Consider the following 141,939-nt stretch of genomic DNA (forward strand, 5'->3'; position numbering starts at 1 on the left):
ATGTTCAATATAATGATAAACTGTGTTCATCAATCTGACTCCAATAATATGGGAATAAATGCAACAGGCTGTGTACGTCTCTGGAGGATCTAGTCAAGGTAGCGAGCCTTGCATCAACTCTCAGTATGACTATAATGGACACGTGTCTAACTTTCACCGTAGCAAATAGCTAATCCTAGCGACCAATATTCTAGCATTCATTTATTGAGGCAAGCAGATCACAGATGTCAAGGTGGTACTGTACAGTGCATTTGGAAAGTATTCAGACCCCTTGACTTTTTCCCATTTTGTTATGTAACAGCCTTATTCTAAAATTGATTAAATCATCCCCCCCCCCCCCCTCATCAATTTACAAACAAACCCCATAATGACAAAGTGAAAACAGGTTTATTTTTGCTAAAAAATATTATTTACATAAGTATTCAGACCATTTACTCAGTACTTTGTTGAAGCACCTTTGGCAGCGACTACAGCCTCAAGTATTTTTGGGTATGACGCTGCAAGCTTGGCAAACCTGTATTTGGGGAGTTTCTCTCATTCTCTGCAGATCCTCTCAAGCTCTGTCAGGTTGGATGGGGATTGTTGCTGCACAGCTATTTTCAGGTCTCTCCAGAGAAGTTTCATCGGTTTCAAGTCCCGGCTCTGGCTGGGACACTCAAGGACATTCCGAGACTTGTCCCAGAGCCACTCCTGCATTGTCTTGGCTGTGGGCATTGTCCTGTTGGAAGGTGAACCTTTGCCCCAGTCTGAGGTCCTGAGCGCTCTGGTGCAGGTTATCATCAATGATCTCTCTGTACTTTTCTCCATTCATCTTTCCCTCGATCCTGACTAGTCTCCCAGTCCCTGCTGCTGAAAAACATCCCTACAACATGATGCTGCCACCACCATGCTTCACCGTAGGGATGGTGCCAGGTTTCCTCCAGACGTGACGCTTGCCATTCAGGCTAAAACGTTCAATCTTAGTTTCTTCAGACCAGAGAATCTTGTTTCTCATGGTCTGAGAGTCCTTTAGATGCCTTTTGGCAAACTCCAAGCGAGCTGTCATGTGCCTTTTTACTGAGGAGTGGCTTCACTCTACCATAAAATGCTGCTTGGTGGAGTGCTGTAGAGATGGTTGTCCTTTTGGAAGGTTCTACCATCTCTCCAGAGGTACTCTGGAGCTCTGTCAGAGTGATCATAAGGTTCTTTGTCACCTCCCTGAATAAGGCCCTTCTCCACCTGATTGATCAGTTTGGCCAAGTGGCCAGCTCTAGGAAGAGTCTTTGTGGTTGCAAATGTATTCCATTTAAGAATGATGGAGGCCACTGTGTTCTTGGGCACCTTCAATGCTGTTGGGAGAGCATCAGTTATTGTTTATAGTTATTTCCGCAGAGCGTGGTTTGGAGCGCACGCTTCAAACCTATTGTGTTATGTAAATGGTAAATGATCACAGACCAACAGATCATCACAGGAGTATTACACCATTGATAAAATGGTTAAAATGTAACAAAATGACATGAACATAAGAAGACAAACCTGGAAGGATTAAATATGAAACATAATTATTACTTGCTAAATTGAAAAATCCTGATATCAAACTAATTGAGATTATAGATTGAGATCCTAAATGACTCAATCATGCTTCATATTGAATTCCTATTGAAATGAATTGTTGAATTACTTAATTATGTTAATGATGAGAATGATTGTTATGATTTGACTTTCTCATTTGATTGGATACATGTTATTCTGTTTTGTTTGTTATGCAGCACAGACAAACTACCCAGTAAATATACCACTTTGAGGCAGGAATTCCTTTAAACACAATCTCCTCCATTCCTGACCCCTTGACCACCTGTTCACCTTCACTAGTGTCAGTCATCCTACCTGTCCATCTACACACACAGATTCTAATAATCTTTCACCCTCTCTCTTCTTTATTTCTCTCATCTTTCTCTCTTATCGCTTTCTCTTATTTCTCGATCATCTCTCTCATCTCGCGCTGGCATTGCTCCCTCATCTTTTTCTATTATCTCTATCTATCGATCTAATCTATACCAGGATTCTCCCAGATTGGATAATATTGGGATTTGAAGAGCTAATAAACCAGGCAGCTACTGATGTCCAAGTTTCCAATGGAAAGTGAAAAGGGGCATACCTAGTCAGTTGTACAACTGAATGCATTCAACTGAAATGTGTCTTCTGCATTTCACTGGGTGTCAAGGCTTGTCTGGCAGGAAACCTAGAACATCAAGAACAAGAGCATAGCATCTACTAAGAACATAATGACTATCGAGATGCCAACCAGGAGTAAAACGTCTAGCAAGAGAATGATGCCAAGCAGAAAGCAAACACCTACCAAGAACACAACGGCTAGCATGAAAATAACCCCTGGCAGGAGCAGAACTCCAACCAAGAGCATACTGAAAACCCCTGCCAATAGAATAGTGAAAACCCCTACCAAGAGAATTTCATACTGAAAATGCCTAGGAAGAACCAAACGCCTCGCAAGAGCGTGCATTTCTCTAGGGCCTATCAAGAGCAAAAACGGCTACGGAAAGCGAAGACAAAACACCTACAGAGACTGTAAGATCTACAGAGATTCAAACATCTATCAAGTGTGAAGAGGAAATGCCTACAGACAGTGAAAGGCCTACAAAGATTGAAAAACTCACAGACGGCGAATGGCAGAGTTTATTTACAGAATTTAAAAGGCCTACCAGTGAAAGAGAAAAGCCTACCCAGAGAGAAAGGCCTACCGAAAGTGAAGGGACTAAAAAGACCAAAAGGCCAACTGAGAGGGCGAAGTCTACCGAGAGGGCGAAGTCTACCGAGAGGGCGAAGTCTACCGAGAGGGCGAAGCCTACCGAGAGGGCGAAGCCTACCGAGTGAGGCCAATCAAGTGGGAAACACCTATCAAAAAAAGTGATTTAATAAAATACTACACACTTTGCAGTGTAGCTTTGTTGTTAAATGTGATGGTTGGCCTAATATATTGTACAATGGTTCCACAGGAGGCTGGTGAGGGGAGGACAACTCATAATAATGACTGGAATAGAGTGAATGGATTGGTGTCAAACTATGTGTTTGATGTGCTTTATACGATTAAGTAGACTCCGTTCCAGCCATTACTATGAGCCCATTCTCCCCACCTGTGGGTGGTTGAGTCTCCTTTCCCCCCTCCTCATCCCCCTCTCTCCTGCCTTCTTTCTTAGGACTCTCCCAGAGTGGATGGATGCTTGTGGGTTTCTCCCTGAAGATACTGGTCACACTACACCTTCACAACAGTCAGCGTGCCTGGACCAAACACTAACCACCTCCTCTTTAACATGTGGTTTTATTTATCTTGCCTTTTTAATAAGCTGGCTCATTGAAATACACTGTAATGTACACTATTTGGTTACGTACTTTACATTGAAAATACTGAGTTACATTTAATCAGTTACATGCACAGTAACATCAGAACAGTGATTACTCACCACGAACTGGTAGAAGCTTTTTCCTTTAACGAGTCCAACGTGGAGGATATACTGCTTTCCCGGGAACAGGCCCAAATCCCTGTCATTTGCATGAAGAGAAGACAGAGAAAAGGGGGCGGAGGTCAGGCTGCCTTTATGAGAATTTGTTGGCGAACGAGTAAACCCCCACTGCCATCAGTTCTATTGGCAGACATGCAATCATTGGAAAATATAATCGATGGCCTGCGAGCAAGATTAAACTACCAACGGGACATTCAAAACTGTAATATCTTATGTTTCAATGAGTTGTAGCTGAACGATGACATGAACAACATACAGCTGGCATGTTTTACACTGTGTCGGCAGGATAGAACAGCAGCCTCTGGTAAGACCAGGGGTGGCGGTCTATATATATTTGTAAACAACAGCTGGTGCACGATATCTAAGGAAGTCTCAAAGTTTTGCTCGTCTGAGGTAGAGTATCTCATGATAAGCTGTAGACCACACTACCTACCTATAGTTTTCATCTGTATTTTTTTGTAGCTGTCTACATACCACCACAGACCGATGCTGGCACTAAGACCGCACTCAATGAGCTGTACTCCTCCATAAGCAAACAGGGAAACGCTCATCCAGAGGCGGTGCTCCTAGTGGCCGGGGACTTTAATGCATGGAAACTTAAATCCGTTTGACCAAATTTCCACTAGCATGTTAAATGTGCAACCTGAGGGGAAAAAAAACTCTAGACCACCTTTTCTCCACACACAGAGACGCAAACAAAGCTCTCTGTCACGCCCTGGTCGAAGTATATTATGTTTGTCTTCATTTATTTGGTCAGGCCAGGGTGTGACATGGGTTATTGGAATGGGAGGAGAGGCTTCCAGGCCCTCCTCAGAGAGGACCCAAAGGGACATGGTGGCTACCTCCATCCTCCTGCTATGTTCTCCCTAGGGGCTGACAGGGGGACGTTGTTTTATACACGTCAGCCCCCATTTTGCAGGCGCTGTATGGCCTACGGCCACATATTCGCCTCGTGCAGCACAAGAAAATGCAGATTTTGTGGATCTGAGGAACACGAGGCGAAGGATTGTGACAAGCCTAAGGCGTGCCACGGGTGTGGCTCGTCAGCACACCTGTGGCGGGGGTGCCCGGCTCGTCAGAGGTCATATGCGTCTGCGGCTGGGGGGGGAGCAGGAGCGGGGGATGGGGGAAGAAGAGGAGGGGAAGGAAGCAAGCCTCATGACCAGAGTACAGGTCCAGAGGGGAAGGCCGCAAGGAAGGAGGAGGAGCAAGAAGCGGCGGATGGAAGAGAGAAGGAAACGGAAGGCACGGGAGTAGGAGAACCAGGAAAAGCGGCGGAAGAAGGCAACCGAGTGGAGGAGCATGAGAGAGAAGAAAGCGAGGGAGGAGTGTTGGAGAAGGAGACGGTGGAAGAGCAAGTGGACTGGGGGGAAAGTGCCCTGGTGGAAGAGATGAGGGGTATGGTGGAGGAGCTGGTGGGGGGGGAGGGTGGTATCTCTCCACTACCGCCATCACCAAAGAAGAGAATGAAGAGGAGGGTGCGATTGGCCGACAGTGAGAGGGAGGGGATGGCCAAGAGAGTGATGGGGGTGGGAGAAACCTCTGGGTTGCTGCTGGTTTCCCCAGGCCCTCAACTTCTGTTGGGTGGGGACACACCTAACAAGACTCAGGACTGGGTACAGGAGGAGGTGGGGAGTTTTTTGTTTGGGGACTCAGCCTCCCCGATTTTTTTCCAATCCAGCTGCAGCACTGGGGAGGGGGAGGATTGTGGGGGTAGACCCAGGGTGCAGGGCACCCCGGAGCCAAACACTATTCCTGCATCCTGGGTTGGTGAGATGGAGGAAGAGGGGGGGATGTCGGGAGTACGGATGGTGTTTTCACCGGTAGATATGGAGCAGGGGAGCATCGGGTGAGTCTCCTGTTTTTGTTTTTTTCTGTCTGGGTTTAGAATTTGAGTGTATTACATGTTTTTATTTGATTCTTTCATGGGGTCTAATTTTACTTTTGTTACTTTAAATGTAAGGGGTTTAAGGGATTTTGTTAAGAGGAGGGCGGTTTTTAGTTATTTGGAGGGTGTGGGGTTTGATTTTTGTTTTTTACAGGAGGTTCACCTGAGGGATGGAGGGGATGTTAGTAGGTTTAAGAGGGAGTGGGACAAGGGGGAGTCGGTTTGGGGTATTGGGGGGGTGCACTCATCGGGGGTAGGGATTTTGTGTGGGCACAGGGAGGTAAAAGTGGAGGATTCTTTTGTGGTAATGCAGGGGAGGGTTATAGGGGTGGATGTCACGATAAGAGATTGTAAATTTAGATTAGTGGTGGTGTATGGGCCACAGGTGGTGGCAGACAGGAGGGAGATGGTGGACTGTCTGACGCCCCTGTGTGTCACAAATAGGAAATTAGTGATAGGGGGGGATTTTAATACAGATTTAGGAATAGGGGGGGATAGCAGTGCAGGCGCCATTACCAGGCTAATGGCTTGCCATGGTCTGGTTGATGGTGGTCTGCACACTACTCCGAAAATGGCCGGTCCTACATGGCGCAACTCCAGGGGGGTTGAGCGGAGGCTCGACTATATTTTTGTACCCAGGTCTTTGGGTAAGTTGTCTGGGCGGCTGTTGCCTGTTTTCTTTTCGGATCACGACGGGGTGCTCCTGCAGGTGGGGTCTCCAGTCTGCCTCTTTGGTAGGGGGTACTGGAAGTTAGATCGGGATGTGCTGGAGGAGCAGGCTTTTGTTGACAGGTTTTATGATTTCTTTTGGAGGCTTGAAGGCCTCCGGTCCATGTGCGAGGGGGTGTTAGAGTGGTGGGAATTAGTTAAGGTGAGGATTAGGGCTTTTATAATAGGGTATTGCAAGAGGAAAAAAAGGGAGGAGAGGAGGGAGGTGGATCGTATCCAAAGGTTAATTGAACTCGAGTATGAGGCAGGCAACCTCGGCGGGTCGTTTGACTGGGAGAGATCCGCTACCCTAAAGGCGCAGCTCAGGGAGTTGCAGGAGCGGAAGGCTCGAGCTTTCCTGGAGCGTGCGCATAGTGGCTTTCTAGAACACAATGAGACTTGTTCCGCTATGTTCTTTAAGTCGGTTAGGGCCAGACAGAGTAGGAAGGTAATGCATGGCATTAGGGAAGAAAATGGTAGTATAGTTAGAGAACCAGAGGATATGGTCAGGGTGACAACTGATCATTTCCAAGGTTTATTTAAGGAAAGGGAAATAGATGTAGAGCAGGGAAATGTGTTTTTAGAACACTTGTCCAGGCGGTTGCCGGAGGACATTAGAGAAGTGATGGAGGCCCAGATTTCACTAGAAGAGGTTGAGAGCGCTCTTAGGAGGATGGGAAAAGGGAAGGTGCCTGGGATGGATGGGCTGCCGGCTGAGTTTTATCTCAAGTTTTGGGGTATACTTGGACCAGTGGTCCTCGAAGTCTTGAAGGCCATCCTTGAGACGGGGGTCCCGGGGGGATCAATGGCTGTTGGTGTGCTGTCACTTTTATATAAGAAGGGGGAAGTAACAGACCTTGGCAACTGGCGGCCATTGACCATGCTGTGCGTAGATTACAAGCTACTTGCAAAGGTTTTAGCAGACCGGTTGCGCACAGCCCTTCCCTACGTCGTTCATGAGGATCAGACGTGCGGGGTAGAGGGCCGCTCTATTAGATGGAACCTACAGTTAATCAGGGACTCCATCGCTTGGGTTGAAGATAGAGGACTGCCTTTAATGGTAGCAGCGCTAGATCAGGCGAAAGCCTTTGATCGCGTGAATAGATCCTTTTTATTCAGAGTGTTAGGTCGATTAGGATTTGGGGAGAAGTTCATAGGATGGATTCGTACATTATATGTCGGAGCGGGGTGCCGAGTTAGTGTAAATAGTCACTTGGGTGACGTTTTTGACCTCTCGTCTGGGGTCAGGCAGGGGTGCCCACTCTCGGCTCTCCTCTTCGTTCTGTACATGGAGCCTCTGGGGGCTGCCATTAGGGCAGACACAGGGGTGGAAGGCTTGTTGATCCCTGGAAGTGGTGGGCTGCGTGTTAAGATGACGCAGTACGCCGACGACACTTCCTTGCTGCTGTGCAAGGACTCGTGCCTGACAAGGTCCCTTGCCATCTTTGGGGATTTCACCCGAGCGTCGGGAGCGGTTCTGAACCATGCAAAGTCTTCCGTCAAGTTTTTCGGTAGATGGCGCGGTAGAACGGATGTGCCCGGGGGGTTATCTCTCTGTGAGGGGGCCCTGAGGATTCTCGGGGTCCATTTTGAGACCTCCGGCTCAGCGACGCTGAACTGGAACATGCGTATCGCAGTGGTACAGAGGAAGCTAGCAATGTGGAAGGCTAGGTATTTGTCTTTTATGGGCAAAGTCCTGGTCCTAAAGGTGGATGTGTTGCCGTCTCTTTTGTATTTGGCGTACATCTACCCATTGCCGGCTTGTCTGAGGAGGCCTCTAGTGAGGCTTGTGTTTCAGTTCATGTGGAGTGGCAGGTGCGAGTGGGTCGCCAGGGCGCGCATGATCTGTCCCATCGGGGAGGGAGGTAGGGGGGTACCACATTTCCCCCTCAAGCTGGACACAATTTTTGTTTCTTTCTTGTTAACGGAGCTTGCTCATCCAGTGATACACCCATCCGGTTACCTCCTGCGGGTGTTCTTCTCATATCAGGCGAGAAGCATAATGGTGTGGTCTAACACGGGTCCTCGGGCAGAACAGCTGCCGTGGCACTTTGGTCATGCGGCCAAGTGGCTGCGTGCGCACCCTGAGGATGAAGTTGCCCGAGTAGGTTTAGATCACAGGCACCTGTACGAGGAGGCCAGAAAGGCAGGGAGTCCGGTGCCTGTAGTGGGCATCTCGGAAGTGGTCTGGGAGGGAGTGCAGACGCGGGGTCTGGACAACAGGCTCAAGGACCTGAATTGGTTGAGCCTCCATAGGTGCTTGCCGGTACGTTCCATCATGTACCGGTATAGTTTGGTGCAATCCCCCACCTGTCCAAGATCCTCTTGTGGCAGGGAGGAGACTGTGCGCCATGTCTTTTGGGACTGTGCCTTTGCCGGAGTAGTATGGTCTAGGGCACGGGTGTTGTTAGGTTTGGTAAGGGGGGATTTTGTATTGACGTGGGCCAGGTTAGAGAGAGGTGTAGGGAGAGCGAGAGGGACGGATAGGGACAGGTTTCTGCTCTGGCTTCTCATGAGTCTCTTTAAAAGGGGGCTGTGGGAAGCCAGGCAGAACATGGTGAAGACAGGGAGAGATTGGGGGGTGGAAGGGATAGTGAGGAGGGTGGAAGGAGATTTGAGGGGGAGGATGAAGAGGGAGGAGAGGAAGTGGGGGCAGCATGCTGCTCGGGAGAGGTGGAAGGGGGGTTTAGGGCTGGGTGTCATTTAGATTTGTAAGGGGATAGATTAGGGATGGGGAGATAGGGAAAGGTATTTTGTAGGGTGACGGGAGGGAAGATGCTCCCCTGAGGTTTTGTTTGGGGTTTATGTTTAGTTAAATTAGTTAAATTAAAATACCATTATTTGAGTATGTATGAAAATTATGAGTTGTAAAGAATGAATGGTATTGAAGATAATAAATTATTTTTTATAAAAAAAAAAAAATAGGCTGTATAGGTTTTCACGTTCCGTTTGTTGTTTTGTATATTTAAGGTATTTCATGTATAGTTCATTTTTTCATTAAAGAACATGAGTAACCACCACGCTGCATTTTGGTCCGCTTCTCCTTCTATTAGACGAACGTCGTTACACTCTCTCTCGCCCTCCATTTGGCAAAGCTAACCATAACTCTATCCTCCTGAGTACACCACATCAGTCACTGGCTTCATCAACAAGTGCATCGTTGACGTCGTCCCCACAGTGACTGTACGTACATACATACCCCAACCAGAAGCCATGGATTACAGGCAACATTCGCACTGACCTAAAGGGTACAGCTGCCGCTTTCAAGGAGCGGGACTCTAACCCGGAAGCTTATAAGAAATCCAGATATGCCCTCCGACGAACCATCAAACAGGCAAAGTGTCAATGCAGGACTACGATTGCATCGTACTACACCGGCTCCAGAGTGTGCAAAGTTGTCATCAAGGTGAAGGTTAGCTACTTTGAAGAATCTCCAAAATAAAATATATTTTTATTTGATTAACACATGATTCCATATGTGTTATTTCATAGTTTTTATTCTACAATGTAGAAAATAGTAAAAAAATAAAGAAAAACCCTTGAATGAGTAGGTGTGTCCAAACTTTTGACTGGTACTGTACATATTACCTCAATTACCTCGACTAACCTGTGCACCCGCACATTGACTCTATACCGGTACCCCCTGTATATAGCCTCACTACTGTTATTTTATTGTTGCTCTTTAATTATTTGTTATTTTTCTATTTTTTTTTACTTCTGTTTTATTTATTTTGTTTTTAAATACTTTATCACTTATTTTTCTTAAAACTGCTTGTTGGCTAAGGGCTTGTATAAGTAAACATTTCACTCTAAGGTCGACACCTGTTGTATTCGGCGCTTTTAACAAATGAAATTTGATTAGATTTGATTTAATACTAAATTACCTAGACGATTGGCTAACCTGTGCTCATTCACGAGAACAGGCAGAAGCCAACACGACATCTCTCCTGAAGCACATCTCAGAGCTAGGCCTCAGGTTGAACATGCAAAAAGCCACCTGGCCCGCATACAAACTGCAATATTCGTGGGCATGCGGATCGACTTGTCTCTAATGAGGGCCCACTTCGACGAAGAGAAAGTCCAGAAATTGTAGTTCACCTCCATGTTTTTGTCCAAAACCAGAAGGTAAATGTTTTTCAGTGTCAGAGACCGATGGGTCTCCTCTCCGCAGCCTCTTTTTTGACCCCATTGGGCCTTCTACACTTGCAGAGACCTATGCCGAGTTGGTTCAATGCTCAGGGTTTACATCCCAAGGAAGACAGGTATTGTCGTCTGACTGTATCTAAGGAATGTACCTGAGCAGTTGCAAGATAGCAATCATTGAAATTATTTTCTGTCAAGATACGCCTGGACAGAGTCCATCGGAGGGAACTGGTCCAAACAGACGTCTCCTTGACAGGCTAGTGAGCAGGTATTGAGGAGGAGGGAGATCAGTGGGACATGGAGCCCCAGCTGGTCCAAACTCCCCATCATCATGCTGGATCCAACTAGCTGGGCTCAATTCTTCTACTACAACTGCGAGACTAACCTGTGCTGGTACAGACAGACAGCACCACAGTGGTAGCTGTGGGGGGTCTGTGTTCCACCAAGGGGGTCTGGGTTCCATCCGCCTCCACCAGATGGCACTTACACTTCTGCCTTGGTCACAGAAGAATCTGGCTTCACTGCGAGCTGTACACCTCCCAGGGACTCTGCAGCGGACATGCTGTCCAGGGAAAGCCCTCAGAAAGGGGAGTGGCGACCGCATCCCCGAATAGTGAGGGGAAGCAGAGCTGGATCTGTTTGCCTCAGAGAGAAACACACAGTTCCCCCTCTGGTTCTTGATATCCCCCCCCCGGGTCACTTGGTCTAGATGCCCTGGTTATACACCTTTCCCCGCTCCCGCTGATTCCAGTGACTCTTGTCAGAATCAGGGAAGTGGGCCACCAGGTCCTTCTGATTTCCCTGAGATGGCGGAGACACCACTGGTTCAGCACAATACTGTCACTCCTAGCAGGGACAGCATGGGAACTACCTCGAAGGCCAGACCTATTGTCACAGGAGGGGGGCACATTGAGGCATCTGAATCCCTCCCGCCTGCAGCTGTGGGCCTGGCCGCTGAACAGCGAAAATGGTCTGGTTTAGATTTTGAGCCCTCTGTTGTTAACATCTTGCAGAGTGTCAGGGCCCCGTCCACCACATCAATCCATTACACAAGGTGACGCGAGTTCTGCCAGAGGTGTGGGGAGCAGGGGGTTGCTCCAGAATCTTGTAGAATAAATTGATGAATACATGAATGCTATCGAAATCATTTGGATGCATTCATGCATCTATCTATTTATACGTGCATGTATTTATTTATTAATGTATTTGTCTTTATTTGTGTGTACATTTTATTTATTCATTCATTTTTTTTCTAATTGTGGCAGATTAGGTCCTCCATACAATTTACCTACTTGTTGTTTGTTTCTATGTTCTATGGCCTATCTCATGTTGCTATGTAGGCCTAAATGTTGTTGACTGAGATTGGATGATGGAGCATGATGTTACACAGATTGCGACAGATGTCCATGGTCCATTCTATACCCGACGTTCTAATCGAACACATTTCTCCAGTATTAGGTTATGAGAATAGACAATACTAATTTAGCAATGCAGCCAAGGATGACTATTTTCTCAAAACATGTTTACTGGCAAGCTTATTAAATGGGCTAAATGTAAAACAAATGATCAATAGTTTTTTTGGCACGATAAATTAACTTTAACACCCTAATTAGATGACTGTCGTTCAACTGGGCGTGTAGGCCAATAGGCTAAACATGTTGTACCTGTGACCGACCTTTTAACCGGTTCGACTTGATGCCACAACCGTGGTTGCTTGGATGTCAGTGAGGGGATTCGATTAATCTGTCTCGGGAGCCTGGTGAGCCGTGTTTTGCACGGGTGAAATTTGATCGCATTCGTTTTGGAACCGAGCTGCCTCCTAAGCGTGAGCCAGGTGCCCGTTCAAAGCCCAAAGCGACGTCGGCTCAAAACAAAAGTGATGTAATTAAGCATGTGGGGTAATGAGTAGCATATGCTAAATTGATTGCCATTTAAATTTTATATCTGCCTTACCAATGAAACGTCGTTTGAAAATTCAAAAATATACTTTATGGAAATTATATGTACGTTTCTGGACGATGCACCATGCTGCCTTGTTAACAAAATGACCAAGCAGCACATATTATTGTTCTATTTGAAAGGGTACTCCTCCCTTACCGCTTTTCCCCGTTCACGTCACGGTCCATAGACCGGTGTCTTGCGGCTCAGCATAATCGAATCCTCCCATTGTCGGAGTCTTTCACTTGTCATGTCTTTCTGAAGGGCGTGACAGGTGTGGTATGTTAAAAGGATGGACTAACTACCCAGGTTGTTGTTATTCTTTTACTTTATGTGCAAGGACGCTAGCGCACCTTTCTTATAACGTTCATTGTGTTGTAGTACAATAAATCAACGTTTGGGATTTTTGGTTTGTTTTGTACGGGTTCACGTCTTCACTTGGCTAGTTTTCATTTCGGACTTGTCTTTATTTATTTTTTATCCAACCAGCTTTTTCGCACTCGGTCTCCTGTCCTCCGCTCTCTGCATCTAGACACATTTTGAGATATCAGGTTTTATGCAAAGCAAAACAGTTGCAGCGGAATTAACTTTCGACTCTATATTACCGTATTACCGTTCAGTGAATACCTCACACAACAAAGCTGAAAGGGTTAATTTGAAATCTGGTTTGATCTGTCAAGGCTTGCCTAGTCGCCATGGAGAGGCAGAACAGTCACCAAGCAACTTATTCTTCCCAACACCCATTTGTGCACACGTTGAAACTGACCAGGGCGCAGTTAATAAGGGTGAGTTGTCTTATTATGCTTGAGGAAATGTGGTAAGAGCTGCACAACGATCATACCTCCAAAACTTGCTAACCTCTCACCATTATGCCTAAACCTGGTCAGCCGCCAGTGGGCGTTATGGATCTCAACTATCCAAACATAGCGCCCACTAGCGGCTGCCCGGCAGGCTACATTATATTTATACCACTTTCACACTGATCATTATTCACGATTGATGAATGATTATCTGTAATCATGGTAGCGTCCACATTTGAATGTAGTTAATTAAATGAAGTGTTCAGAAATATATAATAATCTTATTTATAATAAAAGTGACACTACATTATTCACCATTCAGTTTCTATTGGGCACAACATGATCCGAAAACACAACCAAAACAAAATGCAAACAAGTTGGTAGTCAACAAGTTTGATGTAGTCATTGCGTGCTATGAATATGGGACCGAAAACTAAACTTTTAAACTTTAATACACTATAGGGGAATTTGTCCAAATACTTATGACACCTTTAAAAAAAACAGATATGTATGAAAATACCCACAAATAAAAGGTGACATTCTGTACTGTCAACTCATGAAATATTTGATCTCAAATTCAAAATGCTTGTGTATAGAGCCAAATTAAAAGTTTTAGCTTCACTGTCCAAATAAATATGAAAGGGTTGTATGTCTCTGTGTGCAATGCATGTATGATACAGTTGAAGTCAGAAGTTTACATACACTTAGGTTGGAGTCATTAAAACTCGTTTTTCAACCACTCCACAAATTTCTTGTTAACAAACTATAGTTTTGGCAAGTCGGTTAGGACATCTACTTTCTGCATAACACAAGTCATTTTTCCAACAATTGTTTACAGACAGGTTATTTAACTTATAATTCACTGTATCACAATACCAGTGGGTCAGAAGTTTACATACACTAAATGTATTGTGCCTTCAAAACAGCTTGAGAAATTACGGAAAATGGTGTCATGGCTTTAGAAGCTTCTGATAGGCTAATTGACATAATTTGAGTCAATTGGAGGTGTACCTGTGGATGTATTTCAAAACCTACCTTCTAACTCAGTGCCTCTTTGCTTGACATCATGGGAAAATCAAAAGAAATCAGCCAAGACTTCAGAAAAAAAATTGTTGACCTCCACAAGTCTGGTTCATACTTTGGAGCAATTTCCAAACGCCTGAAGGTATCACGTTCATCTTTACAAACAATAGTACGCACGTATAAACACCATGGGATCATGCAGCCGTAATACCGCTCAGGAAGGAGAAGTGTTTTGACTCCTAGAGATGAACGTACTTTGGTGCGAAAAGTGCAAATCAATCCCAGAACCTCAGCTAAAGACCTTGTGAAGATGCTGGAGGAAACAGGTACAAAAGTATATATATCCACAGTAAAACGAGTCCTATATCGACATAACCTGAAAGGCTGCACAGCAAGGAAGAAGCCACTGTTCCAAAAACAAAACCAGACTACGGTTTGCAACTGCACATGGAGACAAAGATCGTACTATTTGGAGAAATGTCCTCTGGTCTGATGAAACAAAAATAGAACTGTATGGCCATAATGCCCATCGTTATGTTTGGAGGAAAAAGGGGGAGGCTTGCAAGCCGAAGAACACCATCCCAACCGTGAAGCACGGGGGTGGCAGCATCATGTTGTGTGGGTGCTGCGGGAGGGACTGGTTCACTTCACAAAATAGATGGCATCATGAGAGGGAAAAATATGTGGATTTATTGAAGCAACATCTTGAGACATCAGTCAGGAAATTAAAGCTGGTCGCAAGTGGGTCTTCCAAATAGACAATGACCCCAAGCATACTTCCAAAGTTGTGGCAAAATGGCTTAAGGACAACAAATTCAAAGTATTGGAGTGGCCATCACAAAGCCCTGACCTCAATCCCATAGAAAATTTGTTGGCGGAACTGAAAAAGAAACAAAAGCAGAAATAAATTATTCTCTCTACTATTATTCAGACATTTCACATTCTTAAAATAAAGTGGTGATCCTAACTGACCTAAAACAAGGAATGTTTACTAGGATTAAATGTCAGGAATTGTGAAAAACTGAGTTTAAATGTATTTGGCTAAGGTGTATGTCATCTTCCGACTTCAACCTACCCAACATAATATCCTCCATATATGATCATATCCCTGTCCCTCCCATCCACAGGGCATGGTGTTGGGCTCCATCCTCGTCCCCATACGAGTTTTTCTGGCTGTCCTCTGCTTCCTGATCATGTGGCCTATTGCCCGGCTCCGATTGGCTGGCCTCTCAGAGGCGGAACGGTACCGGCCAGTAACGACTGGGTGGAGGAGATGGTTACTACACCCCATCATCTGGTTCCTTAGCCGGGCAGTGTTTTTCTTCCTGGGGTTCTTCTGGTTCCGGGTCAAAGGTTGTAGGGCGGGGCATAAGGAGGCTCCTGTGTTGGCAGTGGCACCTCACAGTAGCTTCCTGGATATGTTGGTGCTGACGGAAACCCAGCTGCCTACGGTGGTGTCTAGATCAGAGAACCAAAGCATTCCCGTTATAGGGGGTGAGTGTTTTGTGGGAGACTGGAAGAAGTTCTGGGTCAAAGTTGCCCTTTTAAAGAGACAGGATGGACATTTTTCTTTGGCATCACCTTCATTAAAATAATCACATACATTTTCACATCATACACATTTAAACCAGTCAGTCCATCATTAATACATTCACTCACAAACGACCACTGTCCCAACTGCACTAGATAAGTACATATACCGATACAGTCTGCTTTGCATTTAGTAGTCCAACAGCACAAGGAACTAATGGATATTTGAACACAACTCTCATGACTCTCTTCTGAATGGGTGCTAAAGTTGTATTTTCACTCATTTTCTTTCACACCTTCCCCCTCTTAGTCTCTTGTCTCTTTGTCCTGCACTCTCTTTCCCCACCTTCCATCTTTCTCTTTCACCTTTTCCATCCCCTCCTCTCCTCCCTCTTCCTCGCCACCTCTCACATGTCCCTGTCTGTTCTCTCTAGTCTCTCTCTCTCTCACATGTCCCTGTCTGTTCTCTCTAGTCTCTCTCTCTCTCTCTCACATGTCCCTGTCTGTTCTCTCTAGTCTCTCTCTCTCTCTCTCACATGTCCCTGTCTGTTCTCTCTAGTCTCTCTCTCTCTCTCTCACATGTCCCTGTCTGTTCTCTCTAGTCTCTCTCTCTCTCACATGTCCCTGTCTGTTCTCTCTAGTCTCTCTCTCTCTCACATGTCCCTGTCTGTTCTCTCTAGTCTCTCTCTCTCTCACATGTCCCTGTCTGTTCTCTCTAGTCTCTCTCTCTCTCACATGTCCCTGTCTGTTCTCTCTAGTCTCTCTCCCTCTCTCTCTCACATGTCCCTGTCTGTTCTCTCTAGTCTCTCTCCCTCTCTCTCACATTTCCCGGTCTGTTCTCTCTAGTCTCTCTCTCTCTCTCTCACCATTTCCCTCAGTTCTCTCTCCCTATAGAGTTTAAGTCTCTCCCTCTCCTCTCTTCAGTAGCACTTCAGTGGCGTTTGTGTCCTAATGAATATAATTATCATGTCAATTTGGCTATGTCACATTATAACAGTCGTGTGTATGGTTTGTCTTTTCTCTCTCTCAGCCCTCCTGGAGTTTAACCAGTCAGTGTTGGTAAACAGGAAGAATCCAGAATCCAGGAAACGGGCTGTCGTTCAGATCAAAGAGAGGCTCACCTCCAATGGCTACTGGCCACAGGTAAGCAGGGATCAGGGGGCAGGGGTCAAAGGTCAAATTATGCTCATGGGGGAACTGGTGTAACGTAGAAGCCCTGCCTGAGACATGCAAACCCAATTGTTGCTAGCAGACTACAAGGATTTCCTCTTGGTCTAATGGTTAAGACAGAAGACGCTGGTTCACATCCCACCAGTTACACATGAACCTCACTGCATCAGTCTTGCGTCATATAGCACTACAACTTTGTTGACTTGTAATACCGGTATGTCATGTTCGAATAATGTTACTGGCGGCCAACAATGAACTTTACTGATGAAGGGATGGCTTTCATAGAACTGGTTTAACACACTTCTATTCATCAGTCCCTCCTCCGAATGAACCTTCCTGATGGGAGAACATAGAACTGGTTCTACAAACTCCCTTGCTTTCTAAATTCCCATCGCTCATTGTCTCTATTCATCAAACAGTCTCCCTCTCTCTCATGGCCAGATGCTGATGTTCCCAGAAGGCACCACGACGAACGGCACCACTCTCATAAAGTTCAAACCTGGTGAGATTTAGACCTGGGTTCAGATAATATTTGAAATCTTTCAAATGCTTTTTGCCTTTGCTTTAGCCTGCTTAGGGTGCCAGATGGGCGGGGTTTGCACTTTTGTGACTATTCTACTGGTTCCATTGTGCCAGTCAAGCTCAATCAAGCCCAGATAAAGTAGTTGAGATAATTTGAAATAGTATTTGAACCCTGGGTTGGTGAGAACATCATAAAGAATGTCACTTCTTCTACACCTAAAGTAATGTATGGTATGTTGTGTTACATAGGGGGGTGAGCTGACTGGTTTGCTGTTTTGTCTCCCTCCTAGGTGCCTTCCTAGCTGGAGTCCCAGTCCAACCTGTCCTGCTGCACTACCCCAACAAACTGGTGAGTAGACTGGACTGCGTCCGTATTGGGATACAGCAGAGAAATTGAGTGTCAGAACAGAGGGATGGAAGCGCTGGCTCCAGGGGTGCATGTTGTCAGGAGGAAGCAGCACTGTCACTCGTAGTTTACATACCGACGCAGCGGAAGGTGTAGGGTGAAGTTGCACATACATTTGTACTGACTCTACACACATCCCCTCACATACAATCATCATGTGCGCTGCTGCTACTCTGTTTATCATATCCTGTAGCCTAGTTTCCCCTATACATATCTACCTCCATCTCTCCAGTATTCCTGCATATTGTAAATATGGTACTGGAACTGACCCTGTATATAGTACCTTTACCCCTATACTTATCTACCTCCATCACTCCAGTATTCCTGCACATTGTAAATATGGTATTGGAACTGACCCTGTATATAGTACCTTTACCCCTATACATATCTACCTCCATCACTCCAGTATTCCTGCACATTGTAAATATGGTATTGGAACTGACCCTGTATATAGTACCTTTACCCCTATACATATCTACCTCCATGACTCCAGTATTCCTGCACATTGTAAATATGGTACTGGAACTGACCCTGTATATAGTATGCTTACTTGCTACTTGTGTTTATATCTTGTGTTTTGTTCTACGTTGTTATTTCTAGTATTACATTGTTGGGGTTAGAGCTAGCAAGAAAGAAAGACTATGCACTGTACGTGTGCATGTGACATTGAAACTTGAAGTTGGCACTAGATGCTTATCTTGGGTCAGTTTTGCATTTCCCCCCACTAATGGCTAAGGTTGGGCTTGTGGGATTTTAACCCGGAGCGCATTGGAATTGTGACTGAGAGCACCCTACCTTGTCGTATAAATAAATAGCATGTGGTTTATAATCATAGTTAATGTTTGTGGATGTTGGAACTCTCATGGCCCCACAGCATGCCTGTACAGTCAGACGTAGGCCCATGATGTACTGTCTGCACATGGCAGTTCACCTTCTAGAGTTATTATTTCTATGCCTTTTTAAAAAAATGCTTACTTTCTAGGATACTGTGCGCTGGACCCACAGGGGAACTACCTGGTAAGACACCATCTATAAGAAATAAAAACGTCTAATAATCATTCAAATCAATCTTTATTTGTCCCATGCGCCGAATACAACAAGTGTTGACCTTACCGTAAAATGTTTACTGACAAGCCCTTAATAACCAACAGTGCCGTTCAAGAACTATAGTAAAACATAATAAAAAAGTAACACAATAAAATAACAATGAGGCCATATAGAGGAGGTACCGGTACCGAGGCAGTGTACAGGTTAGTTGAGGTAATCTGAAGTGACTATGCATAGATCATAAACAGCGAGTAGCAGCAGTGTACAAAACAAATGAGGGGAGGGGTGGTGTTAATTATTAATTGTTCAGCAGTCTTATGGCTTGGGGGTAGAAGCTTTTAAGGAGACTTTTGGACCTAGACTTGGCGCTCCGGTACCGCTTGCCGTGCGGTAGCAGAGAAAACAGTCTATGACTTGGGTGACTGGAGTCTCGGACAATTTTATGGGCTTTCCTCTGACACCGCCTATTATATAGGTCCTAGATGGCAGGGAGCTTGGCCCCAGTGATGTACTGTGCCGTACACACTACCCTCTGTAGCGCCTTACAGTCAGATGCCAAGCAGTTTCCGTACCAGGCGGTGATGCAACTGATCAGGATGCTCTCGATGGTGCAGCTGTATAACTTTTTGAGGATCTGGGGACCCATGCCAAATCTTTTCAGTCTCCTGAGGGGGAAAAGGTTTTGTCATGTTCTCTTAGTAACCGTCTTGGTGTGTTTGGACCATGATAGTTTGTTGGTGATGTGGACACCAAGGAACTTGAAACTCTCGACCCGCTCCACTACAGCCCCGTCTATGTTAATGGGGTCCTGTTCGGCCCATCTTTTCCTGTAGTCAACGATCAGCTTCTTTTTCTTGCTCACTTTGAGGAATACGTTTTTGTCCTGGCGCCATACTGCCAGTTCTGACCTCCCTATAGGCTGTATCATCGTTGTCGGTGATCAGCCCTACCACTGTTGTGTTGTCAGCAAACTTACTGATGGTGTTGGAGTCGTGTTTGGCCACCCAGTCATGGGTAAACATGGAGTACAGGAGGGGACTAAGTACGCACCCCTGAGGGGTCCCAGTGTTGAGGATCAGCGTGGCAGACGTGTTGTTGCCTACCCTTACCACCTGAGGGCGGCCCGTCAGAAAGTCCAGTGCAGAGGGGTGTGTTTAGTCCCAGGGTCATTAGCTTAGTGATGAGCTTCGTGGGCACTATGGTGTTGAACGCTGAGCTGTAGTCAATGAATAGCATTCTCACATAGGTGTTCCTTTTGTCCAGGTGGGAAAGGGCAGTGTGGAGTGCAATATAGATTGCATCATCTGTGGATCTGTTGGGGCTGTATGTGAATTGGAGTGGGTCTAGGGTTTCTTGAATAATGGTGTTGATGTGAGCCATGCCTTTCAAATCAATTCATGGCTACAGATGTGAGTGCTACGGGTCGGTAGTCATTTAGGCAGGTTACCTTCGCATTCTTGGGCACAGGGACTATGGTGGTCTGCTTGAAACATGTTGGTATTACAGACTCGGTCAGGGAGATGTTGAAAATGTCAATGAAGACACTTGTCAGTTGGTCCGCGCATGCTTTGAGTACACGTCCTGGTAATCCCTCTGGCCCAGCAGCTTTGTGAATGTTGACCTGTTTAAGGGTCTTGCTCATATCGGCTACCGAGAGTGTTATCACACAGTCATCCAGAACAGCTGGTGCTCTCGTGCATGCTTCAGTGTTGCTTGCCTCGAAGCGAGCATAAAAGGCATTTAGCTTGTCAAGTAGGCTCTCGTCACAGGGCAGCTCGCGTCCGGGTTTCCCTTTGTCGTCCGTAATAGTTTTCAAGCCCTGCCACATCCGATGAGCGCCAGAGCTCATTATCAACTTCATTATCAAATCTCAATTTAACAAAGATATTATTGGAAACAAGTTGTCAATATATGATATTTCACTGATTGGTGGGGGTGTTTTTCCCTCCAGGGTTGAGGCATTGTGGCACACCTGCTCTCAGCTCTACACTAACGTTACTGTTGAGGTAAGGCCATATTGTCCATAATCAAAATGACCACTCACCAAATAAGAATTTCCTGTTTTCTCATTGGCTGTAATACCTGTCAGTAAAAAATGTATGTTCTCTTATTGGCTACAGTACCTGCCAGTATACACCCCCTCCCAGGAGGAGAAGGATGACCCTAATCTGTATGCAGACAATGTCCAGAAACTCATGGCCAAGTGAGTCTACACAGCGTGTGTGTGTAGTTTGTGGACGTTTCCCACTGTTTGGCATGTTGTGGTCAATTTTGCCTCTGTATTTGCATAATGTATACTTGGCTATCTGTTTGCTTTGGATGCATGTATTTTCTGAATGTGTGTAGATGATTCTAACATCTGTAACCTCTTGTGTCTATCAGGACCCTGGGCATCCCGGCGACAGACCATGTGATGGAGGGGCGTGTTCCTACCAGAAAACTGGGAGGGCTCTCCCTCCCCCTAGAACCACCTGCCAGAGAAACTCTCTCTCTGCTGCATAAAGACGGGTAAGAGACGTATGTGGACACCTGCTCGTTAAACATCTCATCATTCCAATATCATGGGCATTAATATGGAGCTGGTCCCCCCCTTTGCTACTGGGCCCCTCTCATCTCTCTTTCTCGCCCCTCTCATCTCTCTCTCTCGCCCCTTTCATCTCTCTCTCATCTGTCTCTCTTGCCCCTCATCTCTCTCTCTCTTGCCCCTCATCTCTCTCTTTCTTGCCCCTCATCTCTCTCTCTTGCCCCTCATCTCTCTCTCTTGCCTCTCATCTCTCTCTCTCTTGCCTCTCATCTCTCTCTCTCGCCCCTCTCATCTCTCTCTCTCGCCCCTCTCCTCTCTCTCTCGCCCCTCTCATCTCTCTCTCCCGCCCCTCTCATCTCTCTCTCTCGCCCCTCTCATCTCTCTCTCTCTATTTCTCGCCCCTCTCATCTATCTCTCTCTCTCTCTCGCCCCTGTCATCTCAATCGCTTGTTCTCTCTCATTTCTCTCTCACTCGCTCTCTCTGCTCCTCTTATCTCTCTCTCCCCCCTCTCATCTTTCTCTCTCTCCATCCTCAGTCTCAGAGAGTTCGAGGTGGAGGCAGCACTGAGTAAGATAATTGACAGGTGTCAGTCAGAACAGGGTTGGAGGGCTGGTGTGGATGAGCTGGCACCACTCCTGGGACTGACAGACAGACAGACTGCTGCTAAGATCTGTGGACTCTACTCCAAGGTAAACTACTCCAAGGTTAAACTGGCCACCACCAACCGGCATCAAGTGTGGTGTGTGTGTGTGCTTCTGTGTCGAGTACTGAAGTAGTAGATTTCCATAAGTATTCCTTGGTGTTGTGTACTTTGCATACTCTGTGTATGTGTTAACAGTACGTGTGTGTGTTCCAGGATGACAAGGTGGACCTCAGACAGATCTATTTAAGTGTGACATCAGTCTCTGGGCTTCTGGGATTTAAGTCCCTCCTTCACACTGCATTCACTGTAAGTTCTGCTCCATGTGTGTGTAGAGTAGATGTAGAACCCCAGTGTTGTAGAGTACATTTAGAACCCCAGTGTTTGTGGAGAGTAGATTTAGAACCCCAGTGTTTGTGGAGAGTAGATTTAGAACCCCAGTGTTTGTGGAGAGTAGATTTAGAACCCCAGTGTTTGTGGAGAGTAGATTTAGAACCCCAGTGTTTGTGGAGAGTAGATTTAGAACCCCAGTGTTTGTGGAGAGTAGATTTAGAACCCCAGTGTTTGTGGAGAGTAGATTTAGAACCCCAGTGTTTGTGGAGAGTAGATTTAGAACCCCAGTGTTTGTGGAGAGTATACATGTTAAACTTGGTATGTACGATATGCAGTTATACGTTTGAACCTATAACTGTATGTACTATAGGTAGCCTGGATCCCAGATCGGTTAGTGCTCTTGTCAACTCCAACATGTTTGCAATGACAATTCAATAAGGAGTTGGCAAGGGAGGAGAAATAGACTGGCACCCAGGCGGTATATCCGGTTACTATGGTATAAAGAGGAAGCTTTAACCTATATACTAAATGAATATATTTTATATAAACTACATTAATATATTTTACATAGACAGTATATAAATGGTATATATTTACATAAATGTATATATTTGAACCCAGTGTAAACTGTCTGCAGCTGTATGACAGAGAGTGTAGTGGCAGTCTGACTGCAGTGGACGTGTCTGACCTGATGGGGGCGCTAGTGGGGAGTCCTCAGTACCACACAGAGGAACTGTACACTGAACTGTCCTTGAGAGGAGCGCCCACCGAACGTAAGCCCAGGCACCCATCCACTAACAATGTTGACATTCAAATACATGAATAACTTTAAACTTATCTTGATTATTAGTGGTGTATTAGAAACTTCTCCGCCTGTTTGTTGGGCACAAACCAAGTCTGTGATTTGACCCTAGTTATGGCTGTTTCTCAATTGTTTCTCAATTCGTCTTTCTGCGATCCCTCGCAACCCATCTCCTCGCCTCCTTCTCAACAGCATTCGAGAAGTTCCAAGGACCTTTTTCTCCAATGAGAAGGAGGCAAGGAGAGCAGATGCAAGGAATCGAGGAAAGATGAATTGTGAAAGCCATGTCCTGTTGTTCGTCCCACTGTCCCTTGGAACTGCAATGCTATGTGGTTGTATCTCTACAGAAGACCTGTTCAGTGTGCTGACCACCCACCCCACCTATCAGAAACTGATCAGCGAGTACTTCACACCTGAGGGTGTGGAGTCCTCACCACCATCCTCTCCTCTGACTAAAGAGAAGGCAGGGAACAACAATGCAGGATCGCCTAACGACAACAGATCGGCCTTGCCTTACAAAACGGCTGATAACGGCTCTCCTCTGCCCAGTAAGAAGAACGACTGAGTGAAGGAACTCTGAAGCATACTGATAGAATTCCTAGCACGGACTGGGCAGTTATTACAGATTAATCTATATGGGTGAGCTTACTTACAAAAATGGCTGCCGGTTATACATCGACTTGAATGGGGAACCCCTTCTAGGAATTCTATTTCTAATGGGGCTTACGCCATTTTGTGAAATTGAAGAAAAACCTAAGGCAGCTCAACGGTATCGACAGTAATGCCACTTATAACACGCTGTTCTCTAAGAAATCAAAGGGAACGACTCATAGTGAACTAGTGCGTATGTCTTTCAGATGGGTTATATGTGGTCTTTTAAGACTTGTTTACAATGTCATAGCTACATAGCTAGCTATGATTGTTACACAATTCTCTGGATCTGCCTGTCAAGATGCTGGGAAAATAGTATCACGGTAGTGTTTATTTATAAATGTGATACGATTTTAATACAATTAAGAGTGTCTGTCTTATTTTGTACGGCTTGAAATGGGATGTGGTATGTGAATTTGTATTGTTTTAATGAACAAAATATACAAACCAAATGATTATGAAAATTACTATTCTCAGGATTTTGTATTGTATTTTACATTTAATCTATTAAACTGAACATTAAACATTGGACTCCTTTTGTTTCATTGTAGCCTTATTTTAAAGAGGCCTTCTTCCTTTGAAGTTTGTTTCTCCCATCCTTCCGCCCTCTCTTGTCACTCAGTCTCTGTCTTTTACCCACTCTCTGGCTCCATCTCTCTCTTGTCACTCAGTCTCTGTCTTTTACCCACTCTCTGGCTCCATCTCTCTCTTGTCACTCAGTCTCTGTCTTTTACCCACTCTCTGGCTCCATCTCTCTCTTGTCACTCAGTCTCTGTCTTTTACCCACTCTCTGGCTCCATCTCTCTCTTGTCACTCAGTCTCTGTCTTTTACCCACTCTCTGGCTCCATCTCTCTCTTGTCACTCAGTCTCTGTCTTTTACCCACTCTCTGGCTCCATCTCTCTCTTGTCACTCAGTCTCTGTCTTTTACCCACTCTCTGGCTCCATCTCTCTCTCGCTCTGTCCATCTCTGGCTTTCTCTCGGGTTCCACTTTCTCTCTCTTCTCACTCAGTCTCTGTCTTTTACCCACTCTCTGACTCCATCTCTCTCTCGCTCTGTCCATCTCTGGCTTTCTCTCGGGTTCCACTTTCTCTATCTTCTCATTCAGTCTCTGTCTTTTACCCACTCTCTGGCTCCATCTCTCTCTCGCTCTGTCCATCTCTGGCTTTCTCTTGGGTTCCACTTTCTCTCTCTCCTCGTCAGATGTGTGACCCTCTGCCTGTGTTGGTTCATCCTCCTCCACTTTACTGAGCTTGTCTGGGATGGGAGGATGAATGGTCTCTCCATTTCTTTTTCCTCCCTCTGTTTTTCCTGTCCTCCGTTCAGTTACAGGGGACAGAACTGTTTCTATCTCCCTTTTCCCTTCACTGTGTTTGGTTCTGGATGCTGGAATGGTCTTTAGCTCTATTTTGTTTTCTGTTGTCCCTCTGTTTCCTGTTATCTTAGCATCGGTTTCTACCTTCTCTATCTTTCCTTTGGAGGAGGAGGTGGATTCCTCCGTTAGACCTAAATGGCTCCCTTCTTCAGATTGAACCACTACTTGTCTTTCCTTCTTCCCTCCCATATCCCCACTCTCTCCCGCCTTCCTTTTCATTCCTTTACGGTTTAGACCCCTGTTGGTTACGAATGCATCATTCTCGATAGTCCCTTCCCCCTCGATAGTTTTACTTTTCAGATTTTCTGTCACTTGCTCTTCCACCTTGTCCCCTTGTTTCCCCATCTCCTCCTCTGCAGTGTTTGCGAACTCTTCCTTCTGCTCCTTCCTGCCCATTACGGCTTTATCATGCCTCGTTCTTGCCATGGGACTTGGAATAGGAGAAGACTTTTCAGTCCTCTCCTCCTTTGTCTCGTTCCCTTGTTTTCCTGTCTCTTTCTCTGCTGGTTTTGGTTTATCCTCTTTCTTTCCCTCTACATCCTTCCTTCTTGCTCTAGTCACAGGACGTCTAAGACTAGGCTTCTCAATCGTCTCTCTCTCCTTTTCCCCCATCTCTCCATCTATCTCCATATTTGCTGTGCTCGGCTCCTTCTTGTCTTTCCTTTCCACGTCGTTCTTTCCCCATTTCCTTCTTGTCATAGGACTGAGCTCTCTCCACGTCACCTTCCCTGAGGTTGGTACGTCCTCCCTCTCTTCTCTCCCTCCCTCTTCCCTCTCTTTATCAGTGTAGATATTAGGGGTAGTAGCCAAGGCCTCTTTTTGAGCTGTGTGCGGATTCTGTTCTTTCTTACACTCTTCAGCTCTCCAGTTCCCTCTAGTTGTGATCATACGGCTTGTCGCAGTACTAGTCATGGGACAGGGGTATTCAGTCCTCTCCTCTACCTCATCCCTTTGTTTCTCTGTCTCGCCACCTGTCTCTTTCTTTGTGTTTGGCTTCCCTTCTTTTTTCCCTTCTGCATCTTTTCTTTGCTTTCTTGTCACAGGAGTTAGAGTTCTGGGCCTTTCAGATCTTTTCTCTTTTCCCTCGCCCTCTTCTTCATCCATCTCTACAGATGTCACTTTATTCATTGTGTTTCCTGGTTTGGGCTTCTCCTTCTCTGCTGCTCTGCTCTTCCTTCTTGTGGTTATCATAGGACTTGGGATAAAATGGGGCTTTTCTGTCCTTTTTGCCTCATCCTCTTTCTCTGTCTCTTTCTTCGCCCTTTTCGACGACTCCTCTTTCCCCTTCTCTGCAGCTTTGCTACTCCTCCTTGCTCTTATCATAGGTCCTGTCATGGTACTTGGCTTTTGTGTCTTATCCTTTGCCTCGTCCCGTTGTTTCAACGTCTCTCTGTCTGCCTCCGTTTTCTGGCCTTGACGCTGTTGAGGCTCTTTCAGTGTCACCTTCACTTTATCAGTGTTAATATTAGGAGCAGTAGCAGCCTTGAACTCCGTCTGCACCGCTCTGTCACTCCTCTGTTCTTTCTCTTCAGCCTGTTCTCTATTCACAGCTTGTCTCTCTCGTCCTTTCCTTGACGGTCTCTGTTTCTTTTTCTCTGTTTTCTCTTCCATCTTGTTTTCGGTTGTTATTACTTCCCCCTCTTCTTCTTCTCTAACTGCTACTTCCCTCATTTCTATTTTCTCAGTTTTCTTTACTACCTCCTTTTCATTTTCTATTTCTTTCTTCCCCTCTTCTGTTTTCATGGTGTCCTTCCTCCGTCTACTATCTCTCTGTTTCTGATGTCTAGTTGACCTCTTGCTGTTTCTGCTTGGATTCGCCTTTGACGGCTCTTCAAGTCTTCCAACGATCTCGTTCCTCTCCTTCATTCTCTCTTCATCTTCTTCTCTTTCTCTCCTCTCTGTATTCCCTCTATCTGCATCTGCCTGTTGACCGGTTTGGGTGGTCTCTACCTCCGACTCAGTGTCTCTCTTCTGCTGCTTCATCTCTTTTACCTCCATCTCTGCCTCCTCTCCTGTCTCCACCCCGTCTTCTCTTTCTCCATCACTCTCCATCTGTCCCTCTGTACTTCCACGAGACGCTGGGGTGAGGGAGTGGTCCACCTCAACCTGCCCCAGGGTGAGGAGGGTGTGTGCGGTAGAGATGTTGGCCATCTCCCTTGTGCTGTCCCTGGGCATGTATGACTGGAGCTGGTCGCTGTTGACCCCTGTAGCCTCCAGACACAGGGGGAGTGGAGTGGACTCATCCCAGGCAGAGTGAGGGTGGAGCAGCCCAGGTATGGAAGCCTGACTATCGGACATAGACTCATCCAAGTTCACCCCTTCTATAGGCTGGTTCCATGTTTCCTCCATTCTAGGATAGGCTTCTTCAACTGTCTCACTCATACAGTCTGACAGTAGGGTTGATCCAGGATCTCTGCTGCTTATGGATGGCGGTGAGCTCTCTATGTCTGAGTCCACCTGAGTGATAATAGGAACTGTACTGAGGTCAGCGAACTCTTTCACACAGTCAATAGCAGGAGAGTCTGGCGATGGTTTGTTGCCACCAGCTGAACTACATGACTCAGTGATACCAGAGGCTTCGGTGGCTGTGATCACGTCTGTAAGCTTTTCGTTGACAGTGGCTGAACTTCCAGAGTTAGTAACGCAAGGTTCTTCAGTGATGGTTGTGTCTGTTGCTTGAACAATTGCACTGTTAGTTGCCTGAGTGTTGACATTGTCTGGAGGATTTGTTTCAGACACATTTGTCACCTTAAGATCAATAATATTTAATGCTTTAACGTTGGCACGGTCCATTCCTGAAGCTTGAGAACTGACATGCATGTCTGAAGCTTGAGGACTTACATGCATGTCTGAAGCTTGAGGACTTACATGCATGTCTGAAGCTTGAGAACTGACATGCATGTCTGAAGCTTGAGGACTTACATGCATGTCTGAAGCTTGAGGACTGACATGCATGTCTGAAGCTTGAGGACTTACATGCATGTCTGAAGCTTGAGGACTGACATGCATGTCTGAAGCTTGAGGACTGACATGCATGTCTGAAGCTTGAGAACTGATACGCATGTCTGAAGCTTGAGGACTGACATGCATGTCTGAAGCTTGAGGACTTACATGCATGTCTGAAGCTTGAGGACTGACATGCATGTCTGAAGCTTGAGAACTGATACGCATGTCTGAAGCTTGAGGACTGATACGCATGTCTGAAGCTTGAGGACTGATACGCATGTCTGAAGCTTGAGAACTGACATGCATGTCTGAAGCTTGAGAACTGACATGCATGTCTGAAGCTTGAGAACTGATACGCATGTCTGAAGCTTGAGGACTGATACGCATGTCTGAAGCTTGAGAACTGATACGCATGTCTGAAGCTTGAGAACTGACATGTATGTCTGAAGCTTGAGGACTGACATGCATGTCTGAAGCTTGAGGACTGACATGCATGTCTGAAGCTTGAGAACTGATACGCATGTCTGAAGCTTGAGGACTGATACGCATGTCTGAAGCTTGAGAACTGATACGCATGTCTGAAGCTTGAGGACTGATACTCATGTCTGAAGCTTGAGAACCGATACGCATGTCTGAAGCTTGAGAACTGATACGCATGTCTGAAGCTTGAGAACTGACACGCATGTCTGAAGCTTGAGAACTGATACGCATGTCTGAAGCTTGAGAACTGATACGCATGTCTGAAGCTTGAGAACTGACACGCATGTCTGAAGCTTGAGAACTGATACGCATGTCTGAAGCTTGAGGACTGATACTCATTTCTGAAGCTTGAGAACTGATACGCATGTCTGAAGCTTGAGAACTGACACGCATGTCTGAAGCTTGAGAACTGATACGCATGTCTGAAGCTTCAGCTTTGTTGCCATCTGAAGCTGAACTATTCACACAGTCTAACATTTTAGCATTGAAACTATCAGATGTTACAGTGTTGGGCCCGTCGAATGACGAAGTGTCTATCACCCTCCATTCCTCCTCACCTCCATTGTCAGCTGCCTCCACCTCCATTCCTCTCCCAGTCACATCCAGTCTAGGACCTTCCTCCAGCTGAGGCCTGTGTTCCAGACTCCCTTCCCCAATTTGAGGCTCCTCTGTGGGGTCTGAGAGAGAGGCAGTAGCCCATAGAGGTAGAGGCTCTGGATCTCCCTCACCTGCCGGGTTCGGGGTGTCCCTAACCCAGCCTGTCAGGTGAGCATCCAGGAAGGGGTCGCCTCTGGGGGTGGAGCAGGAGACAGCCATGATGAAGGACTGGATGGGTACGGTGCAGGGGGTATCCCCATCCCCATGGCCTAAAGGGGGGGTGACCCTGTCCCTGTCCCGGGCAGGGTGAGACAGCTGAAAGGGGCGAGGATCCTGGGGCTTCCAGTTCAGTTGACCCTCGTCCTTGTTGTCGTCTCCTTGGCCCTCCGGGGGCGTTGAAGAGACAGAGTGGATGAGTGCAGCCATGGCTAGGAGTCTCAGGTTAGGGGGGTGGAATGGTGGGTTTTCCGTCAACATCCTCCTGCCCCCGTGATAAGCCGCCAGAGGGAAAGGGCCGGGGGATGCAATCGGAGTAGGCGGGCCTAGACTAGAGACAGGAGGAGGTGAGGGGAAAGGATATGTCTGGATGGGTGATAGTACTACTCCTTCTTCTCTCCCTCCCTCCTCTTCTTTCTTTTCTTCCAGATCCTCCTGTTTCGGCACATCTCCCACTTTCCCCGCGGTGGAGTCGCCCGAGTCCTCTTCTTCTTCACTCATTCCCTCCATCACTCCATCTTCCTCTCTTTCCTGCGGCAGGATCGTGAAGGTTGACCCATCTTTACTCGTATTTAAGGGGACAGACAAGTTTGCCTCGTTCCGGGGGTTGTAGTTTTGTTGACCTGACTGGTTGTAGTTCTGTTGATCGGACTTAATCCGGTGCAGGTTGTTGAGTACCCCAGACGTGGTTGAGGATGTGGTGGGCTCGGAGGCTAGAAGATCCCCTTGCAGAGGACCGCCCTGGAGGTCAAGGACTGAAGTGATTGAGAGTGGGTCTTTTGATTCCTGAACCACAAAGTTTGAGGCTGAATGTCCTGTTCTATATTGACCACTGCTGCCCACAACAGGCAAGATGGCGGCGGGTAGTTCTATTGACGAGCTATGACCATGTGACAATATAGCTTCATAGGCTGTATTAGGCCCAGTTGTTATATAAAGATTCTGATTGTTTTCATTTTCTACAGGCAAAGCTCCTGGGGGATAGTAGACATCAGTCACAGCAATAGTATTGTTTGGATAATGATACTGTGTCTGTTGGGAAGTCTGGTTACTAGGAGTATAACTCAGGATTTGATGTTCAGAGAAAGGAAATGGGGAGGGGAAGTTCATCATCATCGGAAGTGGTGCATTGTGGGGGACATAATCTCCCATAGGAATAAACATGAAGGGTCCACCCTCAGGGCTGTCCTCACTGAACACAAAGTGCCTGGAACGTTGTGGAGGACACATCTGAAATGCATCCTGGCCTGCCATAGGTGTAGGGAGTGTGGAATAGTTTTCCGGTAGGACGAAAAACCCTTGCGGTGGTGGTGCGTTGTGGTAGTTGTCATTTTTGTGACTAACAGGTAGAGGTGGCAGAGGGAAGGCTCGGAGGTGTGGTGTGGGCATTGGGAATGGTGCATTGTGGGAGTAGTTGTTCCCAGGTTGAGGAGGAGGGCAGGGACCTTGAAGCTGGAACATGCCGTCCTGTGAGGTTGCCAGTTGGAAAGTTCCAGACGGTGAAGGGGTAGGAGGGATGAGGTAACTAACAGTACAACCGTCCTGGGTCTGTATGAACAATGGAGGCCCGTGGTCAGGTGCATTGTGGTTATCGTAGTTTGAAGTTGAACGGCTCTTACGATGAATACTGGTGGACATAGACCTGCAGTGCCTCTCGAATTGTAATTCATATGATGTCATAGGTGGGCTCAGAGCTTCTCTGTGTTCTGTGAGTGACGGGGCCTGTTGTTGTGCAGTACAGACTTCAGATGCAGTGTGGGTAGCGTAGTCCTCTGGGTCACTGCAAGTAACACTGGCAGGTACATCTGGCATCTCCTGATCCACCTGTGAGGAGAGAGGGACAGGAGACACACCAATGAAATAGGCTACATCAAAGCATTTCTTTGTTTGACTTTTATTGAGAGATAGAGCACGTTGTAACACCTGTGCCTCCTCCTGTGCTCGGAGGTCGATGGTATTGGGGTCTGAGGTGAGGAGAGAAGACAGGTACTGCAAATCCAGCACTGCTCCGACCTGCGAGGGAAACACAGAGGGGAGGTGGCATCAAAACCCCACATATCAACCACTGCAACCTACAGGAAACACAGAGAGGTGGTATCAAAACCCCACATAATAACCACTGCAACCTACAGGAAACACAGAGGGGAGGTGGTATCAAAACCCCACATATCAACCACTGCAACCTACAGGAAACACAGAGAGGTGGTATCAAAACCCCACATATCAACCACTGCAACCTACAGGAAACACAGAGGGGAGGTGGCATCAAAACCCCACATATCAACCACTGCAACCTACAGGAAACACAGAGGGGAGGTGGTATCAAAACCCCACATATCAACCACTGCAACCTACAGGAAACACAGAGGGGAGGTGGTATCAAAACCCCACATATCAACCACTGCAACCTACAGGAAACACAGAGAGATGGTATCAAAACCCCACATATCAACCACTGCAACCTACAGGAAACACAGAGAGATGGTGGCATCAAAACCCCACATATCAACCACTGCAACCTACAGGAAACACAGAGAGATGGTGGCATCAAAACCCCACATATCAACCACTGCAACCTACAGGAAACACAGAGAGATGGTGGCATCAAAACCCCACATATCAACCACTGCAACCTACAGGAAACACAGAGAGATGGTAGCATCAAAACCCCACATATCAACCACTGCAACCTACAGGAAACACAGAGAGATGGTATCAAAACCCCACATATCAACCACTGCAACCTACAGGAAACACAGAATTCAACTGTTGTTTGAATAGTAGCTTATCATGTGTGAAAAAGAAACAATAACATCATCCACGATGGATGGAGGACCACACTGGAAAACAAGTCTATTGACTCTATTGTGTTTACACCAGAGGCTAGCGGGAGGAGCTATAGGATGTGGGTGGAGCAATGTCTACATAAGGTTGCAAATTACAAACACTAACAAAAGCTCAGACGAAGGCCTTGAGGCCGATATGTAAAAATAGCAGGGATACCAGCGAGAGCAGTGTGCAGGTTTCTTATTTTTTCTCAACTGTTGTTCGTTACCTTAAAACTCCATCATCAAACTATACGATGTATAAGACTGAAAAGACAGAATCCACCAGGAAATGCTTATGATTGTAAGAAAAATAGACATCACATCAATTCCTTTGTCTGTTCATTACCTTAGTGACAAACTCCTTCTGACTGCACAGCTCATTTAGGTACTCTGTGAACGAGCCTTCCCCATCTCCTCCTCCCTCCTCTTCCTCATCATTCTTCTTCTCATCCCCCTCTTCCTCTTGATTTCTGACCTCTAACCTCTCCCTGACCCCGGTGGGGTCAATAAGGAGGGCCTCCATGGCTGCCGTGTACTCCCCGAGGGCACGTTCCTCCAGGACCTTGAGGAAAGAAGACAAATTGTTTGCCTTTGTTTAACATTCTACACGGCCATGCCAAATGAATAAAGTTTAACTGCAACTAAAGCATCTGACAAGAGTGACTGGGTCCTTTTGGGACAGTCTCTATATCCTACAAGTGTAGCTTCCAGTAACTTTTGTCAATACCTTGATGTCCACTTTCCCTAGTCGGCGACCACGGGACACTCTAGGACCACTGCCACTCTTAGCGGCCCTCTGAGCTTTGTCTTTGGCTTGGTTAACTCTTGTGTTGCATTTGGTTTCTGTCCCTTTGGCTGACGTGGTGGCACTGCTCTTCCCCGTGTAACCTGCCGAGAGGGGAGAGAATTAGAGAGAGAGAGAAAGAGGGAGAGAAAGAGGGAGAGAATTAGAGAGAGAGAGAAAGAGGGAGAGAAAGAGGGAGAGAATTAGAGAGAGAGAGAAAGAGGGAGAGAAAGAGGGAGAGAATTAGAGAGAGAAAGAGGGAGAGAATTAGAGAGAGAGAGAAAGAGGGGAGAGAAAGAGGGAGAGAATTAGAGAGAGAGAGAAAGAGGGAGAGAAAGAGGGAGAGAATTAGAGAGAGAGAGAAAGAGGGAGAGAAAGAGGGAGAGAATTAGAGAGAGAGAGAAAGAGGGAGAGAAAGAGAGAGAGAGAAAGAGGGAGAGAAAGGGAGAGAATTAGAGAGAGAGAGAAAGAGGGAGAGAAAGAGGGAGAGAATTAGAGAGGGGAGAGAAAGAGGGAGAGAATTAGAGAGAGAGAGAAAGAGGGAGAGAATTAGAGAGGGGAGAGAAAGAGGGAGAGAATTAGAGAGAGAGAGAAAGAGGGAGAGAAAGAGGGAGAGAATTAGAGAGAGAGAGAAAGAGGGAGAGAAAGAGAGAGAGAAAGAGGGGAGAGAAAGAGGAAGAGAATTAGAGAGAGAGAGAAAGAGGGAGAGAAAGAGGGAGAGAATTAGAGAGAGAGAGAAAGAGGGAGAGAATTAGAGAGAGAGGGAGAGAATTAGAGAGAGAGAGAAAGAGGGAGAGAAAGAGGGAGAGAATTAGAGAGAGAGAGAAAGAGGGAGAGAAAGAGAGACCATCATAAAGTTGACACACCATGTGGCTTCATTCGTTGATACAAATGATTAATTCACTTTTTGGTTAATCACTTTAACTATATATATAATTAACTATACTACCGGTTAAATGTTTTAGAACACCTACTCATTCAAGGGTTTTTCTTCTTTTTTTTTAATGTTCTACATTGTAGAATAATAGTAAAGACATCAAAACTATGAAATAACACATATGCTAAACAAAAAAGGGTTAAACAAATCTAAATATATTTTATATTTGAGATTCTTCAAATAGCCACCCTTTGCCTTGATGACAGCTTTGAACACTCTTGGCATTCTCTCAACCAGCTTCATAAGGTAGTCACCTGGAATGCATTTCAATTAACATGTGTGCTTTCTTAAAAGTAAATTTGTGGAATTTCTTTCCTTCTTGATGCGTTTCAGCCCATCAGAAGATAGCCCTATTTGGTAAAAACCAGGTCCATATTATGGCAAGAACAGCTCAAATAAGCAAAGAGAAATGACAGTCCATCATTACTTTAAGACATGAAGGTTAGTCAATCCGGAAAATGTTGTGAAATTGCTGGTGACCTATTGTGACCTCTCAGTGGTAGTTAGCATGCAGGAATCCTGACCTTTCAACTCAGCCTGGGCTCCACTCTGACCTGACGGTGACCTTTGTATGACCTTTGACCTTTCCTTAGCTGTCACCTCCTCCACCTCAAGCTCCACGAATCTAGAGATGATCAAGCACACACACACACGCAAGCGCACACACACACACACAAGCACACACACAAGACACCTCAAATGACACCCTATTCCCCAACATACTTTAACGTGATCAAAATGTATGTGCACTACTATATTGGTAAAATATTATGAGAAACAACCAGAAACCGAGCATCAATTACCAGGTCGTCCAATTCTCTTGTTTCGCATGCATAATGCTCTAATTTTGACTGGGCCAATAGGGCTCTGGTCAAAAGAAGTGTATAGTACATACTACCACTTTATAGGATATAGGATGCCATTTAGGATGCACCCATGGCATTTAGGGCCACAAACAGCATGTTTTGACAAGCTATGTGACAAGTGTTTGTAATCTAATTACATTCAGAGATACTAGAGAAAGAGGAGCTGATCGAGGGAGGAGCTGATCGCAGACGACAGGAAACAGGGGGTGTAGAACACGCCCCCATCCACATTGGCTGGGCTGCAGTGGAGCGGGTCGAGAGCTTCAAGTTCCTCTGTGTCCAAATCACAAAGGACTTAAACTGTTCCACACGCGCACAGTCGTGAAGAAGGCGTGACAGCGCTTCTACCCCCTCAGGAGGTTGAAAAGGTTTAGCATGGGCCCTCAAATCCTTAAAGTTTTACAGCTGCACCACTGATAGTATCTTGACTGGCTGCATCACTGCTTGGTATGGCAACAGCACCGCCCTCTATTACATGGCGCTACAGAGGCTGGTGCGAACAGCCCAGTACATCACTGGGGCTGAGCTCCCTGCCATCCAAGACATCTATATCAGGCGGTGTGAAAGGGAGGCCAAGAAAGACTCCAGCCACTCAAGTCATAGACTTCTCTCTGCACAGCAAGCAGTACATCAAGTCTGGCACCAACAGGCTCTTGAACAGCTTCTATCCCCAAGCCATAAGACTGCTAAATATCTAACAAAATGACTACATGGACTATCTGAGTTGACCCTTGTATTTACATTTTTCATTGCACACTCACTGGACTCTATACACACACACACACACACACACACACACACACACACACACACACACACACACACACACACACACACACACAATTTGCTCACACACGCACACAATTTGCTCACACACACAACATTCACACACATTTATACTGGCTCTACACACACGGACTCACATACAATCATCATATACACTGCTGTTACTGTTTATCATTTATTCAGATGCCTAGTCACCTTACCCCTATACATATCTCCCTCTATCACTCCAGTATCCCTGCACATGGTAAATATGGTACTGGAACAGACCCTGTGTATATATATATATATATACTGAACAAAAACATAAATGCAGCATGTAGGCTGTATCACATCAGGCCGTGATTGGGAGTCCCATAGGGCAATTGGCCCAACGTCGTCTGGGTTTGGCTGGTGTAGGCCATCATTGTAACTAATAATTTGTTCTCAACTGACTTGCCTAGTTAGATCCCAGAAATGTTCTATACGCACAAAAAGCTTATTTCTATCAGATTCTGTGCACACAATTTTATGTCCCTGTTGGTGAGCATTTCTCCTTTCCCAAGATAATCCATCCACCTGACAGGTGTAGCATATCAAGAGGCTGATTAAACAGCATGATCATTACACGTCTGACACCAGCCACCCGGACAGCTGATGAAACCGAGGAGTATTTCTGTCTGTAATAAAGCCCTTTTGTGGAGAAAAACTCATTTTTATTGGCTAGGCCTGGCTCCTCAGGGGGTGGGCCTGATCCCTCCCAGGGTCCCCCATGGCAGAGCCCCTGTCCAGTCATGTGAAATCCATAGATTAGGGCCTGATGCATTTATTTAAATTAACTGATTTCCTCATATGAACTGTAACTCAGTAAAATCTTTGAAATTGTTGCATGTTGTGTTTAGATTTTTGTTCAGTATAGCTTAAATACTTCTCGTGTTCTTATTTTTTTTATTTCTTATGTGTTTTTGTTCTACCTTGTGTTATTTTCAGTACTACATTGATATTGATTACTGAATTGTTGGGTTTAGAACTCGCAAGAAAGGTATTTCACTGCACTTGTGCATGTGACATTAAGACTTGAAACTACTAATGTAAATTGAATCTAAATGGATAAATAAACTCTTTCCACATGATTCATATCTTTATATCTTCAGTAGGGTATCTTTGTTAGTAGCCTTCAATGTAATTCCACAATGATGCAGTTACCCACTTATTTGATAATCTAATCAAACATTCCATCTTTTATGAGAACATTCTGTTGACGTTAACACGAAAAGTACATTTAAAGGAGCAATCTGGGGGATGGAATCAATGGCAATATCAGTATAAAAATGGATGAACCAATCCCAGATTGCTCTTTAGGTGCAGGGCTATGGGAGTTACAAATCTGTACAAACTGTGAGGGTAATAATTGGATGGTATGTCAGTGTTAACACTTCTTTCAAAAGTTGTTTGTGTGTCTTAAAAACTGTGCCAAAGTTGAATGACATCTTGTGTTTTGTGAGGACACACACAGACACACTGACTGACTGACATGCACACACGCACCACACACACTGTGGACTCACTTCTGGGCCAAGTGATAGTACTCCATACGGTCGTAGTTAGAGAGCTTCCCCCATTCTCCCACCGCTATACTGATGCCCTGGGTGAAGAGGAGCGAGGGGTACTGGAGACAGAGGGAACGAATCACTGGACTGAAGAGAGACACACACACACACAGGGTTAGGGGTAGCACGGTCAATAACTATGTAGCCAAAACTGTAACAAAACCCTCTACAACTCTCACTCGCAGGTCCTCTACTCAGAGACTATTAGTTTTGAAGTTTTAATGTCACATGCACAAGTACAGTGAAATGTCTTTCCTGCTAACTCAAAACCCTACAATGCAGTAATCAATAACAGTGTAATACTATTAATAACAAGGTAGAACAAGAACACAAGATATAAACATATGAAGAACACAAGTAGCAAGTAAGCATACTATATACAGGGTCAGTTCCAGTACCATATTTACAATGTGCAGGAATACTGGAGAGATGGAGGTAGATATGTATAGGGGTAAGGGTACTATATACAGGGTCAGTTCCAGTACCATATTTACAATGTGCAGGAATACTGGAGTGATGGAGGTAGATATGTATAGGGGTAAGGGTACTATATACAGGGTCAGTTCCAGTACCATATTTACAATGTGCAGGAATACTGGAGAGATGGAGGTAGATATGTATAGGGGTAAGGGTACTATATACAGGGTCAGTTCCAATACCATATTTACAATGTGCAGGAATACTGGAGTGATGGAGGTAGATATGTATAGGGGTAAGGGTACTATATACAGGGTCAGTTCCAATACCATATTTACAATGTGCAGGAATACTGGAGTGATGGAGGTAGATATGTATAGGGGTAAGGGTACTATATACAGGGTCAGTTCCAATACCATATTTACAATGTGCAGGAATACTGGAGTGATGGAGGTAGATATGTATAGGGGTAAGGGTACTATATACAGGATCAGTTCCAATACCATATTTACAATGTGCAGGAATACTGGAGTGATGGAGGTAGATATGTATAGGGGTAAGGGTACTATATACAGGATCAGTTCCAATATCATATTTACAATGTGCAGGAAAACTGGAGAGATGGAGGTAGATATGTATAGGGGTAAGGGTACTATATACAGGATCAGTTCCAATATCATATTTACAATGTGCAGGAAAACTGGAGAGATGGAGGTAGATATGTATAGGGGTAAGGGTACTAGGCAACAGGATATAAGATTAACAGAGTAGCAGCAGTGTAGAGTGTGTGTAGAGTCGGTATAAATGCATATTATGTGTGAGTAAGCAGATGATGGTGTGAGTGTTTGTGTGTGTTGGAGTGACACTGTGTGTGTGAGTGAGTAGGGCCCTGTGAGTCTGCATAGTGACAGTGCAAAAATTTAAATAAAAGGTCAATAAGATACAAGGTTTCTATTTATATTCAGTTATTACGTGGTAATAAAGACTATATTACCAAAACAATACACAGCACCAAGTCACTGAGCAAGAGTCTACATTAAAACTAGCTAAAAAAAATAGTTAAGGGAAAGGGGGATGGAAAGTGCCCTATAGAGTGCACAAATTTTTGTCCAGGGCTCTATGAAAAATAGTGCACTACATAGGGAAAAGGGTGCCATTTCAGACGCAACCTCAAAACTCACATGAAGAAGCAGGCCAGGGCCTCTGCGTCAGGTCCACTGTCGGGGTAGATTTTGCTGGCTATGTCTCGGAGGTTCTGCCACCACCTGTAGTTCTCGAACATCCCCCGGGAGGAGGAGCCCTCGCTGCGACACCAGGCCTGGGGCTGGCTGGGGATAGAACCAGGGATGGAACCAGGGATGGAACCAGCGATGGAACCAGCCATCCCAGGGAGATGACCGGGTAGGCCTGGGCCGAGCTGGAAGTCCGGTGGTGGTTGGAGGTGGTTCGGGCGTAGATGGGGGGCCAGTGAGAGGAAATTAGTCCTCGGTTGAGGGGTCAGTGAGGGGTGATTAGGGCCTGGTTGAGGGCCGTTATGGTTCATCTGGGGGTGATATGAAGGAAAGTCTGATGGGAGATCCAGGGGAGGGCAGCTAGGGATAAGGATTGAGTGACAGATCATCGGACAAGGGCCATTCGATATGGATGGAGACTGCTGAGGCCGCATGGGTGAATATGTTGGTGATTGTATGGGTGGAAAGTATGGGAGAGACTGAGTCTGTGGTTGGAGACATCGCAGGTGGGAACTTTCAAGGATTCTGTCCCTCCCCTGTGAGTCAGACTGCAGAGTCTCTACACCTGGTTCTTGTCTGATGTATGCTGCTGGATACAATATAGCCAGAGAAGAGAGACCGGGCTCAGTCTTGACAGTCAGTGAGACTGGGGCTGGCTGTTCTGGCTGTAGGCCTGTCTGTGCTGGGTCGGATTGATGAGGTGGCACCGGCTCAAATTCCTGGGAGTCTAGGTGAGGTAGAGGATCATTAGCCTGTATCTGAACCAGATCAGGACATTTTTCTATCTCTATCTGAAGTGGCTCTGAGGCAGGCATGGGATTTTCAGATCGCATCCCATTGCACAAGTCTGGTTGTCCAACACATGACACTGAACATGATACAGCTGGAGAGGCCAGGTCAACCTCCGATTCAGACATAGAGGTCAATGCTGTGGCCGGCTGCTCTGAAGGTATCTCGGCTGGGTCGGGCTCCGCTTGGAGCTCAGGCGGTGTCTCTGTTGTAGATCTTGGGTTTTCTGAGTCTGTGTCAGGGCTTGGGTCTGGCCCCAGCTTCGGCGTAGCCTCTAGCTCTCTGGAATCTATGTGAAGATGAGGAGTAGGCCTGGGCATAGACGCCAACTCAGGGTCTGGTTCCACGTCTATCTGAAGTGGTTCTGAAGCAGATATGGGATCCTCAGAGCCCCTCATGTCATATGGGTCTAGTTCTGGTCCTAGACACAGTGCTGTCTCTGACACAGTTGGAAAGGAGAGATCGGTCAGCAGGATCAAACCTGGGACTGGATCTCGCTGCTCTGATGGTTTCTGTGCCGAGTCGAATTCCTCTTGTGTCTGACATGGAACTGAGTCAGAGTTTGTGTTTTCGGGGTCCACCTCGGGGCATGGGGCTGTCTCCAGCTTCAGAACTGACTCTGATTCCTCCGGGTCTATGTTAGGAAGTGGTGAAATAGACACCGTCTGTGCAGGGTGTGATTCCCATAGTATCTGAGGTGGTGGCTCTGACTCAGACATGGGCCTTTCCGAGTCCACCCCACAGTCTGGGTTTGCTACCTGTGCCGTTACAGACTTCGATTCATCCGGGTATGTATGAGGAAGAGGAGTTGGTATGGATGCTGTCTGTGTATAGCCAAGGTCCATGGGAGATGATGTTCCTTCTCCTTCCTCCTGGGGTAAAGAAGTGGGTTGTGGGGTTGTTTACAAAAGTGGATCGGTCAAGAATTTGAATTTTTGCACCTGCCAAAACACACAGTATTTGATATCATGCTAAACTTACTGTAACTTTGGGAGTTTCTGTTTAGTGAGTGTCAGTAAGCGTCTCAATCTCTCCCTGAAATAGGACTATTACAACTAGTGGGGCTGGGAGAAGTATTGCTATTTTATCAATTAAATTCCTGCAATTCTACACATTTTGCCATAGGGTGGAAGCAAATGATTGCAGTTTTTAATATGATAACTGATGAATGATCAATGGGCCCCACCCTGGTCGGTAATTCGACCATGCTTACTAGGTTACAAGTTTAGATTGCTGGCCGCTTGAATAATTGACCAATCTAAAAAATGCTGACATGGGCTAATTGAGTGACTGCTAATACGCACCCAAATTTCGAAATTACAATCTAATATTCTATTATTCTAACTAGCAACATTAAATTGAGACCCTGACTGACTCGTCCTCGTCCCAGTCCCCCCGGTTGGACGAGACCCTGACTGAGTCGTCGCCCTCCACCCCGGACATCACTGATCTAGCTGCATCGAAAACAACTATGTAAACTATGTAATAAAGCTAACTTTGTAAGTGTCATAAACTATCACAGACAGGCCGCCTCATGATAGAGACTGGCGAATCTGATGTATTTAAAGCCAGCATAATAGGGAAAATACATTGATATCCCACTGGGTAATTTGATTAATCATCAGAAAAACTTGAGAAGCTATATATATATATATATATATATATATATAAACTCACCTGTTATGGCATTTGTTTTGGACGATGTTTTGCAATCTGTGCCCACACGCAAATTATCATTTTGCATTTTTCGTTCATTTTGTTTCGAAAATAAACATTTCGAGTTCTGATTCTAACTCAGATAGTTACGATGATCAAACATTATGGGGACAAAAAAAAACTCTTTTATAAACAGAACATTATAATAATGTTGTACAGACTGTGTTTATAAACTATTATAATACGAAAACTCTTTCCAAGTATGAAAACTGTAAATAAAACTCATTTTCCCGATTTGCTTTGCGGAAGAGCTATCCTTTTGCTTACGGATATCCGCTTTTTAGTTTCTACCAAATGACAAAAAGTTGCACGTGGAGCGCAGGAACGTTACGGATACATTTTCTGTAAAATAAAAGTGAACAAGTCCACTTTGGTCGGTGCAGTAAATGTGTTTATAACTTAAAAAGCACAAGTTATTTACCACGATGTTCCTGCAATTCTATTTGAACGAGAATGGGGAGAGAGTTTACACATTGAAGGTATGTTTAGCAAGCTACTTTTTATTTAATTTAACTTAACTACTGTAACGTTTAGCAGTATTCAATGTGGAATAGAATCGTGTCTGCTCTATACACATTGGCTACATTTTCAGTATTTTAATGCATTTTTCACGGAATGTGTTATTACATTGTGTGTAGACCGTTATGGTGTTATTGTAACTAGGTCCTGATTTAAATAGCTAGTTAGCCCTACAACTTGTATGTAGAAAATGGGCCTGTCAAACACTAAAATCCTAGCTATGTGACAAGTTATACAAGGCTACTTGTTCATGCTATCTGTTATATTCTCACCCCTCTTTCCTCACGTTCTCCCATGGCGTGGCTCAACAGAAGGTGGATCTATTGGGCCAGCCCACCAGCTCTGCCCATCCTGCCCGCTTTTCGCCTGATGACAAGTTCTCCAGGCACCGGGTGACCCTGAAGAAACGCTTCGGCCTCCTCCTGACCCAGCAGCCTAGACCCATACTATGATTGAAGCATGGAACAACACTTTCCCAATAACTTATGGCTGATTAATGCAACATGGCTGACCCAAACTGTAGGCCCAATGCGTTGGCTTGGATATTTTTTTCTTCACATTGTCCTTTCCAGCATGCTGTGATATGTAACCAGTACAGCTCAGCTTTGTCATGTATGTGTGGATCAGGCTTTGATTCACACATTATCAATTGATTTGAGAGGCTCTCTCCTCCATTGTTTGACAGACATGGGCCAAAGGGGTGCAGATGGCTATTGTTTGTTGACATCTGTTTTGGATGTTTGCCTTGGGGCTAGCCTGAGATATCTGCATGTGAAAGTCTCAGGCTGGCACCTATATAGGTTGTTTGTTCTGCTAGAATGTATTTTAAAATTTAGTTTGTTTTATTTCTGTCTTGTTTACAGAACACTTATAGTTTTGGACATCAAATTCTGCATTGGGATTCTCTTGTAATGTGGTTTCAGAGCTGTCAAATTGAGGTGTACTATTGTCAATATGTTCTGAAGATGTCTTGGAGAATAAATGAAATGTGGAAAGTACATTGAGTTCTACTAGCTACTGTTTCACTTGCTTTCCCAACTCTTTTGGTTCATCTGGGACAAACCTTTTTGTCTAGGGATTTATTGTTCCACCCTACCCCGCATGCGTGAGTTCGAAATTACGGCAAGCGAAAGAGGTATTGAGAGGCGGGGGCTGGCACGCGTTTCTGACTGTTGGACAAAGTGCCGACAAAAGGATGAGGCGAGTACATGCATGGAGCTATTATGGTTTCATTTCATTTTGAGGACCACTAGCAAGCCAAGCAGCTGGATACAAGGGACACGAGAGTACTATATACGCGCTATGTATATTGTTTGAAATATTTCCTTGAAGTTGCCGCAGAATTCTGCCAATTTCTAGCTGTTGAGCAAGGTACGTGGAGTTCTGTCACACGTTAGCGGCGTGGCTAACAGCTAGCTACTGTACCACTGTAAATTCAACGGACGACAGTCGACTGATACCGACAAGTAGCTAATGTACTGAACGAGTTGAGGGGATCCTTTCATGATAAGCAAGACAAACGTAGTAGTGTGTTCGTCTAGTTTATTTCGATACCATGACTTGAAAGTTGACACAAATGACCGTACACATTATGTTGTGTAATTCCAGAAAGAAAATGTTGTTTACTACAACGGAACATCTGCTTGCATACATTGATTGACATGCTAATACATTGTTGACATGCCGCATCGTTTTGCCAACAAAAACGCTATAGCTAGCTACCCATGCTAGTTGTAGTTTAAAAACATACTATTTTTTTCTAAATATATTTCAACCCCGGGATTGGAATATATTGATATGACAATTTTCCCTGACTGGTTCAAACTAGCTAGAAATTATAATTGGCTTAACGGTTAAGGGTAGTTACTAGTTAGCCAGCCAGCTAATGTTAGCATAACCGATACTAGCTAGCTCGTCGTACGATATTTCAAGCAAGTGCACGTAGGTGTAACGTTATCAGTATGTTTCATCTGGACATTTGATGAGTCTTGCTCCGCGAACACAATCTTATTTCGCTTTACATGTATATGCTCCAACTAGTTGCTAAGCGTTCATTATAATTTAAACTGCTGCAGTTCAATTCAACAGTCGCATGCTGGCCAGTTTTACAGATGCTGGTCCTTGTCTCTACCATTTGTTTAGATTCATGGGATGGCAATCAAGGTTCAAACTAGCTATGAGACTAAAATAATTTAATGCACTGTTAACTAGCTTCAGTTCATGTGTACCCCGCGAACTGACATGATTGCCCAAACAATTTGCCACCCCCTCGTCTAGCTGAAAATGTCTAGTATAAGACGAGTAGTACAACTCGAAATGTTGCGAAACTGATAAGCTACCATCCCATCTTTACATACGGGTAGCAGTCTACAATACAGCCCCAGTACTGCACAAAGCCATGAGTGCCTCCGCATGTGGCTCGGCTCTAGCTGCCGCTGGCCCAACCGGTTGGAACTGCTCTTGTATAATAATTAAATTATAAACCGCACCAAAGCAACTACTCAACTGAACTACAAGTAACTGCCAGAATAAAGGAAACAATTTAGTTAAATGAGGGAAACAAAGCAGGTGCATCCACACAAGTGTGGTTCCTGAGTTAATTAAGGAATTAACGTCACATCATGCTTAGGGTCATGTGTATATCTATGAAGACACTTTATGTTGGTGTTTCCTTTATTTTGGCAGGTACTTGTACCTCACATAATTGAGTCAGAGCAAGGAGACTGTTTATCAGTCAGTGTTCTCACCTGGTTAACTATGCAGTTTGCTCCCCTGAGCGGTGTTTGTGAGCACATGATTCTGTTCTGCTCTTTGTCAGGTTAGGTTACTGAGTGACCTACATGTCATCACTCATTAATCAAAACAAATGCCTTTTGTATACTGTCACCTACCATACATAATTGAACTCTAATAGCAGCTATCCTCCTTTGCTCTTCTCCCTTTTTTCTCTCCTTTTGTCTTGGTTCTTACCTCTTCCCTGTTCCCCCCAATCAATCCATCATTAGTCACTCATTGTCATCCATAGAGGAAATCTAAGCTATCACTGAGGTGCATATAACCACAGAGAAAAAAACAAGCCCATGTTTACTTGGGAATACGAGAGGAGAGGCAGATTTGAGACTAGGCATACATATTGATAGCCAGTATTATTAAGTTCATTGTCAGGTCATTTGGGCATGTACGAACTAACCGTACTAATCCAGTTTCTGAACAAGCAATGAGATGCAATAATATTAATCAAACTGAAAAGGGAACGCTACTTTGCTTCCCTCTTTTAAAAAATATAACCTGACTTGAAAGCTGAAGGGGAAGTTTAAAAAAAATAATCTTAGAGACACCGTTTACTCCTCAACCTAATTCATTTGTTTACAATTTTAAAGTGTAGGCTCTATGTTAAACCATTACACATTCATCAAATGGAAAAAAAGGCACACACATCTCATGACATTCATCCCATATGTGCCATTAAAACCAGTCCAATTCAATGGGGAAGTGCAGATTCAAGTCTAGTAGGTGTCTCTGCACAGTCACTTGAACGTTAGCTTAGCATAGGCTAGCCTAGTATTGGTTAGCTGAGCTAGTGTAGTTGGTGACCCTTGACCTCTAACCCTTGACCCCCATTCCTCCAAGACCCAATAATGGCGTCGGTACGATTCACGGTGACGCCCACCAAGGCTGAGGACCTCCCGGGGCTGTCAGACACCTCGCCGGACATCAGTTCCCGGTCCAGCGGCCGCGGCCACGTACGTTTTGGCTCACGGGAGAGTGTGAACCGCAGTGAACCGCTAAGTGAGGGGTCGGGAGGGCTCACCACAACTGGTGAAAACGAGACGCCTGACAGGACCAACACAGATCAAGGTGACACATCACTTCATGTGTGTGTGTGTTTGTGCGCAACAAGTTGACAACTTTAGGTTATTAATGGGTTGTATTCATTAGGCACCAAACATAAAAAAAACAGACAAACAGCGATGGACTGTCTGGGCTTGTCTAATAAGCAGCCCTCATTTTTGTTTTCCATTGCAAAAAAGTGTCCCATTGCATGACCTAATGAACATTACCCTGTTTTGGACTGTTAGCCTATTTGCTCAACTGTTTGTGATGTCGCCCTCTAGTGGCAGGGTACTCTCAATCATTCTTCTGGACAGAATCAGCTTCTATGTTACAATAATAGTCTCAATGTTAATAAGCAATTACTGGCTCCAGAAATAGTCTCAGCTGGGTTATCTCATTGGTGATGCTTTGGTTATTTATATCAAGAAAGGAGAAAAGAAACACAACAAATCAAACAGGAAATTAACTGGCACAGACTGGCACTAAAGAAGCAGACATGTACGCACACATTTGAAATGCTGGTGGTGAGAACACCTTTCTCACCTAAGTAGGTACCAGCTCGACAAGGCGGTCATGTCTTGCAATGTACATGTCTTTGTATGAACGGCAACCATTAACAACATGTGAAACAGTCTCCATTACATTTAACTCTGGGTGTAAAACACAGAAGGGATCATGGTTTGCAGGGTACCAGAGTGTTAGGTTCTGTTTTGTGAGTAGAACTTACAGCCTCGCCTTAACAGTAAGTGTGAGAATGTCCTCGTCACTGGCAGTATTCTGGTACATGGAATGGAAGACAGAAACGTCATCACAGTCCAGAGCAGCAAGTTTCCCCAGCAGCCTCAGGCCAGTCCAGAGGTGCCGTTGCTGCATCTGTCTAAAACAGGAGTGTTGTCATGGGTGACAGAAGCCTCCACGACAACACAACTGCATCACAGGCAGTCACAGTCTCAGTCCGCGTCAGTGGAGGCTGCTGAGGGGAGGACGGCTCATAATAGTGGCTGGAACGGTGCAACTGGAATGGCATCAAACACGTTAATTGAGCCCGTCCTCCCCAATTAAGTTGCCACCAACCTCCTGTGGTCTGTGTGTCAGTTTTGTGTCCGGTTGTACAGCTCCTTGAGGTCTGACCAAACTCCAAAGCCTGCAGCACGAGTGTCCAGTTTTCCATTGGCCTTCCTAATGAAGCTCAGGAAGTTGTCCCTTAGTGTCATTGGCCAGTGGGACTCTGGCTAAATGTTGCGTTGACACTGTTGAGCATGTTCGACAGGTGAGTCAGTCTGGTAGCAGTGTAAATCCACTGGACATTTGGCACACCCAGACCGTTTAGCTCGGGAAGATAATGTTTTATTTTTTATTTTATCAACACTTGACAAGTTTTGTTATTAATTTCCCTTAGAATGTCCTGTGGGAGAGGTACAGTTGATGTCGAAAGTTTACGTACACTTAGGTTGGAGTCATTGAAACTTGTTTTTCAATCACTCCACAAATTTCTTGTTAACAAACTTTAGTTTTGGCAAGTAGGGTAGGACATCTACTTTGTGCATGACACAAGTCATTTTTCCAACAATTGTTTACAGACAGATTATTTCACTTATAATTCACTTTATCACAATTCCAGTGGGTCAGAAGTTTACATACACTAAGTTGATTGTGCCTTTAAACAGCTTGGAAAATTCCAGAAAATTATGTCAAGGCTTTAGAAGCTTCTGATAGGCTAATTGACATAATTTGAGTCAATTGGAGGTGTACCTGTGAATGTATTTCAAAACCTACCTTCTAACTCAGTGCCTCTTTGCTTGACATCATGGGAAAATCAAAAGACATCAGCCAAGACCTCAGAAAAAAAATTGTAGACCTCCACAAGTCTGGTTCATCCTTCGGAGCAATTTCCAAATGCCTGAAGGTACCACGTTTATCTGTACAAACAATAGTACGCAAGTATAAACACCATAGGACCACGCAGCCATCATACCGCTCAGGAAGGAGATGCGTTCTGTCTCCTAGAGATGAACGTACTTTGGTGCGAGAACAGAACAACCGCAAAGGACCATGTGAAGATGCTGGAGGAAACAGGTACAAAAGTATCTATATCCACAGTAAAACAAGTCCTATATCGACATAAACTGAAAGGCCACTAACCAAGGAAGAAGCCACTGCTCCAAAACCGCCATAAAAAAAGCCAGACTACGGTTTGCAACTGCACATGGAGACAAAGATCGTACTTTTTGGAGAAATGTCCTCTGGTCTGATAAAACAAAAATAGAACTGTTTGGCCATAATGACCATCGTATTGTTTGGAGGAAAAAGGGGGAGACTTGCAAGCCAAAGAACACCATCCCAACCGTGATGCACAGGGGTGGCAGCATCATGTTGTGGGGGTGCTTTGCTGCAGGATGGACTGGTTCACTTCACAAAATAGATGGCTTCATGAGGGAGGAAAATTATGTGGATATATTGAAGCAATATCTCGACATCAGCCAGGGAATTAAGTCGCAAGTGGGTCTTCCAAAAGGGCAATGACCCCAAGAATACTTCCAAAGTTGTGGCAAAATGGCTTAAGGACAACAAAGTCAAGGTATTGGAGTGGCCATCACAAAGCCCTGACCTCAATCCCATAGAAAATGTGTGGGCAGAACTGAAAAAGCATGTGCGAGCAAGGAGGCCTACAAACCTGACTCTGTTACACCAGCTCTGTCAGGAGGAATGGGCCAAAATTCACCCACATTATTGTGGGAAGCTTGTGGAAGGCTACCCGAAACGTTTCACCCAAGTTAAACAATTTAAAGGCAATGCTACCAAATACTAATTGAATGTATTTCGGACCCACTGAGAATGTGATGAAAGAAATAGAACCTGAAATAAATAATTCTCCCTACTATTATTCTGACATTTCACATTCTTAAAATAAGGTGGTGATCCTAACTGACCTATGACAGGGAGTTTGTACTAGGATTAAATGCCAGGAATTGTGAAACTGGGTTTCAATGTACTTGGCTAAGGTGTATGTAAACCTCTGACTTCAACTGTACATTGGCAAACCGATGTTGAATCTTTGCAAGGGCCACCTTTTTCACAGCCGCTAGCTTCATGACCACAGTCGGATGGGAAATGTCAATCATATCAAGCCTGCACATTTAGTGTCTTTCACTTCCAGCCCAGGTAATTCCTAAAAGTTGTCTGTGCGAGAGAGCATGTTTTTGATCTGAACATCATCAAGATTCCCCTGTACTGGGTTCAGTGACCACACATGGGCTGGGGTACACTGGCATAGCCATTTCAGCCACTGGTTGATGGCTAGGATGAAGTTGACGGCAGTCTGTTTCTATGCTAACCCTGAGTGGGATTGGTTTGTTTTAGCTGCTTCCCACAGGTAACTTGGAGAAAAGAGCCTTTGTACTTATCAGATCTAATGTCCACATACGCCAGTGGTATTTCCTCAATGCATCTCTAAAGTCCAGAAACACCGTGTAAAACCTTGTGGATTCATGCTTGAAGCCATCAATTCCAAATGCTTATTCATGCCCTGTCTGTCTATATACACAACATGACCAAAAGTATGTGGACACCCGCTCGTCAAATGTCTCATTTCCAAGGTCATGGACATTAACATGGAGTTGTGTGCTCGATTTTTTTTTTATTTTTTATACACCTGTCAGTAATGGGTGTGGCTAAAGTAGCCAAATCCACAAATTTGAAGGGGTGTCCACATACTTTTGTGTATATATGGTGTATATGCCTGTTGTTTGGGAGAGAGAATGCCTGTATCTATGAGCCATGGTAGTGTGCAGGCGAGAAAGCATTTCATGAACACTTTATAGACCAAGGGTGACGCTTTGGTTATTTATATCAAGAAAGGGGAAACGAAACGCAACAAATTGATTAGGAATTGACTTTCACAGGCTGATCTACCGAAGCAGACACACACTGCTGAGACGATGTAGTGTACTGGCTGAGCAGCCATAACAGACAAAAGCAGTGGAGAGAGTAAGGCAGCTGTGTTATTTCAAGGAAGGTCAAGCGCGAGATGGTTATTTTTAGTCGGTCTTGCCCACAAAGCAGTAATAGAATTTGACAGACTGGATCCATTCACATCACACATTAACTCCTGATATCACATTCTGCTCCATCAGACACATGCACATGCAGGGATATGCACGCGCAGATGCACGCACACACCTCAGGTGAGCACTATCTGGAGGGAGGGAGAGAGACCCCTACACCTCAGTTGAGCACTATCTCACCTGTCGTACACACATAAGGCTACCTTTGTGTATTGCTGGGGAGGATGTGCTTGCTGTGGCGGTTGTGTTTCCTGTGACGGTTGTGTTTGCCGCATAGGCTGTACAAAACATTAGGAGACCTGCTCTTTCCATGACAGACTGACCAGATGAATCCTGGTGAAAGCCATCATCCCTTATTGATGTCACTTGTTAAATCCACTTCATTCAGTGTAGATGAAGGGGAGGAGACAGATTAAAGAAGGATTTCTAATCCTTAAGACTTTTGACACATGGATTGTGTATGTGTGCCATTCAAGGTGAATGGGCAAGACAAGAGATTTAAGTGCCTTTGAACAGGGTATGGTAGTAGGTTCCAGGCGTACTGGTTTGTGTCAAGAACTGCAACGCTGCTGGGTTTTTCATGCTCAATAGTTTCCCGTGTTTATCAAGAATCGTCCACCACCCACAGGATATCCAGCCAACTTGGCACAACTGTGGGAAACATTGTAGTCAACATGGGCCAGCATTCCTTTGGAACGCTTTCGACACCTTGTAGAGCAACAACTCAATATTAGGAAAGTTTTCATAATGTCTTGTACACTCTGGATAAGAGCGTATGCTAACTGATTAAAATGTATTTGTTTACTCAGCAAAAAAAGAAACGTCAACTGCGTTTATTTTCAGCAAATTTACCGTGTAAATATTTGTGTGAACATAACAAGATTCAACAACTGAGACATAAACGGAACACGTTCCACAGACATGTGACTAACAGAAATTGAATAATTTGTCCCTGAACAAAGGGGGGGGGAGGTAAAAATCAAAAGTAACAGTCAGTGTCTGGTGTGGCCACCAGCTGCATTAAGTACTGTAGTGCATCTCCTCATGGACTGCACCAGATTTGCCAGTTCTTGCTGTGAGATGTTACCCCATTCTTCCACTAAGGCACCTGCATGTTTCCGGACATTTCTGGGGGGAATGGCCCTAGCCCACTCCCTCTGATCCAACAGGTCCCAGGCATGCTCAATGGGATTGAGATCCGGGCTCTTTGCTGGCCATGGCAGAACACTGACATTCCGGTCTTACAGGAAATCCCGCACAGAACGAGCAGTATGGCTGTTTGCACTGTCATGCTGGAGGGTCACGTCAGGATGCGCCTGCAGGAATGGTACCACATAAGGGAGGATGATGTCTTCCCTGTAACGCACAGCGTTGAGATTGCCTGCAATGACAACAAGCTCAGTCCGATGATGCTGTGACACACTGCCCCAGACTATGACGGACCCTCCACCTCCAAATTGATCCCGCTCCAGAGTACAGGCCTCGGTGTAACGCTCATTCCTTCGACGATAAACACGATTCCGACCATCACCCCTGGTGAGACAAAACCACGATTCGTCAGTGAAGACCATTTTTTTGCCAGTCCTGTCTGGTCCAGTGATGGTGGGTTTGTGCCCGCAGGCAACGATGTTGCCGTTGATGTCTGGTGAGGACCTGCCTTACAACAGGCCTACAAGCCCCCACTCCAGCCTCTTTCAGCAGCTGTCTGTCCTGTCTCCCTGTAGTGCTGTCTTAGGCATCTCACAGTACAGACATCTGCAGTCCTCATGCCTCCTTGCAGCATGCCTAAGGCACGTTCACGTAGATGAGCAGGGACCCTGGGCATCTTTCTTTTGGTGTTTTCCCAGAGTCGGTAGAAAAGCCTCTTTAGTGTCCTAAGTTTTCATAACTGTGACCTTAATTGACTACCGTCGGTAAACTGTTAGTGTCTTAACGACCGTTCCACAGGTGCATGTTCATTAATTGTTTATGGTTCAATGAACAAGCATGGGAAACAGTGTTTAAACCCTTTACCATGAAGTTTTGGGATTTTTACAAATTGTCTTTGAAAGACAGGTTCCTGAGAAAGGGATGCTTTTTATTTTTTGCTGAGTTGAGATGTTTGTGTGTATGTGTAGCAATGAATGAGACAAGGATGTCACAATGATCATCCCTGTGTGTGTGTTTTCAAGACTCAGTGTGTTTGTAGACATGTCTGTATTTAACTATGCATGTCTGAGACTGTCACGTGCGTGCGTGTGTGTTTTTTTGTGTCCTCCCTGGTGGTAGAGGAGAGGGAACTGAGAGTGCTGATTCAGGGCCCTGCTGACAGAGGTATAACTTCTCTCCTTCTTCCTCTCTCTCTCCCTTGTCTCCTTTCTGTCTCCCCTCTTTCTCTCTCTCTCTCTCCCTCTTCCTCTCTCTCTCACTCTCTCTTTTTCTGTCTCCTCTCTTCCTCTTTCTCACTCTCTCCTTTTCTGTCTCCTCTCTTCCTCCCTCTCTTTGTCTCTGTCTGTGTGTGTGTAGGAGATGGCAATGCCAAAATGTCCAATGTCTACATCAACAACAGTCATGGGGTGGACGATGATGACTTCTATGACCGAAACTTGGCTCTCTTTGAGGTTAGAGCATCAATCAATAAATAGTGTTTGATGCACTCTGTTTTATGAGTGTCATGTCTTCATCTCTTCCAATTTTCTCTCTCTGCCCCCCCCTCCTGCAGGAGGAGATGGACACTAGGCCGAAGGTATCTTCTCTCCTCAACCGTCTGGCCAACTACACCAACCTGACCCAGGGGGCCAGGGAGCACGAGGAGGCAGAGAGCATAGGAGAGAAGAGAAAGGCCCACAAGGTACACTCCACTCTGACCCCTTTGCTCCCGGCATGGCCTGGCATGGTACTTTGATCCCTGGCAGTAATATCTAAGCGCTGTGATTCCCATGATGCTTTTAGGTTGTACTTTTGACTCCCTTGTTACTGACGACTCCACCCTTACTGCACTGACTTACAGCACCGTACAGGTACTGTAGAAGAGAATAGACCCAGGGATGTAAGATGTCTGACCTAATATAATCGCACCTAGCACGTCATGGATATGATCAGGAGTTTTTATTTTTTGGAAATTGCTTTGCTACGGTGTTCACTAATGAACAGGACCCTCATATCTAATGCCATTTTTGTCTCCCAGTCTCCCCAAATGGGTACGTTCATGGGGGTGTACCTGCCCTGTCTGCAGAACATCTTCGGGGTGATCTTGTTCCTGCGTCTCACCTGGGTGGTAGGAACTGCCGGTGTGCTGCAAGCTCTCTGCATCGTCTTCATATGCTGCTGCTGCGTGAGGATAATACACACACACACACAGAGTTTTGAATCCACAAATCACATTACTGTCGAGAAGGATTCAAACATTTCCTAGGTCATGGATATATGGACACTTATGGATACAAGACGCACCTTCCTCTGACCTTTGCTGTATTAACAATGACCGTTACAACAGGTGGGCTTAAGTTATGTTAGTAGATTGCCATGTTTTGGTACAGAGCTGCAGCAAACGTCTACTCCTGGCAAACACACACACACACACACAGTAGAGGCAACACACATGGACAGATGCAGACACACAGACACACGTACACACATTTTTACATTTTGGTGATTTAGCAGACAATTATCCAGAAAGTGTTTAAGATAAAGAGAGATAGGAGATAATTGGAACAGGCCTGTTCAGAGCAGTGCCCTGTAGATCGTGATTAGTGAGTATCTTTATGTGTATCGATATATGCATGATACAGCTACTGCTCCTCTCTCATTCTGCAGACTTTACTGACTGCTATCTCAATGAGTGCCATCGCCACCAATGGAGTTGTACCAGGTATTCCCTCCATCCATCCATCCATCTCTCCCTACCTCCATCCCTCTCCATCTCCATCTCTTCATCCCTCCAGCCATCCATCTCTCCCTACCTCCATCCCTCTATCCATCCCTCTCCATCTCTTCATCCCTCTCCATACATCCATCTCTCCCTACCTCCATCCATCCATCTCTCCCTACCTTCATCCCTCTCTCCATCCATCCATCTCTCCCTACCTCATCCCTCTCCATCCCTCTCCATCTCTTCATCCCTCTCTCCATCCCTCTCATCCCTCTCCATCTCTTCATCCCTCTCTCCATCCATCTCTCCCTACCTCCATCCCTCTATCCATCCCTCTCCATCTCTTCATCCCTCTCTCCATCCATCCATCTCTCCCTACCTCCATCCATCCATCTCTCCCTACCTCCATCCCTCTCTCCATCCATCCATCTCTCCCTACCTCCATCCCTCTCCATCTCTTCATCCCTCTCTCCATCCATCCATCTCTTGCTCTCTTTCTCTCTGTCCCTATATCCATCTCTCCATCCATCCCTCTGTCTTGTTGTCATCCAAGTATATGTTTAATGTTTGTTATGGTTTAAAAATGCTGGTTACTTTCTCCAGAATTCCCAGGTTTTCAGGAATTTGGGAAAAGTGATCTGAATTTTGCAACTCTATCTCAGTGATGTCTGTATGTGTCAGACCTGGGTATTTAAAAATACTTGTAGCTTTTGGTTTAGTCTGCCTGAACTGCCGGGTGGGTGGAGTCTGGCAGTTTCCCAACTATTCTATCGCTTCCACTGCGCCAGGCAGGATAAAGATAAAATATTTCAAATTATTTCAAATGATATTTGAACCCGGGTCAGGTTTGTCTGTTCATTCTAACGTCTGATTTGCCTCTCCCCTCTCTGACTGTACACATTGAGACATAGTGTCCTCACCCAGAAATACCATTCACCACTAGTAAAACTATAGACATAGAATGAGTAATTATACACACATAATAAAATCATTCTAATTCTGAGTGAAACAACATTCACGCCGGAAATATCCCAAATGTCAAAGTTGTCGTTGAACAATTCTAACATTCTTGTGATATTTGAATATGAAGCTAATCAATTTCAGTTGATTTGAACTATTCCATCTGATAACATTGTAGTTAGAATCAGTAAGGGGCTCTATGTCAAGACAACACCCTTGCTTCTATCTGCAAAGTTACATTTCCTCCATTGATCTCCTCCCTCATCTATGGGCCTGGTCAAAAGTAGTGCACTGCATAGGGAATAGGGTGCCATTTGGGACCTATGCTTATTGGTACAATCTTAGTGTGTTGTCTCTCATTATCATAATACTGTACTATTCTACTTTCTTTCTTTCTCCTTCTCTGTTTTCCTCTTCCATAATGCCCATAATGATACTAACACCCATTCTTCTCTTTACTTCTCTCCCTCCCACCCCCTCCTTCCTCCCACCTCCTTCTCCCCCCCACCCCCTCCTTCTCCATCCCTCTCTATCTCTTCCCCCCACCCCTCCACTTCTCCTCCCCTACCCTCTCTCTCCCCCTCTTCTCTCCTCTCCAGCGGGTGGTTCCTACTTCATGATCAGTCGTTCTCTGGGGCCAGAGTTTGGGGGGGCGGTGGGGCTGTGCTTCTACCTGGGCACCACATTCGCTGGGGCCATGTACATCCTGGGAGCCATCGAGATCCTGCTGGTGGGTGGGAGAGCCTTCACTGCCCGCTCCTCTTCCTCACCGTCATCCTCATTATAACCATCATTTATAACCGCGATCAAATTACTCTGACGTTCATTATCATGGTTTTTGTCATGTTCATGTTGTCTGTATAAGTGTTCACATGACATGCACAGTTTTGTCAGCATGGACCTTTATATATTTATATATATATATATATACCATATGAAACTCCAGCATCAACTCACCCTCACCAACTCACCCTTACCAATCCAATATATCGTTTGATTTTGTGTGTCTGTTATCTTACCCTCTCTCGCTCTCCTCCTACCCCCAGATGTACATTGCCCCGTGGGCGGCCATCTTTGTCTCCGGCAGTCCGGACGGTGAGGGAGCAGCCATGTTGAACAACATGAGGGTCTACGGATCAATCTTCCTCCTCCTCATGGCATTACTGGTCTTTGTCGGCGTCAAATATGTCAACAAGCTGGCGTCCGTCTTCCTGGCCTGTGTCATCATCTCCATCCTGTCCATCTACACCGGAGCACTGGTCTCCGCCTTCAGCCCGCCCACTTTCCCGTGAGTTCCTCCATTGTGATCGTAGAGCGGTTTGATTGATAGATTCATGGTGTAATCGGAATTGATTATGGGTCGCATTTTAGTCGCAAAGAAACAAGAAACTAATCTGATTGGCATGCCTGATTTACACTTTCACCGCCGGTAACACCAGTGAGAAACCTGAGAATGTTGTAACCACTCTCATTGAGACATACACGTACCCGTATTGACCCATTCTCAAGACTTTCACACCACTCTTACTGCCAAACACTTACAAACTTGACTGATGCCCTAATTGACCATCCGTTCACTGTCATCTCTGTGATTGACTAATCCCGTGCTCTAATCTTCTCCTCCCTCCTCCTCAGGGTGTGTATGCTGGGTAACCGTACCCTGTCAGGACACATCCTCCATGATAGTCCCTGTGCCAAGACCACCCCGCCCAAAGAACCACCCAGACCTGTGGATACCAACCTCACACTCGCTGGTAAAACCGTCAATATTACCTTTCAATTTGGAAAAATGACATAAACAAAAAAAAATCTCTTTATAATTGACTATGTTAGCCCTCATGTTCTCTCTCGGTCCATTCTGTTTGACATCTCACTATGGGACATGCCCACTTGCGGCTCATTTGCTGAAGCCTTAATCAATCACGCCTAACAGGCCAATCAAGGCTTTGAAGGTGTTAGATCTGCCTGCCATTCGACCACTGTTAGAATTCCTCATTCTCCACCTCTTTGCTCGCTTGTTCATTATCGTCCCCAATATCAACTAATCAACCAATTCTTCTAGGTAATGGCACGGTGCCGTCAACCTTTGATCTCTCCCTGCCCTCCTCTGAGGCGACCACGACCCTGTGGCTGCAGTTCTGTGAAGGCCCAGACCTCAACGCTTCCTGTGACTACTACTTTAACCTCAGCAACATCTCTGAGATACCTGGCATACCAGGCCTGTCCAGTGGAGTTATCACAGGTACATTCTCTGTCTCTCACACTCTCTCTCTCTCGCCCTCTTTCTCTCTAATAATTAGTATTCTCTCCATAGAGAACATATGGAGTGTTTACCTCAGTAAAGGGGACGTCCTGGAGAAAGGGTCACTCCCCTCACCCAGACCCGTCCACCCACCCACCAATCGGCTGCCCTATGTCTTCGCTGACATCACCACCTCCTTCACGCTATTGGTGGGAATCTTCTTCCCCTCAGTCACAGGTATATTTCCTCCTCTTTTCGTCTCTCCTGATCCCAGTACCTCCCGATCCCCTTGGACCCCTTGATGTTGGTAGAAGCAGTGCAGTGGTGGAGCTCCCACCATGGTGCTTACAGCTCTGCGGAAACAGAGACGAGTTGTAGGGAGAGATTTGGGACAGGTTGATCCAGCTGTAAAATAATTTGTCATAGATTCATACACCAACTCTGTTGTCTCTCTCGCTCGCTCTTTCTTTCGCTCTCTCCCTCCTCAAAATTCCTCCCCCTTCTCCCCCTTCCAGGTATAATGGCTGGTTCTAACCGGTCTGGGGACCTGAAAGATGCTCAGCGTTCCATCCCCATAGGAACCATTATGGCCATCCTCACTACCTCCCTCGTCTGTATCCTTCACTGTGGACAATAAAGCTTTCGGATTTTTTATTGAGAATCTCTTCCATTTTAACTCTGTTTGCGTCCGAATTGACACCCTAATCCCTACATAGTGCACTACATTTGACTAGGGGTGGCAGGGTAGCCTAGTGGTTAGAGCGTTGGACTAGTAATCGAAAGGTTGCAAGTTCGAATCCCAGAGCTGACAAGGTACAAATCTGTCGTTCTGCCCCTGAACAGGCAGTTAACCCACTGTTCCTAGGCCGTCATTGAAAATAAGAATTTGTTCTTAACTGCCTAGTTAAATAAAGGTTAAATAAAATTAATAGGGCTCTTGTCAAAAGTAGTGCAGTGTTTAGGGGGGCAATTTCAGACACCCAAGGACAACAAAGCTGTTGTATTGAAAATGTCACATGTAAACTCTGTCCTAGAATTAGAATCATTCTAGTTACACACACCTGCATGGTGCTTAGTGTGTGGTAATGGGTTGATATTGGGACAGACTTGTGTTGTGGTTCAGGTGTGATGTGACTAGTGGGTTATTTACCTGAGTGGCCTGGCCAGACCTGAGCAGTGTGGTGCTGTTTGGAGCCTGCATCGAAGGAGTGGTGCTCAGAGACAAGTTAGTATATTGTTGTCTCTCTCTGTGTGTGTGTGTTTCAGGGTGGAGTTCATTTAAATTGAGTCAATTTAGGAAGTAAATTGAAATTGGTGTGTCTTGGCCTTCTTAGGACACATTCTGTGATCACACTAACTGACCTGTCTTTCTGTCTGAAGGTTTGGAGACTCCGTGAAGTCACACTAACTGACCTGTCTGTCTGTAGGTTTGGAGACTTAGACAGACAGATCAGTTAGTGTGACTTCACTAAGTCTCCAAACCTACAGACAGACAATTCAGTTAGTGTGACTTCAACGAGTCTCAAAACCTTCAGATAGACAGACAGATCAGTTAGTGTGACTTCAACGAGTCTCAAAACCTTCAGAAGTCACACTAACTGACCTGTCTGTTGTTCTGAAGGTTTGGAGACTCTGTAAAGGGAAACCTGGTAGTGGGCACCTTGTCTTGGCCCTCCCCCTGGGTCATTGTGATTGGCTCCTTCTTTTCGACGTGCGGCGCTGGCCTCCAGTCACTGACGGGCGCTCCCCGCCTCCTCCAGGCCATCGCCAAGGACAACATCATCCCCTTCCTCAGGGTGAGATAGAGAAACAAGTGTTGTAGTATATATAGCTCTTCTTTCTCTCTCATTCTCTCATTCCTCTCTCACTCCTCTCTCTCGCTCTAATGTTCTGTTCTCTCTGTCCAGGTGTTTGGTCATGGCAAGGCTAATGGAGAGCCTACCTGGGCTCTGCTCCTGACAGCTCTGATAGCTGAGCTGGGAATCCTCATTGCTTCTCTGGACCTGGTTGCACCCATCCTCTCCATGTGAGTGTGTGTTTCTTGGAGAGAGAAAGTGTGTGTGTGAGTGATTGTTTGTCGTCTGAGTGTATGGATGCTGATTCAGTGCAGCCTGAGTCCCACATCTCCCTCTCTCTGTAGGTTCTTCTTGATGTGCTATCTGTTTGTGAACCTGGCCTGTGCTCTGCAGACGCTGCTGAGAACTCCCAACTGGAGACCACGCTTCTCCTACTACCACTGGTACACACACACACACACACACACACACACAGTCTTGCACAGCTAACCTTGTGTGGACATACAATTCAGTCCCATTCAAAATCCTATTTTCCTTAACCTGTACCATAACCTTAACCTATCCCTAGCTCTTAAGCCAAACACTAATTCTAACCTTAACCCTAAACACCCTAGAAATAGCATTTGACCTCTTCAAATTTTTGTTTGTTTACTCTTCTTGTGGAGACTTCTGGTCCCAACAAGTATAGTTAAACATGTCCACACACACCGTATACTCTATTTACATATCAACGTTTTATAAATGGAGAACTTTTCAAGTGTGATTGATTATTTTCTATGTCTCTCAAGTCTGAACTTTTTTAGTCACAAATGATGTGGTCTGTAACAAGTGTTTTCACATCAATGTTTGATGCAAAATAAAATGGGTTACTTTTTGCCATGGATAATCGGATGTAAATGTAGGCTACACTCTGTCCATTGGCTTCTCTGCATATTCTAGCCTGTCTCAAAATCCAACCCTGGCCCTTTAAGACTCTCCTGCTGGATGGTTGACCACCCTTGGTAGCCTATAAAATATTACAATTGATCCCATTCTGATCAGAGTCATTTTTGATTTTGTGATTTATTGTACTATATTATAATTTTTTACTTGTCCATTCTTCTTGTCCGACAATAAAAACTAAAATAAAAACTTGTCATAATGTTATTTTTACTTGTCCCGGACAAGAGGGCAAGCATTAATGTTGAGCCCTGTGTGATGATGGATTATTTTATCTCTCTCTCTCTAGGACCTTGTCATTTCTGGGTATGATCATCTGCTTGGCGCTGATGTTCATATCGTCATGGTACTATGCTATTGTTGCTATAGTGATTGCTGGCATGATCTACAAATACATCGAGTACCACGGGTAGGTTTCCATGGGGACCTACTGGAACAAACCAGTTGTGTGTGTGTTTCAGATTTTGTGGTGTGTGTGTGTGGGCTTGTGTGAATGGAGGTCACAGAAATCCAATGATATATTTTGTGGAGGTGTTACATTCATAATTCAACAGGAAGATGAATATATTTATACAAAGTGTGTGTGTGTGTGTGTGAATCTCTGAGTTGTCTTCATGTGTGTGTTCCAGGGCAGAGAAGGAGTGGGGAGATGGTATTCGGGGTCTGTCCCTCAGCGCTGCTCGTTATGCCCTCTTGAGGTTGGAAGAGGGACCACCACACACCAAGAACTGGAGGTAAAGTATAGCAGTACACCGTTAACAGCGACTCATGCACAACCACCCATGTATATACACCCAATCTCACACCTTTACAATCACTCTCTCTCTCCTCCAGACCCCAGCTCTTAGTTCTATTGAAGTTAGATGAGGATGCCTATGTCAAGTCTCCCCGCCTGCTAACCTTTGCATCTCAGCTGAAGGCAGGTAAAGGTCTGACCATTGTAGGGACCGTCATCACTGGAAACTATCTCCACAGCTACGGAGAGGCACTGGCTGCAGAACAGGTTGGTCTCTCTTTTCTCTCTGTCTAGCACTCTTGGTGCGTTTCTCTAGAAATGTTTTTTTTTTAAATACCTCTTCTGATTTTCGCCCCTCTTCCTCTCCCTTCTTTCAGGCGTCTAATTTTGTCTTTCTCCTTCAGACTCTTATGATGGATCTGTAGGTGTATTGTGTTATAACATCTCTCTCTCCCTATTTCCCATCTCTCTCTCTCGCTCTTTATTCACCTCCCCCCCTCCTGTAGACTCTGAAGCACCAGATGGACAAGGAGAAGGTGAAAGGGTTCTGTCAGTGTATTGTGGCTAACAAGGCCAGGGAAGGCATCAGCCACATGATCCAGTCCAGTGGGTTAGGAGGGATGAGGCACAACACTGTGGTTATGGGCTGGCCCCTGGCCTGGAGGCAGAGTGAGGATCCACAGTCCTGGAAGACCTTTATCAGTGAGTACAGGAGAGGAGAGGTGTGCATGTGCGCTTTCTCATCAGGCTTCAAGGCAAAAGCCATGATGCGAAAGAGAGAGGGAGGGGGAAGCAAGAGGGAATCATTGAATGCTACCATTACTGCCATCTGTTTGTCAAACATTGCAACTGGCCCTTTTGAATTTGACTACCTGCCATCTAACTTTGAGACTTTGTGGTTTGAATAAACAGCACCCCCTCTCTCTGTGTGTTTCCTCCAGACACGGTGCGTGTGACGACAGCGGCCCACCTGGCCCTACTTGTGCCCAAGAACATCTCTCTGTTCCCCGGCAACAGTGAGCCGTGCGCGGAGGGATACATTGACGTGTGGTGGATCGTCCACGACGGGGGCATGCTCATGCTACTGCCCTTCCTGCTGAGGCAACACAAGGTCAGAGAAATATTTAGTCATATCATGTCATCTTCTCGTAGAGAGAAAGGTTGTGTACACATGTAACTGACAACGTTGTCGTGTTTCCGTCCCCAGGTGTGGCGTAAGTGTGCGATGCGTATCTTCACTGTGGCTCAGATGGAGGATAACTCCATTCAGATGAAGAAGGACCTGGCTACGTTCCTCTACCACCTCCGCATAGAGGCTGATGTTGAAGTGGTGGAGATGGTAGGTTTCTGCATAGACCCAATAATAACTTGAGGCCCACGCACTTTACTCAAACGTTCATGTAAAAATGCCGTAGTGTACTGATGATCAAGAAATATCTTTTTGATTTCAATATTGAGTGCTAGCTAATAGCTATGTGTTAGGCTTTGTTCATTTGACCCATGAGAAACTGTTGTTCTCTCCTCCCTTCTCCTTTCTCCCCCTGCTCTCTCCCCTCTCCTCTGTACCCCCCTATTCTCTCCCTCTGCTATCTCCATCTCCCCCTCTCCTATCTCCTCCCTCTTCTCTCTCCACCCCCCCCCCTCTCTCTCCACCTCACTCCCCCCTCCCTATCTCCTCTCCTAGCATAACAGTGACATCTCAGCCTACACCTATGAGAGGACTCTGATGATGGAGCAGAGGTCTCAGATGCTCAGACAGATGAGGCTTTCCAAGTCTGACCGGGAGAAAGAGGTGTGGAGGCCTCAACAAGTGTGTTTGTTTCATAGTTCTGTTTCCATATGTGTGTGCGAAAATGAGAGAGAGAAAAAGTGTGTGTGTGCTTTCATCTTCACCTCATCTGCCTATTGTTGTTTTCCTTAGCGAGTTCGCTGGAGTATAGATGAAGTAAGTTTGCTGTCTGCTCAGTTAGTAATTGACTCCGAACTGTCTCGTAGACTACGTAGTCAACTTCAGACGTAATGCCCTACTCTATCCTGCAGCCTACATATTGCTAATATCGCTAGATGTAAGCTGTCCTGTGTTGGAGAGTGTGTATCAGGGTCGTATTCATTAGGCACCGAACGGGAGAAAGCGGACTGAAACAGGGAGGGGATGACCTAAACTTGTCTTATAAGAAACATCCGTTTTTGTTTTCCGTTCCAAAATGTTTTGCTACGGTGTGCCCTAATGAATATGACTATATAATAAGGCTGGGCGATATGTCCAAAAATTATAGCTACAATTTGTTCAAACTTCTGGCTGATTCACAATATATACCTCAATATTGTTTTACAGTTTCACTAAATAGCCTTTGTTTCACCATTAAAGGTCAATACACATAATTTCAGACAGTCAGGAATAATCTTATGAATTTTGGGTTTGTAAAATTATACCTAGGCTAAATATAAGCCTTCCACAACCATAAGACCCATTCATAATTGAATTATTTTATCAAAATAGTTTAACCTGCTTTTTTACAATACTTACTGATCTGGCTTTTAAATCTGTATATGAAAATGCCAATTTTCTTACAAATGTAACCATGCACAATGCACATCCACTAATGGTATCAAGCATTCTAGAAAATGAACACCGGTCTCATCTCTCAAGCACAAAACCACGTGCTAGTGAGTAACCAGCTGATTTTAATATTTAAAGTCTCGTCAACTTGGATCTATTTGCTTGCTAACAAGGTAGAACAGTCTAACTGTTATGAATGCACCTTTCAGTCTGTGTCTAACTGTTATGAATGTACCTTTGTCTGTGTCTAACTGTTATGAATGCACCTTTCAGTCTGTGTCTAACTGTTATGAATGCACCTTTCAGTCTGTGTCTAACTGTTATGAATGTACCTTTCAGTCTGTGTCTAACTGTTATGAATGCACCTTTCAGTCTGTGTCTAACTGTTATGAATGTACCTTTTCAGTCTGTGTCTAACTGTTATGAATGCACCTTTCAGTCTGTGTCTAACTGTTATGAATGCACCTTTCAGTCTGTGTCTAACTGTTATGAATGCACCTTTCAGTCTGTGTCTAACTGTTATGAATGCACCTTTCAGTCTGTGTCTAACTGTTATGAATGCACCTTTCAGTCTGTGTCTAACTGTTATGAATGCACCTTTCAGTCTGTGTCTAACTGTTTGAACAACAGCCTGTTCACGTTGTTTAGATATTTCAGTCAAGTAGCCTACCTGGATAAGATGCTTCTTTTTCAGAATGAGGACAAGTTGCCAATTCCTTATATAAATGTGTTTTTTTTATGGTCATTGCACATTTCTAAAACCCAGACTAGACAGCTAGCACATAACAGTCTGTGGACATTTCTAAAACCCAGACTAGACAGCTAGCACATAACAGTCTGTGGACATTTCTAAAACCCAGACTAGACAGCTAGCACATAACAGTCTGTGGACATTTCTAAAACCCAGACTAGACAGCTAGCACATAACAGTCTGTGGACATTTCTAAAACCCAGACTAGACAGCGAGCACAGTTCAGTCTGTGGTTAAAATCCTGCTAGTGGTATGTGGTACTGCAATGCTGCACGCGACAACCTGACCATTCATTATCCACAATCATGTTCATTGATACTCTCGTCTTAGTAGGGTCTGCTCGGTTCTACATTTTGGGAGTTGAGACATAAAAAGGGTATCGTTGGAAATTTGAAGTCTATTACAGTAAATAATGTCTCTAAGTGTTTAGGTGTCCGTGTGACCGGTTCTGTTGGACCAAAAACCTCAAATGCAAATAGCGAGTTTAAACTGCTTGTTGTCAGAGAGGAAGAAGTGATCTTTAGGATTTTTTTGTTGTGAGAAGTATGCTAGTGGGAAGGTGCACAGAAGGAGGAGGGGCTTGGTGTCTGCAAGTGGGAAGATTCACAGAAGGAGGAGGGGCTTGGTGTCTGCAAGTGGGAAGAGTCACAGAAGGAGGAGGGGCTTGGTGTCTAAGTGGGAAGGCACACAGCACAGAAGGAGGGGGAGGAGGGGCTTGGTGTCTGTGCGAGTGGGAAGGCACACAGCACAGAAGGAGGGTGGGCTTGGTGTCTGTGCGAGTGGGAAGGCACACAGCACAGAAGGAGGAGGGGCTTGGTGTCTGTGCGAGTGGGAAGGCACACAGCACAGAAGGAGGAGGGGCTTGGTGTCTGTGCGAGTGGGAAGGCACACAGCACAGAAGGAGGAGGGGCTTGGTGTCTGTGCGAGTGGGAAGGCACACAGCACAGGAGGAGGGTGGGCTTGGTGTCTGTGCGAGTGGGAAGGCACACAGCACAGAAGGAGGAGGGGCTTGGTGTCTGTGCGAGTGGGAAGGCACACAGCACAGGAGGAGGAGCTTGGTGTCTGTGTGAGTGGGAAGGCACACAGCACAAAAGGAGCGAAGGAGACGAGACCAAAAAGACACAGAATGCTCAAACATTACAAAATAACCTTGATGAAGGCATTTGGAACATCACGTTAAAACAAAAATTCTAATCAATTGGATATATCGCCCAGCCCTACCCTGTACTCAGTGACTAAGTGTATTTTGTAGGTGTATCTCTCTGAGGGAGGGGGGGGGGGGAGAGAGGGAGGATTTCTAAACGTGTGTTACACATTCTCTCCCCCAGGCACAGTTGGTAAAGGATCGTAACTCCATGCTTCGGCTAACCAGCATTGGTTCTGACGATGATGAAGACACAGACGGGGGTGGAGGCCCCACAGGAAATGCCGAAAAGGGAGGAGGAGCAGCCGGAGGAAGGGAAAGGGATGGAGGGATGTCTGCCTCGGAGAACAGACGAGTCCACATGACCTGGACTAAGGAGAAAGCCCTGCAGTACAGAGCTACACACTCCGGCTGTAGTACGCCAGAGGGCTTCAGAGATATGCTCAGTATCAGGCCGTAAGTCACACACACACACATATGCATGGACACACAACACACATGCACGCATGGAGACACACGCACGCATGGACACACACATGCATGGACACACACACACACTTGAATGGAGACACATACAAACGGATGACTGTTGATGGTTGTTCTTATTAATGATGTCTCTCTCCCAGGGACCACTCCAACGTGCGGCGGATGCACACGGCCGTCAAGCTCAACGAGGTCATCGTCAACAAATCCCATGATGCTCGGCTGGTCCTGCTCAACATGCCGGGACCGCCACGTAACCCAGCCGGAGACGAAAACTGTATCCTTCACTTCCTACTTCCTGTTGACTGTGCTTCTCTTCCTGTGTACCAGGGTTGGACTCAATTCCACTTCAATCTATTTATTTTTCACCTCCTTAATTGAGTGAATTGAAAATGAACCAAGAGCTGTGTGTTCTGTCATAGCTATAGTAGACACAGTTGTAGTAGTTACAGTATTATGCTTTTTATTGTTATTGAGAAAACGTTTCCAGACCAGTCCTTAACCCGATGGTCAGATATGGAATTTCTGGAAGTTCTAACTGAGGGATTGGAACGCGTCCTATTGGTCAGGGGTGGAGGAAGTGAAGTCATCACAATCTACTCCTGATTTGCTCACACAAACCAGCTATGTCAGAGCAGCCAATCACGTGGAAGAGAATGCTAAAGGAGGGGGGGCTAAGGAGCCCCGGGGGTGTGGCCCCTCTGTCAGACAGCGCAAAGATGGACTGTCATTGGCTGCAGCTTGGATAAACCCCTTCCATCTCTCCGCTGTCAGTCATTATTCCTAGGCTTCCCCATTCCACTAAAGACAAGCTACAAAAAGCCAACACGATTCCTCAAGTGAACATTGAGCGAAGGTTCTCATAATGTGTGTCTGTGTGTGTCTAAGTGTATGAGAGATATTCATCTCAAAATATAATACAAAAAGGACCAGCCCACGTGACTAGACCAGGACAATTCCTGGTCCTGGTTATAGCTGATAACTAGGGCCCTGAGTATTCCCCCTGATCAGGTCACATGGTCAGGAAAAACTTCTGGCCTCCCACATAATGCACAATAATATACAGCAGTTGGATCAGGGACCAGTGTTTATGTCCCAAATGGCACCATGTTCCCCATAGTGCACTACTTTTGCACTAAATAGGGAATAGGGTACGATTTTGGACCTACAATGTGTAGTATGAGCGTGTATGGACCAATGGATGATAGTCATAATCTAGTAGACAGACAGACCATATAGAATCTAGAACATCCTAGAACATCGATATAAAATCGAGATCATTCTAGAACATCTATATAGAATCTAGAAAATCAATATAGAATCTCGAACATTATAGAACATCTAGATAGAATCTAGCACATCCTAGAATATCTACATAGAATCTAGAATATTGATATAGAATCTAGAAACAGTCTGAAACAGTGAGTGTTCCACTGAGTGACTCAGGGTTTAGTTATAGGAAACGACAACAGGCGCGCTCTTCCAAAATCTACATGTCTAGCATGCTGGAGTGAAGCCGTGCATTCTACGTTGTATGGATTATTGGAACGCAGACCTGATGAGTGGATTGTGTGGTACGAGTGTGAGAAAATGTGTATGTTATGTATGTACAGTATGTATGTACATTGTGTAGGCTAGAGCTAGACAGAGAATGGACTTAGGTTCATATACTATTTGAAATTATTTGAAATACTTGAGCTATGCTTGATGGAACCAAAAGAATAGTGCCAAAACATGCAAACTCTACGTTTGGTATTGGTGTCTCCAACCAGGCAAAGCAGACAGACGCTCAAGAAGAAACATTTGAAATAGTACCCAGGTTTGGTGATACGTTATAATAGCCTGCTGGTCTCTGATCTGTATTTGGGTCATTATCATTAAAACGGTATTAAAATGTCTGTACCAAATTGAGTTACAAAACCATGATACATCTTAAAAAATCAACTATCATTCTAAGGAATAAGATGTCTAGTTTTGGGGAAAGTGTCTTATTTTAAATAAATTTCACATTTTCATCCAAATTCTCATTACCAAAATGCGTCTGGATTAAATTCGCTGGTCTATTAAAAAATAATCTTTACAAAAATGTAACCTATTTGAATAAAACACCAAATATGTTGCTGTAGTTTGTCCATAAATCATACAAATGGTATTCTAGTTGGAGTTTACATTAAAGTATAATATTTATTAAGTACAAACAGTGTCTGTGGACGTCTCATTACTTATTCAAGTTCCTGTAAAACATTTTTAATAAAGTTTTATTCACCCATGATGCATCATCTAGAGGAGTAATCCTTATATGGGCACAAGTTGTTAATTTATTAGCTTGTATGCCTTCAGAATAAGGTTCTTATTCTCAAACACCCCCTTTACCCCACTTGGCCTTCTCATTACTGAAATGGCTAAAGAGCTCAAATAGGGGGGGAAACTAAGATTTTATAGTAATTGTATAATTTTATTTTCAGTGTTATGTTTACCTCGGGCGTTTTCATTAGGGAAGACATTTTTAAACAATATCTAAATATTGATTTGTTTATGACTTTTTTTTACTTTTAAAACTTATGGTAATGAGAATTTTGTGAAACTTGGTAAAATGCATAATATCTTATCAAAAAACATAATAATAATTATGAAATAGATAAGTACATATCCTAATCTCAGTGATTCAAGAGGATATTATGTGAAAAATTACACCATTTTTGGGGGGACAGTTTTGTGAGAATGACCCATTTGCTATACCCAACTCCTCTAACAATACAGCCATAGGAGTTGGTTAAAGCATAGACAGATCTGGGACCAGGCTGTCTTTGAATAGAGAGAGGTGTGAGTAAGACATGTAGTTCAGGACTAGGACTGCAAATCGGTACATGTGTTGACAGCAATGGCTCCTAGTTTAGGTGTAAACATCCCCTAGATGTGTTTTCTCAAGGCGGGGCGCCAAATCAAGGCCTACCAAGTCAATATCAAGGGGGTGGTTCACTTTAAACACAACAGTAGTCAATTGAAGCCAAATTATTTCAGGCCTGCCCAGCCTGGTAGGGGAAAACTTGAGTGAGAGAGATGTGGAAGGTTTTAAGGATGTAAGGAATGTGAAGTATTGTGAATGAGTAACAGTGTTGTAGGTAGCCATATTAGGTGGGGGGGGGGGGGGGTGGGTGTTATTGTTGCACACTGGACCACTTGTAAAGAGACCATTACCCTGCATGCTGTTGAACTTTTTTTTTTACGTTGCACTGTCAGTGAAAGGGAGGGATTGGAAATTTGCGTGCGCGCTTGTGTGTGTGAGAGAAGGAAAAAGGTGATTTAAAAAATAAAAATAAATCATCTTACGAGTTATCCTCACCCTCACTACCTACCTATTAGTACATGCCTGTGCTGTTCCGTCAGCTTCTGCTGTGCTAACTGCCCATTTATTTCCCAAATGGCACTCTGCTTCCTTTGTAGTGCACTATGTAGGGAATTAGGGTGCCATTTGGGGGACAAGCTGGCGGTATTTTATTCCACAATGCTTGTTTTCGATCTTCTCAATGTATTGACTTTATTGTACAGGGATGGATTATTTGTGTTCAATTGTTTTTCCTCCACCATTTGTTTTTGCTTGTACATAAAAACTAAGAGAAATCCCACGTTTTTTTTTTTATTACATGAATATAAAACAATTTTAAAAAATGTTGCTTGAGAAAATGTGAATAAAACCAATTTTGAAATAAAGATATCACCACTTGTCATGTTCTGTGTCTATTCTGACATGGATATAGTAGAACATGTTCAAATAACAAATATAATTCTCAATATCATAATTGATCAATTGTAGTAAAAAAAAAAAAATACACACTTAACTTGACTCATTTGCATATTTGAAATTTGAGCCCGCGCTACGTCAACGTGCTCACGTCGCTCCGTGGAAATGATGTCACTTCCTCATGTTATCCCGGAAGCCGGTGCCATGTTGTGATTTTTGACGAAAAACTAAAAAATCATCACGGGCGAAGTTCAGAAAAGTGGGACAGAGCACATTTCGGGGTGAGAATGGAGGTAAGAACGAGAGTAGAAAGTTTTCAGTGGGGAATCACTTGTGTGGTCGGCATATCCAACCCTGTACAGGTTGGATCGTACAAGTGTCAACAATATTTGGTTTTCAAACACACAATGAATACACGCTCAGAAAGCCTGACATCATTCAGACCTAGCAAGCTAACTAGCTATTAGCCAACTCTTTCCTAGTTTGTCAGCATTGAGTAGAGAGCTTTAACCTCTGTTTTCTAAAAGTCCCTGAAGATTGAGATTAACTAACTACTTTATATGATCTTTGTGAGAAAGCTTGCTATAGTAAACAGCAAGAAGGTGACAACAGGAAAATCATTTCCTCTGCCACTCTATTCGAGATGTCTCTCAAATTAACGCGTGGCAATTGCTGTTTTTCTATGTTATTCTTGACAGTAGGATTTTCCAAAGATGTGAACGACAGTTAGTAGTGGTTGTTGTAACATTTATTTTAGGTTTTGTCCAGAGAATAAACGGTTAAAGCCTTTAATTTGGCGTGGTCTTTACTAGGCCATTGGGATAAACCATTTGAGAAAAGTGGGAGGGAGTGAAAGTCCATGTTGGATATCAGATGTTTATTTAATTCAATAATATATTGGTTTGTTTGTCATAATTGAGCCATATGTGCATTTTTTAAAAGTACATCGATTGTTACATGATGACAAACCGCTTTGAAATAAACTGTTTGTAAGCAAAATTCCGATATCCCAGACACCCTCCATTCCCACACTGACACCCGCCCCCAAGATTATGGCGATTCAATTCCAAATCCACAATTCTGGTTCCATTGATCAGCCTTGCTCGAACGCAGAGCAGCGGTGAGAAAGAACCGGACGAGCTAAATTCTTAAATGCATCAAGACAAGTCAAACTACGGTCATTTGCGGGATTCCATATATCGTATAATATTAGCCTTATGCTAGCTTGTGAGGTTAAGATAGTTTGAGTTTGTTCTAGTGGAGTAATTTAGGTGTATAAATATCGCTAGCACAGGATTCGGTACCACCGCCTTGCGTCAGCATAGTAGGATAGCCACGCTAGCTAGTAACTAGACGGGTTATTTTTGGTATGAGTGACCCGAGCTCTGGCGTGCACTGAGAGAATTATTTCGCCATATGCATAGCAAACGTCCGCTTCGTTTTATACCTTGAAGTCGCTATGAATCCTACATATTTCATGACAGAAATCTGAAGTCTGGGCTGTAGCCATTTTTGATTTATTCTTCATTGTTTGTACATTTCGTGATACTAAAACAGTCAGTGAGTGGTACAGTAGTTTTCGTTTATAGATTTGTTCCGCACTTCATCCAATTGCATTGATTGAATGTCATTACGAAGCGCCCTTAGAAAATGGACCTGAATTTTTACTCTGATCTAATGGATGGGACTGGGCAACACGGAGATCCAGAATTCCTGGACCCGGGGTCTTTCAATGGATTTGACAATAAGGTGACCGACAACAAGAGCTGTGTGTGTGTGTGTGTGTCTGCGCGCGTGCGCGAGCTCTATGGCGACATCTATGACCCCCACAGACACTCAGAAGTCGTATAACTGCATATTAGGGCTTGGTTGAATATGTGGTAGCTACAACACACGTGTAATGTATTGGCTGATATGGCGAGGTGAGCTGTGGTCATTGGGATGTTTACTATGTGAAAAGTATGCCTAGCTGTGTGTGTGGTTGTTGTAAGGTTTGATGAGGTGTTGTTGATGCTATGCACTTTATAAACATGATGATGATGCTGCTCATTTTTATGTGGTGATGATGGTTTGACTCATGTGTGTGTGCTCTGTGTTTCAGTTCCCTGGAGGCAGTGACAACTTCCTGACCATCAGCGGGGCAAGCCATCCGTTCCTCTCCTCCTCTGAGGTAGCTACTCAAACCTTCCACTTCACTCTCTTTTCGAAACATGCTTTCCCTCTCTTTTTCCTCTCCCCTATCCTGTTTCTCTATCTACAAATCCTCAAACAATCTTCAGTTATTCACACACCACTAACATACAGTATAGCAGGTGAGGACGTCTCATACTTGACATCGTTTCATACTTACAATGATATACTTCTCCCCGCCCTCTTTCCTCTCTACTGTCTCCTCTCCACCCCTTTCTTCCTTACCATCTCCCCCCATCCCTTACCCTCTTCACCCCCTTCTCATTCCTCTCCATTCTATCCCTCCCCTCAACAGACATTCCACACCCCCAGCCTGGGCGATGAGGAGTTTGAGATCCCCCCCATCTCCCTGGATCCTGACCAGGCCCTCACTGTGTCTGATGTAGTGGCCCACTTCGGAGAGCTCTCGGACGGGGAGCGCGGTGGCCTGTCCACCCCCGGGAATGCGGTGGTGGGGGGAGACGACCCGTCCTTCGCCATGACCTTTGTCAACCCACATTCGGGGTCACAGGGGCTGGAACACCATCTTAGTCTGGGGGTCATCAGTCAACCTGGTGGAGGGGCCATGCTGGGGTCTGCTCTGGGGATGGTGAGAACCATAGAGATACATTTCAATGAATAAATATTATCTGACCAATATGGCCGTCCTGTAGTCTCGTTGCCCAGAATGCCAATCACCATTCTAGTGTTTTATTTAATTCTGTGAGGACTACAATATTTTATTTAGCTCGTAATACTCAGCCCTTGTCTGTCTATGAACCCCACCTCTTTTCCAGGATCTGGGACACCCCATTGGTTCCCAGTTCAGCAGCTCCTCCCCAATGACCATAGACGTCCCGCTGAATGACATGGGCCACGGCCTGTTGGGCCACAATCAGCTGACCACCATGGACCAATCAGAGTTCAGCGCACAGCTGGGGCTCAGCCTGGGGGGCGGGGCCATCCTGGCGTGCTCGCAGTCGCCTGACCAACCACTATCGGCCGCTGCTTCACCCGTTGGTTCACTACAGGATGATGACATGGACGACTTCAGACGGGTCAGTCCTATTGGTCAATCTTTCTGTCATGTCTGTCTATTAGTGGATTAGTCTCTGTCGGTCTTGTTTATTCGTCTTTCTGTTGTAATGCAATTCTCAATGTTGTGTTTACAGTGCATTTAGAAAGTATTCAGACCCCTTGACTTTTTCCACATTGTTACATTACAGCCTTATTCTAAAATGTATCAAATCATTTTTCCCCCTCAATCTGCACACACTATCCCATAATGACATTTCAGCAAAAGCAGGTTTTTAGAAATTTAGCAAAAGTATTCAAAATAAAAAAGATATTACGTTACCGTAAGTATTCAGACCCTTTACTCAGGACTTTGTTGAAGCACCTTTGGCAGCGACGACAGCCTCAAGTCTTCTTGGGTATGACTCTACAAGCTTGGCACACCTGTATTTGGGGAGTTTCTTCCATTATTCTCTGCAAGCTCTGTCAGGTTGGATTTGGATCGTCGCTGCACAGCTATTTTCAGGTCTCTCCAGAGATGTTTGATCGAGTTCATGTCCGGGCTCTGGCTGGGTCACTCGAGGACATTCAGAGACTTGTCCTGAAGCCACTCCTGCATTGTCTTGGCTGTGTGCTTAGGGTCATTGTGCTGTTGGAATGTGAACCTTTGCCCCAGTCTGAGGTCCTAAGCAGGTTTTCATCAAGGAACTTTCTGTACTTTTCTCCGTTCATCTTTCCCTTGATCCTGAATAGTCTCCCTGTCGCTGAAAAACATATTGACAGCATGATGCTGCCACCACCATGCTTCGCTGTAGGGATGGTGCTGGGTTTCCTCCAGACATGATGCTGCCACCACCATGCTTCGCTGTAGGGATGGTGCCGGGTTTCCTCCATACATGATGCTGCCACCACCATGCTTCGCTGTAGGGATGGTGCCGGGTTTCCTCCAGGCGTGATGCTTGGCATTCAGGCTAAAACGTTCAATCTTAGTTTCATCAGACCAGACAATCTTGTTTCTCATGGTCAGAGTCCTTCAAGTGCCTTTTGGCAAACTCGAAGCGGGCTGTCATGTGCCTTTGACTGAGGAGTGGTTTCTATCTGGCCACTCTACTGTAAAGGCCTGATTGGTGGAGTGCTGCAGAGATGGTTGTCCTTCTGGAAGGTTCTCCCATCTCCACAGAGGAGGTCTGGAGCTCTGTCAGAGTGACCATCAGGTTCTTGGTCACCTCCCTAACCAAGGCCCTTCTCCCTCGGTTGCTCAGTTTAGCCGGGCGGCCAGCTGTAATAAGTCTTGGTGGTTCCATACTTCTTCCATTTAAGAATGATGGAGGCCACTGTGTTCTTGGGGACCTTCAGTACTACAGAAATGTTGGTACCCTTGCCAAGTTCTGTGCCTCGTCACAATCCTGTCTTGGAGCTCTACAGACAATTCCTTCGACCTCATGGCTTGGTTTTGGCTCTGACATGCACTGTCAACTGTGGGACCTTTTTATATAGACAGGTGTGTGCCTTTTCTAAATCATGTCCAATCAATTGAATTTACGACAGGTGGACTCCAATCAAGTTGTAGAACCCTCTCAAGGATGATCAAGGGAAACAGGATGCACCTGAGCTCAATTCCAAGTCTCATAGAAAAAGGATCTGAATACTTATGTAAATAAGGTATTTCTGTTTTTTTATTTCTAATAAATTTGCAAACATTTCTAAAAACCTGTTTTCGCTTTGTCATTATGGGGTACTGTGTGTATATTGATGAGGACATTATTTATTGAATCCATTTTAGAACATGGCTGTAACGTAACAAAATGTGGAAAGTGGGAGGGTTCTGAATACTTTTCTGAATGTACTCTATATTCAAGTACTTTGATCAATGTATGGGAAACTGTTTTTGTGTTTTCTCTCTGTATTTCTCGTCTCTCTCCCCATCTCTCTCGCCTATTCTAATTCAGCAGAGTGTGTTGGTGGAGTCCCCTGTCTCTCTCGGTGTCATCTCCCTCGATCCCTCTCTCTCCGATTCCCCCATACCTTCCTCCGCTCCGTCCTTCAGCACCCCTCCTACCCTCGTCCGGAGAGGGGGAGCGGTCGGAGGAGGGAAGAAAGGGAAGAGGAGGAAAGACCCCAGCGAGCCCCAGAAGCCAGTGTCGGCCTACGCTCTGTTCTTCAGGGACACTCAGGCAGCCATTAAGGGACAGAACCCTAACGCCACCTTCGGAGAGGTGTCCAAGATAGTGGCCTCCATGTGGGAAAGTTTGGGGGAGGAGCAGAAACAGGTACACATTCACGTGCAAACGAACACCCGCATGCAGACAGTCAAACGCACATGTTCACATTCACTATACAAGAACATATGTAGATATGAATAATGTATACTGAACAAAAATATAAACGCATCATGTAAAGTGTCGGTTTCATGAGCTGAAATAAAAGATCCCAGAAGTGTTCCATATGGACAAAAAGCTTATTTCTCTAAAGTTTTGTGCACAAAGTTGTTTACGCCCGTTAGTGAGCATTTCTATGCTATAATCCATACACCTGACAGGTGTGGCATATCAAGAAGCTGATTAAACGGCATGATCATTACACAGGTGCACCTTGTGCTGTGGACAATAAAAGGCCAGTCTAACATGTGCAGTTTTGTCACACAACACAATGCCAATGATGTCTGAAGTTTTGAGGGAGTGTGCAATTGGCAAGCTGACTGCAGGAATGTCCACCATATCTGTTGCAAGAGAATGTAATGTTATTTTCTCTACTATGTGCCGACTCCAAAGTGATTTTAGAGAATTTGGCAGTACGTCCAACCGGCCTCACAACCGCACACAACTTGTAACCATGCCAGCCCAGGACCTCCACATCCAGCTTCTTCACCTGCACAAACTGTCAGACCCACTCAGGGAAGCTAATCTGCGTGCTTGTCGTCCTCACGACAAAGCCTATTCCCCCTCAGAAGACTGAAAAGATTTGGCATGGGTCCTCAGATCCTCAAAAGGTTCTACAGCTGCTCCACTGGTTGCATCACTGCCTGGTATGGCAACTGCTCGGCCTCTGACCGCAAGGCAGTACAGACGGTAGTGCGTACGGCCCAGTACATCGCTGGGGCCAAGCTTCCTGCCACCCAGGACCTCTATACCAGGCGGTGTCAGAGGAAGGCCTTAAAAATTGACTCCAGCCACCCTAGTTATAGACTGTTCTCTCTTCTACCGCACGGCAAGCGGTACCTGAGCGCCAAGTCTAGGTCCAAAAGGCTTAACAGCTTCTAACCCCAAGCCATAAGACTCCTTCCTGAACATCTAATCAAATGGCTACCCAGACTATTTGCATTGTCCCCCCATCCCCTTTTTTTCCTGTTGCTACTCTGTTTATTATCTATGCATAGTCACTTTAACTTTACCTACATGTACATATTACCTTGACTAACCTGTGCCCCCCGCACACTGTATATAGCCTCGGTATTGTTATTTTTAGTTTTATGATTATTTAAGAGAATTTAATCATCTATTTTTACTTAACTTATTTTTCTTAAACTGCATTGTTGTTAAGGGCTTGTAAGCATTTCACTGTAAGGTCTACACCTGTTGTATTCGGGGTATTAGTATTTATAGTTTTTCAATTGACTTTCTGAACAGTTAAAATCTTCAAAATTGTTGCATGTTGCGTTTTATTTTTGTTCAGTGTACTATCATCGGGTTCACACGTTCTCTCATGATATCCCTGTATGTATTCTTCTCAGGTGTACAAGAGGAAGACTGAGGCAGCTAAGACAGGGGATCTCAAGGCTCTGGCAGCCTACAGAGATAATCAACTTCCTGAGGTGAGACAAGACTAGTGTTCCTAGAGAATGATATTCAGTTGTACTGTGTGTGTGCTTAGATTTATTACGATGGCCAGTCTTTGTCAACGGGATGCAGGTAGCCTAGCGGTTTAGAGCATTGGGCCAGTAAACGTTGGATCAAATCCCGAGCCATCTAGGTGAAAAAACTGTTGATGTACCGTTGAGCAAGGCACTTAACCCTAATTGCTCCTTTAAGTCGCTCTGGATAAAAGCATCTGTTAAATGAATAAAGTGTCATGTGTAAACTAAATGTACCTCTACCCCTCTAACTTCAAACTCCTTTCTCCTCCTTTCTCCCAGCCAACTATAGAGCTTCTGGACACTGCTCTGTCACCTCCCTCTCCTCCTTCCCCCGCCCTTCTCCCCACCCCCGTCGCCCCCCATCCCCGCTCCACTCGTTCCTCCACCCCCCACCTGGCCCCCGAGGAGAACACCATTACCAACATCTGCACCTCCAACATCATCCTAACAGGTGGAGATCTCCCTCAAGTCACCACCCGTTCCCGTACAGGGGCGCACAAACCGCCCGGCCCGGCCCCCAGCCCCCCCACCGTCACCAAAATCATCATCAAGCAACAGAAGTCTCCCTCAGGGGTGACGGTGGTGTCCAGTAGTACGGTATTGTCGTCCCGTCAACCACCGCCACTCCAACAGATGCAGAACACCCCTCCTCCCCCCCGTCTCCAGCAGATGGTACATGCCCAGGCCCCCCCGCCTCTGCAGGCCAAACCAAGAGGCGGGGGTGCCGGTGGTGCCACAGCACCACCCCCCCTGCAGATCAAGATGGTCCATCCCTCAGATTTGGACTCTCCGATTATCGTGACTGCTGCAGGGGGGTTAGCTGCGTCGGGTGGGTTCAATCCGAACTCGGGGAAGGTGGTACAGTCCTCTGCCATAGTAATGGCCTGTTCAACGGAGGCTGAGGACGGGGCTGAAGGAGAGGAAGGGGTAAGATGCTTCCTAGATATGGTGATGTCATAATATATGCTTGGTAACATGCCTGTTAATTCTATAAATCTGATATTTGCCACTCAACCCCCCCTCCCCCATCTTAGATGCAGGTAGAGTTGAATGTGTCTTCAGGGCCAGTTGTGACCCAGGCCTCCAGCCCTAACCTGTGTGTCAGAGCCGGCTGCACCAACCCAGCTGTCGAGAACAAGGACTGGGACAGGGAGTACTGCAGCAACGAGTGTGTGGCCACACACTGCAGGTATGGACGGATGTATACGTACACACACACACACACACTGACATTACCACGTGAAACGCTTGGGAGTCAAGATCGATCATGTTCTTCCCAAAGAATGGAAAATGTCGATAAACAAATTTTCTGCTCCCAATTGTGATTTTAAAAATTGGTGTTGATCTATTGACGATCTCTATAGGGATGTCTTCATGGCCTGGTGTGCGATCCGAGGGCAGAAGTCCACCTCCGTCACGTAAGGAATGGACAGAAGAGAGGAGTGAGAGAAGATTATCATGATATAGACATGATAGAGGGAGGACTAGGAAGGAGAAGAGGAGTGTGGACTGAACAATGGACATGGTGGAGGAAGGAAAGAAAGGAGAATAGATTTGGCTTTTATTCACAGCAGACTTTGTCCTCTTAAGAAGAATCAAGTGGAAGACCAATACTCCTGTGATGTTAAATTATGAAGTTTAAATAATGAGAGTATTTTATATGAAATGTTTTTAATCATTTTAAGATGTTGGTGAAAAGTAATATAACGCTGCAGGGTACTATTGGGATGTCTTGCATTTCATAGCTTGGATGTTAGAGTTGGATAAAGGGTAAGATCAGGAGTTTCTTTTTCCTGATCACGTGACACAAGGAAAAACTTAGCCACGATGACCATATTCTTCTTGGCTAGGTCACGTGATCAGGAGAAACTCCTGTCCCTATCCATCAGCCAATGAGAAGGCATGTTTATTTCACGTGTGCGTCCTCTCGTCCGACTTCCGTTGAAACGGAGATCACGGTATCAATGTTGTCCATGTTATCAATGTTGCCTGCGACATAAAATCAGTCTCACCCTCAGCCCTAGTGGGAAATTCCCTTCAGTCTAATCGTTTAGACCGTCGGTTTCCCAAGCAGACCTGGTTTCAGATCCCACTGTGACATACAAACCTCTGGGCTGCGTTCAGGAGTGTGAAAAATTCTGAACGTTGCTGATAGACAGGCCATGTATAGAATTGACATGATTCCTTTCTCTAGAACATGACAGAGAAGCATGTCTGTTTACATGTTGTATTTCTATCAGAACGGTTGTTCCACACTGAACATGACTGCCATTGAATGGGAAGGTTTCATGTATGCATATTACGAACATTCAGGATTACAGTTTGTTTTTTAAAAACCATCATGTTGGTGAAATAAAACTGTAGGAAAAATATATTTGAAAGAAAATACATAGTCATTTAAGTAACGCACAAAACAACACTAAACCAGCTTTTATTTTGACACTACATGACCAAAAGCATGTGGACACCTGCTCGTCGAACATCTCATTCCAAAATCATGTGCATTAATATGGAGGTCGTCCTCCCCCCTTTGCTGCTAATGTGGGAACATGGCTGCGGGGACTTGCTTCTATTCAGCCACAAGCGCATTAATGAGGTCGAGCGCTGATGTTCGGCGTTTAGGCCTGGCTTGCAGTTGTCGTTCAAATTCATCCCAAATGTGTTTGTTGGGGTTGAGGTCAGGGCTCTGTGCAGGCCAGTCATGTTCTTACATACCAATCTCAACAAACCATTTCTGTATGGACCTCGCTTTGTGCACGGGGGTCTTGTCATTCTGAAACAGGAAAGGGCCTTCCCTAAACTGTTGCCACAAAGTTGGAAGCACAGAATCTTCTAGAACGTCACTGTATGCTGTAGTGTTAAGATTTTCCTTCACTGGAACTAAGGGGCCTAGCCCGAATCATGAAAAACAGCCCCAGACCATTATTCCTCCTCCACCAAACTTTACAGTTGGCACTGCATTCGGCCAGGTAGTGTTCTCCTGGCATCCGCCAAACCCAGATTCATCTGTCGGACTGCCAGGTGAAGCATGATTCATCATTCCAGAGAGTGTTTCCACTGCTCCAGAGTGCAATGGTGGCAAGATTTCCACCACTCCATTCAACGCTTGCCATTGCGCTTGGTAATCTTAGGGTTGTGTGCGGCTGCTTGGCCTTGGAAGCCCATTTCATGAAGCTCCCGACAAACAGTAATGTGCTGACGTTGCTTCCAGTGGCTGTTTGGGACTCGGTAGTGAGTGTTGCAAACGAGGACATATGATTTTTACACGTTACATGCTTCAGCACTCTGGGGTCCCGTTCTGTGAGCTTGTGTGGCCTACCACTTCGCGGCTGAGTCGTTGTTGCTCCTATACGTTTCCACTTCACGATAACAGCACTTACAGTTGACTGGGGCAGCTCTAGCAGGGCAGAAATTTGACTTACTGACTTGTTGGAAAGGTGGCATCCTATGACGGTGCCATGTTGAAAGTCACTGAGCTCTTCAGTAAGGCCATTCTACTGCCAATGTTTTTTGTTTGTTTTTTTAACCTTTATTTAACTAGGCAAGTCAGTTAAGAACAAATTCTTATTTTCAATGACGGCCTAGGAACAGTGGGTTAACTGCCAGTTCAGGGGCAGAACGACAGATTTGTACCTTGTCAGCTCGGGGATTTGAACTTGCAACCTTTCGGTTACTAGTCCAAACTCTAACCACAAGGCTACCCTGCCTAGAGATTGCATGGCTGTCAGCATTGGGTGTGGCTGAAATAGCCAAACCCAGTAATTGTAAAGTGGTGTCCACATACTTTTGTAGGTATATATGTTGTGTTTCTGGCGAGGAAAGGGAGAATATATATTTTTTAAATGTTTTAGTGTCTCGGAGTAGGAATGCTGATTTAGGATCAGGTCCCCCCCCATATGTGATCGTGTGAATTTGGATCTAAAAGGCTGAACTAATCCTAGATCAGCACTTTTACTCAGATGCTTTATGAAGACGGCAAATAAAGGAGTATTTTAACCATTGAAATGTAATTACGAGAAAGGACATCCCCATTCACTAGTGTAACAATAAAGGGATTTCTCATTTAATATCAATTCTATTCAATAGTAATTATATTGATATGGTTTTACCACGTGCATCCATAGATTTACTTGGCATTGCATTAGTAAAAAGGGAAATTAAGGGTTGTGAATTATCACTTACTAGTTGTCATCACTACATTATGCATGTGGAACAAAAATGACATTAACATGTATAAAAAAAGGAAATGAATGAAAAGTTTTTTTTTGTAGATAATTTTAACTAATGATCATAAATGTTTTATGGAAAAAATTATGCTTTATGTATCATTAGGTAAGATTTGTGTGTGCTTTGGTTTATATCCCTAAAAGGTAAATAAGGGGGGGAAATGGGGTAAAGTTGCAGAAAATTAAATGAACTAATCCAGTTAATGATTTTTTTTAAATCACTTTTTGCAAGAGCCATCCCTGCACATCCCATTTCAGCGGCAAGGAGAAGAGGTTTCTGCAGTGATGTCAAATACTTGTTTTAAATATACGTTTGTTTCCAGCGTGACGTGTCAGCAATTTCGAATTCTGGAGGTGGCGGGAAAATATGCAGTGGCGGGAAAAAAGCGCATGGTCACAGCCACGATCCGACGGAGGCGGGTTTTCAGATGTACCTTGGGAGGCGCTGTCGAGCGATGTAAAACAAATAAATGATACACTATGTGTAACAACACACGAGTACTGTCTTTGGTAACAATATGCATGACATTCCCCAAATAGAACCCGCCCCATCAAACGATTTTATGCACTGATATAAAAATAAACATATACGTTCAATAAAGATAGAAATCAAGGCATATGGGTCAAGAGAAAAACATAAGCAAACCACGTGTGGCATATAAATGAGTCCACCAGCATTTTATAAACACATGGCGCTATTTTATCAAAATAATGTGGTTGCCATTATAGGGGCGAGTGTGGTAATTGACCTATCAAACATCAACATGCCCGACAGACTAACAACCGGGAGGGAGGGGGAAAACTGAGAAGGGGGGAGGGTATTCATTATTTCGAGTCGTTTATGCTTGGCACCAGTGTGGGCAACAAAACAGCTAGATGTTACATAATTCTTAATCAGAAGAAAAATTATGCATTTTATATTTGTATCGATTTTTAACAAAACGGGTTTATTTTAATGTGTGTATATATATATATTTAAAAAAATATATACAAAAAAAAAAAGGTAATATATCAACCATAGAGGCACATCTTGAGGAGAACTGAACGTAACCACCGTGCATATATCGAGAAGGAAAGAAACATCTCTTTTGATATAGGTTTCAAGGCGTGGAAAGTGCGAGAAAACAGCAACCACACTCATTCGGCCTGTGCTGCTCTGAGAAGCCAGGAGCTGGAGTTTGAAGGTGTAAAATACTCGCTATGGCGGTAAACTTGGACAAGGAAGCGTACTACCGCCGAATCAAGCGATTATATGGCAATTGGAAGGTAATTAGCTCGATATAAATATTTGTATATCAAACTAGTAAAAGCTGGATGCTGGCACGGCGGGGAGCCACGTTTTTAAAGTGCGTTTTTTGACTTTGTTTTCAGCATGAGTGAGTGCCGTGGTTGGTTTTGTAGCTACAGAAGCGCAAACCGCAACGATCTATTTGATTATATAGACTTACATGTAGTTATGAAACACTTGTAGATTGAATACATTCAGGAGACATTACACATCCTAAAAATGATCGTTACAACATGGCCACTTATTATGCATTGTATATTATCCACCAAGTCAGGCTGTTAACGTTAGCTATGCTAATATATAGTTAACTAGCTAACCAGCCATATCTGGCACTTTGTGGAACAACCACTTTAGCACGTTGCCAGTCCAGCAAAATATTCATTCATTCTGAAGTTTCACCAAAATACGTTGTCAGAAAGTACCATGGAATGTTTTGACAGATTGCTAGCTAGTTGCCTCTTGTCCACATAACTAACATCAAAGTTTGACATTTTCAAGCTAGCATGCTACTGTAGCTAACTAGCTTTACATCGCGCCAAGCAGGCACTGATTTGTTGCATGCACTTTTTTATTTTGAGGGCACAACGATTGATCTCATCTGCATTTGAATGCCAACCAGTAGTTCACTAGCAACTTTCTCTCAATCTTCATTGAGATAAAGCAATAGATATAGTTATCAACTTTAGCTAACATGTTCTTAACTGGTTAGCTAACTTTCCATTTATTCATACTTATCACCTACACTCAAAAAGAACAAGCAACGTGTCGACCACGACTATGGCTAACTGTACCTTTTTGCTCACTGGTTGACTTGGCTTGAAGAATGTGAAACATTTCTATGTTAATCAACAAGTATCTATTTTTCTCTATTAGAAAGGAGAAGATGAGTTTGGCAAAGTGGATGCCATGGTGGTCTCCGTCGGGGTGGACGAAGAGATAGTGTATGCCAAATCCACTGCCCTGCAGGTAAAACTCATGGACATAACCCTATCCAGGAGTTATTCCTGACTGAGCTCATCAGGGAAAATTGTGTGCGCGTGTATAAGTGCATTCAGAAAGTATTCAGACTCCTAGACCTTTTCTATAAAAAAAATTACATTAGTCTTATTCTAAATAATATATTTTTTAAATTCCCCCCTCAATCTACACACTATCCCATAATGACAAAGCAAAAACTGGTGTAGAATTTTTTGCAAATGTAAAAACTGAACATATTTACATAAGTATTCAGACCCTTTTCTCAGTACTTTGTTGGAGTTCCTTTGGCAGAGATTACAGGCTCAAGTCTTCTTGGGTATGACACTACGAGCTTGGCACTCCTGTATTTGGGGAGTTTCTCCCATTCTTCTCTGCATCTTCAAGCTTGATCAGGTTGGATGGGGAGCGTTGCTGCACAGCTATTTTACGGTCTCTCTGGAGATGTTTGATCGGGTTCAAGTCCGAGCTCTAGCTGGGCCACTCAAGGACATTCGGAGACTTGTCCCAAAGCCACTCCTGTGTTGTCTTGGCTGTGTGCATAGGGTTGTTGTCCTGTTGGAAGGTGAACCTTCACCCCAGTCTGAGAACCTGCTCCAGAGCACTCAGGGCTTCATCAAAGATATCTCTGTACTCTTCTCTGTTCATCTTTCCCTTGATCCTGACTAGTCTCCCAGTCCCTGCTGCTGAAAAACATCCCCACAGCATGATGCTGCCACCACCATACCTAACCATGGGGAGGGTGCCAGGTTTCCACCAGACATGATGCTTGGCATTCAGGCTAAAGAGTTCAATCTTGGTTTCATAAGAACAGTGAATATTGTTTCTCATGTTCTGAGAGTCCTTTAGGTTCCTTTTGGGAAACTCCAAGCAGGCTGTCATCTGCCTTTTACAGAGGAGTGTCTTCTGTCTGGCCAACACCATAAAGGCCTGATTGGTGGAGTGCTGCAGAGATGGTTGTCCTCCTGGAAGGTTCTTCCATCGCCACAAATGAACTCTGGAGCTCTGTCAGAGTGACCATCGGGTTCTTGGTCATCGCCCACACCAAAGCCCTTCTCCCCCGATTGCGCAGTCTGGCTGGGGCGGCCAAGTCTTGGTGGTTCCAAACTTATTCCATTTAAGAATGGAGGCCAGCATGTTCTTGGGGACCTTCAATGCTGCAGACAATTTTTGGGGCCCTTCCCCAGATCTGTGCTTCGACACAATCCTGTGTCGGGGCTCTACAGACGATTCCTTCGACCTCATGGCTTTGTTTTTGCTCTGACATGCACTGTCAACTGTGGGACCTTTTTATATAGACAGGTGTGTCCCTTTCCAAATCACATCCAATCAAGTTGTAGAAACATGTCAAGGATGATTGATAGAAATAGGATGCACCTGAGTTCAATTTTGAGTCTTAGCAAAGGGTCTGAATATTTACGTAAGTAAGGTATTTCTGTTTTTTACTGTTTTTGCTTTGTTGATTGAGGGTTAAATTTTTTAAATCTGTTTTAGAATAAGGTTGTAATGTAACAAAGTGGAAAATGGGGGAAGGTGGTCAGAATGCACTGTATGTGTTATGGCTTCTGTTCTGAAGAAACCTCGGTAGTTTACACTCCAGCATAAGCATATTGCATGGAGTAATTCATATACCCTCTCATCCTTCCTCTCCAGACATGGCTGTTTGGTTATGAGCTGACAGACACCATCATGGTGTTCTGTGAGTCTAAGATCATCTTCCTGGCCAGCAAAAAGAAGGTGGAGTTCCTTAAACAGGTGGCTGTAACCAAGGGCAATGAGAACGCCAACGGGGTTCCACCAATCACACTGCTCATCAGGGAAAAGGTAAGCGTTGATTGGTAGACTCGGGATGTTCTATCCCTGATTCGCTGTCAATGCGTATTCCCCCATTTCAGGACAGTTCTTTTAATGTGTGTGGCACAAGAAGTTGGTGTGACCGTTTGTGTGTTTGAAAGAGTGTGTGTGAGTGCATGCACTCATCTCAATGTGTTTGAGCAGAAGGATAACGCTTTAACACTCCTCTACCCCTCCTTCCCTCAGAACGAGAGCAACAAGGTTAACTTTGAGAAGATGGTGGAGGCGATCAGGGCCAGTAGGGAGGGCAAGACTGTGGGTGTGTTCAGCAAGGACAAGTTCCCCGGCGAGTACATGAAGAGCTGGAACGACATGATCACTGCCGAGGGCCTGGAGAAGGTGAGCGGAAGGAGGAATGTGGGGAAAAAGGGACGGAGGAAGGGAGGAAGGAAGGGAGGGAGGGGTGAGATGGGTTGATAATAAAATATCATTGTTTCCATGTGGTATCAATTTGCAGAATGGTGGGTAGCTGGTCTGTGGCGGGAGGCAGTGTTGCATTAAAAAGAGACTTGCATGTAGCTAGTTATTGGTCTGCAACAGGTCACAATCCTTATGGGCTCTCCCTGCCTCCATCTCTCTCTCACCTCCCCCCAGGTGGACATCAGTGCGGTGGTGGCCTACACCATTGCGGTGAAGGAGGATGGGGAACTGGCTCTGATGAGGAAGGCTGCAGCCGTCACCAGCGACGTCTACTCCAAGTTCTTCAAGGAGCGGGTCATGGAGATCGTGGACGCAGACGAGGTAGGCTTTGTAGTCACGCTCATTATCCACTCCTCCATCGCCTGTAGACGGGTGCAACATCCCAGCAACCACATTCATATGATATAGCCATCCTGGAAAGCCACTGTTATCATTCAGACAGGTGCAGTCAAATTGGGCCAGACTGACCCACTACGAATTTAAGATCTAAACTGCATGTCCAAATAGTTTTGAACCATCTCATTTTGTCCCCAAGATGACAGAAACAAAGCATTGCTTCCTGAATGTGTTCTCTCCTCTGTTCCCTAACAGAAGGTGCGCCACAGTAAGCTGGCTGAGTCTGTGGAGAAGGCAATCGAGGAGAAGAAGTATCTGGGGGGAGCAGACCCCTCCACGGTCGAGATGTGTTACCCCCCCATTATTCAGAGTGGGGGCAACTACAGCCTCAAGTTCAGCGTCGTCAGGTGAACAGCTGCTTCCTGTTATGTTCATGTTTTAAGTAACCCTATATTTCTGATATTACTGTGCTATCACTCTGTTATTAGTGCTCCTGCACAGGAGTCTCAGTTGATGGACCTGAGTGTAATGGCGACGATGTGCAGTGAAGTAAACGTTGTTCAACTGGAGCCTACTCGTTGTCATTTTGAGTTAACATTGGTAGCAGATGATGGCTAATAACTGCGATGTTAGAGGGAAAAGCAAGAGATACAGCAATGGAAATATTCGTGGAGGATTTGAACAAGGATGACGGTATGGGAACTTTGATCAGAGCCCTGGATTCTGTGTATAAAGAAGAGAAAGACCGTGCCTACGAGGCATATTCAAACGTTGACAGTGTAGACACATTTCGGGTTGCGATGACGGACTACATATTTGATTTGGAACAGAGGTACAATAGGATGCGCAAGTACGACATGGTTCTCCCGGATGCAGCGTCAGCTTTCAAGTTGCTAGATACTACTGCCTGTCTGGATGGTAGGGCGAACAGTTGGCTTTGACTGCTTGTACTGTGCTGACCTTTGCGTCATTGAAGTCGGCACTAAAAATGATTTTTGATGGAAAGACGGATGGAATGCAAGTGAGGGATGCGGAATATTACACTGAGCAGCAGAGAAAAGGTGCCAACAAGTCACGTTCTCAAGACAACCAGACGAGGGCGCCATTGCCTGGCACAAATCCACCGGACAGATATGAAAGGAGATCAAAATATGCTATTTGTCAGAGCACTTACCATTGGGTTAAAGACTGTCCTCGTAAAAATGAACACGTTAAACTAACAGAGGAAAATGTAAACACAGAGAGAGAGCAGTGTTCCATTACACTGTTTTCAAACTAATCTGCTTTTGAGATCTTTATAGTTGAATCCTTAGGTTCCGCTGTGAGTGATACTGCATGGACACGGACAGTGTGTGGCGCAAAATGGCTTGATAGAGATGTCAGTGAACTAATAATGAAAGAAGTACAAAATATGACTGACACACCAAGCAACAGAGCTTTCAAATTTGAAGATGGGAGAATTGTCCATTCTACCAAGAGTTTAAGATGCCAGTAAACGTTGGTCAGACTAAGAGACATTGAAACAGAGGTGGTCCATACAGATATCCCCTTACTATTAAGCAAAGCTTCCCTCAAGAAGGCAGGGGCTGTACTAGACATGGAAAATGACACGGCAGTGATGTTTAAACAACCAGTGACCCTTGAACTTACTACATCGGCCCACTATTGTGTAAACATTTTTAGACAGACGTCAGAGTCCATGTAAAAATTAGATTCTGACACAGAAACACAAAGTATTGTTAACTTCACAAGCAGTTTGGACATGCTACAGCTGACAGTCTTCAGAAATGACTCTACAGTTCAGGGAATAATGAGATTATTTCCATTCTACTGCAGATAGTTAACAGTTGTGAGACATGTCAACAATACAGCAAACCTAAGCCCAGACCAGCTGTTGGTTTGCCACTGGCTTCGGAGTGCAATGAAACAGTGGCCATAGAACTACATGAGCCTGGGCCTGGGTGTGTGGTAGCGTCACATAACCCACCACTTCACACACTTCAGTGCTGGAAGCCTTGTGGATACATAGAAACCCAGTGAAATGGTCAAGCACTTCATTCACTCCTGGATAAGTGTGCATGGCCCGCCCCAGAAATTGTACAGTGACACAATGGAGGAGAATTCAATAATAATGAAATAAGATAAATGGCAAAGAAATTCAACATGGAAGTAAAGACAACTGCTGCATACAGTCCATGGAGCAATGGACTTCTGGAGAGACACAATCAAACACACAGAGATCATGCTGAAAGTGAAGCAAGACAATGGATGTGACTGGAAAACAGCCCTAGATTGGACTTTGATGGCAAGAAACTCAATGCACAATGTTCATAGTTACAGCCCATAGCAACTAGTGTTGGGGCAGGACCCTATTCTTCCCTCTGTACTGGTTGACAAGCCACCAGCACTAAAAGGGACCAGTGTGAGTGCATGGGGGTGGGACAGCACCTTTCAGCACTAGAAGGGACCAGTGTGAGGGCATGGGGGTGGGACAGCACCTTTCAGCACTAGAAGGGACCAGTGTGAGGGCATGGGGGTGGGACAGCACCTTTCAGCACTAGAAGGGACCAGTGTGAGGGCATGGGGGTGGGACAGCACCTTTCAGCACTAGAAGGGACCAGTGTGAGGGCATGGGGGTGGGACAGCACCTTTCAGCACTAGAAGGGACCAGTGTGAGGGCATGGGGGTGGGACAGCACCTTTCAGCACTAGAAGGGACCAGTGTGAGGGCATGGGGGTGGGACAGCACCTTTCAGCACTAGAAGGAACCAGTGTGAGTGCATGAGGGTGGGACAGCACCTTTCAGCACTAGAAGGGACCAGTGTGAGGGCATGGGGGTGGGACAGCACCTTTCAGCACTAGAAGTGACCAGTGTGAAGGCATGGGGGTGGGACAGCACCTTTCAGCACTAGAAGGAACCAGTGTGAGTGCATGGGGGTGGGACAGCACCTTTCAGCACTAGAAGGGACCAGTGTGAGGGCATGAGGGTGGGACAGCACCTTTCAGCACTAGAAGGGACCAGTGTGAGTGCATGGGGTGGGACAGCACCTTTCAGCACTAGAAGGGACCAGTGTGAGGGCATGGGGGTGGGACAGCACCTTTCAGCACTAGAAGGGACCAGTGTGAGGGCATGGGGGTGGGACAGCACCTTTCAGCACTAGAAGGAACCAGTGTGAGTGCATGAGGGTGGGACAGCACCTTTCAGCACTAGAAGGGACCAGTGTGAGGGCATGGGGGTGGGACAGCACCTTTCAGCACTAGAAGGGACCAGTGTGAAGGCATGGGGGTGGGACAGCACCTTTCAGCACTAGAAGGAACCAGTGTGAGTGCATGGGGGTGGGACAGCACCTTTCAGCACTAGAAGGGACCAGTGTGAGGGCATGAGGGTGGGACAGCACCTTTCAGCACTAGAAGGGACCAGTGTGAGTGCATGGGGGTGGGACAGCACCTTTCAGCACTAGAAGGGACCAGTGTGAGGGCATGGGGGTGGGACAGCACCTTTCAGCACTAGAAGGGACCAGTGTGAGGGCATGGGGGTGGGACAGCACCTTTCAGCACTAGAAGGGACCAGTGTGAGTGCATGGGGGTGGGACAGCACCTTTCAGCACTAGAAGGGACCAGTGTGAGGGCATGGGGGTGGGACAGCACCTTTCAGCACTAGAAGGGACCAGTGTGAGGGCATGGGGGTGGGACAGCACCTTTCAGCACTAGAAGGGACCAGTGTGAGGGCATGGGGGTGGGACAGCACCTTTCAGCACTAGAAGTGACCAGTGTGAGGGCATGGGGGTGGGACAGCACCTTTCAGCACTAGAAGGGACCAGTGTGAGGGCATGGGGGTGGGACAGCACCTTTCAGCACTAGAAGGGACCAGTGTGAGTGCATGGGGGTGGGACAGCACCTTTCAGCACTAGAAGGGACCAGTGTGAGGGCATGGGGGTGGGACAGCACCTTTCAGCACTACATGCAGTGAGAAAAGCGTTCACTGAAGCAGAGTGCTCAGAGAATTCACAGGGCTCTGAGGAAACCGCTATGTCCCGCAGATGAGTAATACGAGACTGGAAACAAAGTACACTACAAATGAGTTGACTGTCAAGAGTGGAAAGGACCGGGAGTAGTCATTGGCCAAGATGGTGTCGTGATATTTGTGAGACACGGAGGCACCATTGTCAGGTTGCATCACTCAAGATTGCGGAAAGTAAATGATCAACAAGATGTAAGGGCTGTTGCTGAGAATCAGCCTCCCACTGAAAATAACAAAAAGGACGCATTTAACAGGCACAAACCTACCAGATGTCGGATCCAATGATACGGACACTGAAACGGACACAGGAAATGGAGCAGAGACCTTCAACCATGACCGGTAATACTGTTGTGTTCAAATTAGGAAAAACGTTCATCGACATATGTGTTAAGACAACGTGGTTGTTCCAGTCTGAAAACTGGACAAACTGTTAAATACATGGACAGAGAAAGTGGTATTCCACATACAGCAACAGTCATTGGACGAGCAGGAAAAGCCAAAAGAAAACACCAGAACTGGTACAACCTGCAGTACTCTGAACCAGCTACACTTTCTGGTACAACAGGGCCAGCTGACCTGTCACTTGTAGATAATCTGATTTCATCCGATAGAAAATTGAGAAACAGAATGACATTCAAAATGATGTACTTGAAACAAAAGACGTGTCATTTGACTCGGCTAAACTATATTAGATCAGTAATTGGAGGAAACATTGAGTGTTTTGAGGAAGTCAGACATTTGACAAAAATGTCTCAACAAGGTGGGTGTGTACCCTTAACCGGAATAGTGCCAAAATCATGTCTAGTTGCTAGAGGTTTAGAGGAGCTGGCTGCTAAACAACTCTCAAATGACTCACTGACATGTGCCTCAGTCACTCAGATTGCTGCTGACGGTGATCTGCCAGAGAAAATGGAAACTTCATTCCATAGACATCAAATCTGCATTTTTGCAGGGAACGGAGCTGTCAAGGGACAGACACCTGACCTCCGCCTGAAGCTAAGAGCGAAGGAACACTGGAAGCAAAAAAAAAAAGTGTGTACATGGCCTGGCAGGTACATCTATCAACTGGTACAACAAAGTGAAGGCAACAGAGCTGAGTACAGGTGGAAACATGTCAAGTGGATCCTGCAGTCTTCTATTGGCTTGATCAAGACTCCAATGTGACTGGACTACTTGCCTGTCATGTTGATAACTTCATCTGGGGTGGCTCACAGACCTTTACTACAACTGGGATTCCACACCTCAAAGCTGTTTTCCTGGTCGACCACAAAGGAACAGCCTGCTGACTGTCAGACTAAAACGGAGCATCCGGTCTTGTGTTCCTAAAGTAATGGAAAGTGGCAACTTGAGTAATACAAATAAAAACCTTGTCACACAACCCATTTGTAATGGGGAACTTAAATAATACTGGGGACATTTTTAAATATTTTGTTTTATTTGTCTAAAGAAAAGTGGGAGATTGTTAAGTTCATGTTTTAAGGATGCCTATATTTCTGTTATTACGGGGCTATCACTCTGTTGTTAGTGCGCCTGTGCGGGTAGTCTGTTGAAAGACCTGTCCTGAGTGTAATGGCTGATGTACTGTGGAGTAAACGTTGTTCAACTGGAACCTAGTCGTTGTGTCACTTCCATGGCGACGTCTTCAACGACCGTCCCCACTGTGATGTATATTTCTTAACCTAGTTTCAGTGCTCAACCTTAACATGCAAAACATTTTTATTTTTTAATTAACAGGTTAATCCAAAATGTGACCCATTTTGATGATAAAGACCAACTTCTTTCTGTATCACATATACAGTAGCTGTCACTGCAGACTCATAAGACGTTATAACACTTTTTATAACACTGCTCTAACTCTTCAGCGATAAGAACCACATGCACTTTGGGGCCATCACCTGTGCCATGGGGATCCGCTACAAATCGTACTGCTCCAACCTGGTCCGGACCCTGATGGTGGACCCCCCACAGGAGATGCAGGACAACTACAGCTTCCTACTGCAGGTGGAAGAGGAACTACTCAAAGAGCTCAAACACGGTGAGGGATGGAAGGGAGATGCAGGGTGTTTGTGTTTACGGGGTAGAGTACACATGATTTACGTAACCTGACTTTATTTCAAGTTCTTTCCCTCTTACCTTGTTCTCTGTAGGTATAAAGATCTGCGACGTGTACAATGCCGTTTTGGACTACGTCAAGAAGGAGAAGCCCGACCTGGCGGCCAAATTCACCAAGAACCTAGGGTAGGACACACACACTTACCTTCTCACACACATGGCCTCCTGTATTGATCATTAGGCTTGGGCGGTAATCCAGATTGTCATACCTTCGTAACGACCTTGTGCCATTCCGGGATATTCTGTAATACCAGCGATGAACACAAAGGACACTATTTTCAAACCCCACTGATCCTCTTCAATCCGAAGGTTAGCTATGCTAACAAGTACATGTAAAATCACATAGAGAATGATAACTTAATGCTAACGAGCGCATAGGTCTCTGACCTAGAGTATTTGCATTCTAATAAAAAGCATGAGCTGGCGCACACCCCAAAAATGTTGGTCGATGTGCTGACTAACGGCGGGTCAGCTGTAGGCTATGGGGTCAGCTGGTAGGCTGTGGGGTCAGCTGGTAGGCTGTGGGGTCAGCTGGTAGGCTGTGGGGTCAGCTGGTAGGCTGTGGGGTCAGCTGGTAGGCTGTGGGGTCAGCTGGTAGGCTGTGGGGTCAGCTGGTAGGCTGTGGGGTCAGCTGGTAGGCTGTGCCGCCTTCAAGATCACCCTGAATCTCAGTGCAAGAGGCATCACTGTAGTACCTGGTTCGAATCCAGGCTGCATCACATCCGGCCGTCATTGGGAGTCCCATAAGGCGGCGCACAATTGGCCCAGCATCGTCCGGGGTAAACCGTCACTGTAAATAAGAATTTGTTCGTAACTGACTTGCTTCGTTAAATAATAGAAATAAAAAGAAGGCACAGTGATGCGAACACGTTGGTGGTTTACCCAATAAAGTACTGTGAGCTTGTATATATACAGTCTGCGACTCTTATCTAAAGTATTTGCAGGACAGACATCCTAGCTAATACACTTATACAAGTAACTCAAAAATGCTACTCAAGGCCTCCCGGGTGGCGCAGTGGTCTAAGGCACTGCATCGCAGAGACTCTGGGTTCGAGCCCAGGCTCTGTCGCAGCCGGCCGCGACCGGGAGACCCATGGGGCGGCGCACAATCGACCAGGTTGCTAGGTGTACTGTGTTTCCTCCGACACATTGGTGCGGCTGGCTTCCGGGTTATCATATCTACTCCTAAACAAAAATATAAACGCAGGATGTAGTGTTGGTCCCATGTTTCATGAGCTGAAATAAAATATCCCAGAAATGTTCCATACACACAAAAACCTTATTCATCTCTAGTTTTGTGCAGCAATTTGTTTACATTTGACTGCAGGTATTTACTTAAAGATATACAAACGTATTTTATAAAACTTCAAAGAAATAGATTCAACAGTATTGGAAAATACCATCCCGTGGCTATTTTCAAACAGGGTGGGACATGTACTTTTGGTCCGCCAGCCGCAGTGGTGGGACATGTACTTTTGGTCCGCCAGCCGCAGTAGTGGTGGTGGGACATGTACTTTTGGTCCGCCAGCTGCAGTAGCTGGTGAATACCCTTATTTTACCAGCCACATTTAATTCTGAAAGAAATTCTAGTGAAGATTAATCACAGAACACAGTACCTGCTTTCTCCACTAGGTTAGATATTTTCTCTTCCAGAGCTGACACTTATTTTTTTTATTTTTTTTACATGGGTTTTGTATTCTATAGGGAAGAACATAAAAAAAACTGCTCCCAAATGCTCTGTGTAACCACCTGCCAATTTGTCTGGTAAATATTACGGTATACTGCCCAAGCCTATTGAGGATAGAGTATGTATCGTGTTGATTTTATGCGTCCCCTCTCCCTGCTGTAGATTTGCCATGGGGATAGAGTTCAGAGAGGGTTCCCTGGTCCTGAACAGTAAGAACCAGTACAAACTGAAGAAAGGTGAGCACTCAAGTCACTGTAGTGTCTTACTGGCTATAAGTAGGATACTTTGTAGACATGGTGTTTTGTGAGTGTCTCATACAGAGGCCATTTTAAATGGTGTGTAGAGCGGACACTCATCACTGTGTGTTTTACAGGCATGGTACTGAGCATCAGCCTGGGGTTCGCTGACCTGGTGAATAAGGAGGGGAAGAAGGAGGAGCAGAAGAAATACGCCCTGTTCATAGGAGACTCTGTACAGATCAACGAGGTAGGAGGGGATGAGGGGGAAAGGAAGAAATGAGCCCTGTTCATTGAATATACAGATCAACATAGTAGGATATATTTCAAACTTATTTATTTATTTTTTAACTATATGTTTGACAGTCACTTATCTATCAATCACATTTGGGTTGTGATATTCGCTCAGTGATGGCAGTAAAGAAACACGTATAATGTATATCTTTAAGGATGATCCAGCGACAGTTCTCACTCCGGTCAAGAAGAAGATAAAGAACGTCGGAATCTTCCTAAAGGTACGAAAGATGTCCGCCGTCTCTCTCTGCTTCTTGATTCATTCCCTCCCTCACAAACCCTGAAAGATGCATATCTATTTTAAATGTTTAGTTAGGGCTCTATGTCCTCTGTTTATATTTAAGCAACAAGGCCTGTGGTATATTGTCTGACATACACGCGGCTGAAATACTGTTTTGGCCAATCAGTATCCAGGACCCAAACTACCCAATTTAGCCCATCCAAAAATACGATTTGTTTCTTCTTGACAGAACGATGAGGAGGAAGATGATGAGGAAGATGCTGACGATGCAGAGGAACTACTGGGGAAGGGAGCGCGTGGACAAGCTTTACTCCAGGACAGGACTAGGGTGTGTGTGCTTGAGAGAAATTCACTATACTTACACCATCTCAGTTTGTGTGTATGAACTGAAACGCTGTCTTTTTGATTGGTCGGAATGTGAGAAACTTATTTATTTGGGCAGAACGAGATGACGGCAGAGGAGAAGAGGCGGGCTCACCAGAAGGAGCTGGCCAATCAGGTGAACGAGGAGGCCAAGAGACGTCTGACGGAACAGAAAGGAGAGCAACAGGTCCAGAAGTGAGTGAATGAGGGGAAAAGAGGAGGAGAAGGGATGATGGTATAATAATTGGAGGGAGATGGGAGACCAGAATGAGAGGAGGCTGGTAACCGTTAAAGGAGTGGAATGGAACGGAGGAGGAGAGGTGGTAGAATCTACATGATTGGGGAGAGGTGGAAGAACGAGAGAATTACGAGATATTTATAGGAAGAACGAGATTTCTAGTGTTATGTTGGTCTAAATTATCTTTCGTAGAAAACAACTAGAACATACATTTGCATGATTAAATAATTCATGATTTCACTCCCTATGTTTATGTAGATCGTCTTTCCAAAAATGTGTGACGTCACCAATGAATTAAATGATTAAATGCAGTGTTTCCTTCTCTTTTCCAGGTCCAGAAAGTCCAATGTCTCCTACAAGAACGGCTCTCAGATGCCTCGAGAGAAAGATATTCGAGACATGAAGATTTTCATCGACAAGAAATATGAGACGGTTGTTATGCCGGTCTTCGGTATCGCCACCCCTTTCCATATCGCTACCATCAAGGTACACCTCTCACACACACACACAAATCACAATTTGACCGAATTTGAGACTATACCTATCTGAGGATAAAAAATAAAATTAAAATAAACATTTCTGTGTCCCTCTGTCTGTGTAGAACATCAGTTCGTCTGTGGAAGGAGACTGGACGTACCTGAGGATAAACTTCTATGTTCCCGGCAGCTCTCTGGGACGCAACGAGGGCAACATCTTCCCCAACCCTGATGCCACCTTTGTCAAAGAAATGTGTGTCTGAGTGCCCATGTACTGCATGTTTCACTGTTGTCAACTATCAAGCAGATGGACTGATAGTCCGTGTGTGTGTGTTGTATCCATCTTTATCCACCTGCTGCTGTGTCTGACGTTGCTCATATTCCCCCCCACCCTCAGTACGTACCGGGCGTCGAACCTCAAGGCGCCTGGCGACCCAACAGTCCCGTCCACTAACCTCCAGAACGCCTTCCGCATCATCAAGGAGGTGCAGAAGCGCTATAAGACCCGGGAGGCTGAGGAGAAGGAGAAGGAGGGCATCGTCAAGCAGGACTCTCTGGTCATCAACCTGAACCGCTCCAACCCCAAACTCAAAGACCTCTACATCAGACCCAACATCGCCCAGAAGAGGATGCAGGGGTCGCTGGAGGCCCATACCAACGGTGAGGAAAAGGTTCCATTAACAAGGAATTGAGAGAACAGGAAAGGAATGGAGGAACGAACAGAGGGGAAAGAGAGAATGGTTGAGGTTCTTCGCAGATCACAGTGTTGCTGTAAAGACTAAGAATGCTGTGCTCTCAATCATTTGTCATTTAGCTGACTCTCTTACCCAGAGTGACTTACAGGAAATGCATCCATCTTAAGATGGCTGGGTGAGACAACTACATATCAGTCGTAGTAAGCGTATCTTTCTCTAAAAAGTGTGGTCTAGTTGGGAAAAGTGTGTCCCTCCAGCCTCAACGAACCCGGTAAACAACATGTCTATCTGTCCAGGACAGAACCTGGTAAATAACATGTCTGTCTGTCCAGGTTTCCGTTTCACGTCCGTCCGTGGGGACAAAGTGGACATTCTCTACAACAACATTAAACACTCCCTCTTCCAGCCCTGTGACGGAGAAATGATCATCGTACTGCACTTCCACCTCAAGGTGTGTGTGTGACCTTAGGCTAAGTACAAGATGTCTGACTTTCTATCGATTGGTAATCAAGCTGTGGCTATTTGGGTCTATGCTTTCCCCCGTGGCACTTGGAGTGGTCTTGATTTAGTTTAGATGTGTGTTTGTGTCCATTTTGACTAATCCCACCCCTCTCGTCCTCCATCAGAACGCCATCATGTTTGGTAAGAAGCGTCACACAGACGTGCAGTTCTACACAGAGGTAAATATGAGATTAAATAAAGTTGTTATCCTATGTTTTATCTTACCTTATTATATTGTCTTAATATTGTCTCATCCTACCTTATCTCTTAGGTGGGTGAGATCACCACAGACCTGGGCAAGCACCAGCACATGCACGACCGCGACGACCTGTACGCCGAGCAGATGGAGAGGGAGATGAGACACAAGCTCAAGTCTGCCTTCAAGAACTTCATCGAGAAGGTGGAGACCCTCACCAAGGAGGAGCTGGAGTTCGAAGTGCCCTTCCGAGACCTCGGGTATGAGGGAGGGGGTGGAGGAAAGTGATCGGAGGGATATTGACAGGGTTAAGTCATTTTGTATACTTTTTGTGCCTCTTTGAGTGATGTTCTATTGATTCCCGAGGACATTTCATGTTTTAATGTGTATCTGAGCGATGGCTGAGTTTTGCATCATATGATGGGTGACTCTTTCCTTTAAGCGCAGAGTTGGGTGTTAAAGTAATGAACTGTATGAAACTGTTGAAGTTACTGTGTGTGTTCAGGTTCCAGGGCGCCCCCTACAGGAGTACCTGTCTGCTGCAGCCCACCTCCAGTTCCCTGTGTAACACCACTGAGTGGGTGAGTGCCTGCTAGTACTGTTACTGCTCCTGCTGCTAGTACTGTTACCGCTCCTGCTGCTAGTACTGCTACTGCTGCTAGTACTGCTACTGCTGCTAGTACTGTTACTGCTGCTAGTACTGTTACTGCTGCTAGTACTGTTACTGCTGCTAGTACTGTTACTGCTCCTGCTGCTAGTACTGTTACCGCTCCTGCTGCTAGTACTGTTACTGCTGCTAGTACTGTTACTGCTGCTAGTACTGTTACTGCTCCTGCTGCTAGTACTGTTACCGCTCCTGCTGCTAGTACTGTTACTGCTGCTAGTACTGTTACTGCTCCTGCTCCTAGTACTGTTACTGCTGCTAGTACTGTTACTGCTCCTGCTGCTAGTACTGTTACCGCTCCTGCTGCTAGTACTGTTACTGCTCCTGCTGCTAGTACTGTTACCGCTCCTGCTGCTAGTACTGTTACTGCTCCTGCTCCTAGTACTGTTACTGCTCCTGCTCCTAGTACTGTTACTGCTCCTAGTACTGTTACTGCTGCTAGTACTGTTACTGCTGCTAGTACTGTTACTGCTGCTAGTACTGCTCCTGCTACTGTGCTAGTACTGTTACTGTTACTGCTGCTAGTACTGTTACTGCTGCTAGTACTGCTCCTGCTACTGTGCTAGTACTGTTACTGCTACTGTGCTAGTACTGCTCCTGCTGCTAGTACTGCTCCTGCTGCTAGTACTGTTACTGCCGCTAGTACTGTTACTGCCGCTAGTACTGTTACTGCCGCTAGTACTGTTACTGCCGCTAGTACTGTTACTGCCGCTAGTACTGTTACTGCCGCTAGTACTGTTACTGCCGCTAGTACTGCTCCTGCTGCTAGTACTGTTACTGCTGCTAGTACTGTTACTGCTGCTAGTACTGCTCCTGCTGCTAGTACTGTTACTGCTGCTAGTACTGTTACTGCCGCTAGTACTGTTACTGCGCTAGTACTGCTCCTGCCGCTAGTACTGTTACTGCTGCTAGTACTGCTCCTGCTGCTAGTACTGTTATTGCTCCTGCTGCTAGTACTGTTACTGCTGCTAGTACTGCTACTGCTGCTAGTACTGTTACTGCTGCTAGTACTGCTACTTCTGCTAGTACTGCTCCTGCTGCTAGTACTGTTACTGCTGCTAGTACTGTTACTGCTGCTAGTACTGCTCCTGCTGCTAGTACTGCTCCTGCTGCTAGTACTGTTACTGCTGCTAGTACTGTTACTGCTGCTAGTACTGCTCCTGCTGCTAGTACTGTTACTGCTGCTAGTACTGTTACTGCCGCTAGTACTGCTCCTGCCGCTAGTACTGTTACTGCTCCTAGTACTGCTACTGCTGCTAGTACTGTTACTACTGCTAGTACTGTTACTGCTGCTAGTACTGTTATTGCTACTGCTGCTAGTACTGTTATTGCTACTGCTGCTAGTACTGTTATTGCTACTGCTGCTAGTACTGTTACTGCTGCTAGTACTGTTACTGCTAGTACTGTTACTGCTAGTACTGTTACTGCTGCTAGTACTGTTACTGCTACTGCTGCTAGTACTGTTCCTGCTGCTAGTACTGTTCCTGCTGCTAGTACTGCTCCTGCTGCTAGTACTGTTACTGCTGCTAGTACTGTTACTGCTGCTAGTACTGTTACTGCTGCTAGTACTGCTCCTGCTGCTAGTACTGTTACTGCCGCTAGTACTGCTCCTGCCGCTAGTACTGTTACTGCTCCTGCTGCTAGTACTGTTACTGCTCCTGCTGCTAGTACTGTTATTGCTCCTGCTGCTAGTACTGTTACTGCTGCTAGTACTGTTACTGCTAGTACTGTTACTGCTAGTACTGTTACTGCTGCTAGTACTGTTATTGCTACTGATGCTAGTACTGTTATTGCTACTGCTGCTAGTACTGTTGCTGCTAGTACTGTTGCTGCTAGTACTGTTGCTGCTAGTACTGTTGCTGCTAGTACTGTTGCTGCTGCTAGTACTGTTGCTGCTGCTAGTACTGTTGCTGCTGCTAGTACTGTTGCTGCTGCTAGTACTGTTGCTGCTGCTAGTACTGTTGCTGCTGCTTGTACTGTTGCTGCTGCTAGTACTGTTACTGCTGCTAGTACTGTTACTGCTGCTAGTACTGCTCCTGCCGCTAGTACTGTTACTGCTCCTAGTACTGCTACTGATGCTAGTACTGTTACTGCCGCTAGTACTGCTCCTGCCACTAGTACTGTTACTGCTCCTGCTGCTAGTACTGTTACTGCTCCTGCTGCTAGTACTGTTATTGCTCCTGCTGCTAGTACTGTTATTGCTCCTGCTGCTAGTACTGTTATTGCTCCTGCTGCTAGTACTGTTACTGCTGCTAGTACTGTTACTGCTAGTACTGTTACTGCTGCTAGTACTGTTATTGCTACTGATGCTAGTACTGTTACTGCTGCTAGTACTGTTACTGCTAGTACTGTTACTGCTAGTACTGTTACTGCTAGTACTGTTACTGCTAGTACTGTTGCTGCTAGTACTGTTGCTGCTAGTACTGTTGCTGCTAGTACTGTTGCTGCTAGTACTGTTGCTGCTAGTACTGTTGCTGCTAGTACTGTTACTGCTGCTAGTACTGTTACTGCCGCTAGTACTGTTACTGCCGCTAGTACTGTTACTGCCGCTAGTACTGTTACTGCCGCTAGTACTGTTACTGCTGCTAGTACTGTTACCGCTCCTGCTGCTAGTACTGTTACCGCTCCTGCTGCTAGTACTGTTACCGCTGCTAGTACTGTTACTGCTCCTGCTGCTAGTTCTGTTCCTGTTGCTAGTACTGTTACTGCCGCTAGTACTGTTACTGCTGCTAATACTGTTACTGCTCCTGCTGCTAGTACTGTTACTGCTGCTAGTACTGCTAGTACTGTTACTACTGCTGCTGCTAGTACTGTTACCGCTCCTGCTGCTAGTACTGTTACCGCTGCTAGTACTGCTCCTGCTGCTAGTACTGTTACTGCTACTGTGCTGCTACTGTGCTAGTACTGTTACTGCTACTGTGCTAGTACTGTTACTGCTACTGTGCTAGTACTGTTACTGCTACTGTGCTAGTACTGTTACTGCTACTGTGCTAGTACTGTTACTGCTACTGCTGCTAGTACTGTTACTGCTACTGCTGCTAGTACTGTTACTGCTCCTGCTGCTAGTACTGTTACTGCTCCTGCTGCTAGTACTGTTACCGCTCCTGCTGCTAGTACTGTTATTGCTCGTACTGTTATTGCTACTGATGCTAGTACTGTTACTGCTGCTAGTACTGTTGCTGCTAGTACTGTTACTGCTAGTACTGTTACTGCTAGTACTGTTACTGCTAGTACTGTTACTGCTAGTACTGTTACTGCTACTGCTGCTACTGCTGCTAGTACTGTTACTGTTACTGCTGCTAGTACTGTTACTACTGCTGCTAGTACTGTTACTGTTACTGCTGCTAGTACTGTTACTACTGCTGCTAGTACTGTTACTACTGCTGCTAGTACTGTTACTACTGCTGCTAGTACTGTTACTACTGCTGCTAGTACTGTTACTACTGCTGCTAGTACTGTTACTGCTACTGCTGCTAGTACTGCTCTTGCTGCTAGTATTGTTACTGCTGCTAGTACTGTTACTGCTGCTAGTACTGTTACTGCTGCTAGTACTGTTACTGCTGCTAGTACTGCTGCTAGTACTGTTACTGCTGCTAGTACTGTTACTGCTGCTAGTACTGCTGCTAGTACTGTTACTGCTGCTAGTACTGTTACTACTGCTGCTAGTACTGTTACTACTGCTGCTAGTACTGTTACTGCTGCTAGTACTGTTACTGCTGCTAGTACTGTTACTGCTGCTAGTACTGTTACTGCTGCTAGTACTGTTACTGCTGCTAGTGCTGCTAGTGTTTAGTAGTAGTACAACACCTTCCCTGATATAGCCAGCAGCACTGCTTGCTTACTCCCATGTGTTTTAAACCAAGTTAGGCCTTGAGGCAGATATTTGACTACAGATCTAATAATAAAATCCTTAGTAGGTTAAAAGGGACATGCTCTCAGCAGTCTTTTCATTCCATCCTCCCTCTCCTTCCCCGTCCTCCCTCCTTCCCCGTCCCTCCTCTCTCCTTCCCCAGCCTCCGTTTGTGGTGACTCTGGATGAGGTTGAGCTGGTTCATTTTGAGCGTGTTCAGTTCCACCTGAAGAACTTTGACGTGGTCATCGTCTACAAGGACTACAGCAAGAAGGTCACCATGATCAACGCCGTGCCCGTCAACTCACTGGACCCCATCAAGGAGTGGCTCAAGTAAGTACATCAATTAACCTAGACTAGTTTTTCTGACTAGATTACTAATCTACTGCCTTTCCTCAAAGTCCCACCCACAGTGATTGATTGACAGGTCTGAAACCCTACTAACTCTGACTCACAAACATCCTGCCCCGTCATCTGAAAATTCCACCCACAGTGATTGACAGGCCAAACTCTTAGTGGTAGTTCACCCAAATGACAAAATGACATTGGTTTCTTTATCCTAGGTGTCGACAGCAGTAGATCCAATAACATACATCATTTTAAAGAACAAGCATTGTGGCAATTAATATTTTGCAGTAAAACTAAAAATTACTTTTCATTTCAAGAGAACAGGTTTAATGTTAAAGGTTCTCTTCCTTACAAAATAGTCCTGATCATATAGGTCTTGGCCTCTACTATATCCAAAACAAGTAAAACACTGAATGCACACATTTTCAGTCATTTTAATTGTAGTCTTTCTACTGAATGCCACAACTCATTTTACCAATCTGGGAGGTAAAGTTGTTAAACTATTTAATAATGTAGCTGTGCATTTCGGATGGAATCAAGGCATTAGAATGTACCAGATGCCACCACAAATGGACCTTGTTCTGCCCCTCAAATTCAGGGGACATACCCCCTGGCTACTTTTCTTCTGTTTGGCTGGCTACTCCATGAATCTACGGATTAACCAATTAGTCAGTCCACTCACTGGACCCCATCAAGGAGGGGCTGAAGTACATCAATTAACTAATAAATACCTTAACCAATCAACTTATTAGCCGGTCTGTCAACTCACTCGACCCCATCAAGGAGGGGCTGAAGTCGACTGGATCCGTGTGGCTCAGTTGGTAGTGTGGCACTCGCAACGCTAAAGTCGTGGGTTTGATTTCAGATCTGCAACCAATACGAAAATGTAAGCACATCTGTAAAACGCTCTGGATTAAGTGTCTGCTAAATGTCATATAGCCATTAACCAATCACTTTATGGATTTAGCCTCCTCCTTTTTAACTGTGAATTTGTTTTTGGGGGAAAGGAATTAGATTTTAAATTGTTTGTTTTAGTAGAGTTTTTTACCAAGTGTTGCTCCTCAAAATAAATAAATACTTTAAATACCTGTCTCGTTCTCCTCTGTGTCCCCCCCCCCCCTCTCTCCACCCCACCTCCCTCTCTCTCTGTGTCTCTCGCTCTCTGTCGCTCTGTCTCTCTCTCTGTCCAGTTCCTGTGATATCAAGTACACAGAGGGGGTCCAGTCTCTGAACTGGACTAAGATCATGAAGACTATAGTGGATGATCCAGAGGGCTTCTTTGAACAGGGGGGCTGGTCTTTCTTAGACCCGGAGAGCGAGGTGTGTGTGTGTTATTGCAAGATACAAAACGGTGTTAAAATGAAGATGTTGGACAAATGTATTTCTCTCTCCATCTGTCTCAGGGGGAAGGAGCAGAGGATGACTCTGAGTCGGGGGAAGACGAGACATTTAACCCCTCGGCAGACGAGAGTGAGGCAGAGGAGGAAGACAGTGATGAAGATTATGACTCTGAGAGCGAGGACTCCGGTAATGGTAAGAAGTCATGTTGAGACAGACACACACAGACACACTGTAACACACACACACACACACACACATAGAGACTTAGCAGTGTGTGTGGCCGTGTGTATTTCAGACTACAGTGCGTCGCTGGGCAGTGAAGAGGAGAGCGGTAAAGACTGGGATGAGTTGGAAGAGGAGGCCAGGAAAGGTGAGTCTACTCTACATTCTCCCCAAGGAGGGAGAAACCTAGCTTACAATCCCTGAAGCAAGAGGTACCATCGCTTGCTGCTCCATGGTAGAGGAACGCTGGAAAATAATCAATCTTGGTTATCCGATGTGAATTGGAACTTCTTCGCTGACCTATGACATTTTTGTCCCTGTGTTTGATATTGACTCTTCCTGTAATGTGAAATCAGTTTCAAATGTTTTGGTATTGAGTGTGTCTCGCGCCTCCTCTCCTAGCCGACAAAGAGTCTCACTATGAGGACGCGGAGGAGACCTCGTCGGCTAAGCGGAAGGGTCGCTCGTCAGCCCCGCCTCCCAGCGCCAAGAAGAAACGCCGCCACTGAATGGCACCACCACCAGACTGTCTCACCTACGCATACACTGCCAAAAACATTGTTGATTCAATCCCCCTCTCCTCTAATTCATCTTGGCTCTGTCATTTCCCTTCGTCTTTCTCTCATACGCACACACACACACACACACACACACACACTATACGATGTGTATATAGAGGTAGTAGCACCCCCATGCGTTTGTATTAGGCCGTGAGTGTCGTGATTAAATGGGCATATCGTACCTGACGGTAGACTGTTCATTCCTCTCCCCATTCCTTTGGCAACTCATTCCCCTGTTTCCAAGGGCCAGGTGTGTGTGTGTGTGTGTGTGTGTGTGTGTGTGTGTGTGTTTTGAAAGGGTTTTAATGGCAAACTATTGTTTTTCTGTTAAATTGTTTCTAAACCAATATAGTAAGCAGTGATGATGATACAGTATCTTCTGCTAAGCATTTTTACAAGATTTAGTCTAAACAAATAATCTTCCATTCCTCCTTTCTACCGTTCTATCCTTCTTGGACATTATTTGTTGAGAGCGATTGATGTAGGGGGGAGCAGATATCAAATCCGTTTCCCAATTCCTTTTTTTTATGGGGGTTTGTACAGACTTACTGATGCTCAAGAACCTCAATGTCTCTAATTTCCCCACCACTTTCCTCCATCTTTCTGTTAATCCTGGATAGGTAGACTGTTGAATTGTTAATTAAAAATCCTGATGTTTTTGTAATAAAATAAAAAAAATAGTCGTTATTTTGTCTTTTTCATTCATTTGAGTGTCATTGTCAATGCTGCCTATTAATAACAGGTTGATGAACCATTCTCTATGCTACAGTGTTCACTTCTGTGTTGGTCTAGCATGACCAGTCTTCTGTTAAGTTATTCTCATACAAAATTTGTATATAGTGCTTTGAATACAAGTAACAAAGTGCTTCACATCATGAAATAATGAACTGAAAGTACTAACAAATAAACACAGGACCGGAGAAAGGAGAATGTTGTCTGGCTGCCATCTCTGCCAATAACCAGGTAAGTAACACTTGTCAGGTGGTATGAGGGGAAACTAACAATGGGACCAGGAAGTAAAATCTAAACTAAAGGAACATTTCCTTAATTCTTAGCTAACCCTCTTTAAGTCTTTGGGCCACAATGAGCTCCACAGACAGAGGGGGTTAAATAACTTTTTTGCTGTAACTGAAGGTACACTACATGACCAAAAATATGTGGACACCTGGCAGTCGAACATCTCGTTCCAAAAATCATGGGCATTAATATGGACTTGGTTCCCCCTTTGTTGCTGTAACAGCCTCTACTCTTCTGGGAAGGTGTTCCACTAGATGTTGGACTGTTGCTGAGGGGACTTGCTTCCATTCCGCCACGAGCATTAGAAAGGTCAGGGTAATTAGGTCTGGCTCGCAATCGGCGTTCCAATGAATCTCTAAGGTGTTCGATGGAGTTGAGATCAGGGATCTGTGCAGGCCAGTCAAGTTCTTTCACACCGATCTCGACAAACCATTTCTGTATGGATCTCGCTTTGCGCACAGGGGTAATTGTCATGCTGAAACAGGAAAGGGCCTTCCCCAAATGGTTGCCACAAAGTTGAAAGCACAGAATTGCATAGAATGTCATTGTATGCTGTAGTGTTAAGATTTCCCTTTAATGGAAGTAAGGGGCTTAGCCTGAACCATGAAAAACAGCCCCTAACTTATTCCTCCATCAAACGTTACAGTTGGTACTATGCATTGGGGCAGGTAGCGTTCTCCTGGCATCCGCCAAACCCAGATTTGTCCGTTGGACTGCTAGATGGTGAAGCGAGTCATCACTCCAGAGAACGCGTTTCCACTGAGTCCAATGGCGGCGATGACCACTCCAGCCGACACTTGGCATTGCGCATGGTGATCTTCCGGTTGTGATACAGCCTGGAATTGAACAAGGGTCTGTAGTGACGCCTCTAGCACTGAGATGCAGTGCATTAGATCACTGCGCCTCTCAGGACTGACTGGAGCAGAATCAGTGGAATGGTATCAAATACATCAAACACAGGGTTGATAACTTTGGTTCTACAGAGAAGGAGAGACAGAGTTTGCTAACTGGGATGACGGACAGCTGAATCATTTAACAGGAAGTCAATACTGTGGATTGTTGTGGATTGTTGTTGAGTGGAGGGAAGTGGGAAGATACTGACTGTTTGACGAATGAACTTCTTTGTGTGTTGTGATGGTGAGTAGCCTTCTGTACTTGTGTATATTAGTTTTCCTATGGACAGCAGTGCATAACTATAACACTGAATTATCATAGTTAAAATGCAAACCCAGGTATAAATGTTTGTCCACTTTTATCCTAACTTCCATTTAAGTAAATTCTTTACTTAGCCATACATTGATGTCAATGGGAGACTTAACGTGAAAAAATGTGACTTAAGTGGAAGTTAGGATTCACACCTTATGTTCGTTCACTTATTGTGCAGAAAGAAAGTAGGGAGTCGGACATTCTTATCAGACAGCTGACGAGTTGGTCTGAAGCTCAGAGTTGCTGCAGAGAGTACTACACAGACAGAGAGTACTACACAGACAGAGAGTACTACACAGACAGAGAGTACAACACAGACAGAGAGTACTACACAGACCTGGCCAGTGTGAGGAACAAGGCTCAGTACCATTGAGGTACAGAGCCTAGCCCGGTGCATCAGCAGCGTGGGGATTGGTTTGTTCAGAAACAGGGAGTGGTCAGATCAGAGTGACTCCTCCTCTAGGTAACACCAACACGTTACATTACAGTGCTCTTGCTACACTGTACTTACCCAGCACGTGTGGTTAGGGGGGTTGCTGCTCTAAATACATACCATGTATAACAGGAATAATTACACTGTAACAAGGACACTAATGTAAAGAGACTCCTCTTCCTCCTCTGCCCCCTCCTCTTCCTCCCCTTCCCCCCTCCTCCTCCTCCCTTAGATTCTGGCGTTCAGGAGTCAACTCGGGAGGGCATCAGAGGTGTACCACAGTGTTCATGTTGGATTCTGGGAAATGAACAGATGACAACTGCAGTGACAAACAGCTGCTGCAGGTAAAGGTGTGTTCACCATTTAAATGATTATTTACACAATTTAAAATGATAATTCCTGATAGTTTGGACTGTTGGCAGTTCTAATCAGCTGCAGTGGTTAAATAATGTATATTGTGTTATTCAGATAAGTGTATGTGGGTGAAATCACTTCAACAAAACAGCTGACATCAGAGAGCTGCCCTTGAAGGAGGTGAGAGTCACTAAAACTACAGCCCTGTGTGTGTGTGTGTGTGTGTGTGTGTGTGTGTGTGTGTGTGTGTGTGTGTGTGTGTGTGTGTGTGTGTGTGTGTGTGTGTTGTGTGTGTGTGTGTGTGTGTGTGTGTGTGTGTGTGTGTGTGTGTGTGTGTGTGTGTGTGTGCGCGCGTGTGTGTGCGTGTGTGTGTGTGCGTGCTACAACTAGGGCCCAGATATGTCCCTGGTCAGATCATGAGGTGACTGTTCTAGTTGTCTTCCTCTCTTAGCTACAAAATGAACTGAGAGGGCGAGGGATATCAGAGTCTGTCAATCTGAGATGGAAGAAAAAGACTGACACGAACTCAGCCTCCAGTATTTATGCTGCAGTAGTTTATGTGTCGGGGGGCTAAGGTCAGTTTGTTATATCTGGAGTATTTCTCCTGTCTTATCTGGTGTCCTGTGTGAATTTAAGTATGCTCTCTCTAATTCTCTCTTTCTCTCTTTCTTTCTCTCTCTCGGAGGACCTGAGCCCTAGGACCATGCCTCAGGACTACCTGGCATGATGACTCCTTGCTGTCCCCAGTCCACCTGGCTGTGCTGCTGCTCCAGTTTCAACTGTTCTGCCTGTGATTATTATTATTTGACCATGCTGGTCATTTATGAACATTTGAACATCTTGGCCATGTTCTGTTATAATCTCCACCCGGCACAGCCAGAAGAGGACTGGCCACCCCTCATAGCCTGGTTCCTCTCTAGGTTTCTTCCTAGGTTTTGGCCTTTCTAGGGAGTTTTTCCTAGCCACCGTGCTTCTACACCTGCATTGCTTGCTGTTTGGGGTTTTAGGCTGGGTTTCTGTACAGCACTTTGAGATATCAGCTGATGTACGAAGGTCTATATAAATACATTTGATTTGATTTGATGGATGGAAGAAGAAGTGTTGATAAGGAGAAAAAAGGAGGATGAATAGGATTAAGAGAGAATCATATTTATTTTCATGGCAAATAGAGGAAACGTGGTACAGAAAGATGGCTTTATTCTTTGATTCTTGTCTAACTCTTATACAGGATAACAATGTACTTCATTATATACCAATTAGTTAATACTCTTTGTGATTCAACGTTCGTTGTAAATTCTGTATTTGCAGATTTAATTGGGGTGGCAACTGAAAGGTTGCTGGATTGAATCCCGGAGCTGACGAGGTAAAAATCTGTCGTTCTTCCCCTGAACAAGGCAGTTAACCCACTGTTCCCCGGTAGGCCGTCATTGGAAATAAGAATTTGTTCTTAACTGACTTGCCTAGTTAAATGTAAAAAAAATATATACTTTTACAACAAACTATATCCACTAAATCAGCACTTATCTAAATGTTAATATTAGCATTTGTCCTGTCGCTATAGAATTTTCTTTAATGTAATAAAGGAAATAAACATGTTTCATACACAACATACATTTTTACATATACTACCTTTCAAAAGTTTGGGGTCACTTAGAAATATCCTTGTTTTTTAAAGAAAAGCACATTTGTTGTCCATTAAAATAACATCAAATTAATCAGAAATACAGTGTAGACATTGTTAATGTTGTAAATGACTATTTGAGCTGGAAATGGCAGATTTTTTTAATGGAAAATCTACATAGGTGTACAGAGGCCCATTATCAGCAACCATCACTCTTGTGTTCCAATGGCACGTTGTGTTAACTAATCCAAGTTTATTATTTTAAAAGGCTAATGGATCATTAGAAAACCCTTTTGCAATTATGTTAGCACAGCTGAAAACTTTTGTCCTGATTAAAGAAGCAATATAACTGGCCTTCTTTAAACTAGTTGAGTATCTGGAGCATCAGCCATTGTGGGTTTGATTACAGGCTCAAAATGGCCAGAAACAAATAACTTTCTTCTGAAAATCATCAGTCTATTCTTGTTCTGAGAGATGAAGGCTATTCCATGCGAGAAATTGCCAAGAAACTGGTACAACGCTGTGTCCTACTCCCTTCACAGAACAGCGCAAACAGGCTCTAACCAGAATTGACAGAGAAGTGGAAGGCCCCGGTTCACAACTGAGCAAGAGGACAAGTACATTAGAGTGTCTAGTTTGAGAAACAGACGCCTCAAGTCCTCAAGTGGCAGCTTCATTAAATAGTACCCACAAAACACCAGTCTAAACCTCAACAGTGAAGAGGCGACTCCGGGATGCTGGCCTTCTGTATACCTATGTAGATATTCCATAAAAAATCAGCTTTATCCAGCTACAAAAGTCATTTACAACATTAACAATGTCTACACTGTATTTCTGATCAATTTTAATGAACATAAAATGTGCTTTTCTTTCAAAAACCAGGACATTTCTAAGTGACCCCAAACTTTGGAATGGTAGTGTATGTTCCGCCCTAATAAAGGTAAAATAAATAATAAAAAAATGACCATCCGCTCCAGAAACAATAAGCCTGCAGCTGAATCTAGTTGATGATTCCTGATATACGCAGTTTAGCATACGATTTTATCCAAACGACTTACAGTCATGCGTGCATACATTTAGATAGTCAGATCATGTGGTGATCCTTGTGTCTCTTAGCTACAAGATGAACTGAGACAGCGAGGGATATCCGACTCTGTCACCCTTCGATGGCAGAAAAATGACTGATTCTGACTGAAGTGGAGGGAGAAGGAGAGAGGAGAAGGATGGAGGAGATGAGAGAATGAAGAGAAATTCATGTATTTTTTGCATGGAAAATGTAGAGGAAATCCAGCACGGAAAGAAAGCTTTATTGTTCGATTTTTCCGACTCTTAACAAGGATAACAATGCATACTGAGTCCTTCACTAGGCTTATAACAAACTAATACCAATTAATTCATGCTATTTGTGATTGAAAATACACTGTAATAGCTGTATTCACTCATCTAATACATTTTTGAATATACTATATCAACTAAATCAACATTCTTCATGTTATTGCCATCTTATTATCATGTTATTGAAATGTTATTCGTCATGTTATTGAAATGTTATTCTTCATGTTATTGAAATGTTATTCGTCATGTTATTGAAATGTTAATCGTCATGTTATTGAAATATTATTTGTCATGTTATTGAAATGTTATTCGTCATGTTATTGAAATATTATTCGTCATGTTTTTGAAATGTTATTCGTCATGTTATTGAAATGTTATTCGTCATGTTATTGAAATGTTAATAGTCATGTTATTGAAATGTTATTCGTAATGTTTTTGAAATGTTATTCGTCATGTTATTGAAATGTTATTCGTAATGTTATGCGTCATGTTATTGAAATGTTAATAGTCATGTTATTGAAATGTTATTCGTCATGTTAGTCATATTATCTAAATCACAGACAGTTTACACCAAGTTCAACACATAGGCAGATGTATTATTGAATCAGTACTATCATCAAGAACTACAGTTCTCAACAGACCAGAATCAATCAAATTACATGTGGCCCATTCCATCTTGATTTTTAACCAATCAGCCTGTCAGCCTCTATGACTGACAGGCAGAATGACAAATGGGGCAGAGTTCAAGAATCATAAAATACCATTTATGATATCGCATATATCATTACATTTGCATACTGGCAAACAGTTCAGCAGAAGCGTTTTTAGGAAGGACACAGATGGGTATGTTTTTTTGCAGGGTCTTAAAACAATATGGCCTTTAATAAACGCATTTAATGCAATTCTATGTCATTTAAGCCTCATTTATGTCATTTAATTGCATTAAATGCGTTTATTAAAGGCCATATTGTTTTAAGACCCTGCAAAAAAACATACCCATCTGTGTCCTCCAGCTATTACAGGAGACATTATCAGAATATTTTTTTTATATTACCACACAAATGAACAAAATGAGTGGCTACTCTGACACTGTCAAACAGATTAATTAAAAATGACCTGGTCTTGACCTGGCCCATGGCTAATAAAAAGAAACGAGACAGATTGTACAACATTAGGAGGAAACGTATTATAGCAGGATTCTAAATCAACTTTCCACTGGCATTGACTCACCCAGTGATGAAGGTAGCATGAATATGTTTAGCCTTGTCACTGTACCGATGATGGTTTCAAGATAGGCCTTACCTACTTTAAAAAACAGTGCTGTTCGTCTGAGTTGGTAACTCCGACAGACAGATTAGTCTTCTCTTTTCAGCAGTAGGCATTTGCTTTCCTAACATATTTCCCGCAATTGTATTTAGACATTTGCAAAAGGCCTTTCGCTATTCACTGATGGCAACGGAGAAAAAGAAAACCCATAGAAATACAATCCATAGAAGGAAAGTGTCCATTAAGTCAGGACTGGCAGCCATTTTAAGCTTACCCATGAGTTTACCAGTAAAATTGGCAAGGTGAGAATCCTTCTATGGATAATATCTCTATGGCCACAACTCAACATGCTGTTCAATATTTGGCGCGCGTGCTGCACAAATTCAGTCGGTGTTCAGACAGAAGACATTATATCATTTTGGCAAAATTATTTCAATTTATCAGGGGTTGCGGCAGCCCTACTTCCCTTGGCTATGTCAAGAATCAGAGTTCTCAACACACCAGAACCAATCAAAATACATGTGGCCCATCCCATCTTGATTTCTAACCAATCAGCCTGTCAGCCTCTATGACTGACAGGCAAAATTACAAATGGAGCAGAGTTTTTTTCATTGTCATTGACACTAGAGTTCAGGAAGGGGAAAAGTTTCTCATTGAAGGAGCACCCAGTGAAGGAATAGATATGAACCTTGGCTTCCGAGTCGTAAAAAGACACCAACCCTTCCTTGTGATCCACAAACACCCCCACCTTCTGGGGCTTCTCTCTCAGGGAGAGGAGGATGGAGCCAGAATCATCTGCAGCCCTGTACTCATACCTATTGGTCAGCCACAAGGTCCAGTAGCCAATCGCAGGGGTCGGGAGTGCCTTCCCCTTCCTGTCGATGGACTCCCTGGCCACTCCTAGGCCCCAGTCAGTCTTCCCAGAGACCTGCACCTTTAAGTTCAAATTCAAGTAAAAAAATAAAAAAACATTTATAGTTATATTTTTGTCATTCAGCAGATGCTCTTATCCAGAGTGACTTACAGTTAGTGCGTTCATCGCTAGGTACGAGAACCACATCTTACAGTCATAGTAAGTACAACTTCCCTCTAATATACCCGCAAAACTGAAACATCCCTACAATGATACTCTGAGGGCTGATTTCTTACCTTGGAAACAATGATCTGAAAGGATTAGTGTGATTTTTTTGTCCAGTCTAATATGGTGGTATATATAAATATCTAAAAGCCCAAAAAGTTATATATCCACCAATAATGTCAGTCAACCGATACATCCGTTTGGCTCTTCTTTATTGTACTGTATCTCACCTCGAAGTAGAATCTCCTGGAGGAGAACCCTGTCCTCCCAAGAACGCTGATACTGGTATTGAACCTCTTGAGGTTGAAAGGCAGGATCCTCCAATCGTTGACGTGTCTGGCCTGTTTCCCATCCTCAGACAGAACAAGGAAAGGATGAGCTGTGTCGGGGTCCAGAATCACGTTCACTATCGGAAAATAACAATAAAGCAGATATATTATTCATCCATTCATCAATTAATTAATACATCCATCCATTCATTCATCCATCCTTTGATTCATTCATTCACCCATGCATTAATTCATTAATTCAGCCATCCATCCATCCATTAATTAATACATTAATTTATCCATCTATCCATTCATCAAAACATTCATCATACATTAATCCTTTCATCCATCCATTATTTAATCCATCCATCCATTCTGTTAGTTGTAATTAGGGACAGGGGTCTTCCATGACCACCCTGTGGTGTCACCTGACCAGGCTATAGTTAGGATCAAAACAAGAACGGATAAATGACAGTAAAATGTAAAATAATGAATTAAATGGTGTGGTAAATAATTCAATGGTGGGTTAAAAGGTTGAGAAACGAGAGATTAACATGTGAATATGTGGATTGCAAATTGTAGTTTTACCTGCATTAGTCTTCAGCAATTTCAACCCTGAAAGAAAATTTTTAAAACTCACAATTGAAAATGTCATTGTTCACAATGAAGATTTAATCTAATTTAATTATAGAAAAATCAAATGGGTCCAAATAGAAAATTACTGTAAATGTGTAAAACACTGGTTGAACAACGTTGTTTCCACATCATTTCAACTAAATTACGTTGAAGAAATGTGGAATAGACGTTGAATTGACATCTGTGACCAGTGGGTCATGATTCTACAGTATTTGTAAACTTTTATCAAATGTATCATTATAGATAAATAAAGAATAGTAACCTTTATCCATGACTTTCTTCATCTCCTCTCTGAACGTATCCTCCAGTTGGGACACAATTCCCCAGATGGTTTTTCCACCACCGCTAGCACTGGTCTCAGAACAGATCTACACCAGAGGACAGTTGGGATCGAGTTTTACTAAGGACTGGTCTCAGAACAGATATACAGCAGAGGACAGTTGGGATCGAGTTTTACTAAGGACTGGTCTCAGAACAGATATACAGCAGAGGACAGTTGGGATCGAGTTTTACTAAGGACTGATCTCAGAGCAGATATACAGCAGAGGACAGTTGGGATCGAGTTTTACTAAGGACTGGTCTCAGAGCAGATATACAGCAGAGGACAGTTGGGATCGAGTTTTACTAAGGACTGATCTCAGAGCAGATATACAGCAGAGGACAGTTGGGATCGAGTTTTTCTAAGGACTGATCTCAGAGCAGATATACAGCAGAGGACAGTTGGGATCGAGTTTTACTAAGGACAGATTTCAACTAAATGTATTTTATACATTATTTGCATAAACATTGTCACAAAGTTTTTATTTTATTCATTGTTTATTTCTCCGTTATTTGACCAGGTAAGTTGACTGAGAACACGTTCTCATTTACAGCAACGGCCTGGGGAATAGTTACAGGGGAGAGGAGGGGGATGAATGAGACAATTGTAAACTGCGTAACAGTAACCCAGCACAGAGCAGAAGAGAGAAAAACCTGACTCAAAGGGGTGGCTGGATAGAGTCAGCTGAGTTGAGTTTTACTAAGAATGGATCCTAACCCTGGCTTCATGTGCACATCCCGTCTCAACGCTAAGCCTAATCCTAACCATAGCTTCAACCCTAACCATAACCCTAGCTTCATGTCCACATCCCGTCTCAATCCTAACTATAACCCTGTAGTCGACAACATTCAACTCGACCACAGAGAGAAGCAGTAGCACACCTACCTGTTGTGGGGTGGAACGGAGTTCCCCTTGTTTATTATTTCCACTCTCTAAATCTGCTACTTCCTGTTCCAGCTCCTTGATGAGACATTCAGCTTGTTTCTCCACAGCTCTCTGTTTCTCCTGGATCTCACCGACGACGTCAGCCTGGCTTCTCTCAATGGAGCGCAACAGCTCAGTGAAGACCTGCTCACTTTCCTCTGTGTCTTTCTGTGAACTAGCCTGTGGAATGAAGTGAAATAGATTCAGACCAATTCATGTACTGTAAAAAATGACCTATTGTGAATCTGGGTCACAGGTGTTACTTTATGAGGGAATAAAGCACACAATCAGACCATTCAGACTGGGTGGCCCGGGAACTATTTATCAGTTTTAATTTAAAAAAATGCAGCTATGATGATGAAATGTAATTAATTAATTGAATTACTACAACTGCAGAAGACCTGTACCCTACATAGATGAGAACAACAGTCCGATGCTTATCAGGGCCTGTATTCATAAAGCATCTCAGAGTCAGGGTGCTGATCTAGGATCAGGTTTCCCCTGTCCATAATAATCATATTCATTATGCTGTAAAAAAGCAAAACAGAACCTTTCTCAGCACTTCTAAGACTCGTTATGAAAACGATCCAGAACTCACTCTGCTGATCTCCACTGAGTTTTTGATCTCCTCCACCTTCTTCAGTCTGGCCTGGATCTTCCTGTTCACTCCTCCATCTGTAGCATCCCCCTGTTCTGGCTATAGGGGGAATGGGTTGATTTGAACCATAATCACAATGTTGATGGACAATTGTTTAATTGACCATACCAGGTAAAACTCTGGGCCCTGGAGTTTTTCCTAGTCAGGTCACATGATAAAGAACAAAAATCTTCTAGCTTTACAATTTTACTCAGCTGTCCCACACCACGTACCTCTCTCAATGGCAAAATGGTGTGTGGAGAAATGTCCTCCTGTGCCGATTTGAACTGGTTGATTATCTCGTTAATGAACGTGTTGACGTGGAGGTCAGGACGTTTCTTGAACGTCTCCTTACACAGAGGGCAGATGGCTTCCCTGATATCCCAGTAGTCAGAGATACAAGCTTTGATAGATAGATAGATAGATAGATAGATAGATAGATAGATAGATAGATAGATAGATAGATAGATAGATAGATAGATAGATAGATAGATAGATAGATAGATAGATAGATAGATAGATAGATAGATAGATAGATAGATAGATAGATAGATAGATAGATAGATAGATAGATAGATAGATAGATAGATAGATAGATAGATAGATAGATAGATAGATAGATAGATAGATAGATAGATAGATAGATAGGAACTTTATTCATCACTTTTGGACAATTTTATGTACATCAGTGACAGACAAAAAATAGTAAAAAACAAATACAATTTACTGTTTGAAACTTAATACAAAGTTAAGATCCATAAAAGATGGCGTACATTTGCAGAAGTTGTGTCCACACGGAGTGGAGACAGGGTGGACGAAGATATCCAGGCAGATGGAACAGCGCAACTGGTCTTCTGTCATGCTGAGAGACGCCATATCTACACACACACACCCACACACACACACACACACACACACACACACACACACACACACACACACACCCACACACACACACACACACACACACACACACACACAAACACACACACACACACACACACACAATTTGATCATATAGGCTAATAATGTTAGGCATCAATTTACATTGCTTTAACAGTTTTCCCTTTGTAGTACATTTACATTTTAGTATATTAGCTAGCAGACACTCTGATCCAGAGCGATTTACAGTCAGTAACGTTGTAATCACCCAACCAACAGGATTGTATTAACATGTTGTTACACAATAATGCAGAAATTGTCTTGACATGGAGTGTTCCTACCTTAATTCTTGAATGTTTTGCTGTCGACAGCGGAGAACAGTGAAGTGTAATCACCCAGTGTATGGAAAGCAGACTATACCAAAGGGTCTGGCTGTTCATCTGCCCAGATGAATTATTTGTAACGGTGGCGTTTACAAGAAATGGGGAGCTGGACACTTTCACTTTCACATAGAAGTCTTCATGCATTTCTCCCTCAGTGCAATATAAATCTCTCTTAAAGGCACAGTGTGGGCTCAAATGTGGGGATATTGAAATAAAGTCTTCAAAGCCTTCGCTAAGCAACTCATTTATCACGTAATTTACCAACAGGAACATTTCAGTAGGCAGGTCAATAGACAGGTCTCCACATTAGATGGCACAAATGTCATCCTCTGTGTGTCTCTATATTACTGTATTAATATTATTGGAATATTCCTTTTCTACTGGAAAAATAGCTCTTTCAACTAAAGTATATGTGTTTTTATTATAAAAAAAACAAAAGCAATTTTACCAATTACAGTATGATTGAATACAAACAGTCCAGTTATGCTGTAAGGTAATACAACAGGCAAAACGTCAGTACAGAGACAAAGTGGAGTCACAATTCAACAGCTCAGACACGACACGCATGTGGCAGAGACTCCAGACAATTTCGGATTGTAAAGGGAAAACCAGCCACATCGCGGACACAGACGTCTTGCTCTAAGACAAGATGAACACCTTTGCCCACTTTGAGGATAAGACAGTGCCGCCGACACGGGCCGCTCCTGAGGACTGTGAACTCTCGTTCTCAGTGGCCGACCTGAGTAAGACATTTAAGCATGTTAGCTCTCGCAAGGCTGCCGGCCCAGAATGCATCCTTAGCCTCGTCCTCAGCTGGCTGGCTGGCTGAAGTGTTTACAGACATACAGTGCCTTGCGAAAGTATTCGGCCCCCTTGAACTTTGCGACCTTTTGCCACATTTCAGGCTTCAAACATAAAGATATAAAACTGTATTTTTTTGTGAAGAATCAACAACAAGTGGGACACAATCATGAAGTGGAACGACATTTATTGGATATTTCAAACTTTTTTAACAAATCAAAAACTGAAAAATTGGGCGTGCAAAATTATTCAGCCAGAAGTTCAGTGAGGATCTCTGAATGATCCAATGTTGACCTAAATGACTAATGATGATAAATACAATCCACCTGTGTGTAATCAAGTCTCCGTATAAATGCACCTGCACTGTGATAGTCTCAGAGGTCCGTTAAAAGCTCAGAGAGCATCATGAAGAACAAGGAACACACCAGGCAGGTCCGAGATACTGTTGTGAAGAAGTTTAAAGCCGGATTTGGATACAAAAAGATTTCCCAAGCTTTAAACATCCCAAGGAGCACTGTGCAAGCGATAATATTGAAATGGAAGGAGTATCAGACCACTGCAAATCTACCAAGACCTGGCCGTCCCTCTAAACGTTCAGCTCATACAAGGAGAAGACTGATCAGAGATGCAGCCAAGAGGCCCATGATCACTCTGGATGAACTGCAGAGATCTACAGCTGAGGTGGGAGACTCTGTCCATAGGACAACAATCAGTTGTATATTGCACAAATCTGGCCTTTATGGAAGAGTGGCAAGAAGAAAGCCATTTCTTAAAGATATACATAAAAAGTGTTGTTTAAAGTTTGCCACAAGCCACCTGGGAGACACACCAAACATGTGGAAGAAGGTGCTCTGGTCAGATGAAACCAAAATTGAACTTTTTGGCAACAATGCAAAACGTTATGTTTGGCATAAAAGCAACACAGCTCATCACCCTGAACACACCATCCCCACTGTCAAACATGGTGGTGGCAGCATCATGGTTTGGGCCTGCTTTTCTTCAGCAGGGACAGGGAAGATGGTTAAAATTGATGGGAAGATGGATGGAGCCAAATACAGGACCATTCTGGAAGAAAACCTGATGGAGTCTACAAAAGACCTGAGACTGGGACGGAGATTTGTCTTCCAACAAGACAATGATCCAAAACATAAAGCAAAATCTACAATGGAATGGTTCAAAAATAAACATATCCAGGTGTTAGAATGGCCAAGTCAAAGTCCAGACCTGAATCCAATTGAGAATCTGTGGAAAGAACTGAAAACTGATGTTCACAAATGCTCTCCATCCAACCTCACTGAGCTCGAGCTGTTTTGCAAGGAGGAATGGGAAAAAATGTCAGTCTCTCGATGTGCAAAACTGATAGAGACATACCCCAAGCGACTTACAGCTGTAATCGCAGCAAAAGGTGGCGCTACAAATTATTAACTTAAGGGGGCTGAATAATTTTGCACGCCCAATTCTTCAGTTTTTGATTTGTTAAAAAAGTTTGAAATATCCAATAAATGTCGTTCCACTTCATGATTGTGTCCCACTTGTTGTTGATTCTTCACAAAAAAATACAGTTTTATATCTTTATGTTTGAAGCCTGAAATGTGGCAAAAGGTCGCAAAGTTCAAGGGGGCCGAATACTTTCGCAAGGCACTGTATTCAATCTCTCTATCCCAGTCTTCTGTCACCACTTGCTTCAAAATGTCCACCATTGTTCCTGTACCAAAGAAAGCGAAGGTAACTGAACTAAATTACTATCTCCCCGTAGCACTCACTTCTGTCATCATTGTCACGAACCGGCTCGAAGTCCGTAACAAAAAGGGAGACCATGTGGCGATAAGGAATAACCAAAATATATTTATTTACTTAAGTAACGTAAATACAATTAACAATGGTGTGTGTAGTCAGTAATCAGTAGTGTAAGTGAATGGTTGTGTGCATAAATGTGATAATGAGGGTTGTTGAATGGTGCCAAAGCAAACAAACAAAACGGCCACAACCAAAATCGAACAGCGTGTCTGCATGGAGAGAGTTTCCTCGATGAATGGGGATAAGGTGTATTTATCCCGGGACACACCCGAACCCAGGTGTGTGCCATGGCGCTGACGATCCTCCCAGCTCCGCCCACCGACATCCTATTAAGGAAAACAAGAGCAAAGAGAAAGATTTCGGGAGACAGAGTGGGAGGGTCATCACATGAGAGGCTAGTTAAGGATCATATCACCTAACACTTAGACCCACTGCAATTTGCATACCACCCAAACAGATCGGATGATGCAATCACCATTGCATTACAGACTGCCCTATCCATCTGGACAAGAGGAAAACCTGCGTCAGAATGCTGTTCATTGACTACAGCTCAGCCTTCAACACCATAGTACCCTCCAAGCTGATCATTAAGCTCTGGGACCTGGGTTTGAACTCCCTGTGTAACTGGGTCCTGGACTTCCTGACGGGCATCCCCCAGGTGGTGAAGGTAGGCAACAACACACCCACTAGCATATCCTCAACACAGAAGCCCCACAAGGGTGCGTGCTCAGCCCCCTCCTGAACTCACTGTTCACCCATGACTGCATGGCCACGTACACCTCCATCCAACTCCATCATGTTTGCAGACGACACAACAGTGGTAGGCCTGATTTATTTATTTATTTTATTTTACCTTTATTTAACTAGGCAAGTCAGTTAAGAACAAATTCTTATTTTCAATGACGGCCTAGGAACAGTGGGATAACTGCCTGTTCAGGGGCAGAACGACAGATTTGTACCTTGTCAGCTCGGGGATTTGAACTTGCAACCTTTCGGTTACTAGTCCAACACTCTAACCACTAGGCTACCCTGCCGCCCCAACAATGACGAGACAGCCTACTGGGAGGAGGTGAGGGCCCTGGTAGAGTGGTGCCAGGACCTCTCGAATCAACTTCAAAAAAATGAATGAGCTGACCGTGGCCTTCAGGAGACAGCAGAGGGAGCACGCCTCTATCCACATCGACAGGGCCGCAGTGGAGAAGGTCAAAAGCTTCAATTGACAATCTGAAATGGTCCGCCCACACAGACAGTGTGGTGAAGAAGGCGCAACAATGCCTCTTCAAACTCAGGAGGCTGAAGAAATTTGGCTTTGCCCCTAAGACGCTCACAAACTTTTACGGATGCACCATTGAGATTATCCTATCGGGCTATATCACCGCCTGCTACAGCAACTGCACCGTCTACAACTGCAGGGCTCTCTAGAGGGTGGTGTAGTAAGACCAACTCAGTTAATCCCTACCATTGTGACAATGAATCGTCATAATGCTGCATCAAATGTACATTATCCTAGGGGCATTGGCAAACACAATGTAAGTCACTTCATTTATGTGACCCTAATTGCACCGAATACTTCTGTTTATCCTACAGCTATTGTAAGCAGTAATCATGAGCCTATGAACCAGAGTTATACTGTTAGCACTGAAGCGGTGTGCCCTAGTAGGAAGACCACTTTGTGCAGCTCACCCTGCACTATCAGCTCCAATGTAAATAACATGAGCGAGTCAACTTCTAATATGCTTCCCAGTAAAGCATTAAAATCAATCAAGCAAACCAGAAAGGTGCTAAAAATAGCTCATATTAACATATAAGAAACATCAGAAACAAGGTCCATGAAGTCAATAACTTGCTATTAACAGATGACATTCATATTCTGACTATCTCTGAAACTCACTGAGATAATACCTTTGATGTTACAGTGGTAGCAGGACATGGTTATAACATTTCCCGAAAAGACAGAAATGCCAACAGAGGCGGTGTTGTGGTCTATATTCAGAACCACATTCCTGTAACGCTTAGAGACGACATAATGTTAAATACTGTTGAAGTAATATAGCTACAGGTTAATCTGCCTCACCTAAAGCCCATTCTGGTGGAAAGCTGCTATAGACAACCAAGTGCTAACAGTTAGTATCTGGATAATATATGTGAAATGCTTTAGAATGTATGTGATATCAGAGAAGTATATTTTCTGGGTGATTTAAATATTGACTGGCTCTCATCAAGCTGCCCACTCAAGAAAAAATGTCAAACTGTAACCAGTGCCTGCAACCTGGATCAGGTTATCAGTCAACCTACCAGGGTAGTTACCAACAGCACAGGAATGAAATCATCAACATGTATTGATCACATCTTTACTAATGCTGCAGAAACGTGCTTTAAAGCAGTATCCAGATCCATAGGATGTAGTGATCACAATATAATAGCCATATCTAGGAAAACCAAAGTTCCAAAGTCTGGGCCTAATATAGCGTATAAGACAGGCCTGGGCAATTATTTTCCATGGAGGGCCACATTAGAATATATTTTTGCCATTGCGGGCCAGAATCATATTACAGAATTATACATCATGTGTATGACTGTGTTGATATCTACTGTAAATCACATCCAGATATGCTACTTATTTAACTTTTTTTAACATGCACAGAAATAAACCACATCCATGTTCTCCTTTTGGTAGGTATTTTCATTATTAAACATGCAAGGAACTACACAGGGGGAAAAGTACACTGTGCATTCAGCACCACGGACAGAACTCTTGCGGGTATGCACAAAAACAAAAGAAAGAGAGAGAGCTCAACATGACATTTAAACTACTCAATCAGTGTGAGGAGTGAAGTCTCTGATGGGCATTGACTAGAGCAGTGAAGTCAGGTATAGTTTCTGACATCGATATGCGCAGGATTGCTGAGAGGTGAGTCAGTAAGAGATTATATGTGCCTTGACTTGTTATATTTAATCAATTAACATTTCTGTTCACATACATAGGTTGACCCAAACTACAAACATATTCTGAGCATGATTCATAATGCATAGAATGCATAGAACCTAGTCAGTGACATTGTTTTGAATAGTTTTCCAATCACCGCATCAGACTGAAGATCGATAAACTCAAGTTGCAGGTCAGTGGGAACGTTATCCACATTGAAGTTGAAAGGAGAGGAAACCAACAGTATGTCATTTTCCATCACTTTGAAATCCTCAAAATGACGAGAAAACTCACCGTTTAAAGCATGCAGCAGGATGTATACTTCTCCCGCGGGTCATCTGATAGGGAACAGACGAGTACAGTTGTTCCTCCTTTAAAAGTTGCGTCATACTGCGACACACCTTGCATGCTGCCTCAGCATTATATGGAACGTCATTTAATTCTCAGCCATTTCTTCTGTTACTGCAAGTTTTTGCTAGTTTTACCACCAGAGGGCATCTTTGAGAAGCATTTGATAGTCTTCCATATTCCAGAAACGCAGGAGACTGGGATTCAATCCCAAAAAGGGGAGGAAGGAGTAGACTGTCCTTGTAAATAAGAATGAGTTCTTAACTGATTCCATATGTGTTATTTCTTAGTTGTGATGTCTTCACTATTATTCTACAATGTAGAAAATAGTACAAATAAAGAAAAATCATGGAATGATTAATTAATTAATTAGATTAATATTATGGTGTTTCTATTCCATGAAAAACGAAAAACCCTCTGGGTAAATTCAGACCGTTTCGCTCTCAGAGCGCACACTGGACGTTGGTGCAGAGGCAAGTCAAGCAACCAAGCTAACATTGGCTAGCTTGCTTGCTACTTCCAGACACAAATGAGACCACTCTGACCATTTTACTCTCCCTAGCAGACCTGGTTAGGCAGTTTTCGTGTTAACCAGAGCATTGGTGACTGTAATAGGCTGGCCACACAGCTTGCGTTGCGTGCGCTAGTGTTGCAAAATACATTTAGAAATCCATGTTTTTAAATTATCGCACCCACGCTGCTCGTGCGCGCCAATGAGCGTCTGCGTTGCCAAGGGCTAAAATATAAATCAATTATATTTCTGACTCAGATCGCACTGCAAGTCCTGCCTCCATCTCCTCATTGGTTTATAGAAGCAGGTACCCACGTGCCATCTCCTCATTGGTTATACCCATGTGGGTGATTGAAAGACAAACTGTTTTGCCGGTCGTGGTGGTAATGCTATGAAAGTTTAGATGACAATCACCATATAAGTTCAAAGATGAAAAAGCCTGGAAGGAGGAGAGATGACTAGAAATGATTTGGTTGGCCGTTTTATGTGTGGATTAATTGGCGGAGTAGAGGACCTTGTGCATTTCAGGTAAAATAACAACTTAGTGTTTATATCCCAGGACAAATTAGCTAGCAACAGCAAGCTAGCTAAATAGGACAAATTACCTAGCAAGTGCAAGCTAACTTGCTAAATTGCTATAAATGTTTAATGCTTTTCAACCTGTCCCCAAATTAATATAATTGGTTCAGAGTTTGTTTTGATATTTTAACCTGCGTGTCGTGATCGCGTTTGGTTTGGGGGGACAAAATACATTTATGCACGATGGCGCACGCGGTTTGGGTTCCGTTTTAAATGGAATTGAGTGTATGTAAACTTCTGACCCACTGGAATGTGATGAAAGAAATAAAAGCTGAAATAAATCATTCTTTCTACTATTATTCTGCCATTTCACATTCTTAAAATAAAGTGGTGATTGTAAATTACCTAAAACAGGGAATTTTTACTAGGATTAAATGTCAGGAATTGTGAAAAACTGAGTTTAAATGTACTTGGCTAAGGTGTATGTAGACTTCCGGCTTCAACTGTATGTAGCCTTGAGAATAAGTATAACTGGTGAATGTGATTGTGGGTATGTGGTTTAAGTCTCTCTGTGTACAACCATCACAAGAAACTGGGTGACGTGACAAAATCAATTACTTTTCAAAAACCTTTCAATTTCACATTCAGCAGTATATTTTAAACAAATATTGTTACCTAATACCTCATCAGTGGGGTCTCAATGTCAGTGCTTCCTCTCGTTGGCCTTTGCCTCCCTGCCCTCGGTTGGGTTAGCCTGTCTGTCTATCATAAACGCTGGGACAGACAACGTCTCAGCCTTTCTCGTGTCCCTCCTCCTCACGGATACACTTGCAGCTGATTACCTCCCTGTTATGTAACTGTGCTAAGAAGCATTATCGGTTGGTAGTATATTTGTTTGAGAGTTTTTTCCTGTCAAGATTCTGCGGTCTGTTTTAATCCCACCAAAGATAAATGTCAGAGTTTAAAGGTATTAGCAGTGGCCATGTCTACTTGTTCATCAATAATACAACACCACAGGCCCTTGGACAGTTAGTTATGTTTTCTTCTACCTGCCGTGCCTGTGACCCATTACTGACTCTGTTCTGAGTTGGTTTGTCTTCAGGAACAGGGGATGTCCTGGTTGTCTTACCTACCATAGATGAATGCACTGACTATAAGTCACTCTGGATGAGAGTGTCTGGTAAATGACCAAAATGTAAATATATGTAGAGGCTAGTTGCAACTGAATAGCAGATGTACTTGTTTGTGATCCTCCTTGATTGGCCAACAAGTTTTCACTTTCTATCAACAACAGTTATTCTATTCATACTTTGGAAAATTGTGATGTTTTTAAAAAATGTTTTAAATATTGTAAACACATTCTAATGTTCAATACAACATTGACCATAATTCATTCAACTATTGTTTACGATCTTTTATTAAATGCTTTGGAAAATATCAAGAATCATTTAATCAGAACAAACAATCCAAGTCATAATAATATTACTAAATATTAACAATGAGGATGTAATTAGCTACAATAAAACCATTTTGGGGTCTTGATTATATAAACTTGATATCCTATATTTTCCTCATGAACATGTGAACAAAAAAGTAGTTTTCCTCACCATATCACATGTCCTTATTTAGGGCCTATAACAATACCATAAAGTTGGATAGAGGGCACATCTTCACATCTTTGCAACAATGGCTTCTATGACAGCATGGACAGCGACATTGATCGCCATTGATGGTTACTGAAGGCTAATTGAGGGCTATTTGAATGCAAATAATTATTTAAAGTAATAATAGCCCAATAATTTTAATCATAGAAAACAGTTTGTCTTTAATGTGTAACGGTAATGTTTTATAACTCTGGTCCAGGGTCACATTCCCAGTCCAGAGCTTTGGTCCAGGCCTCCAGGGAGTCTCACTCTCCTCCTGCTCCACAGTCACCTGGTAATGAAACATGACAGACAATAAAACATTAACACACTGCCCCCTACAGCTGAATCACAGGAACAACACTCAGAGATTGGTTAGTGTACAGCAGTACGGAACGCCGTTTGGGTCTTAAAGCACGTGGTCAAAACGCAATATTTTTAATGTTGCGTTTGTAAAGTAAGCAGATGCAGGCGCTAAATTAACGCGTGCTGGCGCTAAATTAATGCATGCACACACTAAATTAACGCCCACACTCATCAAATAAGCACGTGCAAATGTGTTAAATAAATGGCTGCAAGTGGTCCTGCACACGTCAAATTAACACCTACAGCTGCTAAATATACACCTACACATGCTAACATAACGCATTCTTTAATATGCTAATTTTACCAGCCAATTTCCCTAGCTCCTCCTTTCATTAAATCTGTGTACAGTCAGTTTGATGCAACAACACCACAATTAAAGATGGCGAGAAGGAACTTCAGCTAGCTAACACGGAGGACGGATATGTTTATGGCTATGCAGCTATGTTGGAGGCTTAGACACTGAGACAGCAGTGCAAGTAACTTAGGCCTATGTGTATTTTATATTTAGCTAGTATATGTAGAATATATATATATATATTGTTGTAATGAATGCTGGTATTTAAATGGCTGGATTGCTAAATTAGTTACTAGTTCGCTTGATAACGTTCCTTAGCCGCACACCCCGGCCATAGCCACAGTGTATGGCGCTGTCTTATAATATTTTTTATAGCCCTGCTTGTTACATAAAGGCGACTTATTATCGAGGAGTACTGACGTCAAACATGTTTTAGTTTTTTTTACAAAAAACAACAACTGAAGGTCTAAAACTTCAGGCAGGCTGGCTGGCTATGATTTCAATGCTACCTAGCCTTAGCCGCATTAGCTCGCGATTAGCATGAAAACATTTACAAAGCTCACAAAGCTCATTTAACCTAGGACAACCCTGTAAAAACGTTGTTAATATCTACAACATATCAGCTTTCCAACAGCACAGATATTACTTTTGAATACCTTTTGAAATATGAATATTTCATCTAAGCCTAGGATGTAGAAAGGAACAACTTCATACATAAACCAGGAACGTTAACAAGACAGTATGTACAAGACGGTATGTTGTGCCTCACCCTAATAATTTGATCTATTAACCACTCTTAATTTCGCCTACTATTCTGACTTGGTGGGGCACATGTAGCCTATAACCTATTTTAGAGAAATGTAATCATTGAATATTGTAAGAGTTTTCATGCTAAAATCGCCACTGAGTAGGGTACTATGGAGCGTTAAGGGAGGTGAGGGTATGAGGTCGAATCCCATTGAATTTAGTTTTATGTGAAAGCACACTTTCTGTACTGTTGTTCAAATAATTCGTTTTATTTAGTATAGTATAAGCTTCTGTGTTAAGCATTTTTGAAAAATAGTAAACTTGAAGGAAAAAACGGGAAGCATGATGTGAGATACAAACCTGGTATTACAACTGATTATACAAAGGCAACGATTTACTGCTGTGCCACAGAGTACCGATGAAAACAGTGAAGAAAACAAACGTCTGCTATTTATTGCTGACCAGCAGATGTCCCTACTGTGCATTGTGAATGAAGCCCATGGCAATGAACCATTTTCTGGCTCAAAATGATGAAAGCGCAAAAGCCTTCCGAAAGCCCGTTTCCCATTACTAATAGCCAGCCCACTCCAGACACAGCAAACGTTATATGTTGAATAATACACGCAAAACCAAACCATTTAACACAATTATGAGTCCAAAAACAGTATGAAATTATTTTTATCAAACATTTTATAACTTACAATGTTGTGTATGAAATATGAAAAAGTTATGCGGATTTGAGTGATGAAAGTTGGACAGAGGATCTCTAAATCTCTGCGCAAGAAAAACCTGGATTAACATAAAACTAATGTTAGTCTATTTTCTGCCAATAGTGATGTTATTATGAGCCAAATGTTTAGGCTACAAATGGCCCATTTGCGAGATTGATTTATCATTTCAATAGGCATAGGCTAGAGACTAAACTCTGGGTTTATTATTGTAATTCAATTTTGCCATGGTTTGCTCAGATAAAGACAGGTAGCCTATGGCCCCTGATAGGCCTACATCTCATTTCAAATAGTCTACAGTAGCCTGGACAAGATGTAGGCGAGATGTAAACTGAACCATTAAGCAGCTTGCTTAGTTCAAATTAACAGACTAATTTATTCAACATGAATAGCGAGGTGATTAAGAGTTATGTTCTTGTGTTTCCCAATAGCCTGCTAGAATAGGCTACTGAGGATGGGGTCATCATTTTAATCACTGAATTAAATAATAATATGTAAACGAATATGCTTGTCAACAACAGCCAGTGCTAATTTTTAAAATGTGTTTCCCCTGCCTAACCGACTAATGTTGAGATTCAATCTAATGCGTGAGCCTGTCTCACTGCCTGACAGTCGGCAGCAGAGGGTCACAGTGAAAGGAATGCCATGGCAGCCGCTGTGCAACATAGAAGTAGCCCAAAAATCTGCAACCGGCGACAAATATATTTTCACCGGGGACATTGTAATAACATATTAACACATGTAATAACGCATTCACTGACTGTTGTCTGCCTGTGGCCTAACCATGCAAACTATAGCTTGCACTCTGTGTCATAACCTCCCCCCGCACAGGTGGCTGACTAAGATAACATACACACTGAAACTCCCAAATAAAAACACACTCAAACCCCCTTCTGGATGGGCTCCAAAGACAAAGAACTCTGTCGAGAACCAATGGGATACTGACACCAGGCTGGAGGGGACTGTCTATCACCTACAAGCAACCTACCAGAAGCCAGGACTACCAGAATCTACCTACGTCATTTCAATGTATAAAATGAACTGCACGACATGTTTCAGGTCTCTTCTTCCGATAGTTCCCTAAGAGCTTGACGAACGGGGCCGTGCAGCACGCTTTGCCAGATATCATTACTCTTGAATAAACGGCCTTTACTATACCTTATCCGCCTGGTCCAGAGTCTCAACTTGGTCTCGTTTCTCATGTATCTATTCATCAACAACATCGTTTTCAAAGTGGCCCAACATTTTGAAAGCCGCGAATATGGTAACACTGGTTTTTAGAGCTTGAAGCTTGAGCTTTCCTGATTGACAGGGATGATGGCCTATTTTGAAATAAGTATGCCTAACTTGGTATTTGAGGGTATTAAAGATATAATGATTTCTCGAGACAATATATGTGGGAATATGTAGACTTTGCAATGGACGGATGGTATTTTATGCATATTCTACAATGATATTCAATAGTCTACATCTATCTGTACAAACCTTGATTGAGAAATGATGATGTAATTGAAAAAAATATTTGCACTACCACACCTAAAAAAAATAACACAACACCACTGATGTTATGTATGCCTGGGAAATTAACAATTGTTTAATTGACCATACTAGGTAAAACCCTGGGCCCTAGCTATGAGCTCTAAACAATGCCTGGAGTTTTTCCTAGTCAGGTCACATGATCAAGAACCAAAACTCCTGGCTTTCCAATTTTACTCAGCTGTCCCACACCACGCACCTCTCTCAATGGCAAAATGGTGTGTGGCGAAATGTCCTCTTATGCTGAATTGAACTGGTTGATTATCTCGTTAACGAACGTGTTGATATGGAGTTCAGGACGTTGGAGTCCCTGATATCCCAGTAGTCATAGATATAAGCGTTTGATAGATAATTTTGCACGCCCAATTTTTCAGTTTTTGATTTGTTAAAAAGGTTTGAAATATCCAATAAATGTCGTTCCACTTCATGATTGTGTCCCACTTGTTGTTGATTCTTCACAAAAAAATACAGTTTTATATCTTTATGTTTGAAGCCTGAAATGTGGCAAAAGGTCGCAAAGTTCAAGGGGGCCGAATACTTTCGCAATGCACTGTATGTATCTCTTAAAGGCCATGTTTCACTTTAAACCCCGCCCCCAAACAATAGTGAGTTGTGCATATACATTATGTATCAATCTGATATGTCACTCTTTTTCAATCCGACATTGTAAATTGGAGATATAATCGATTATATACACTAGAAACAGTTTCTCAGGCAATTCAGTTAAGTTCAAATATGACTAGTCATAGTTTGGAATTCAATATAATGTATGTAATATATGTAATTTTTCAAGAAAATAATAAGAATGTGAAAATATCAAAATTTCATTTTTGCTTAATACTTTTCATGGAATTGAAAATAAATCTCACAAATGAGACTGTATTTTAATCTTACAAATGTCAAAGAAAAAAACATATATAAAATAGGAAAATCTCGAAGGGTGCTTATAATTTACACTTTCAATCAAGAATTCACTTTGTTTCAGTAATGGCCCACACTTGAGCACAGACTGTGCCTTTAAGAGATATGTATAGTGCACCAAGGGTCATGGTTAGAAGGGATCCAACTGTTGTCAAATTAACTTCAGAAGTTGAAATGTTTAGCATTTTAGCTAATATTGAATTCTCCTAAACTGCTGCATAAATTCTAACCTGCTACGAAAATGTTTATCTGACGTTCATTTGACTAAATCTGGATCCCTTCTAGGCGGGAGAAGTGCGTGATATCTCTCCCAAGTGAAAGCGAAAGTCTCCAGCTCCCCATTTCGTGTAAGTGACTGTTACAAATAATTAACGTGTCCTGACCTGGGTGAGACGACACTCTACTGTCGACTGCAAAAAGTAGAAGAATTAAGGTAGGCCTAAAAACGCTAAACCCTATTTCAAAGCAAAATCTGCATTATTATGTAACAACATGTCAATATAAACATTACTTGGGTAATGAAACGTTACTTGGGCGATTACTCGCTATATAGTATTGATATCAATATCGTGTAAATAAATGACATTATAATGTATTCAATCCCAAAACAAGATACAATCTGGAATATTTCATTGCAAAATATTTTTGGGGAATTGAAAATTAAACATCAATTTGGAATTTTAATCTTAGATAGATAGTGTGGTCGAGTCAAACTATAGTCCCGATTTTCATGATTTGTGAGTGGACTTGGATTGAAGCATTAGTGACTCAGAGCCTGCCTCATCAATCAATATTTAAGCTATAAACTATTTGCATTTCTAAACCATTAGCTGTATGAAAAACACAGTTTGTGTGTTTTGATTTGGTACTGAAACCCCAAAGTGTTTTCACACCACTCTCTTACAGAAACCTTCAATATTTTTTAAAAAATACAGTTTTATATCTTTATGTTTGAAGCCTGAAATGTGGCAAAAGGTCGCAAAGTTCAAGGGGGCCGAATACTTTCGCAATGCACTGTATGTATCTCTTAAAGGCCATGTTTCACTTTAAACCCCGCCCCCAAACAATAGTGAGTTGTGCATATACATTATGTATCAATCTGATATGTCACTCTTTTTCAATCCGACATTGTAAATTGGAGATATAATCGATTATATACTGCTGGGCTGGAGTGTGTGCAGTGTGGGGAGACTGAAATAAAGTGAATTCTTCAAAGCATCCTAAGCACCTGCTTTATCAGGTAATTTACCAACAGGAACATTTCAGTAGGCGGTTCAATAGGCAGGTCTCCAAATTACATGGCACAAATGTCATCTATGTGTCTATACATTCTGGAATGTTTTCCAGCTGGAAAAGTAAAACAAATAGCTCTCTCAAATAAAGCGTATGTGTGTTTTGTGTTGAAAAACTGAACAGTGAAATGAAGAAAAAGTAACAGAAGAGAAAGGGGGAGATTGAGTGAGGGAGGGAGGGAAAGAGGGATATGTGGTGAGGTATTTTTCTAACCTCACATCCACTGAGAGAGACAGACAGACATACAGACTGACCGACAGACAGACGGCCTTACCACAAAGGTGCCTGCTGTCTGGAATGCTTGGGACATCCCTACTCCATTGAAGATTACATTTAAAATGGTTAAGGTAAGGGTTAAGATAAGGTTTAAGGTTAGGGCTACGTAAGGGTTAAGGTTAGGATAAGGGTAGGGGTTAGGATTTAGGCTAGTCCCGAGGATCCCGGACAGAACTTGCGACAAATCTCTACACTAGAAACAGTTTCTCAGGCAATTCAGTTAAGTTCAAATATGACTAGTCATAGTTTGGAATTCAATATAATGTATGTAATATATGTAATTTTTCAAGAAAATAATAAGAATGTGAAAATATCAAAATTTCATTTTTGCTTAATACTTTTCATGGAATTGAAAATAAATCTCACAAATGAGACTGTATTTTAATCTTACAAATGTCAAAGAAAAAAACATATATAAAATAGGAAAATCTCGAAGGGTGCTTATAATTTACACTTTCAATCAAGAATTCACTTTGTTTCAGTAATGGCCCACACTTGAGCACAGACTGTGCCTTTAAGAGATATGTATAGTGCACCAAGGGTCATGGTTAGAAGGGATCCAACTGTTGTCAAATTAACTTCAGAAGTTGAAATGTTTAGCATTTTAGCTAATATTGAATTCTCCTAAACTGCTGCATAAATTCTAACCTGCTACGAAAATGTTTATCTGACGTTCATTTGACTAAATCTGGATCCCTTCTAGGCGGGAGAAGTGCGTGATATCTCTCCCAAGTGAAAGCGAAAGTCTCCAGCTCCCCATTTCGTGTAAGTGACTGTTACAAATAATTAACGTGTCCTGACCTGGGTGAGACGACACTCTACTGTCGACTGCAAAAAGTAGAAGAATTAAGGTAGGCCTAAAAACGCTAAACCCTATTTCAAAGCAAAATCTGCATTATTATGTAACAACATGTCAATATAAACATTACTTGGGTAATGAAACGTTACTTGGGCGATTACTCGCTATATAGTATTGATATCAATATCGTGTAAATAAATGACATTATAATGTATTCAATCCCAAAACAAGATACAATCTGGAATATTTCATTGCAAAATATTTTTGGGGAATTGAAAATTAAACATCAATTTGGAATTTTAATCTTAGATAGATAGTGTGGTCGAGTCAAACTATAGTCCCGATTTTCATGATTTGTGAGTGGACTTGGATTGAAGCATTAGTGACTCAGAGCCTGCCTCATCAATCAATATTTAAGCTATAAACTATTTGCATTTCTAAACCATTAGCTGTATGAAAAACACAGTTTGTGTGTTTTGATTTGGTACTGAAACCCCAAAGTGTTTTCACACCACTCTCTTACAGAAACCTTCAATATTTTTTATTTTTTATGTGTTTTGTTTGTTTGCTGCCAGTTGTAATATAAAAATACAAAATATCTAATTTGTGAATTTGATTTTTAATTCCCCCAAAAAGTATTTTGCAAAAATTATATTGTTCTATATTTTTACGTCCACATTTGGTCTTATTGTTTTTTTTAATATAAAATAATGTACATTCCATTTTAATTTATTTACATTCTATTGATTTCCAAACTTTAAAGAGAAGATTTGGACTTCCCTGAATTGATGGGGAACTTTTTCTAGTGTAAAGAGTCGTGGCAGTGCTATCCGGTATCCTTGGGACGTCACTAAACCCTAACCTAAACCCCTACCCTAACTCTTACCCAACCCTAACCATTTTAAATGTCCATTTCAATGGGGTAGGGACGTCCCAAGCATCCCGGATAGCACATGTCTTTGTGGCAAGGCAGTCTGTATGTCTGTCTGCCTGCCTGTCTGTGAGGCTGGAAAAGTACCTTACCACATCCCCTCTTTCTTTCCATCCCCCACTCAATCTCCCCCTTTCTCTTCTGTTAGTTTTTCTTTAAAAACACACATACACTTTATTTGAAAGAGCTAATTTTTTTCTTTGCAAGTTGGAAAACGATATTCGTTAATGTATAGACACATAGAGTTTGACATTTGTGCTATGTAATGTGGAGACCTGCCTATTGTCCTGCATACTGAAATGTTCCTGTTGGTAAATTACATGATGAAGGAGGTGCTTAGAGAAGGCTTTGAAGACTTTATTTCAATATCCCCGCTCTTGAGACACACTGCATACACTCCTGCCCAGCAGTATATCATTCTTATTTCTCCAATTTACAATGTTGGATTGAAAAAGACTGTCATATCAGATTGATACATACTGTATATGCACTACTCATTATAGTGCAGTTACTGCTAACATGACCCCCATTTTCTCCAAAACACATTACAATAGAGGCAGGATACTTGTCCACATGATTAAGCATGTCGTTACTGTAGCAAAAATGACATTAACAAATTTTCGACCAAATGAACAGTTACTGCCTTTTTGCTGATGCTGATGAAAGTGAAAATGTCCAGCTCCCCATTTCTTGTAAATGACACTGTTACAAATAATTCACCTCCGTAGGGAAACAGCCAGACCTGTTGGTATCGTCAGCTTTCCAGACACTGGGTGAGAGACCACGCTCTAATGTCGACTGCAAAAGTTGAAGAATTAAGGTAGTCCTAAAAACGCTAAACTCAATTTAAAGGCAATTTCTGCATTATTATGTAACAACATGTTAATACAATTCTTTTTTGTAAAATGTAATTTATGGTCAATAAAAAACTTACACATACCATCAACAACATACAGACACACACAAACATCCATAACATCACCCCTGACCAGATCCAACTGTTCACACCCCCATCTCCTGTGTCGCATCACTCTCCTCCACATGGCCTCTAACTGCACCATTTAGTTTCTCTCCGTCCACCACACACGTTCAACATTTACACACAATAAAGCATTTGGCCTGTCCTTTGTGTTGTTGATTCAGGATTGGTTGATTTCCAGTTTTTATGTATATGTTTTTTTTAAAGATGATAGATGAGAAAAGTATCGTCCAACTCATTGGGTATCTCACTGCACCCTCATTTGCCATGTCTTGAAACATGCAGACAGATGGGTTAATAGTACATTTACCCGTTGTAATACTTCTATCAATATAATGTAAATCAATGAAAATGTCATGCATTTAATCCAAAAATAAGATACAATCTTTGCAAAATACATTTTATGGAATTGAAAATTAAACTCAGAAATAGGAGTGGGCAGGTTCTGATTATTCTCCCTTCATTCTGCAATAAAAACCTACACAAATATCAATGAGCGGTTGCTGAGCACCTGACTTAACATGAATTTATGTAGTAAATAAGTAATGAAACACAGGTATTGAGTAGAAATTCTGAGGTAGTGATAAACAGAAATTGAGTTCGAGATAAACAGTGAATTAGTTTTCTAATGAGGGAGTGGTGGTATACTGCCATCTGATGGCGACCAAAAGCAACTGCGCAATAAAACCTATTATAAAATGATAGACTCATGATTCAGACATGGACTTGACTCATACTTCAGCCATAGGGACTCGTGACTCGAGTACAGGGGACTTGGGACTTGACTCGAACACAAGGTTAAGTGACTCGACTACAACACTGCAAAAAGCAAACAAACACATGTAAAACAAACAATCCTGAAGGTTTCTTCAATTTTCACTATCAATTATGAACAAAATCATGTAACATCACGTTCACAAACTTATCACGTTGATAAGTTTTCGCTTCTCCCTTGTACTTAATTGATGAATTAAGATCACCAATTAATAAAGAACTCCCCACACCTGGTTGTCTAGGTCTTAATTGAAAGGAAAAAACAAAAACCTGCAGACACTAGGCCCTCCATGGAATGAGTTGGACACCCCTGCCAAAGCCCATATAGCCATCTATCCTATTTATAAACGACTGAAGACATATTTATTAGTGAAGCCAAAGTGCTTTAACATATATACAGTACATTAAATCAAATAGCCTGGTACACACACAACTGTTCAAATCAAAAGCCGATTGCACAGAAAAATATGGACAGTCGGGTGCATTCCAAATTCAGAACCGCTGGACAGCAATATAAAATAAAGCACTGATCATTGGGAATGAGATCACAATGACTGCTAAGTCTTGATCCATAAATGAAATAATTAAATGGGTAGCCTAGCTTACAAAACTTAAACAATACATATGTTCAAATCAAAAGACCTGATTTAACATGACATCAATAATGCAGCTACATCCATAGTCCCCGGTGTCGACAGATTCACAAATCAAAAGATGGTTTAGTTTAGTTTTAAAGTTTTAGTTTTAAACTCTGACGAAGGCCAATAGAACAAACACCTTTTCAATGAGAACAGAAGTCCACTTTCGGAGGGGGAAAAAAACCCATATGTTTTCAAAGATGTAGCCTGCCAAGCAGTACTCGTGAACATTTTAAGGAGAACAAAAATATATACCAGCGCAGAAGCTTCGCTGTTTGCCATATTTCCAATTAAGTAACCTAGTTTTGTTGTTTTGGCTACTTGAAGAGAACTAGGGCCTATCACTCACAGCCCACCTCTTCAAATGAATTGCGTATAACATCCTGACATTTAAACCATACTTGATTTTCGAAAATTTACATGCCATTAAACATTATTTTCCATTCTGAGAATGCGTCATATGCGATTGCGTTGTTTCCTGCTATTTGTTTGATTTCTTCTTCTTCATGGCGCACATTTTGTTTGTGCATGCTGCCACCTACTGTGTGGTAGTGTGTTCAATCATGTAACATTTGTGATACTGTTTAGGTTCTACTTTTCAGAGTAAATAACTCATCGGACACACTAGAAAAGCTTAACCAAGTTTAATTCTTCCCAAAGGGTCGATACAGCTGTAATTCAGACACCGACATGGCTTCCTCCATGGTGGTATTCACACCCTACTTTGGGTGGAGTCTCCTCCTTATCGCTAAACATTGCATCATTCTTTCTAAGCAGGGATGTGACACATGCGATGGTGTTCCCTGCACTCAGCCCCTCCCAAGCTTCATTATGGCTCCACTCCTCATGTCTCTTTTGTAACTAATGTCCCAAGTTTAACCCCGACTCCAACAATACAAAATACAAAAGGGGGAAAAAGAAACATTGCACCACCAACCAACCCTACACTGAAATACCACTAGTACACCCAGGTACCGTGACCCCATTCCACTACTTTGACCCTATTTGCTCCTGCACTATGCCAACGGCCTGGACACCAACCAACCCTCAACACACCCTGTAACTCTACTGAAGTCAAATCTCATATGACCAAATACTTCTCTACAGCTGCCACCACATCTATTTACTGTGATTTACATTGCATTTCTGCGGTACATTTGATAACCATTGATATGACCGTGCAGAAGCCAACCTTACTGAAGCATAAATCACTCGTTGGCCTATCCCTTTGTGCTGGCACAAATCTACTACTCACTGGGATCCTCTCAGATTCCCTCACCCTTGACCCATCTTCCTCTACAACAGGACAACTGATATATCCTAACATGACTGTCTGGTCAAATCTGACTCAAATCTCAAAAGGACTGACAGTGACTCCTCTGTTTCACCACGGGTTCTGCGTCGCACCAAACGGCGGGCGTCACAAACAGGAATTTTCAACTTCAATTGCTCCACCTCTACACTTAACGCTGCCCCAGGAACCACTCCTTTCAATAGTGCCCTGTTCCTGAGAGCAAAGCAAGTAACAGATCTTGACCCAAGTTGCGTGACACGGAGCGACAGGTTATCTTCACTGATTCAACTGCACCCAACTCCTTTCCCACCCACCCTGAAACCACAAATGGATCCAGCAAAAAGCAAAGATCAGTTTTCTCCAACTTCTAAAAGACTGACTAGTACTCACAAATGGAACAATTGTTATTTTAATCTTACAAACACATTACTCCTATTCACTGTTTGTGATTGATCTCACATTTTTATGGTTAGGCTACTTGATAATAAGCATTTTAATTTAGACCTCCACTTGTAGTACAGTGTAATTTTAGCAAAATACTTTTTCTGGAATTGAAAATAAAACTCACAAATGATCGAAGATTTGGGTAAAATGTAAAACCAAGTGACAAATCAATGACTTTTAAATGTAACATTATGCAGTATATTTAAAACTAATTATGTTGCCTTATATAGCATTTTAAAACGTATCTAAATGCATTCTCAATATAGTAGCTTAACATTTACAATTTAAAATGATTTTACATTTAGAAAAATAACCGCCTAATTATATGGCATCAATAAAAAGGTTTCCTAAGCCCTGAATATTTAACTATCCTCTTTCCCCTTTTCTTGTCACCTAGGAGACTGGAGTTAAAGAAACAGTGATCAAATACCACCACACCATGGAAAACGCCATGTACGATTATCCTCTGTATTTTGACGACGACCATTACGTCCTTGAATCAGAGGATATTACAGTGTCAGTGCTTCTTCTGCTTGGTATTTGCCTCCCTGGCCTTGGTTGGATTATCACCCTGTCTCTCTGCCATAAACGCTGGGAAAGAAAACATGTCACGTTTAGTCTCGTGACCCTCCTTATCACTCACACACTGCAGCTGATCATTTCCCCGTTTATTGTGGAAACTGTGCTAACCGGGGTTCCCTGTTGGCATGCTAGTTGGTGGTGTACTACAGTATACATAATGTTCTCAGTGTCAAGATTCTGCGGCCTGGTTTTACACCTGTGTGTTGCTCTGGAGAAGATCTTGTCTCTGCGTCATCGAGCGATTAAAGGATTGTTTTGGGTGCGTTTGGTGTGCTTGTTATACATTTTATTTGCAGTTCTTGTGCATTTGTTTGATGTTGATTACTTATTCTTCAATATTATGAATATTTTCTTTGGATTGAATGCTTTGGGCACAGCTGCTGCAGCATGTGTTGTAGCCCTCAAACCCTTGCCAACACGGGACCTCACAGCTAAATGTCAGTGTTTGAAGGTATTAACAGTGGCCATGTTTACTTTTATGATACTCTATGTCCTTGAGTTCCTCTGCCAGATAATACAAACCATCAGACCTGCTGGGATAGAGAGGTTTAGTTATGTTGTCCATTACCTGCCATGTCTAAGACCCATCACTGACTGTGTTCTGTTTTGGTTTGTCTGCATGGACAGGAAGCGAGAGCAGCAAACAACAGGCGTAGAACTCAATTCACCTATCCTCAATTGCTTTCATTCTGTCACCTCGCCTTCTCAAACTGCATTGGAGGAGGACCATGGGGAGGGACCTCCAATAATGGAGGATGAGATGTGATGTGAGGAATCAAGGAAAGATACATTGTAAAAAATCCCAGTACTGAAGGCTATTTGAGGGCTAATACTCATATGAAGGGGCGGCAGGTAGCCTAGTGGTTAGAGCGTTGGACTAGTAACCGGAAGGTTGCAAGTTCAAAACCCCCGAGCTGATAAGGTACAAATATGTCGTTCTGCCCCTGAACAGGCAGTTAACCCACTGTTCCTAGGCCGTCATTGAAAATAAGAATTTGTTCTTAACTGATTTGCCTAGTTAAATAAAGGTAAAAATAATTTAAAAAAAAATAAAATGAAGGAGTAGAGGCTGGTGGAATGGAGCTATAGGAGGACTGACTCATTGTAATGGCTGGAATGGAATAAATGGAACTGAGGTTCCATTTGGCTAACATGTGGTTTCCATATGTGTGATGTGTTTGATACCGTTCTATTAATTCCCTTCCAGCCATTACAATGAGCCTGTCCTCCTATAGCTCCTCCCACAAGCCTCTACTAGAGGGATAAGGGGGATGAATGCACTGACTCTAAGTCACTCTGGATAAGAGTGTCTGCTAAATGACCAACATGTAAATATATGTAGAGTCTAGTTGCAACTAAATAACAGATGTACTTGTTTGTAATCCTCCTTGGTAGGCCAATGACTAGTTGCTTTGTATCATAAACAGTTATCCTATTCATATTTTGGGAAACTGTGATGTTGTTCGTCCTTTCTTTATTATTCATTTTTATATTATAATCACATTCTAATGTTCAACATTACCATAACCTCCCACAACAATGACCAGAGTTCATTCACTTATTGTTTATCAGTTACATCTTTTATTAAATGATTTGGAACATTTTTAATCAGTACAACATTTCCAGTCATAATTATAATAAACAATGATGTAATTAACAGGATTTTTTGTTGTTGTTGTCTTGATTATAAACTTTATAATATATTTTCCTCATGAACATGTAAACAATCATTAAGTTTCCCCCACCACATTGTGTCGTTGTTCAGGACCGAGAACAGTACCAGAGAGAGAGAGAAAGGGTTAGATATCCATCCTTGTAGCAATGGCTTCTATGACAGCATGGACAGCACCATTTTGGGGAATTGATGGCTATTAATTATATAAAGTAATAAACACATGTTTAATCATAGCAACAATGTTTGTGTTTAATATATGTCTTTATTTGTAAATGTTACATTTCATAACTCTGGTCCAGGGTCACATTCCCAGTCCAGAGCTCTGGTCCAGGGTCACATTCCCAGTCCATAGCTCTGGTCCAGGGTCACATTCCCAGTCCATAACTCTGGTCCAGGGTCACATTCCCAGTCCATAACTTTGGTCCAGGGTCACATTCCCAGTCCATAACTTTGGTCCAGGGTCACATTCCCAGTCCAGAGCTTTGGTCCAGGGTCACATTCCCAGTCCATAACTTTGGTCCAGGGTCACATTCCCAGTCCAGAGCTTTGGTCCAGGGTCACATTCCCAGTCCATAACTTTGGTCCAGGGTCACATTCCCAGTCCAGAGCTTTGGTCCAGGGTCACATTCCCAGTCCATAACTTTGGTCCAGGGTCACATTCCCAGTCCAGAGCTTTGGTCCAGGGTCACATTCCCAGTCCAGAGCTCTGGTCCAGGGTCACATTCCCAGTCCATAACTCTGGTCCAGGGTCACATTCCCAGTCCATAACTCTGGTCCAGGGTCACATTCCCAGTCCATAACTCTGGTCCAGGGTCACATTCCCAGTCCAGAGCTCTGGTCCAGGGTCACATTCCCAGTCCAGAGCTCTGGTCCAGGGTCACATTCCCAGTCCAGAGCTCTGGTCCAGGGTCACATTCCCAGTCCAGAGCTCTGGTCCAGGGTCACATTCCCAGTCCAGAGCTCTGGTCCAGGGTCACATTCCCAGTCCAGAGCTCTGGTCCAGGGTCACATTCCCAGTCCAGAGCTCTGGTCCAGGGTCACATTCCCAGTCCAGAGCTCTGGTCCAGGGTCACATTCCCAGTCCAGAGCTCTGGTCCAGGGTCACATTCCCAGTCCAGAGCTCTGGTCCAGGGTCACATTCCCAGTCCAGAGCTTGGTCCAGGGTCACATTCCCAGTCCAGAGCTCTGGTCCAGGGTCACATTCCCAGTCCAGAGCTCTGGTCCAGGGTCACATTCCCAGTCCAGAGCTCTGGTCCAGGGTCACATTCCCAGTCCAGAGCTCTGGTCCAGGGTCACATTCCCAGTCCAGAGCTTTGGTCCAGGGTCACATTCCCAGTCCAGAGCTCTGGTCCAGGGTCACATTCCCAGTCCAGAGCTTTGGTCCAGGGTCACATTCCCAGTCCAGAGCTCTGGTCCAGGGTCACATTCCCAGTCCAGAGCTCTGGTCCAGGGTCACATTCCCAGTCCAGAGCTCTGGTCCAGGGTCACATTCCCAGTCCAGAGCTTTGGTCCAGGGTCACATTCCCAGTCCAGAGCTCTGGTCCAGGGTCACATTCCCAGTCCAGAGCTTTGGTCCAGGGTCACATTCCCAGTCCAGAGCTCTGGTCCAGGGTCACATTCCCAGTCCAGAGCTCTGGTCCAGGGTCACATTCCCAGTCCAGAGCTCTGGTCCAGGGTCACATTCCCAGTCCAGAGCTCTGGTCCAGGGTCACATTCCCAGTCCAGAGCTCTGGTCCAGGGTCACATTCCCAGTCCAGAGCTTTGGTCCAGGGTCACATTCCCAGTCCAGAGCTCTGGTCCAGGGTCACATTCCCAGTCCAGAGCTCTGGTCCAGGGTCACATTCCCAGTCCAGAGCTTTGGTCCAGGGTCACATTCCCAGTCCAGAGCTTTGGTCCAGGGTCACATTCCCAGTCCAGAGCTTTGGTCCAGGGTCACATTCCCAGTCCAGAGCTTTGGTCCAGGGTCACATTCCCAGTCCAGAGCTTTGGTCCAGGGTCACATTCCCAGTCCAGAGCTCTGGTCCAGGGTCACATTCCCAGTCCAGAGCTTTGGTCCAGGGTCACATTCCCAGTCCAGAGCTTTGGTCCAGGGTCACATTCCCAGTCCAGAGCTTTGGTCCAGGGTCACATTCCCAGTCCAGAGCTTTGGTCCAGGGTCACATTCCCAGTCCAGAGCTTTGGTCCAGGGTCACATTCCCAGTCCAGAGCTCTGGTCCAGGGTCACATTCCCAGTCCAGAGCTTTGGTCCAGGGTCACATTCCCAGTCCAGAGCTTTGGTCCAGGGTCACATTCCCAGTCCAGAGCTTTGGTCCAGGGTCACATTCCCAGTCCAGAGCTTTGGTCCAGGGTCACATTCCCAGTCCAGAGCTCTGGTCCAGGGTCACATTCCCAGTCCAGAGCTCTGGTCCAGGGTCACATTCCCAGTCCAGAGCTCTGGTCCAGGGTCACATTCCCAGTCCAGAGCTCTGGTCCAGGGTCACATTCCCAGTCCAGAGCTCTGGTCCAGGGTCACATTCCCAGTCCAGAGCTCTGGTCCAGGGTCACATTCCCAGTCCAGAGCTCTGGTCCAGGGTCACATTCCCAGTCCAGAGCTCTGGTCCAGGGTCACATTCCCAGTCCAGAGCTCTGGTCCAGGGTCACATTCCCAGTCCAGAGCTCTGGTCCAGGGTCACATTCCCAGTCCAGAGCTTTGGTCCAGGGTCACATTCCCAGTCCAGAGGTTTGGTCCAGGGTCACATTCCCAGTCCAGAGCTTTGGTCCAGGGTCACATTCCCAGTCCAGAGCTTTGGTCCAGGGTCACATTCCCAGTCCAGAGCTCTGGTCCAGGGTCACATTCCCAGTCCAGAGCTTTGGTCCAGGGTCACATTCCCAGTCCAGAGCTTTGGTCCAGGGTCACATTCCCAGTCCAGAGCTTTGGTCCAGGGTCACATTCCCAGTCCAGAGCTTTGGTCCAGGGTCACATTCCCAGTCCAGAGCTCTGGTCCAGGGTCACATTCCCAGTCCAGAGCTTTGGTCCAGGGTCACATTCCCAGTCCAGAGCTTTGGTCCAGGGTCACATTCCCAGTCCAGAGCTCTGGTCCAGGGTCACATTCCCAGTCCAGAGCTCTGGTCCAGGGTCACATTCCCAGTCCAGAGCTCTGGTCCAGGGTCACATTCCCAGTCCAGAGCTCTGGTCCAGGGTCACATTCCCAGTCCAGAGCTTTGGTCCAGGGTCACATTCCCAGTCCAGAGCTTTGGTCCAGGGTCACATTCCCAGTCCAGAGCTTTGGTCCAGGGTCACATTCCCAGTCCAGAGCTCTGGTCCAGGGTCACATTCCCAGTCCAGAGCTTTGGTCCAGGGTCACATTCCCAGTCCAGAGCTTTGGTCCAGGGTCACATTCCCAGTCCAGAGCTTTGGTCCAGGGTCACATTCCCAGTCCAGAGCTTTGGTCCAGGGTCACATTCCCAGTCCAGAACTTTGGTCCAGGGTCACATTCCCAGTCCAGAGCTTTGGTCCAGGGTCACATTCCCAGTCCAGAGCTTTGGTCCAGGGTCACATTCCCAGTCCAGAGCTCTGGTCCAGGGTCACATTCCCAGTCCAGAGCTCTGGTCCAGGGTCACATTCCCAGTCCAGAGCTCTGGTCCAGGGTCACATTCCCAGTCCAGAGCTTTGGTCCAGGGTCACATTCCCAGTCCAGAGCTTTGGTCCAGGGTCACATTCCCAGTCCAGAGCTTTGGTCCAGGGTCACATTCCCAGTCCAGAGCTCTGGTCCAGGGTC

At 44.1% G+C, this 141,939-nt stretch overlaps 8 protein-coding genes across 23 annotated transcripts; 6 read left to right on the plus strand and 2 right to left on the minus strand.

The window, feature by feature from the left end:
• The first annotated feature begins 12,356 nt into the window (after window positions 1-12,356).
• LOC109906373 (lysophospholipid acyltransferase LPCAT4) lies at window positions 12,357-24,175 on the plus strand. Of its 3 annotated transcripts, XM_031792994.1 has the most exons (14): window positions 12,357-12,504; window positions 12,876-12,980; window positions 15,146-15,512; window positions 16,579-16,691; window positions 17,160-17,220; window positions 17,531-17,589; window positions 18,629-18,663; window positions 20,645-20,699; window positions 20,814-20,896; window positions 21,076-21,201; window positions 21,754-21,907; window positions 22,075-22,167; window positions 22,829-22,964; window positions 23,341-24,175. In XM_031792994.1, exons 2-14 carry the CDS (start codon window positions 12,891-12,893, stop codon window positions 23,556-23,558), a joined length of 1,590 nt encoding a protein of 529 aa, XP_031648854.1. In that variant the 5' UTR covers window positions 12,357-12,504; window positions 12,876-12,890; the 3' UTR covers window positions 23,559-24,175. The 3 variants fall into 3 exon arrangements, with proteins under 3 accessions (XP_031648854.1, XP_031648853.1, XP_031648855.1); XM_031792993.1 differs by having other exon boundaries at window positions 12,357-12,980; XM_031792995.1 differs by lacking the exon at window positions 12,357-12,504 and having other exon boundaries at window positions 12,511-12,980; window positions 23,186-24,175.
• Window positions 24,176-24,521: 346 nt separating this feature from the next.
• LOC109906194 (uncharacterized) lies at window positions 24,522-41,398 on the minus strand. The gene is made up of 8 exons (XM_020503826.2): window positions 41,161-41,398; window positions 38,644-40,355; window positions 37,004-37,132; window positions 34,332-34,432; window positions 32,814-32,974; window positions 32,433-32,648; window positions 31,182-31,271; window positions 24,522-31,082 (listed from the first exon to the last, which is right to left on the minus strand). The coding sequence occupies exons 2-8, from the start codon at window positions 40,326-40,328 to the stop codon at window positions 24,522-24,524; spliced, it is 8,943 nt and encodes a 2,980-aa protein (XP_020359415.2). The 5' UTR covers window positions 40,329-40,355; window positions 41,161-41,398.
• A 74-nt stretch (window positions 41,399-41,472) lies between these two features.
• LOC109906372 (H/ACA ribonucleoprotein complex subunit 3-like) lies at window positions 41,473-42,718 on the plus strand. Its single transcript, XM_020504052.2, has 2 exons — window positions 41,473-41,678; window positions 42,030-42,718. The coding sequence occupies exons 1-2, from the start codon at window positions 41,625-41,627 to the stop codon at window positions 42,168-42,170; spliced, it is 195 nt and encodes a 64-aa protein (XP_020359641.1). The 5' UTR covers window positions 41,473-41,624; the 3' UTR covers window positions 42,171-42,718.
• Window positions 42,719-42,882: 164 nt separating this feature from the next.
• slc12a6 (solute carrier family 12 member 6) lies at window positions 42,883-68,801 on the plus strand. Of its 3 annotated transcripts, XM_020503976.2 has the most exons (27): window positions 42,883-43,089; window positions 44,724-44,766; window positions 45,349-45,576; window positions 52,122-52,216; window positions 52,318-52,446; window positions 52,783-52,929; window positions 53,412-53,466; window positions 55,026-55,156; window positions 55,473-55,714; window positions 56,062-56,180; window positions 56,489-56,668; window positions 56,741-56,905; window positions 57,184-57,282; window positions 57,836-57,893; window positions 58,290-58,464; window positions 58,576-58,694; window positions 58,809-58,907; window positions 59,693-59,812; window positions 60,033-60,137; window positions 60,238-60,406; window positions 60,646-60,841; window positions 61,081-61,250; window positions 61,347-61,478; window positions 61,824-61,949; window positions 64,779-65,050; window positions 65,221-65,354; window positions 65,592-68,801. In XM_020503976.2, the coding sequence occupies exons 3-27, from the start codon at window positions 45,357-45,359 to the stop codon at window positions 65,681-65,683; spliced, it is 3,549 nt and encodes a 1,182-aa protein (XP_020359565.1). In that variant the 5' UTR covers window positions 42,883-43,089; window positions 44,724-44,766; window positions 45,349-45,356; the 3' UTR covers window positions 65,684-68,801. The 3 variants fall into 3 exon arrangements, with proteins under 3 accessions (XP_020359565.1, XP_020359566.1, XP_031648825.1); XM_020503977.2 differs by having other exon boundaries at window positions 44,724-45,576; window positions 61,824-61,931; XM_031792965.1 differs by lacking the exon at window positions 44,724-44,766.
• Window positions 68,802-68,960: 159 nt separating this feature from the next.
• On the plus strand, window positions 68,961-80,574 carry LOC109906335 (TOX high mobility group box family member 4-A). 4 transcript variants are annotated; one of them, XM_020503990.2, is made up of 9 exons: window positions 68,961-69,112; window positions 70,921-70,989; window positions 71,305-71,598; window positions 71,786-72,046; window positions 73,952-74,272; window positions 75,733-75,813; window positions 76,135-76,782; window positions 76,890-77,044; window positions 77,220-80,574. In XM_020503990.2, the coding sequence occupies exons 1-9, from the start codon at window positions 69,107-69,109 to the stop codon at window positions 77,275-77,277; spliced, it is 1,893 nt and encodes a 630-aa protein (XP_020359579.1). In that variant the 5' UTR covers window positions 68,961-69,106; the 3' UTR covers window positions 77,278-80,574. The 4 variants fall into 4 exon arrangements, with proteins under 4 accessions (XP_020359579.1, XP_031648836.1, XP_020359576.1 ...); XM_031792976.1 differs by having other exon boundaries at window positions 68,971-69,112; window positions 73,955-74,272; XM_020503987.2 differs by lacking the exon at window positions 68,961-69,112 and adding an exon at window positions 69,891-70,568.
• A 337-nt stretch (window positions 80,575-80,911) lies between these two features.
• LOC109906331 (FACT complex subunit SPT16-like) lies at window positions 80,912-103,685 on the plus strand. Of its 2 annotated transcripts, XM_020503982.2 has the most exons (25): window positions 80,913-81,347; window positions 82,243-82,335; window positions 83,998-84,168; window positions 84,385-84,537; window positions 84,793-84,939; window positions 85,210-85,361; window positions 90,837-91,009; window positions 91,122-91,212; window positions 92,936-93,009; window positions 93,147-93,259; window positions 93,459-93,524; window positions 93,774-93,872; window positions 93,987-94,102; window positions 94,478-94,631; window positions 94,747-94,874; window positions 95,019-95,281; window positions 95,649-95,767; window positions 95,943-95,996; window positions 96,089-96,273; window positions 96,519-96,594; window positions 100,691-100,860; window positions 102,066-102,195; window positions 102,279-102,408; window positions 102,512-102,586; window positions 102,841-103,685. In XM_020503982.2, exons 1-25 carry the CDS (start codon window positions 81,282-81,284, stop codon window positions 102,945-102,947), a joined length of 3,105 nt encoding a protein of 1,034 aa, XP_020359571.1. In that variant the 5' UTR covers window positions 80,913-81,281; the 3' UTR covers window positions 102,948-103,685. The 2 variants fall into 2 exon arrangements, with proteins under 2 accessions (XP_031648828.1, XP_020359571.1); XM_031792968.1 differs by having other exon boundaries at window positions 80,912-81,347; window positions 102,066-102,408.
• A 3,456-nt stretch (window positions 103,686-107,141) lies between these two features.
• Window positions 107,142-115,481, minus strand: LOC109906349 (E3 ubiquitin-protein ligase TRIM39). The gene is made up of 9 exons (XM_020504013.2): window positions 115,317-115,481; window positions 114,867-114,971; window positions 114,327-114,496; window positions 114,055-114,153; window positions 113,418-113,636; window positions 112,476-112,581; window positions 112,166-112,192; window positions 111,539-111,714; window positions 107,142-111,164 (listed from the first exon to the last, which is right to left on the minus strand). Exons 2-9 carry the CDS (start codon window positions 114,967-114,969, stop codon window positions 110,790-110,792), a joined length of 1,275 nt encoding a protein of 424 aa, XP_020359602.1. The 5' UTR covers window positions 114,970-114,971; window positions 115,317-115,481; the 3' UTR covers window positions 107,142-110,789.
• Window positions 115,482-128,447: 12,966 nt separating this feature from the next.
• LOC109906353 (uncharacterized) lies at window positions 128,448-138,414 on the plus strand. 8 transcript variants are annotated; one of them, XM_031793020.1, is made up of 4 exons: window positions 128,448-128,929; window positions 130,769-130,916; window positions 132,524-132,615; window positions 136,322-138,414. In XM_031793020.1, the coding sequence occupies exon 4, from the start codon at window positions 136,364-136,366 to the stop codon at window positions 137,270-137,272; it is 909 nt and encodes a 302-aa protein (XP_031648880.1). In that variant the 5' UTR covers window positions 128,448-128,929; window positions 130,769-130,916; window positions 132,524-132,615; window positions 136,322-136,363; the 3' UTR covers window positions 137,273-138,414. The 8 variants fall into 8 exon arrangements, with proteins under 8 accessions (XP_031648880.1, XP_020359616.1, XP_031648881.1 ...); XM_020504027.2 differs by having other exon boundaries at window positions 132,524-132,568; XM_031793021.1 differs by having other exon boundaries at window positions 130,769-130,830.
• Window positions 138,415-141,939: the final 3,525 nt, after the last annotated feature.

The sequence above is a fragment of the Oncorhynchus kisutch genome, linkage group LG16 (genome assembly GCF_002021735.2).
Source record: "Oncorhynchus kisutch isolate 150728-3 linkage group LG16, Okis_V2, whole genome shotgun sequence".
Taxonomy (NCBI): domain Eukaryota; kingdom Metazoa; phylum Chordata; class Actinopteri; order Salmoniformes; family Salmonidae; genus Oncorhynchus; species Oncorhynchus kisutch.

Coding starts and splice junctions, on each gene's coding strand:
- LOC109906373 (XM_031792993.1), top strand. CDS start 12,891: ATGGAGAGGCAGAACAGTCACCAAGCAACTTATTCTTCCCAACACCCA. Junction 17,590..18,628: donor TGCACTACCCCAACAAACTG/GTGAGTAGACTG, acceptor CTTACTTTCTAG/GATACTGTGCGCTGGACCCA. Junction 20,897..21,075: donor GTCCAGAAACTCATGGCCAA/GTGAGTCTACAC, acceptor TGTGTCTATCAG/GACCCTGGGCATCCCGGCGA.
- LOC109906194 (XM_020503826.2), bottom strand. CDS start 40,328: ATGGACCTTGGCTATACACAGACAGCATCCATACCAACTCCTCTTCCT. Junction 37,133..38,643: donor GCCCTGGCCTGCTTCTTCAT/GTGAGTTTTGAG, acceptor GTCTCTCTTCAG/TCCAGTGATTCGTTCCCTCT. Junction 32,975..34,331: donor AGCCCAGGCTGAGTTGAAAG/GTCAGGATTCCT, acceptor CCCTCTCGGCAG/GTTACACGGGGAAGAGCAGT.
- LOC109906372 (XM_020504052.2), top strand. CDS start 41,625: ATGTTCCTGCAATTCTATTTGAACGAGAATGGGGAGAGAGTTTACACA. Junction 41,679..42,029: donor AGAGAGTTTACACATTGAAG/GTATGTTTAGCA, acceptor GTGGCTCAACAG/AAGGTGGATCTATTGGGCCA.
- slc12a6 (XM_020503976.2), top strand. CDS start 45,357: ATGGCGTCGGTACGATTCACGGTGACGCCCACCAAGGCTGAGGACCTC. Junction 57,894..58,289: donor GGAGTGGTGCTCAGAGACAA/GTTAGTATATTG, acceptor GTTGTTCTGAAG/GTTTGGAGACTCTGTAAAGG. Junction 58,465..58,575: donor ACATCATCCCCTTCCTCAGG/GTGAGATAGAGA, acceptor CTCTCTGTCCAG/GTGTTTGGTCATGGCAAGGC.
- LOC109906335 (XM_020503987.2), top strand. CDS start 70,470: ATGGACCTGAATTTTTACTCTGATCTAATGGATGGGACTGGGCAACAC. Junction 70,569..70,920: donor TCAATGGATTTGACAATAAG/GTGACCGACAAC, acceptor TCTGTGTTTCAG/TTCCCTGGAGGCAGTGACAA. Junction 72,047..73,951: donor ACATGGACGACTTCAGACGG/GTCAGTCCTATT, acceptor ATTCTAATTCAG/CAGAGTGTGTTGGTGGAGTC.
- LOC109906331 (XM_031792968.1), top strand. CDS start 81,282: ATGGCGGTAAACTTGGACAAGGAAGCGTACTACCGCCGAATCAAGCGA. Junction 84,538..84,792: donor CTGCCGAGGGCCTGGAGAAG/GTGAGCGGAAGG, acceptor ACCTCCCCCCAG/GTGGACATCAGTGCGGTGGT. Junction 95,768..95,942: donor TACTGCACTTCCACCTCAAG/GTGTGTGTGTGA, acceptor GTCCTCCATCAG/AACGCCATCATGTTTGGTAA.
- LOC109906349 (XM_020504013.2), bottom strand. CDS start 114,969: ATGGCGTCTCTCAGCATGACAGAAGACCAGTTGCGCTGTTCCATCTGC. Junction 114,154..114,326: donor CCATTTTGCCATTGAGAGAG/GTACGTGGTGTG, acceptor TTCCCCCTATAG/CCAGAACAGGGGGATGCTAC. Junction 112,582..113,417: donor TCCGTTCCACCCCACAACAG/GTAGGTGTGCTA, acceptor CCTCTGGTGTAG/ATCTGTTCTGAGACCAGTGC.
- LOC109906353 (XM_031793020.1), top strand. CDS start 136,364: ATGGAAAACGCCATGTACGATTATCCTCTGTATTTTGACGACGACCAT.